At 40.5% G+C, this 144,179-nt stretch overlaps 3 protein-coding genes across 3 annotated transcripts in view; 1 reads left to right on the top strand and 2 right to left on the bottom strand.

Annotated features, from left to right (window-relative positions):
* Positions 1–26,415: 26,415 nt before the first annotated feature.
* On the top strand, positions 26,416–134,871 carry NECAB3 (N-terminal EF-hand calcium binding protein 3). The gene is made up of 13 exons (XM_081949452.1): positions 26,416–26,656; positions 64,443–64,467; positions 67,416–67,524; positions 86,204–86,229; positions 88,550–88,647; positions 123,736–123,872; positions 124,826–124,947; positions 126,694–126,773; positions 127,637–127,690; positions 129,274–129,386; positions 131,772–131,849; positions 132,086–132,177; positions 132,648–134,871. Exons 1-13 carry the CDS (start codon positions 26,540–26,542, stop codon positions 132,674–132,676), a joined length of 1,080 nt encoding a protein of 359 aa, XP_081805578.1. The 5' UTR covers positions 26,416–26,539; the 3' UTR covers positions 132,677–134,871.
* ACTL10 (actin like 10) lies at positions 90,988–92,061 on the bottom strand (the record flags this gene model as incomplete). The annotated part of the gene is made up of 1 exon (XM_081949453.1): positions 90,988–92,061. The coding sequence occupies one exon, from the start codon at positions 92,059–92,061 to the stop codon at positions 90,988–90,990; it is 1,074 nt and encodes a 357-aa protein (XP_081805579.1).
* Positions 134,872–139,159: 4,288 nt separating the features above from the next.
* Positions 139,160–144,179, bottom strand: part of LOC309389789 (BPI fold-containing family B member 2-like) — a 9,886-nt gene continuing 4,866 nt past the window's right edge. The window contains exons 4-6 of the mRNA XM_081948604.1: positions 142,722–142,785; positions 139,877–139,953; positions 139,160–139,668 (exon numbers count right to left, since the gene is read on the bottom strand). Coding sequence (XP_081804730.1) covers positions 139,645–139,668; positions 139,877–139,953; positions 142,722–142,785 — 165 coding nt within the window. The 3' untranslated portion in view covers positions 139,160–139,644. The remainder of the gene's footprint in view (positions 139,669–139,876; positions 139,954–142,721; positions 142,786–144,179) is intronic.

Here is a 144,179-nt window from a genome sequence, read left to right as displayed (position 1 = left end):
CTCTAAGCTCCGCAGGACCGCGGGGGCTTTTTGAGGAGTAGGGATGCTGCCGGCCCTGTTTTCATCTCGAGGGTCGGGGGAGTCTGTTGGCGACCACCCCTGGCGTCGTCCTGGATCCAGGTTGGCGCATCGGGGGGGTCGGATAGCTGGACGGGAGTAGGAGAATGGCCCGCTGGAGCTGGCATTTGGCGGTTGGAGCGTTTGGAGCGCTTTTGAACGGCTTCGCGTGAGGTGGTGGGGGACGGAGGACGGCGCGAAATGGAGGAATGGCGGGGGAATAACAGCATTGGGACGGCATGATAACCCGAGCGGCCCTAAGGCGACGGCATGGAGGCAGCGGTGACGGAGGCGGTTGGAGATGCTGAGCACCGAACTCCTTAGTCGCGATAATTGCCAGACCAGCGGAGGCGTGCGCGCGAAAGGGATTATGAGGCCCGAGGCGCAGAATGGCGCCGGAAGACCTTAGGAAGATTGTGGAGAAGATTGAGACAATCCTACGGACCTTGGAACACAGCTTTGGGTATGATCTGTGCTTTGCTATTTTGACAACTTGCCCCTTGCCTCTGCCACTGATTTACTCCGAGCCATTAACCAGACCATCCTGACTCTGGGCTCACTTCTACCTCCTACCATAAATTACATCTTAGCGCCATCTACAGACCAGCTGGCAATCCAACACCCCATCCTTTCCATCAGGGATGGTCAACTTCCCCCCTTTTGTAGGAAATCCGGCTTTACAAAACATCAGAAGAAACAACTACAGAAAACAACTTCAGCACCTGAAAACACATGCGGCCCTGTGTATAACAATATTTATTCGAGGTTAGATCTACTGCGGCTGCGAGAGTCCCCCCTTTCGCAGATATGGCCCTCTGTCCTTTCGAGGGCCCACCTTAATGACGGGTTTGTTAACCCAGAGAGGTGGAGGAAACGGAAGCTCAGGGGTTTTTTAATCAAAAGTTTTTTAATAGTTTTAAGGGGTTCCAAGGGGGAGGGGAGGGTTGAACCGACCAGGAATGGGATTAGTGCCAGGCGAACAGGTGTGGTCAAGAGGGGAGTGAGCGGAGTGAGGGAGAGGGGGGGAAATAACATTCCTACAGAGGGCTGTGTTATAGCAACGGTCGTAGGGAGGGGTAGGTGCGAGGACAGACATAATACCTGCAGTTGGTTGGGAGACCGTGGTTGTTGGACACGCCCGGTCATTTGTACCAACCCCCGCATACTAGGTGGCCAGGATTGACAGAGCCCGGGCCTAAGGCTGATGCTGTGTAATGCGAGGTCTGTTGTTAATAAGGCCCCCCTCATAAAAGACCTGATTTCTGAGGGGGAGCCTGACCTCGCAGGAATAACGGAGACCTGGTTGGGCCACGAGGGTGGCTTGCCCCTCGTGGAAATGTGCCCACCAGGCTACCGTGTATTCCACCAGCCACGGGCCCAGGGGAGGGGTGGTGGGGTAGCGGTGATCATACGGGAGAGTCTGGAACCGAGAGAACTCACTGTGCCACAGACATCCGGGTGCGAGTCTCTGAGTGTGAGGTGGGGCCCAGGGAGACAGTTGGGCCTGCTGATTGTATACTTGGCTCCTCGCTATACATCAGCGGCCCTGCCTGAACTCCTCGAGCTGATCGCAGAGATGGCAGTTGAGACCCCCAGACTGTTAGTTATGGGGGATTTCAACTTGCCGTCGATGGGAGAAGCATCCGAGGCGGTTCGGGAATTCATGGCTTCCATGACAGCCATGGACCTGACTCAAGTAATTCAGGGCCCCACACACGAGGGAGGTCACACTCTGGATCTTGTTTTTGTCTCTGGCCAGTGGGCGAGTGATTTGGGAATAGGGGATTTAGCCATCATACCCCTGTCATGCTCAGATCACTCACTTCTCCGGCTTGACTTCCCTGGTACTACCCCCCACCGCGGGGAGGTGGAACCAAAATGTCCGAGATGGTTCTGCCCCAGGTGCCTGATGGAACCAGAAAGGTTCCAGACGGAGCTTGGGCCACTTCCTGTCGACCTGACCTGCTCCCAGACGGAGGACCTGGTGGCCACATGGAATAGTCCGGCTGCCGGGGCCCTAGACCGGGTTGCGCCTTTGCGGCCTCTCCTATGGCAAAGAACCACCCTGGCCCCTTGGTTTACCGAGGAGCTGAGGGTGATGAAACGCCATAAGAGACTCCTAGAGAGCAGATGGAGATCTTCGCGTTCCGAATCTGACCGAACACAGGTAAGAGCCTACTTAAGGACATACCTTGTGGCATTGAGGGTGGCCAAACGCCGATATTGTGCCACTCTCATTGCATCCGCAGATAACTGCCCTGCCGCCCTGTTTCGGGTGACCCGCTCTCTTCTATCACAGAGGCCGCGGGAAGCCCCTCTGCAGGGCAGGGCAGAGGAATTTGGGGAATATCTGCAGGATAAAATCGCTCAGATCCAGAGGGAATGGATCTCCCTCAGTGTTCCAGGGGAGACGTCCGAGGCCAGTCTTGAGAGACCATTCTGGGAGGAGTTTGACTCTGTTGCCCCTGATGATTTGGACAGGTTGCGTGGGCGACTGCGAGCCACCACATGTTTATTGGACCCATGTCCCTCCTGGCTTGTACTGGCATCCTGGGAGGTCACACGAGGCTGGCTCTTGGGAATGGTGAACGCTTCGTTGAGTGAGGGGTTCCTACCAGCCGCCTTGAAAGAGGCGGTTGTGAGGCCCTTACTCAAGAAGCCTTCGCTGGACCCAACTGAGCTAGCTAATTATCGTCCGGTCTCCAACCTTCCCTTTTTAGCGAAGGTTGTAGAGAGTGTGGTGGCTACGCAGTTCCCACGCCACCTGGAGGAAAATGACTAACTAGACCCGCGCCAGTCCGGTTTCTGACCTGGGCACAGCACGGAGACGGCCTTGGTCGCGTTGGTTGATGATCTCTGGAGAGCCAAGGATAGGGGTTGTTCCTCTATCCTGGTTCTGTTAGACCTCTCAGCGGCTTTCGATACCACCGACCATGGTATCCTATTGCGCCGGCTGGAGGGGCTGGGAGTAAGGGGCACCGTTTTACGGTGGTTCTGCTCCTACCTCTCCGACCGGACACAGTGTGTGTTGGCAGGGGAGCAGCGGTCGACCCTGAGGCCACTCACTTGTGGGGTGCCACAGGGGTCGGTCCTCTCGCCTCTCCTGTTCAACACATATATGAAACTGCTGGGTGAGATCATCCGTGGTTTTGGGGTGGGATACCATCTGTACGCTGAGGACACTCAGCTGTACATTTCCACCCCGAACCACCCCAACGAGGCCGTTGACGTGATGTCCCGGTGTCTGGAAGCCGTACGGGTCTGGATGGGAGACAACAGACTTAAACTCAACCCCTCCAAGACGGAGTGGCTGTGGCTACCGGCCTCTCGGTTCAACCAGCTGACCCCATCGCTGGCCATTGGGGGCAACCAACTGGCCCCCGTGGAACAGGCGCGCAATTTGGGCGTCCTCCTAGATGCCCGGCTGTCTATGGACGACCATGTGGCAGCCGTGGCAAGGGGGGCGTTCCACCAGGTTCGTCTGGTGCGCCAATTGCGCCCCCTATTGGACCGGGATGCCCTTCGCACAGTCACTCATGCGCTGGTAACATCTCGTCTGGATTACTGCAATGCTCTTTACATGGGGCTTCCCTTGAGATGCACCCGAGGACTGCAGTTGGTCCAGAACGCGGCCACGCGGGCAGTGATGGGGAGTACGAGGTACTCCCATGTGACACCTCTCCTGCGCGAGCTGCACTGGCTCCCTGTAGTCTTTCGGGTGCGTTTCAAGGTTTTGATTACTATCTTTAAAGCGCTCCATGGCACAGGACCTAGCTATTTGCGGGATCGTATCCTGCCCCATACATCCCTGCGACCAATTCGCTCTCACAGGGAGGGACTTCTCCGGGTGCCGTCCACCAAGCAATGCCAGAGAGCGGCGCCGAGGGGCAGGGCCTTCTCTGTGATGGGCCCAGCCCTCTGGAATGACCTCCCCCCCGACATTAGGACAACAACCAATCTCCGCTCCTTCCGCACGAAACTCAAGACCCACCTGTTCCAACTAGCCGGCCTGGCCTGAATTATAGCTATTCTAATCCCTCTGGATAAAATTTTAAATTAGGTTTGACTTTGGGTGTTTTAATTGTTTTTTTTTTCAAAGAATTTTATTGGTTTTTTTAACATTTATAGGGGAAAAGGTAAATGGAAAGGTATACAAATTTTGGCAGTTGCAAAGTGTGGCAGGCGCCCCCTCCCTCCAAACTCATGGAATACATCTGAGTATAAAACATTAATACATAATCATATAAAATCAGCATATTAGTTCTAAAAATATTTTCAGTCAATTTATATATTGTAATATATGATCTACATATAATTTCATTACTACTTTCGGTCTGTTTATAACAATGTGATTTTCTTATTCATTTTTGTGATCTGAGCTTTCTTGGTATTGCCCCTTCTCCCCCCGCTGACAGAGCTCCGGCCCCTCCCGTGTCCTGCATAACTGTTGTAGATTCTTCTGTTTTTTCTAGGTTTGTTTTGTTTTTTTCCATAAAGGCCTGTGCCTCTATGGGTGTATTGATTCTAATTCTTGTCTCCTCCCAGAATATCAGCATACCTTCAGGCATCAACCATCTAAACCACACCCCCTTCTGGTATAATTTATTCGCCAATTGCGAATAGTTTTTCTTTTTTCCCTAATTTTCTTGGGGATCTGCTTCAGGATGGTTATTTCCCTGTCGTGGTATGTCAGTGCCTGCCCCCTTTGTACACCCAGAATTTCGTCTCTTGTGCTTTTTCTAAGGAATTTAATATGGACCTCCCTGGGTACATTGTGTGTTCTGGCATAATAATAATAATAAATTGAATTTATTAGCCGCTCCCTTTCCAAGTAGGACTCGGGGCGGCGTACAATGGAGCATATAAAACATAGAAAATGTATAAAAAACAAATAGACATACATACATACCAAACACATATACACATACACGGACACGGACACGGAGGAGGTAACAAATTACATCATATAGACAGTTAAAATTAGCATTAAAATACCCCAATTGTAGGAACTCAATATGTAATTAAAAATTTAACGTTTAAAAACAATTTAAAAAACAGTTAGGAGGAATAAGAGAAAAATTACGATTGAGCCAGGCCAGATAATTGAAAGAGGTGGGTCTTCAGCTGTACACGGAAGGAGCGGAGATCGGACGTAATCCTGATGTCACGGGGGAGGTCATTCCACAGGGCTGGGCCCATCACAGAGAAGGCTCTGCTCCTGGGTGTCGCCCCCCGACACTGTTTGGCGGACGGCACCCGGAGAAGTCCCTCTCTGTGTGAGCGAATCGGTCGTAGGGATGTGTGGGGCAGGATGCGATCCTGCATGTAACTAGGCCCTATGCCATGAAGCGCTTTAAAGATCATAATCAAAACCTTGAAACGCACTCGGAAGACCACAGGAAGCCAGTGCAGCTCGCGCAGGAGAGGTGTTACAGGGGAGTATCTAGTCCTCCCCATAATCACCCGCGCGGCCGCGTTCTGGACCAACTGTAGTCTCCGAGTGCATCTCAAGGGAAGCCCCATGTAGAGAGCATTGCAGTAATCCAGGCGAGACGTCACTAGCGCATGGGTGACTGTGCGTAGGGCATCCCGGTCCAATAAGGGGCGCAATTGGCGCATCAGGCGGACCTGATGGAACGCCCCCCTTGCCACGGCTGTTACATGGTCATCCATGGACAGCCGGGCATCTAGGAGGACGCCCAAATTGCGCACCTGTTCCATGGGGGCTAGTTGGACGCCCCCAATGGCCAGAGATGGAAGCACCTGGTTGAACCGGGAGGCCGGAAGCCACAGCCACTCCGTCTTGGAAGGGTTGAGTTTTAGTCGGTTGCCATCCATCCAGACCCGTACGGCCTCCAGACACCGGGACATCATTTCGACAGCCTCATTGGGGTGGTTCGGGGTGGAAATGTATAGCTGAGTATCATCAGCATACAGATGATATCCCACCCCAAAACCACGGATGATCTCGCCCAGCGGTTTCATATATGTGTTGAACAGGAGAGGCGAGAGCACCGATCCCTGTGGCACTCCACATGTGAGTGGCCTCCGGGTCGAACTCTGCTCCCCTGCCAACACACGTTGCGTCCGATCAGAGAGGTAGGAGCCAAACCACCGTAAAACGGTGCCCCTGACTCCCAGCCCCTCTAGCCGGCGCAACAGGATACCATGGTCGATGGTATCGAACGCCGCCGAGAGATCTAATAGGACCAGGATAGAGGAACAACCCCTATCTCTGGCCCTCCAGAGATCATCAACCAATGCGACCAAGGCCGTCTCAGTGCTGTGCCCGGGTCGGAAGCCGGACTGGCGCGGGTCTAGATAATCATTTTCCTCCAGGTGACGAGGGAACTGCTGTGCCACCACACTCTCTACAACCTTCGCTAAAAAAGGAAGGTTGGAGACCGGACGATAATTGACTAGGTCCGTTGGGTCCAGGGAAGGCTTCTTGAGCAGGGGCCTCACCACCGCCTCTTTCAAGGCGGCCGGTAGAGACCCCTCACCCAACGAGGCGTTCACCAGGCCCAGGAGCCAGTCGCGCGTAACCTCCCAGGATGCCAGTACAAGCCAGGAGGGACACGGGTCCAATAAACATGTGGTGGGTCGCAGACGTCCACGCAACCTGTCCAAATCCTCGATGGCAACCGAGTCGAACTCCTCCCAGAGCGGTCCCTCAAGACTCGCCACGGGCGTCTCTACTGGACCACTGAAAGGGGCCCATCCCGTCCGGATTTGAGCGACTTTGTCCTGTAGATATTTCCCAAACTCCTCTGCTCTGCCCTGTAGTGGGGCTTCCCGTGGTCTCTCAAACAAGAGGGAACGGGTCACCCGAAACAGGGCGGCAGGGCGGTTATCTGCAGACGCAATAAGAGCGGCACAATAAGCTGAATTCACTCTGTAAACCAGATCTATCTCCCATTCCATCTGTTGTTTTCTTTATGTATGTATTCAGCTAGAATGTTAGTCATAATGTCCCTTATATTTTCCCCATCTGTTTCTATAACGTTTTGAAATCTAAGATAAAAGGATATTCTCTCAAATTCTGTTTTCATTTGCTGGATATCAAGTTCTTTGTTTCCCTTCTGCACTGCTTCTACCCCCCCCCCCTCACCTCCGCCACCCCACCCTCCACAAGGTCCAGTCTCTGTGAGTTCTTGTAGATTTGGACTTGGTTCTCTTTAATTTCTTCCTTCATTTCCTTTAATTGTTTCTTAATTTCTTCCTGGCCCTGTATAAGTTGCTGAAGCATTTGTTGCAAATCCATCTCTGTACTCTTAGGTTGCATCAGTTCTGTAATCTTTGATTGTGTGGCAGGACTGGATGTTGCAGATGTCGGGGCAGAAGTAGCAAAGCCAGGTTTTCCAGGGGGTGGTCTTTTTGGAGACATAGTTTATAAAGTAGAGGGATCAGTCAGTATGGAGAATGGACAGCTGGAGAAGTAGAGCAGACAGATGAGTCCAGGAGGCAGAAGATCCAAGCAGAAGAGGGTTTCTTTAGTCAGTCTGGCAATAGAGAGAATTTTTCCCCCCAGAGAGTTCAAGAAAATAACAATCCACAAGAGATTCTTCTGGGTGACACGGAGACAAAGACCGGAAGCCTGGATTTTAAAGGTGGAGTCAGGTTTCACAGTTCATGAAGACAACGGAAGTGTGCCATCTTGCCCTGCCAGCTTTGGGATCAGAGGCATAGTAAAGTTTTAAAAGTTCACAAAGTTCTCAGGTCATCAATAGGTTATGGAGCTAAATCCAATGAAAAATCACTTTTACAGGGGTGAGGCATCATTAGTTGGCTCTCCCCCCTCCTCCTTCCCCTGGGGGTGAGAGCAGAATTTTTCCAAGCCGCTTGTCCAAGGGGGGGGGGAAATCCCCCTCCCTCCAGCCACGCCTCCAGGGAAATCCGAAAGTTTAACGTTTTAAATTGCTGAGAAGTCCTTCAAATCAAGAAAAAGGGAATGAAGAGTGGAAGTGCCTCACCACACCGCCGCTGCTTCCTTCTATTTTTACATCGTCCGGTCAGCCTGTTGCGAAGACGCGCGCGCGCCCTCCGAGACTGCTCCTCGATGCCTGGAGCGAAGCGGAGAAGCCCCCACCAGCTGCCGCCGATGCCAGGGTCCCCCGCCAAGCCGCTCCTTCGGCAGGACGCCTCTCCGGGGCGTCCTGTGCCCCCCAGAAACCGGGGAAGCCCACCGGGGAGCCGGAGCGGAAAAAGGACTTGCCCGTTGCCGTCAGCCGCCGGAACCGGAAGTTGGGTGTTTTAATTGTTTTTTAATTGCTTTTTGCTGTTTTTAATTAATTGATTATTTATTTATTATGTGTTGTATAATGCTTTTTGTATATCTCCTCCTTGTTATTTATTTGTTATGTAGTAAATTGTACGCCGCCCCGAGTCCCTTGGTGGAGAGGGTGCGGCATATAAAATGGATTAATAAATAAATAAATAAAGACAACCACCAGATGACAACAAAGACCTGTTATTTTCTTATTTATTTATTTGTTTGTTTGTTTATGTATTTATTTTCTTCCATCCAGTGGTCATCTGGATGTGTTGCAAGCTCTGTCTGGCAGCTCTCTATATCTATGGTGTGAAAATGGCCTGCTATTGCATATGGCAAGGCATATGTTACATCAATGACTAATTTATCACAGGTATTAGCTTTCTTACAATGGGATGTTGCATCCTTATATGCATGCTGTCACTTTGACCAAAGGAGAATTCAGACAGAAGGTGCCTTATTTCAGTTTCAAATGTATTGTGTATTGTATATCTTTTGGGCAGTCTGTGTTCTGCCAAGTTATAACGCATACTTTATTCAACAAGCTACTTAGCCACCTATGCCTTAATATTATACACTTTTTTTTTTACTAAAGATATTACAGATCATCACTGAATCCCCTGTTAATTGGCACTCGTTCTGTGTTCTTAAGACTACACTCCATGAGTTCGTGAATGGCTGGAAGAGAAGCCTTCAAATTATTCATGAAAAAATAGATTATCCTGCCCTGAAAAAAAAGGTGTAAGACTCCTCCCTTTTTTCAGAGCAGGATAATTCATTCTTTCACAAATCATTTGGGGCTTCCGTTCAAGCCTTCATGAGAGAATCAACCACAATTTATTCTAGATCAGAGTTTAATGGAAAGATAAAACATTCAATGAAATGTGGAATAAAATTAATCCTTCAAATTCCCCTGCAAATATGCATAAACACGAAAATGACTACTGAGAAAGAAAGTAGCTCCCATTCTAATATTCAGGGCTTATTCCTGACTAAATGCAAATAGGATGTTGACCTTCTGTGAGATGTTTGGAGGCCATCAAGTCTTACCTATGTGCAATACTGAGCTAGCTCATCCCCCCCACAGGTATGGTCCAATCTCTGCTTTGAAGAGAGAATATGCCTCTTCTTCCTTAGGCTACATAGTTTAGTTCACATGAACTTCATTAGAGTAGCGAAGTTCCTTTGGATTTACCTGCTCTACAGTACATGGCTCTGCACCAGCGTAAGAACAGACAGGAGTCAAACAATGGAGAGTTTGCTAAAATTAACTAGGTGTACAGAAGTTGAAATCTATTACCAGCTATGGAAATAATTGATCTTCCTTTCTAGCCATATCTGCCCAACGGGGTTGTTGTAAGGAAAGTGCAATGTCCTGATGTACTTGAAGAACATTCAAAAACTTGCCATGATCTTTTTAATTCTTGTAATTTAGGCTACATTAAGCCTGAAACAACATTCTCATACTTGATCCCCAAAGATCAAGAAAATAAGGCCAACTCAGAATAGAAGAAAAGCAATGAGAATAATTAAGGTCCAGAGTGAACATCAAAAATAGCACCTGCACAGTCAGAGGAGCAAACACACAGGGCATCAAAAGACAATCTGAGGTCCAGGTGAGCAAGATAGATCAGAGTCTGGGTGCCAAGCAAAACACTAGCTCAGAGATTCCCAAGTTCTTTAAAACTCTCATGCCTCTCTATTCAATATTCGTTTAACAAAATAGCAGAGTTGGAAGGGACCTTGAAGGTCTTCTAGTCCAATCTCCTGCTCAAGCAGAAGATCCTATACCTACTGTATATTCCTATAGAAGGCAAATGGCTGCCCAATCTCTTCTTAAAAACCTGCAGCGATGGGGCACCTACAACTTCTGGAGACAAGCCATTCCCCTGGTTAATTGTTCTCATTGTCAGAACATTTCTTCTTAGTTATAAAAGTTATAGAATATTTAAGGGGCTGCCACAAAGAAGAGGCACTATTCTCCATGACAGATGAAAGCAGAACAAGAAGCAATGGATAGAAACTAGTTCAGGAGAAAAAACAACCTAGAACTAAGGAGAAATTTCCTGAAAGTGAGAACAATTAATCAGTGGAACGACTTTCCTCCAGAGGTTGTGGGCACTCCAATCCTCAGGTTTTTAAGAAGAAATTGGAAAAGCATTTGTTTGAAATGGTATAGCATTTCCTGCTGAAGCAGGGGGTTAGACTAGAAGGCCTCTAAGGTCCCTTCCAGCTATTATTCTCTTATAATAAAAGACCTGCTTCTCTTTAATGTGAGTCACTCTGTAAAACGCTTGCCCTTGAATAAACCACTCAAATTGGTTTATTTGCCTCCTTCCCTTCATTAATTCATCTGTTACGTATCCATTTTCTCAGCCCAAAAGTTCTTCATTTGAAAATGGCTAAATTTTTAATGCTGATGAATTTTCTACAAAATGCACATCCTAGTGTCTCCCTGGAATTTCAGTTCAGAACAAATTTCATTACAGTTGGTCATCTGGGCAAACAAAGAGAGAAAATGCAGCAAAATAATTATATACATGTAAATGAAAAGTAGGTAAATTTAAAATAGCATAAAAATAGGCATAAAACCTGTAAATCTGTTGAACTGATATAGTTAAATAAGCCTATAAAACTATTCTCTGGAAAAATATATATTTTATTTGCTACTTTATGATCCTTAATTGGGTGCCCATAAGAACAAGTTAAAATTAAGTGCAGGAAGTAAATAATTTTATGGCATGCAATATGAAGGGGGATTAGATGTAGAAAGTCTTGGTGAGCCTGATGATTTTTTTCTTATCCATAAAACCTTATGCTTTTGTATGGCTTCACAGAAAATTCTCCCAACTTGTGCTGAAATAATTGGGCTTGTATCCTTCAGTAATAGATGATCAAATTCTGTGGACCACTTTTAAAAATCTTTTAGTAAGTGGAGTTCCCCTTCGTGTCTGTCCTGCTCATAGCAAGGCAGCTTAGACAAATACGAGCCTTGGAATGTCTTCATTCTTTCTTCCTCCAAGTTGTGTATTCCCGAACTAGCTGTGTTGTTTCTACTATCTGAAATGCTTCGATCTCAAGTTTTTTAAGAAAGGGCTGCTGCTGATTCTATCTCAGCTTCATCCATATTTTCAAATATTGGAAGAAATGTCCTTCTGGGTTCAGTTCCAAGTGGGGAAAAAGACACTGGAAACGTGGAGACTACTTGGAAAGATGGTTTTTAATGGTGGACAGGACCACATGGTTTGAAGTCCTGGGGGGAAAACACATGCCTTGAAGATCTTGAAATAAAAAGGGAAGAGATGCTGAGAGCCTGAGTTTTATACCCTCTCTTGGGCCCTGCCTTGGAGCTTCCTGTTCCTGTGTAAGAAATGTATTCTGATTGGTAGTCAGACTTCCAGGGGATGGGGGTCTTAGCTAACTTTGTAGGCTGTCTGTCTTTTAATTCCCAAGCTTGGTTGAGCTGTTGCTGGGTGATGATGTAATGAAAGGGCTTTGGGATTCCTGTAAGGCTCGGCCTGAAGGAGATAGATCTTTATTATGTAGAATAGACTGGCTCAGGCCTTAATGTCCCATTGACAAAGGGGGTGGGGCAGGAAGCTGCAGGGAGCTGTTTGTCTTTAAAACACATTTCTCCTTTTCTCATCCAGGGAAATATAATATTCTGCCTTTTTAATATTTCCTAAAATATTTCATTTTTCTAGAAGAGGGGTGAGTGCTAACTTCCTGCACAAACTTTTCAGGAAGGTCTACTTAGAATAAAACCTGTCTCAAAAACTTCTTTTTCCAAGGAACGTAGCCAAGGTCTTGCATTTCTGCACTGTTCCAGCAACACTGTTCTCATGGGCTGGGGGTTGGTGGAATATTTTTAGAAAGGGGAATGAGAGGAGGGGAGTGCAAGTGTCAACAAGGTGGAAGGATGTGGTTCTTCTGTCTCTAAATGCCCAGGTGGTTCTGAGACCTCAGGTCACCGAGTCATTGGAAAGGTCAGGGCAGGAAAAGTGTACTTTTAACTTCTAGAGATTTTCCTGCTAGGGATGCTTTTAAAATGTAAATCAGCCATCTGGAACAGCAAACCAAAATGATTTTCTCTCTCCAGATTCTTTGCCTTTTTATGATTTTTGCAACGTACCACTCAGTATCACAGTATATATATATAAAAGTATCTATTTGGGGCAGCTAAAATGTGATTTTAAAATAATTCGATATTTGGGCTTTTTCTTAAAGCTCTCAGATAGGTGAAAAATGGGATCAAAGAAACTAATGAATGGATCCAGTATTGTCAGAGGCTAAGAAAATGATGGAAATCTGCTTACTTCCATTCCCTGCTGATATTTTCAAAACAACCAAGGATATTTAAATTAACGCAATGGCATTCGACTCCTTCTGTTTGGAGGGAAAATTATTTATCATGACCTGTGCAAAAATGCCTGAATGCAAATCATAGATAGCAGCAGTTCCATTGCCTAATCACCACTTGATGCTCAGCATTTAGATAGGTTTCATCCTGTCCCATTAATCTCTTTAATCTGTTGACTTCATCCTGGGCAGACCTTCTTGGATACAATTGAGCAACAGCACTGCAACAGTATAAAATCTGGAATCCAATTCTCATGTTACAGCATGAAAATATATGACCTGAGGATTCAGTGCTTTGTTTATAGTTTGCATTTTTATTTTATTTATTAGACTTTAAACCTCCCTTTATTTCTTTATAGGTAACTCAAGGCAGTGAACATACCTAATCCTCCCTTCTACTGCTGTTTTCTCCACAACAACAACTAGGCAGGTTGGACTGAGAGAAATTGATTGGCCCAGTCACCCAACCATCTTTCATGCGGACTAGAATTTACAATCTCCTGGTTTTTAAGCCAACATCTTAACATTACACTAAACTGGCTCTCGTATCCTGTTATAATCTCCCTTTCTTTTGGAAATTCAAGATGGAACACTTGGAGCAGCTCCTTATTTTATCCTCACGCTCAGGGGTCAGCAATCTGCAGCTCTGGAGCCACATGTGGCTCTTTCATCACTCTGCTGCAGCTCCCTGTTGCCAATTGGTAAAAGGAAAAAAGGATGTCGCACTAGGAGGAGACTCTATGGTGGGGGAACCAGACATCCGGATGGCTCCAGAATTGAATGGTGGGGAGACTTCCGATTAGGACCTTTGTGGCTCTTTGAGTGTTTAAGGCTAAAGAAGTTGGGAGCAATGGTAGTCAATGTTTCAAAAATCACTTGGGACAAGGGGCAACCTTAGGAAGGCTTTCTGATTCCATCCAGAAATTTAACCACTGTGTTACACTAGCTTATTATGATAACAAACAAAAAGAAGCATCTTTCGCCTCTTTTATTACATTGATGTGCTTTGCAGTTTAGCAGATTAGGCAAAAGGAACCCAACAATAGCGCTTAAATAAGCCATGGTTTAGAAAGATATGCAAACTGTTCATTCTTTCTTTGGATATTTCCACAGCTTCACAGTGTTGGAACCAACAGCCTTCATTGGCAAGCCCTGCCTAATGGAAGCTTGAAAACCTGGCAGCCAGACTAATTTTTTCCCCAAATCATCATTTCCTTCTCTGGCAAAATAAATAAATAAAATCTGCCCAGCCATTGTCTAAGGGGAGAGGCAAAGCTACCCTTTGGTGTGATATGGTAAATGGAGGCAAGTCATGATGGCATTGTGTCTCTTGGAGGGCTGGGGCGGGATTTTCACCCATGGGAAAATCTTTTCCCTGTGGTTGCAGCTCCTCAAGAAATATTGTCAAACTGTTAATCAGCTCTGCTTTCTAAGCCCCTTAGAAGCCCTACAATATCTTGACATAAGGAGTGAGGACCATCTTAGTTGACCCAGCTCCTGAAAGTTAGGCATAGATTAGGGATGGAGTGTCTCACTGCTTTTTTTCTGCATTGGCTTTCTCAGGAAAAAAAAAAACATCATCTCATTTAAGGGGGGCATGACTATAAAATTCTCCCTTTCCTTTTTTATACAAGTTTAAAACTTTGTGAAATGCCACTCAAATAATTCCTCCTTTCTTCTCCCTGAAATTGCTACATTTCACCATTTTCTTTATGTATGATACTAACTCTTAGGCACCCAGGCTCATGGTTTTGAGTGTTTGGCATATAAATTGGAAAAATAGGCAGGCAGGCAGGCAGGCAGGCAGGCAGGCAGGCAGGCAGGCAGGCAGGCAGGCAGGCAGGCAGGCAGGCAGGCAATACTTAAACAAGTGGAAGAAGCTGAACAGCAGCTTGCAGTTCTTCTGTAGACATGTCTCTTTAGAAGGACTATTTTACACATGCAATCCTTCATTTTCCTATACTGGGAAATCCCAGCAAATGTGCAACAGATTCTTGTTTTCATTAGGAGAGAGAATTGAAAATATCTAGCATTTGTATTATTTATTTAGTGTAATATATTTTATATGCAGCACTTAGACCCCTCCTTGTCAGACAACCCATTTTCTGCACAGTATACAAAGGTATTTAGGGTTTCCACACCCAGGATAAGTGCAAAAGAAAATTTGTCCACGTGTTCCTATCTCATAAAACCATAGTTCAGTTAGGCTTTCTCCGTTGCTTCTTTTGTTTCTCCTTCTACCTTTAATCTCTTTCATTCTTTCTTTTCTCTGAGTACTTTCTCGTGTCAACTAAACTCTCCCCCACCAAGCAATAATAAAAGTTGTTAAAAAGCTTTTATTGGCATAATGGAAGCTTTTAATATAGATCTTATCCTACAAATATGATTGGGCGTTTGGTTGTGGGAGTGGGAGGAGAGTCACAGCACTTGATCTGGGGAGGATGAATGGCCAGTTTCTCTCCCAGCTTCTGAAAAACTATATTGCGAGAACTTCTCTTGTAATCCTCCGTCCATTTTTGTGATCTTGCTCTTCCCCAAATCCACCTGTCGGTTCTGTGGTTAGAAATAGATTTTATGGTCCACTCCGGTGCTAAGGCAGCATCAGGTCTTTACAAATGTGCCAGACTGATTACATTTTCGTGAACAGCTGCATGTTATAAAGATAACTGAAAATGGAACAAATCTAACATAAATGTCCTTTTTCTTGACAAGAAGCATTTTTAATTTTTTTCTTCTTTCAGGATCGATTCTGGGAAAATTTTCCAGGAAAATTAGAATGTATGCAGTTTCAGGATGTGCAGCCCTTATACCTCTTACAGATGAGTTTGCACTGCCAATGCATCACATTTGAAAGACCCGAGATACCTTCCATTGAGATATGCTTTGCCTAATGCCACAGCAAATGCTGTTAGTCATAGCAATCAAAGTAGTGATTGGATTTCACTGAATAATAGAGCAATGTCACACAGCACAGTACTCTATGATGGGTTAAAGTACACGCACCGCCTTCCTTAAAATAGAGTTTCTGTTCTCTTGTTCTTTCATCACTTGTTTTTTTTTTTATTCTGCCACTTTTAGCTGCCATTTCGCTTTACCTTCTGTTCGCCTAAAATCTTCAGAACGCAGAGTTCTTGTCCTCAGAACTTTGCTGTCACAACAACCAAACTGCAACACTTCACTGCACATGTGAACAGGGGTCCAACAGGCCTGCTTGCTGGACCCATCGAAACTATCCAACTTGTCATCACCCATGAGGAATATAGAAGTTGGGTGGAGGTCACTGAAGAAAATTAGTAAATAAGAGAATGAATCCTCTTTCTCCAATCTTGCGATTCTTTTCAATACCTCCTTGTGTCACAGCTATTTTTCAACAGCAGGAGATCTTAATCCCTTAAGACAGGGGTGTCCAAACTTGGGGACTTTAAGACTTGTGGACTTCAACTCCCAGAATTCCCCAGCCAGCTGCCTGGGGAATTCTGGGAGTTGAAGTCCACAAGTCTTAAAGTTCTCAAGTTTGGACACCCCTGTCTTAAGAGATATAAGGGGCAAAAGGCCATGAAGCATTTTCCCCCTTCTCTGTATATTGGATCATCCTTGCAGATTCTTCTGGATCACAAAGCAAATATATTAATATATTTTGTAACTGCAAAATTGTGTTATAGTAAAAAAGACAAAAACCCTGGCATCTATGGTCAATGATAGCACTTTTTGAGATTCTGAACAGACCTTTAAGTGAAAGGATTTCATTTATGCAGCATAAACTATCTCCACACAGTCTCATTTACATACTAAGTTTCCCTTATTGACTTATTCAGGCTGCAGCAATTGAAGAACTGGGATGACTAGAACTTGTTCCTTATAACTTCGATATGATTCTAACCTCTTGCGATGACAGTTTTAAAAGTTACCTTGCAAAGTACTATTTATACTGATGGATATTGTCAGGATGATTATGAATATTAACCAGGAGCCATTTATTTATACATTTTCTCACTCTGGTTTGTGCATGTAACAGTGCCTACAAACCTCTCATTTGCATGAAGCAAGTTTTTAACTGTGGGGGATGATTGTTTTAGATTATCACATTTTGTTATTGTTTGGTACACAGACCCATGGAATATAACAATTCATGGGCAATATGTACTTTATGAAAATAATGCTGTAAAGAAATATTTTTGTAATGCTAGTAACTCACCTCCCACCCAAGACTGTGGCCGAGGCATACAGCATGTGTGCATTTGAGCTCATATTGTCTTCACAGGAAATCTTTCACATTCCTGTGAGTTCCAGGTTGTTATTCTATATTCCTCACATCACTAAAGAATTTAGATAAGTAGAGGCTTGCAAAAAGTGATAAGAACCTGGTACATACTGAAAATATTGTGTGCAGTAGGTATTTCCTATTATTTGACCCTTCTTAGGATAAAGTTAAGATGGGTTAATTAAAAAGTAGCTCAGTGCAGAGTTCTCCAGTTATCTGAGTAGATAGCCTTTAGCTAGGTGGAGATAGGTACTAACAGGATCAGGCAGTTTGTCTGGAATATTGTTTTCTGGGTGTGCAATTTTCAGAAGGGACAGCGAAGGTGAGTCAAAAGATGCAACTGTTCTTGTTATTACATTGTTTGCATGGTGTAGCAATAGCAATAGCACTTAGACTTATATACTGCTTCACAGTGCTTTACAGCCCACTCTAAGTGGTTTACAGTGTAAGCCTATTGCCCCAAACAATCTGGGTCCTCATTTTACCTTTGAATGATGGAAGGCTGAGTCAACCTTGAGTCAGGGAGACTCGAACTGCTGAACTGCTGGCAGCCGGCCATCAGCAGAAGTAGCCTGCAGTCCTGCATTTTAACCACTGCGCTACCACGGCTCTGGGAATTCCCTGGGAATGATACAAAGAGAACCAACCAAAGAAGTTTCCGGTAATTCAAAGATACCTTTCAAAAAAGTTGTGCCAAGATAATGCACTGCAGCAAAATGGAAAGTCAATTAGATATTCTCAGTGAGCATTGAGCAATCTGCTCCTGGAGCTGCCCAGCAGACTTCACCTAAATAAACTGGATGTATTGGACTCTGATCGCTCTCCCAAAGAGAGTTCTTGTCAGCAATATGCTTTGATTCTTCTGGAAGTAATCACTAATGGTTACCAGTTGGTGTTTTATTAAAAAGTTATGGCAGTCAGCACAGCTCCTCGGGGCCAGTTGTTTCCCTGGATAAGTGACTGTGGGGGGAAAATGGGTCAGCTCAGCTCAGCTCTCCTGGCAAGACTGCAACTGATGAAGAGGATGCTCCCATTTCTTGTGCTCCAAATATTTTTAGCACTGTTTTACATAAGGAAGCATGGCTTTTTTTAGTGAATTGTTTCCAGGATATTCAGAGTAAGTCAGAGTAGTTGGATTGAGATTGGTCACTTGTACACTCAGGAGCCACTCACGTATCACTTAAAGTAAAGGTAAAACATGGAAACTGCTTCTGGATTTCGTGCTTGATGTGGAAAACTTTGACTTTGGGTTTTACAGATTAGACTGGTAGATCTTTATAGAAATGACTTGTTCATATTATTATGGAAAAACAAAAAGCTGTAATTTGATGCTAATGCCTTATTCTACTGCCACGGAGAGAGTCAGAAGTCAATGCTTCTTTTTTTCCCCCCTACTTTTCCTCACTTCTCTTTTCCCTCTCCCCTCCCACCTCACTACTCTTTTATTTACTTTTGTATTTTGTATTTTATAATACTTAATAAAATAATAAAAATGTTTTTTTTTTAAAAAGGAGAACGCAAAGCCATGACTGCACGAAGTCAAAAACCTCAAGGTGACAGTCACAACTGCACAAAGCCTTCTCCCCATTTTGGGCAGGTAAGAAAATGAGAATTATTATTATTATTATTATTATTATTATTAGTATTATTATTAGTATTATTATTATTATTATTATTTATTCACATTTCTAAACCGCCCCCTCTCCCAAAAAGGGACTCGGGGCGGTGTACAGTCCACAATAAATCACAGATAAAATACAAATATAAATAGGGCTATAAATATATGTATGTATGTATGTGGAGGAGGTTAAAATTAAGAGTCCTGTACAGAAGAATAAATAAATATGAGGCTAAAAGCCCTAAAAACAATTAAAACTAAAACATTACCCTTAAAATAACCAGATGAGAATATACTACCAGGAGTTCATAGATGTAACATTTATAATCATGCCAGGCCAGCTAGTCGGAACAGGTGAGTCTTCAATTTTTGACGGAAGGAGCGGAAGTCCGAGGTGGTTCTAATGTCGGGGGGGAGGTCATTCCAGAGGGTTGGGCCCATCACAGAGAAGGCTCTACTCCTCGGTGCCGCCCGCTGGCATTGCCTAGTGGACGGCACCTGGAGAAGGCCCTCTCTGTGAGAGCGGAATGTGTTTTGCACATCCAAGTTTCGTAATGAACACAAGTCTGCTGTTAAAGATGGTGAAGCACCATAGTAATTGCTTTGCCCCGAATTTCATTCCTAACGGCCATTTTTTTTAAATCAATTGCGATCCATAATCTGTTCCTTATTGTTAAAAAAAACACCACAAAATATATTACTGTCCTAAAATAAGCTGCCACCTGGTCAAAATCTATTTCAGCAGTTCCCAGGGACTCTGTAGCATCTTACCACATAATGTCTACTTAGGTGCCAGAATTTTTCTTTACTGTTGATCCTTAGCAGAACTTGGTCTTTCTTTTGCAAGAGGAGCTGCCAGCATAATGATGAATTGTCCTGATTTTCTTCACACCCTCTTTTGAGTTTTGCAATGAAGAAAACAACAAGATCACAGTGTTTCAATCATGGCGTAGAGATGAGATAAGTTGCTTCAGTGTCCTATGAAACCCTAATGAAAAAAAGATTTACTTGGGTGTATCCTGCCTTTCTTCTAGGAATTACAGGTAGCATTCCTAGTATTCTTCCACCTTTTTTTCCCCACAGAAGAAACATTTGGTACATTGGACTGAAAGTGACAGACCCAAAGTCACCTACAGAACTTCTGTGACTGAGGATAGACTTGAATCTGACTATCCCTACATATTATGGTCTTCCTTTGCCACACATAAAGTGGCAAACAATTAACAAAGACATTTTGGAGATATAATTCATCCCTGAGCAGAGGTGGTACTCAGCAGATTTGGACAGTTCGCCCAAACCAGTAGTGGAAATTGTGGGGGGGAGGCCCACTCGCGCTATATGCAATCCTATTTAGGCACATTTTCAAGCTGCGTGCATGTGTGCAAGCCTCACACGCGATTAAAGTGCATGCATGGAAAACCGAGCGCATATGTGGATGGGAGCGTTCTCACATTTGCAAACCAGTAGGGAAAGTAAGTGAATGCCACCCTTGTCCCTGAGTGGTCAAACTTTGCTAAAGCCTTTCCTAGCACATGCTTCATTCCAAGCCATTAAGAAATTTTAAACAACTGAAGCTGTGATGGAATGATGAAAAGACCTTGGGAGATTGGGCCCAGAAATGCTTGCAAAAGAATGGCCAGATAGGAGGCAGCATAGCCTGCAACTGGATAGTGGACACGGTAAGAGGCTCAGAAGGGGCCCTCTCTAATTTTCCAGGCTGTCAAGGCCGGTGGAAGGGGTGGAGAGGAAGAATTACACTTCCAGACTTGCAAGGTCATTTTATAATGACAGTGGTCAATATAATTTTATCCTGACAATGACCTAACTCCCAGTGGCAGTTAAAGCCAACACAGTTCTAGGCTGCATCAACAGAGGGATAGAATCAAGATCACGTGAAGTGTTAATACCACTTTATAATGCCTTGGTGAGGCCACACTTGGAATACTGCATTCAGTTTTGGTCACCACAATGTAGAAAAGATGTGGAGACTCTAGAAAGAGTGCAGAGAAGAGCAACAAAGAGGATTAGGGGACTGGAGACTAAAACATATGAAGAACGGTTGCAGGAACTGGGTATGTTTAGCTTAAGAGAAAGAAGGACTAGGGGAGACGTGATAGCAGTGTTCCAATATCTCAGGGGTTGCCACAAAGAAGAGGGAGTCAAACTATTCTCCAAGGCACCTGAGGGTAGAACAAGAAGCAATGGGTGGAAACTAATCAAGGAGAGAAGCAACTTAGAACTGAGGAGAAATTTCCTGACAGTGAGAACAATTAATCAGTGGAACAGCTTGCCTCCAGAAGTTGTGAATGCCCCAACACTGGAAGTCTTTAAGAAGATGTTGGATAGCTATTTGTCTGAAACGGTATAGGGTTTCCTGCCTAGGCAGGGGGTTGGACTAAAAGACCTCCAAGGTCCCTTCCAACTCTACTATTGTATTGTATTGTAAATTATATAATGTCAGTGAGTTCAAAGCTATTGTCCTGGATGAAACCCAGAGCATCCAGGAGCACACCACTAAGATGGCGCCCAAAGATGAGCTTCTGAGAGAATTCTTGAGGCAGCAGCACATATGAGAGGAAGTTCAAGCAGGGGAAGTCCTGTGGCAGGACAAGACCTTGCATGGGATGTACCATCAACAGATAGCTAAGGTGGCAGAAATTGGGAAATCATACCAATGACTAGAAAGAGCTGGACTAGAAGGCCGACCTTCTAGTCCAACTGCCTGCCTAGGCAGGAAACAGCTACACCATTTCAGACAAATGGTTATCCAACATCCTAAAAACTTCCAGTGTTGGAGCATTCACAACTTCTGGAGGCAAGTTGTTCCACTGATCAATTGTTCTAACTATCGGGAAATTTCTCCTCAGTTCTAAGTTGGTTATCAGTGAAGAGGCTGCCTTTTCAACAGCTCATGCAAGACCATGAGAATGACAACCAGAACATTTCCACCTAGGATTCCTGTAGGCATGGAAGATACACTTTTGGAAGTGGTTAGCTCTTGTTTTCTTCCAGTACTGAGAGAAGTGACCAAGTCTATCACAGCTGATTTTTTTTTTTTGCATAAGACAGGGCTGGAACTCACGATCTCTGGGTTTCTAGTCTGGCATCTTAACTACTAGACCAAACTGGTTCCTAACTGGAAATAATGGAGCTACTAGAATTCTTGTAGACTCATTCCATCCACCTCAAAGAACGTTGCTTAAGAAAACTCTGTGATGAAGATGCACGGAAAACTTTTGTTTCAGGTAACTGCAAAGAATCTAACAATAATATACCGTCACTGCAAAAAGTTGAACATATGGATTTTATCTAAAGATTTCTTGAGAAGGTAAATAAATAAACTATGGAAAAGGAAATCTTAGACATCACTTGTTCCTTTCAGGCAGTTTTGACTATTTCCAGAATATCCAGTTTGAGGAAGGATCTGATTGAACTTAAACATGGATACTGTCAGCTTTTCAAATATCATTCAAAATTAAATCAGAGTCCAAGGCAGAGCTTTCTTCAAAGTTCCAATTTATTAAGAGAGACATGTTGGTACATCTGTGGAAAAGCTTCCCGGGGTTTCCCACCCAGTTGAAAGTTCATGATCTTGGCCCCACACCCACAAGTCCATCACATGGTCCAATCTTCCACTGCCATGCTGGCAGTTCCGCCCATCCAGTTCCCTTCAGGCTCAGAGGTGTAGAGAACAAAAGATGACCTTGGTTTCTAGAAGGAATTTTTTATTTTGACAACAACACATTCTACTCCTTACTATTCCCCCTCCCAATTCCCCACTAATGAAACAGCATAGTAGAAAAGAATATTAGTGTGACAGGCCAAAGATCCTAAAAGGAACCTGCTGCAGGCCTGACAGATACTACTAAAAGGGTGGGATTAAGATCTAGCTTTTTGGGAGAGCTTCTGCAGTCTTCTGCAAAGACCTCTTGATTTAGCACAGCTGCAGAACTAGTAGATAGTAAGCTCATATCCCTTAAGTTTACAGATCATAGAACGTCCACAAAACTTTATGAACTATTCCAACATGAAAGACATAATGCAGCATAAATGCAAATTTTAATGAGAAATTTCAGAGTTACTATTTATATAATTTATATAAATTTATTATATTAATTTATAACATGTGGAGTTAATATTTGCATTTAAAAATATTTTAAAAGGATAAAGCAACAGAATGCGTGCTTACAACTAAAAATCAGTAATGCCGGGTTAATTTAGCTAACTTAGTTTTTCAATTTTTAGCTAGTTTAGTTTTTTTTAATGTTTGAGTATCAAAGCATACACAAAGAAATTAGGTAGTACTGTAGAGACCTCACATAAATCTGGTTAGATGCTTCCAGAAATACAAAATATTGACTATTCCAGTTTCATTGGAATGTGTAAGTAACAGCAGGCCCCCTGGTGGTGAAATATTTTTGTTTTCTCTACAGTACTGGTTAAATAATCATACTCTCTGATGTCACTGCATTAGCTGTTCAGTCAGAAATGCATGTAAAGTTGTTTAAATCACCTTCATTAATTTGATTTACATCATAAGGAACTTGCCAGAATTTGACTAATTGGTGCATTGTAAAAAGGCCGGGAGAGAAATGAATGTAATTTGAGTCCAAGTTTATTGTAGCGGTTAAGGTGCTAGCCTAGAAGCAGGTGACTGTGAGTTCTAGTCCCACTTTAGGCATGAAAGCTGGCTGGGTGACTTGGACCAGTCACTCTCTCTCATCCGAAGCCACCTCGCAGGGCTGTTGTGGAGAAAAAGAGGATGAGAAAGGAGTATTATATATGTTTACCTCCTTGAGTTAAGATAGGAATTTTTTTAAAGGTAACTGTAGCATCACAGAATCATGCAGTTGGAAGAGGTCATATAACTGAGTCCAACCCATGTTCTATAGGAATCAAAATAAAGTAGTCCTTATTCATGCTTATTAAGCCTACACTTTTCATTGGGCAGCACATCATCTCACCAAGGAACTTGGTTCAGCCCTGGAATTCCATTTACAGTTCATTGGAATCAAATCTGCATTCTTGATCACTACCGACTGCTACGATTCTAGAGAAACAACAAAACTCCTGCTCACTCAGACATGCTATGTTGGTTTGCTATATTATTGGTAATCAATGAAAGACTATAAAAACAGCATACTTATCTCATACTCTTAGATGACCAAAAGAACTTGGACTGCATTTCAGAAGAAATTGTCTCTGAGAATGAACTTGAAAGCTCATCCAAAAGAAAATGTTTGCTTATAAGGGCAACTTCCTGGAAAACACAGAGGCTTACAGTCCCTAAGGGTTTTGCATCTTCACAGGCTATAATTTTTAGGCTGCTTTTTTCCCCTGGCATTATTGATTGCAACTGCAACAGAAAGTGTAGTTTGACAAATTTTGTGTTAAGTGATACTTACTAACCCTTCAAAGATTGACAGGACTGAGTAAGTGACTGGATAGAGATGGGACTATTGTCATAATAAAAACAAGGCCTTTATTCTGGGTGTGAGGTAAAGCAGGTACACATTAGGACAGTGAGGGCAAACCTTTTCGGCACTGAGTGACCAAACCGGAACGTGCGTGACTGGGTTCAGACATTCATGGGGATGGTTTCCCGAATGCCGTGATGGTGAACCTATGGCACATGTGCTAGAGGTGGCACGCAGAGCCCTTTCTGTGGACACGCGCGTCATCGCCAGCTGCGTTTCTGGTTTCCAGCGCATGCACATACATGCACCGTCCAGGTGGTCTTCTGGTTTCTGGCATGTGCATGTGTGCCAGCTAGCTGGTCTTTGCGCATGATGGAGCCCCAGAAACCCAAAGACCAGCTGGCCAGTGCACATGGGCTCACCGGCCACCTGGTTTTTGGGTTTCCAGCACATGCATGCGCACCAGCCAGCTGGTTTTTGGGTTTCCGGCTCCAGCATGCGTAAAGATCAGCTGGCCGTCACGCATGTGTGTGCTGGAATACAGAAAAGCAGCTGGCAATGCCATGTGTGCCCAGAGGATGGGCTCTGCGTGCCACATCTGGCACCTGTGCCTTAGTTTCACCCTCACAGCCTTAGGGAAACCATCCCCATGAATGTCTGAATCCAGTCCAGAGACTTGCTGTGGTGACAAAATGTACTGAAAGAACTATGAAAAATGTGAAGTGTTGACGCAGATTCTCTGCTATACAGTTAAAAAAAAAGTCCACCTAGTAAAGCATTTTATCTTCCTTTCTTTCCATGTTAGGTATAGTTATCCCAGAAGGACTATACTGTATAATGCAAAATAAAAGGAATTCATACTTGTAAGCAGACTTGAAGGGCTTGAAGGACTGATTTTATTTTATCTATAGTTCTGATCTTGGGAATCAAGATAGTTGAACCATTTGTGGGTTATCCCCTGAGTAGGAAATCCCTTTCTTACTATTTTTATGATTAAAGTAGGATGTGAGTAGGAAATCCCTTTCTTACTATTTTTATGATTAAAATAGGATGTGTGTATATGTGTATACACATTACTATTCATTTTATTCAGGGTAAAAAAACAACAACAACAACATGAAACAGTAAAAAAAGATCTAAAGCTATAATAAACTAATGAAAATTAATTTATGAGATAGAAGAAAAGAAAAAGAAAACATCAGATGGATATCAATACTGACCACATGCACACCCCATTGTTCTTCATGGGCTTGGTCAGTTGAAGAGTTCACATGATACTTTGTTAGATAGAAACGATATATTTAGGTTACTTGCATTAGAATAGAATTCTTTATTGGCCAAGTATGATTGGACACACAAGGAATTTGTCTCTGGTGTATATGGTCTCAGTGTACAGAAAGAGAATAAAATAAAATACTCATCAAGAATGAAAAGAAACAACAGTTAGTGATAGTCAAGGTTACTAATAAGCTATTAAATCATATTAGGAAACAAAAACAATATAAATGGTAAAGATACAAGCAACATGGCTATAGTCATAAGTGAGGAGAGTTAGATACTAGGAAGGAAGAGAAGAATAATAGTATAAACAGTCTTAGTCAATGATTGACAGTGTTGTGGGAATCAGTTGTTAAACAGATTGATGGCATTCGGGGGAAAACTGTCCTTATATCTAGTTGTTCTGTTGTGCGGTGTCCTATAGTGTCGGTTTGAGGGTAGAAATTGAAACAATTTATGCCCAGGATGTAAGGGGTCTGTAGATATTTTCAAAGCCCTCTTTTTGACTTGTGCAGTATACAGGTTCTCAATGGAAGGTGGCATTCCCTGTTTCAAGTTTGGCACATTTTGGCCAATAGGACACATTATCCAGCTGCATAAACTGATCTTTGCACAAATAGCCTTATCAGACAAATTAGGAAGTATCTGTTTAGGACATAGTAATTAGCATCATCAACACAAGTTGTTTGCACATCTGTTATTTCCCCCTTCCCACTTCTTGCCTTTGTCATCTTTTTGTATCCATGAATCTCTTGGTGCAACACCCTTAATTTTCTTTCATGCTCAGATTATTCAGTCTTTCCTCTTTTATCTGGTGTATTTATATCTGCTGCATAAATTGTTCTTCTCCTAATCTTTTCTTCTTCAATACATTTCCAGCTGAGTGGTGTATATGGGCAGAGGTCCAGCAAACAGAAGCTGGGGCTGTAAATCTTTACACTAAATTCTCCTTTCTCTAAGGAGGAATCTCTTGCTGAGTCTGCTGCTCCAGAGTGATGATGAGATTCTAAGAGGAAACTTGCCCGTCAGAAATCCTGACCAATCAGCGCAATCTAGGGGAGGGGTTTTAAGCATACACTGAAAGTTGCCTGGAGGCTGGCAAGAGCATCTCTTCAGTGCTCAGTTAGTTGCTGTTTCCAGCTCTTGCACAGCAGCTTCAGCAGCTAAGCATCACTGAATCCAGGGCAACCAGTGGGGCCAGGCAACTTTCTGGAGGAGGAGAGAGATCAGAAAGATCGGTGTCGGTGTGAAAGAGTTGACAAATCTGAAGCACGAAGATGATGGCATGTACAGAGATGCTGACAATGTGTTTGCTCTCTGCCAAACATGCTTACCGCATGAAAGCCACAGAGACCCCGCAGCACTATGACAAGGGATTAGCAATTTTTCACGATGTAAGTAGTTGCATGGTGCATGCTTTCTATATTTTGTTCATAGAGTGGTTTTAGCTTGGACTGTCAACAGTATTTGCATATATGTATATTTGACCTGCAGTTATTTTCTCCAGTAGTTCCCATTAAAGCTTTCTGAAATGTAGCATAGATTTATTTTAAAAAAATAACTTATTAAGCATCAAGAAAGAAAGCAAACAAAACGCTAACATTTCTGCTTAGAAACTCTCCATTATATACTTTTGCAGCGAAATGTGTATCTGTATACATAGCACAGAGTTTGCAAGCCAGGAAAGTCAAAAATGAAATATTAGAATATTAGAGACGTAAAAGAACTTAGTTCCCATCTGTCCCATAAATATAGTCTATGATTATGAGTAACTGGAGGTTGATAAGAAGGGCTTTCCTTCCTAAAATGGGACTGTGAGTGCACGGGGTCTTTTAGGTCTGTCCTATTGAAATATTTCAGTTCCATTCATTTTTGCCCCTCATTGTCCTGAAACTAATTTATTTTTCTTTCTGACCCTAGTTTTTAAATAGAAATGCTAAATAAAATCAAACTTATGCATGCTCTTTTATACTGTAGCCCAATATTAATAAATGTGATTAATAAGAGAAAATGGATGGATGATGATAGAAAGTCGTGAAGTATTCAGGTTTCATTTTTGACAAGTGGGATTGCAATTTCAATAACCAAAATATGTAAATGAATAAAGCATTATATCTGCTTATATAAATGCTAGAAAATCCAGATGTTTTGGAGAACTCCCAACATCTGTTTGCAATGGCCAGGTTGGCTGGAGATGATGAGTTGAAATCCAAAATCTGTCAAGGATATCAGGTTTCCATCAGGTATCAGCATTATAGGTGATGTATATCCAAAGAAATCCTGGCATGACCACCTGATATAAACTGCAATAGATTGAGATGTATTTTTTTAACCTAGCAATTTTTAATCAGCTAAATAAGAACTTTTTTTTCAGGAAATAAACAAGAAGAGGAAACACTAGTTACTATGAAGTTGTACAATTATCAGTAGCAAATTGTGTTTGTGTATTGAGAAGTCACTGAATGTACCCAAGGACTAAATCATGTATTATATGAATGAAGGATGAAGAAAGAGACTTGTAGGATTCAGACTTTATCAGAAGTAAGCAAGGAAGGGAGTTTACGGCAAAGGTCTAAGGAGCCACTCCACAAAATTTCCTGTCTTCATTTAAGAATAGACAATTTCATTGTCAGTGAAAGAATGGCCTTTCTAAGGGCTGACATACCAAGTTTTAGACCATTTAAGGGAGAGGAGGGCCTATAAGGTTGTAATTTCCAAGACTAGAATTACCTCAATCACTGCAAATAATTAATACATTAAAATTCCTTTCTTTCTGGAGGTTTCTGGCACACAAATCTGTGTTGCCTTGAGGTTCTATCTCAGATGTTGCCCAGTTTTTTCCCCCTGCCCATTTTATGCTCATTTTTGTGAGTTCTTTCATCCCTAGAACTGCTGGCACAGAAAAGGTAATAAAGACTTTCTAAAGCTTTGCAAATGTTTAAAGTGCTTTATGCAAAATAACTGAGATGCTGTATCCCTAGTATTTGTAGATCACTTTTTGGTTACCAATGCTAATCTAGGTTTATAATATCAAGCTAGGGCAAGCCTGCAAAATATGGCTTCTGAATTCTTTCCAACATCGTTACCTGCAGTGGTCATGCAAAGTGTTAGAATGTATGTATTTTTACTCTATTCTTATATTGTATCTGTGCAAGCTGTGGGTAGGTGTGCACTGGGAAGGATAGAGCAGGGTGTCTATGCTTTACTCTAGATCAGTGGTTTCCAACATGTGGGGGGGGGGCAATTTGATATTTAATGGGGACAATTTGAACATTTTAAAAACAAAGTTAATGGCCTTTTAGGCTTCCTCCGCATGAGTAGAGTTACTTTTTGAGTAAAGTAAGAATTATATGTCATGGGGAGGTGGGGGAGAGAACCAGGATTTTAGAGATGCTTAGGTGGGGCATGGCCAAAAAATGGTTGGGAACCATTGCTCTAGATCAAGAGTGTCTAATCTTGGCCACTTTAAGATCTGTGGACTTCAATTTCCAGAATTCCCCAGCCAACATGGCATGGCATGGCAAGGGTGGCTAGGGAATTTTGGGAATTGAGGTCCACAAGGTGACAAATTTAGCATGAAAATGATGGCATGTACAAAAACTGAGTGGGGATATCTGGGAATTGAAGTCCAAAGTCTTAAAGTGGCCAAGGTTGGACACCCTAATCTAGATCATTTGACTAAGAGGAGGAGGAGAAATAGCAGCAGCAATCTTAAGTTGCAGCCCCACTCCCAAGGAATGCAGAATAATGTTTTTCTCACAGCGGCCAATCTGATTCCCACCCACCTTTCCTTGCCATTTTCAGAGACTGTCTTTCTTTTGGTGGCTTAACTCCTGGGACGGGCAGACAGATGGACACAATTTCTTTTACACAATTTCTTTCCAATATTCCAATAGTTTGGAAAGAATGAAAATGCGCATTATGATAAACGTAAACACTGAACAACTACAAATCACCAAGTCATAACAATGGTTGTTCTGTATGATGCTGTCAAGCCTGAAATACTATTTAGGACAGGGGTGTCCAAACCTGGCAACTTTAAGACTTGTGGACTTCAACTCCCAGATATCCCCACTCAGCTTTTGTACATGACAATAGTCCCAACTCTATCCAGTCACTTACTCAGCCCTGTCAATCTTTGAAGGGTTAGTATGTATCACTTAACACAGAATTTGTCAAACTACACTTTCTGTTGCAGTTGCAATCAATAATGCCAGGGGAAAAAAGCAGCCTAAAAATTATAGCCTGTGAAGATGCAAAACACTTAGGGCAGGGGTGTCCAAACTTGGGAACTTTAAGACTTGTGGACTTCAACTCCCAGAATTCCCAGGAGTTGAAGTCCACAAGTCTTAAAGTTGCCAAGTTTGGACACCCCTGATTTAGGAAAATAATGTAATGTGTTTTAGTTATGTGCTCTTTATATCATCATCATCAATGATATTCCTATGCTTGTGTGTTGCTTAGAATCTGCAAGTTACAAAACTGTAAGATACATACAGAAATAAGACAGGTAGTCCTCGACTTACAACCATTCATTTAGTGACCATTCAAAGTTAAAATGGCACCGAAGAAAGTGACTTATGACCATTTTTCATACTTACCACCATTGCAGCATCGTCACAGTCATGTGATCAAAATTGCATTTAACTTAATAACTGCAGTAATTCACTTAAATGTGGCAAGAAAGGTCATAAAATGGGGTGAAACTGACTTAACAACCATCTTGGGCTCAATTGTGGTTGTAAATTGGGGGCTACCTGTAGTTGTCATGTATGATCAAATGAAGAATGATGTTTTATGCAGTTGATACAGTGTAAGGATGGCTTTTTTTCCTAGCCCAGATATAGAAAAGTGCCTTTATTTATCCAAATTGTTCTCTTAGCCTGTTTTATCCTTGACATTCATGATTCTGAAAAGACCAACTTTTATTAACATTTGCATGAATTCATTTGCAATTCCATCCAGAATCAGAATTCTCTAATTGTATGGATGTTTGGCCAAACCTGGTAAAAATTTCACCAGACAACCTTAATGGGAAAGTATCACAAATTAGATGAGAAGAACATGGTGGCACCCTCCATTTTCTCTTCTTTTAATATGTCATAATATAACTTTAGATGGGAGTTAACATGTTTAAAATAAGAGCTCATTCTTTCATCAGTTAGTGATAATTACTAGCTGGACTCCTGGGGAGCTTTGCCTAGAGTGAAAAAAATACTTTTGGCTAGGTGTTTAATTTTAAGCTCTTAATAAAATAAGATAAAAGAGGTAAGCTTTAAAATTCTTCTGCATTCATATTTAAAATAACTATATGGTGAACATTTGACAAATACTTTGCAGCTACGTTTTTCAATGTATCAATGTATTGTTAAATCATCATGTTTCAAACACTTAAGACATGAATTTTTCTATATAAATAAATGTAGGCTTGAAATTTGGTGCATATTTACCTTGGAGTTACTCTTCCGGTATACAACTAAAATTGCTTTCCAAGGTCTAAGATCTAGCATTATGTATTTAAGAATTACAAGAATATAGTGATTCTGACTGTGCCATACTTTTGTTAGTACAGTATCTTCCTCACTTGTGAGTACACGGGGAATCAGTTTTTGTGTTTGATTCCATAGGTACAGGTAATAGCTTAAAGCCTTGTGTCTAACCACACAAATGCCAAGCTCATAAAATTTTGAGAAGTCAGACATTTTACTTTAGTTGCCTCAATGCTGTGAAGAATTACCAGTTTTATTTTAAAATCTGTCTCTTTTAGAAACTGGTTTAACTTTATAATCAAGAGATATCACTTACAAATATGTAGCAAGTTTATCAGATTTTGGCATTTGGAGAAAATTAAACCCAGACTTCTCTTTGAGAAAATGCATAGAATAGTTTCTTCTTTTATATAAATGATTTAAAAGTTGCCTATGACAATAAACACTGGGCAATATACATTGGAAAGAACTTAAGAAATGGCTCAGTTTTAAAAAGAAAATAATTTTAAGGAAGCATAATAACAAACTGTTAGGAACTTTTCTACATTGGTCACCATGATATAGAAAAGATATGGAGACTCTAGAAAGAGTGCAGAGAAGAGCAACAAAGATGATTAGGGGACTGGAGACTAAAACATATGAAGAATGGTTGCAGCAACTGGGTATGTCTAGTTTAATAGAAAGAAGGACTAGGGGAGACATGATAGCAGCGTTCCAATATCTCAGGGGTTGCCACAAAGAAGAGGAAGTCAAACTATTCTCCAAGGCACCTGAGGGTAGAACAAGAAGCAATGGGTGGGAACTAATCAAGGAGGGAAGCAACTTAGAACTGAGGAGAAATTTTCTGATAGTTAGAATAATTAATCAGTGGAACAGCTTGCCTCCAGAAGTTGTGAATGCCCCAACACTGGAAGTCTTTAAGAAGATGTTGGATAGTTATTTGTCTGAAACGGTATAGGGTTTCCTGCCTAGGCAGGGGGTTGGACTAGAAGACCTCCAAGGTCCCTTCCAACTCTGCTATTGTATTGTATTGAACTATATGCACCCACAGACAAAAGAGGCAACAGTACAATAAGCTACTTAATAAATAATTATTATTTCACCAAGTAGTATTAAACATTTTTAGATGTATAGCAGATGGTCCCTATTGAGCAATTTCATATTCTAGAAATTTTAGGATTGGAAAATGAGCTTATAATTCTATACAAACTTAAATAGAAGTAAATCATCTGAATACATAGACATATTCCTGTAAAATACATTAAATTAATTTACTTGGCTTGAAGCAGAAGTAAAGTAGTGGTTATTAGTAGCAGTTGATACAGTAGTTGCTGTAGCATAAAGAGATTTAAAGGAATTTAAAGATATATGGCATTTAAAAATCAAATTAATTTAAGTATTATCTCAAATACAAAATTTCAATATCTCAAAGTTATATTTTCTATGGTATAGAAAGATCTTGCAAAAACATAATATAAATAAACTAACAAAACGTTCATATACAAATTAAAATAATCACAAACCATTAATAAATAAAATTAACAATCAGTGATGAATAAAGGCATGCTATTGAGTCAAATAGAAATAATTTGACTTTTTTAAAAAATGGAAGATAATTTCTATAGAAAGCTCTTTAAATTATCAATGAGAAGGAATGATCTTCATCGACATAAAAGAAGGGGAGCCATGTAAGTCTATGGTGGGTTAAAACAACTGAAGGAGTCTGGTTGGATCATTTCAGACCAACAAATGTTATTAAAAGTTCTTTTCTTTCTTTTCTTTCTTTTCTTTTCTTTCCTTTCTTTCCTTTTCCTTTCTTTTCTTTTCTTTCTTTTCCTTTCCTTTCCTTTTCCTTTTCTTCTCTTTCCTTTTCTCTCTTTTTCTTTCTTCTTTTTAATGAGCAGTTAAAAAACAGAGTGGCTAGACCAATGAAGGATTTAAATTAGGGTGCCTAGAGATGGGCAGGAAAATAGGTTAACTGGCCGTTTAACTTTTATTGTCATAGTGACTGTGAGAATGCATTGTACTAAGCCATAATTAGATTTATTTTGGGTTGGGTCTTTTGGTAGTCTCAGTCCAATACAGTATATCAACAGAGGGTTAGACTACTTTATTATCTAAAACTGAAGAGATAGCAATGGCTATCAGAGGCTTATTGTCTCTTGGAGTAGGACGAATTAATCCATTCTCTCCATGGAAATGTTTGTAAGCTAACAAGATAATTAATGATAATGGGATTATACATAGCCCCTTTGTTGAGGCAAAAGTATAAGAGGGATGAAAATTAACAGAATAGCAGAGAGTCTGTGATGATCTTAGGACATATAAGAAATGTGCCTCCAAACATTTGCACTCTCCGACACAGAGGTTATGGAGAAGGGAAATTCATTAACTGTATTCATTAACTGTATATGTGAATTTTCCTCGGAATGGGAAAACTTTGTTTTGTGGACAATTTCTTTTTGGAAAGGTCTGGAAGCTATTTCAGCGGTTACTGTATAGTATCACAAGGAAAACTCAAATGGTGAATTCAGGTCCATTTCTATTATGCTTTCTTGGCAGTTAGATAGGTATACTGTGCTTCTTTCCAGGGTGTCTTCTTAATTCTAGTCTATAGCTCTGAAATTTCTTACAGTAATTATCTAAATTTAAAACAAGTCCAAGCACACTTAATTTTGGGGGGATTCACTGAGATCAGTTAGATACTACAAAGTAGATGGGAGTATTCTTCAAAGATGACAGCCTCTCCTAATAGGTAGCTTTATTAAGCTATTTGAGCTATTATCAATAGTTAAAATATTATAATATAAAACAGAACCAGTTTGGTCTAGTGCCGTGATGGCGAACCTACAGCACGTGTGCCACAGGTGGCACACAGAGCCCACTCTGTAGGCACGTGACCCATTACCCCAGCTCGGCTCCACCAGGAATGCACGTGTGCCTCCTGCTGGCCAGCTGGTTTTCTGGTTTCTGCCGCGCATGCACAGGGGGGTGCACACCAGTGGTGGGTTCTGGATCCCATTCCAACCGGTACGGTTGGAACGGGCCCAGCGTCGTCCACATCGACGTTGGCACACGTGCACAATGCACACATGCATTTTGCCGTCCAGTGACACCTCCGCGAGCCTCCATGACACTCCAGCTGCTCCAACTGCCATGCAAGTGTGTGGAAGCGCCGATGACTTTAAAGACAGGTAAGGAGCTCAGGAGGGCAGGTGGACCCTCTGAAGCACCATACTGGAACGGTACCCGGTGCTCTGGGCAGGCTCCGGTATGCCTGTACCAGGGCGTACTGCCTGCAACCCACCACTGGTGCATACAAATGCACAGGGGTCATGCATGGAGGGTGGGGTGCAAGTGGGGGGGTGTTGTACATGCATTGCATTATGGGTGTGTGAGCGCTTTTGGCACATGATGACAAAAAGGTTAGCCATCACTGGTCTAGTGGTTAAGACACCAGGCTAGAAAAAGGAGAGCATGAGTTCAAGTTTTGCCTTAGCCATGAAAGCCAGCTGGGTGGCCTTGGGTTAGAGAGTCACTCTCTCTGAGCCTTACTGACCTCACAGGGTGGTTGTTGTGGGGGAAAATATGGGGAGGAAGGTGTGTTGGGTATATTCAAAATAATAAAGATTTTATGATGTTTAGTATATTGAACAAATATATTCAAGTAACTCTTTAGGAAACAATTTCTATTTTCTTTTAAACTAGAAAGATCATTTTAGAATAACATGTAAAATCAAATTAAACTCACTGTAGAAATTAAATATAGAAAAGACAAAATTGAAGAAAACATTTCAGCCCTGGCTAGAGTTCTTGTGCTTTTAGTGGGTTTTAAATTTTTTTTTGTTTTGCATAGCTATCATGAGCAAAGAGAAGAATTTTCTAGATAAAGACTAGATTTGTGCAAGGTGGATATGGGAACATAAAAGGTGTTTAAATTAAAGTGGAGAAAGAGCTCTAAAAGGATTCTTGAAGACCGTGGAGATGTATTTCCTATATACAACAATTTGAGGAAAAGAGTCAATAGCAGATACAAAGAGATAAAATGCATCCACTCCTACTTGACAAGGAAATTGGTCTGAATGCACAGGGAAGTTTCAGAGGCACACATTTCTTTAGAAATAGAAGAGATGGTTCAAAAGATTAGTTTTCCTAAGGATCCTGTTCAATCAGCTTCTTGGAACACTATCTGACTCTCTGCAGTCTGTGAAATTATTAAGGCTTCCATAGAAGGGCATTTTTGTGGCATCTTTCTCTGGGAAGCTGGAAGAAAATATAAAACAGAGCTTTGATCTCTGAGGCATCCATTTCTGCTTGTCTAAGAAGATGGATTTGCCCAAAGAGAGTCAGTGGATGGTTGTACAAATTGCTGGGCTTGAGTGACTGCAGTTATAGAGCTCACAGCAAATTGCAGCACAGATTGACTGGCTTCAGTCCACCAAAATAATGCTCTAGAATAATCATGTCAGTGTTGGGGGAAACAATATTAGCTAGAGGAACTTGACCGACCCATTAACTAAATATTCCACTTTTGATCAAATTAATACATGCTTACTTATACTGAGGAAGATGATCTGGTAGGCTCAGGACCCTGTCGTGCACACATATTCAACTCAAATAAACCATTGCTGAAAAAATATTTTAAAATATCAGCCAAAATCAAGATTAGAGGAGAATACTCCTTGCAGAATTCACAGCTTTTGACTTTTAGAATACAGATAGTCATCTGTACATATTTTTACTTTCCTTTTACAGACTCAGAATGAGGGCAGACTTATTTTTAAACTGAAGTCCAATAGTTTTACATGCACATATAATATGTCCTTCATCAATTGAGTGCTCTATGACAATAGGTTTGGGGCCGTGTTTTGTCTAACATAAACATATTGGCCATATGGTCATCTTCATGCTTTAATGCATGCATCTTTTTCTTTTAAAATGTGTTCAGCCCAGCACTTCTTAATGTTGTATATAAATTTGGAGCCAAAAGTAGCTCACGAGAGCAGATTTTGAAAAGAAATTATTGTGAGGTTGTATCAGATTACAGCTAATATCTATCTCTATAGCAATAGCAATAGCAATAACACTTAGACTTGTATACTGCTTTACAGCCTTCTCTAAGCAGTTTAGAGAGTCAGCATATTGCCCCCAACAATTTGGGCCCTCATTTTACCCACCTTGAAAGGATGGAAGGATGAATCAACCTTGAGCCTGGTGAGATTTGAACTGCCAAACTGCAAGCAGCTGGCAGTCAGCAGAAGTAGCCTGCACTCTAACCACTGCACCACTGTGGCTCATATATATATATACCTGTGAGTAGGGGGAAATGCTAAAGGTAGTAGAGTTGAAGCTGGCAAGGAACAATCCTATGGGGTTTGTAGGAAAAAGGAGCTATAAACCTAACAGTTGTGTGCACTTTCTTCCAAGACAGGTCAGCATGACTTTGCCATGGCCTTTGCTATCAGCGCTCAACTTGACTTTTATCTGTTAAGAATAATCTAGATGGGGGGAAGGGTAAAAGAAAAGGGGACGGGTAATCATTGAGTAAGTGCCAACTTTAAGGGAATGACCTGTTTGCCCCTATTGCACAGCACGTGATACAACAGGACATTGGCACGGCATGTCTAGGTGAAGCAGGAGAGGGAAAGGTGGAAGAGATGACAGGAAGATGAATGCCAGTGCTGCTATCCAACTGCACCAGTGTGCATCAGCTTGACTCAGGCCTAGTTAATGAAGCTTGTACAAAGGAAGCACATTACTTTGTTGCAATTAATCAGTCTACATGATTATTTTGCTAATTAGCGCTGAACATCTTGAATTTTGGCTAACGTCCCCGCCATAATGCAAATTATGTTTGTTTCTTAAGCAGATAGATTCTGGAAAAGTAAACTCTGCTTTTTAGATTAAATGAAGATGAGGGAAGCTCATACCCAACCCATTGCACACATACAAACATGCAAATACACATGCTTGTGTACATGTTTATGCACATGTGTATACATAAACACACCAGACACACACATCTCATAATTAATTGTATGATTTTGCTACATGCAGTGCTTTATAACAAAAAATATGTGATTGCAAGAGTACCTCTAGGCAATATCAAAGCCAGAGAGCTCCACTAAGGTTCTAGAATGAATGAAAGCCCTTTGCCTACTATTGTATTCATGAAATTCTTAATGTGGGGCAGTAAATCAGTGCTTCAGAAGACTCTAGTAGAACAGTCAGGAGACTAATATGAAAATAGAATTTTTCCCATTTTTGCTGTTACGATATTTACATTTGATTCTATCTATAGTAATGATAGATACAAAATTTGCATCTATTTTATGTATACTAATGAGAAACCACATTTATGGTAAACTGAAATGGAAGAACACAAATAATAGTTATATAGCTGAGTCTGATTTGAAAGAAAAGGAGCTATTTGTAATGCTCATATTAATTCTTATAAGTGATAAGTAAATTTTGGATTGTTGCAAAGTCAGTTTTGGTAGAGGAGAAAAACAATGTCAGTATTATTGTGACAGTTATTGATTCAAATAGTATTATTTAGATGCAAGGTACTTACCTTAAAAATAATACTTGCACAGAAAAATAAATCATACATTTCTGCATACCTGCTTAAGGTATCATTTTCATTCTTTTTCCTGAAAACAGACTTTGTGAAATGGGAATTTTGATATGTTCTTAAGAAGCACAAAACCATTTTCAGATAACAGTTTAAAATGATTGATGATTTAAAAATGGGCCCACCTGTTCTCACCCCCAAAGCAAACAAATAAAAGAAGGAAAAAATAAAGATAAAGATTGGTAGAAAACAACTTGCTAGCTGAAAGGATGGATGGGGCATTGAACATCACCTATAAGATATTCTTAAAATTTTAACTGTGCTCACCAGCTCAAAAATGTTGGAAACACATGCTTTTAGCCCTAAAAAGATTCACATAAAAGAATGAATCTCACAACTGTTGTTTTGCTAAACTATTTTAAAGTCCACAGAATCACGATTCCCCCCCCCCAAAAAAAGGGGTCCTGGTAATCAGAGCCAGAGCAAAACATTTTCTTTGTTAAGGTAGAAGAGCAAAAGGAACTTCTCACCAATCTAAGGCAGGATGCTCTGTAGCTCAAGTCAGCCAAATTATTGAGGCATTGAGAGAAAAATCTCAAAGCAGAAATCCCAAAAATAAATAATCATTTAACTTTTCAAAATATCCAGATCAATTACCTGAGACAGTTACCTCACTCTACCAAAGATTTGGCCAGCCTTGCTGAGAAATAAGTAAGCACATGTTTAATGTGTTTAGGACATTATGACCTGTAAGAAATTGGGCTAGCATATTCAAATAAAACCATCTCAAATTTTTAAGAACTTCCAGATGCAGAACTACTCTCATTGCATTAGATACTGGAAGATTCCAGATTACTGGAAGTGACTTGATTTTGAACTGTATCTCCATTCAAGGCATTGACACTGAAAACACATACTCTACCTGTGGACTACGTAACAGACTTAAAAGAATAATAGAATTGAAAGGGACCTTGGAGATCTTCTAGGTCAACCCTCTACTCGAGCAGGAGAATCCTGTACCATTTCAGAACCAGCAGCGACCCAGCCCTTCTATGCTCCCGAACCAGTTCCCCGGTCTCTTCTGCCATAGCTGGCATGTTTCTGCGCATGCGCAGAACAGTTTTCAGTCAACTGCGCATGCGCAGCGACACGCGGCAGGTGCACAAGTGAATCGAGCAGTGCGCGCGCAAAACACCCTCTTAGTGAACCGGTAGTAAACTGGTTAGGAACCCACCACTGCATGTCACCCCTAGTCCTTCTTTTCATTAATAAGTTAATAACTAAAAATTAATTCTTTTCATTCACAACTCGGCAGAATAGCAATAGAGCTGGCAGAGTGTTCATTTTTAAGATCCGCAGAGAAGATTTGTATAGAAGAAACTCACATACACTCTTGCACACAGAGAGGCTTCTTCATCTATAAAGTGTTGAAATGTGCTGGTGTTGATTTTTTTCCCCTTTGCAGATCCTTGAACCTATCTGACTTGGCTACTTCTATGGCAACTTCTTCTACTCTTTCCCGTAACTGTGAACACGATGCTTACTGTGCCCAGAAGGACATATTTGTTATCTCTAGATGTATTTTGTTTCTTTGCAAAGAACTACGAACGTTGCAAAAGAAAACAGGCTTATAGCAGGCAGCAGGTGTTATTGCTAAGCAGCAGGAAGTTTTAGAGGAGGCAGTAAGGTTGCCAGGGGATAAAGGAATTGGCAGACCTGTTCTATCTGATGTTTCTATTCCTATTATTACCAGAATATAAAATGCATCCTGTTCTTTATGTAATGAATGGGGGCAGGTTGGAGACAGGTAAATCAGATCTTACAAGAGTTCTATAGAAGAGTTACTTGTTTTTACAGTTTCATATTCTGCTCTTAAAACATACTATCAGGGGGGGAAAGCCAGAAGTCGGAACTTCCTGTTCTTCATAACAATGAGACACAGTTGATTTAATCTGGTAGTTTGACGCTGATGCTTTGGTAAAAACCTGTATATCATTATACAATGAACGCATTCTATTTAGCAATTGAATTATGCAAAGTTCAGAGGCTTTGCCGTTAAAGGACACAAAAATTGAAAGACAGTGTCAATAGACATCATAGGAAATGGAAACCTACTAGGGATGGGAGAAGAGAGAGGAAGACTATTTTTTTATGGGAACCAGAATATGGAGATAGTTTTAGAAGTCCAAGTTATAGGGTGGGGATCATTATCATACTGCCAATGAATCTTATAATATCTGTGACACTAAAGATGGTCTCTCTGGATCCTGTAATATAAAGTGTAGTTTTAATTAAAAATATTAAAAGTCTAAAGTAAGAATTGCAACATTACATGAGAATTCAGTATTCGCACCGGAGATCAAGTGCCATTTCAGCCAAGAATGAAATGAATTCATTCCAGATTTTAGCAATCTGACTTCATAATGAATTGGCCTGTTGTTTAAATTTGATAGATTCACAACACAGGCCAATTCGTTATTACTTTCCTAGCTGGTTGTATGTCTCATTTTCCCATGATATTTGCCTTATTAACATTACTCAATTTGGGTATTAGCTGGGTCATTAACAAAATACATAAAGCAAAGCCTGCTTCAAATTAAGTTCACTATCCTAGTAACAACACAGAAGTGCTATGTGGCTGTCTTCTTGGATGTTATTGAAATTTCTCAGTTTAATCTATAATTCTTGCTTTCCGTTGAGCTTTTCTATCCAGGTGCTAAACAGATTTTTAAAAATTGTAGAAGATAAACTTTTTTTTTTGCTGGTACAGATGGAACATACAGTGATGGGTAACCTTTTTGTCGTCGCATGCTGAAAGCCATAATACAATGCACGTGTGAACCCCCCCCTCGAGCCCCATCCACCCTGAGCATGCGCATGCGACCACCCTCTACTCCCCACCTCCCGTGCATGCTTGTGAGTCTCCTGCATGCCCCCGCCCACCGCATGCAAAGCAGAGACCAGAAAATCAGCTGGCTGATAGGAGGCGCTCGCACACGCACAGTGGAGCTGAGCTGGAGTGATGGCTCATGTGCCAGGTGACGTGGCTCTGCATGCCACTTCGGGCACACGTGCCATAGGTTCTCCATCATGGTACTAAAAGATTCATTTGGCGAGAAAATGAGGAATATGTAGGAGTGTAAGTTTTCTGATTTCATATTCTGATTTCATACTTTACTCTCTTTTTCATGGTTGAGGTTCAAGCAATCCTATAAGATTTCAGGGTCTTGCTCCTGAGAATCATACAATTTTGTGTAAGAATGTTGAAATTTCTCAAGCTGTCACTTTAAATCTTTAAAACTTAGGAGAAACAATGTTTGGGCGTATGATTTTGCACGGAATTGATATTCTAATCATTGTTACATTGTAAGTTCAGCTTTAGATATCCATGGGCTTTGCTTTGAAGTTCTGAATATCTTGAATTTGTACTAAAAAGATATGAGCATTTCCATTAGAATGAATACACTGCCACTTTCTCTTAAGGCTTTTAGGTTTTTCTGAAGTGTTTTGAACTTCAGGCAGAGATTTATAACTGAAAATAAGAATGGAAATAAATATCTTTCAGCAATGGAGAACGGAGATGCACTGATGAATTTTGGTCGGACTGGATGACTAGAAAAAAACATTGAGTCATTTTGTGCTTATTCTATGATTGAGTTAGGGAAGCAGAAAAATTGGCATTATGAAGCTGATACAAGAATTTGGATTTCTGAAAATTTAATTCAAGCAAAATGAATGTTATACTTAAGGCAGGACCTTGGGGGCTGAGAAAGTGGACCAAGTAAAGCTTCAAAACCTTTGACCAATGTTTTGGTTTTTTTCCCTTATCCAGAATCACCTGTCCCAGATGGACAGATTTAGGGAAATTAATGAGTATAGAAATAAATCTCTTTGTCTGAAAAGCTGTCTGATAATATTCACGTAATTTTCATCTAACGTGCCCAAACCTTAGGGAAAAAAGAGGTATTTATATTTATTTCTTGCTTGAACACCAATAAATTAGGTTGGCAGTTTATTTCATGCACACCGAACTTGGACATTTCTAGATAGCTTTATGTTTTTTGCAAGCAACCTTTCTCATTTATTTTTCTTTGTCTTTGCCTTGATTTCTGTGAATATAAATGAATATTTAAGATATAATGATCGCTCTTAGGAGACTTGGTACTTACAGAACATTGGTTATTTGTAATTAAAAAGTCTGTGGAGGATATTCATTAAACTGACAACAGGATCAGTCTCAGAGGTACCTCATGAACAGATTTAGCTATTTAGTTGAGATAATCTTTTTTTTAAATTGATGGTGATACTGTGAAAGTTACACTGCCCTTTGTATAAGCTATCACTACAAATGAATCTTTCTTAGAATAAAAACTTAATTTTAGTTATTGTGTTAGACTGCTATAGTATCATCTTACATATAACTGACCAGAAATCAATCACATTGTTCAACTTAACAACTTTTGAAAAACTGTAATACTTTTCAGGAGATAGAAAGGTATAACTGGGTAGCTGGATGGACAGGCAATGAGACAGGCAACATAGAAAATAGGTTAGGTAGGTAGATAAGATAGATAGATAGATAGATAGATAGATAGATAGATAGATAGATAGATAGATAGATGATAGATAGATGATAGATAGATGATAGGTAGGTAGGTAGGTAGGTAGGTAGGTAGGTAGATAGATAGATAGATAGATAGATAGATAGATAGATAGATAGATAGATAGATAGATGGATGATAGACAGACAGACAGACAGACAGATCAGGAGGGTGGGCGGGCAGGCAAGGCAGGCAGGCTGATAGGATTTTGGATCAGTCTTGTCCCTTGATGGCTTCCTGAACTACTCCCTGCAGTTTTCTTGGCCTCACATAGTTTATCATTGCCTTCTTTTTAAGTATGAGAGAGAGTGACTGATCCAAAATCACTCAAAAGTTTTTGAGGCACTTCTTTCTGAGGAAACACTGTTCTTTTCCTCAATGGTTCAAGCTTATGCCACTTTGCACCTCATGCTCCTAAGATTCTCCCTACTCCCATCTCTGTGATGATAAGGCGACAGTATATAGAGTTTGTCTTGTTGGCAAGTTCAGGCTAGGAACCAAGAGTCATGCTGGGTGGATGCTGACTCACTCAGTATTATCTGAAGCAATAATTCTGCCTTTTGAGTCACTCTAGTGGTGATGAAAGTTCTTGAATAAAATCCTGTTCATCATCACAGAGATGTAGTGTTGGCTCTATGGGGAAGGAGAGAATGGACGGAGGCCAAGAGAAGGCTAAACGAGAATCACTTTTACAGGCATGTCAAGCTGTCCTCCTTAACCTGTGAGCAAGAGATTAGCCCTGGGATAACGCAGGCATTCTAAAATATAACAACGAATTAAAATAATATCATCGGCTAAAACATCTATTCATGCTCCGGCAGTGGCGACAACAAAAGCGCTTTTTAAATTCAGAAGCAACAGCAAAAGAAATGCTTAAGTCCTGCTTCTGCTTTTCTGTAGTTCCTTCAAATTGTTCATATCAATTGCTTCCTTCTTCCTGCGGTTCTAGATGCATGTTTTTAAGTAAACTCACAATGCAAAGTCCTGATGGGTCAAAACAGATTGAAGAAAATATTGGAGTAGAAAAATATCCACCAGGGAAAACAGTTCAGTATGGCTTCTCCTTGCCACTGCTCTCCTCAAATATGCTGTTGTTTAAAAAAAGAAAGCAGGAACCCACTGGTGGAGCCTTCAGCACGCAGAAGGTTGCAAATTTAATCCCTGCCACTTTCAATATGGCTGAGAAGAAACCCTGTCTGAACACTTGAAAAATGGTTGCTATTCAGTCTCAAGCAAAATTGTTTGGACCAGCTATTTTACGGCAAAGCAACTACTTATATTTATTCTGTTCCTTTGACTTTGAGAACATCCATTTTGCAGAGGCTTCCACCACTGAAGGTCTGCTGAAGAAAATAATTGCTTTCTTCCTCATAAAATAACAAAACAAGAATAAATATTTTATCTTGAATTGTTTTAGGAGGAAAAGTCATTTTGACGTGATGAAGCAAAAGCCCATCATCTACTTAAGATAATCATTTTCTTCTTTATTAAGACTGATGGGCTCTTACTACTAATGAACAGAAGTAATTCTAGGAAGAATTAGGAAGTGTCTCAACCTCTTATGTAACTCATTATGGGAAAATAAAAATGGGACCAGCACAGTTGAGTCCATTTGACAAACATTGAATTTAATTTGCTGGAGTCATCATTACTGGGCATCTGTATGTCCCTGCTCTTAGAATCATGGACAGTGATTCCATCTAAACCAGGAGTGGTCAATATAAGATCCCTGACTTATGAACTTTTACCCTCTGCTGCTAAAATTCAGTGGCACAATTGCTGAAAATTGACAGAATAATTTCGTAACATTTGCGGATGGGAAATTGGTAGGCTTACCATTTACAAAGGAAAAAAGCCAAATTTCTTCTTTCCCCAATCCCAGAAAAAAGTAGAAAAACCTGGCTCTGCTCATGTTCTTGATAAAAGAATAGAATAGAATAACAAAGTTGGAAAGGACCTTGAAGGTTTTCTAGTCCACCCCCCCCCCCTAGACAGGAAACCCTATAAAAGCGTTGTCATTTTGCATTATTGCTTCTTCCATATTACCCGTGATGGGTTTGGCCAAACCGGTACTGGTTTGGAGGCTTGGGTTGCTGGAACCGGTAGCGACCCAGGCCTGCCACACTCCTGAACCAGTTCTCCAGGTGGTGCCTATGATGCCGCCATCTTGTTTTTTAGTTCTGTGCATGCCCAGAACAATTTTAACTGCACTGCGCTTGCGTGTGCAGCACGCATCAAGCACAAGCGCATTCATCAACTGTGCATGCAGCATACCCATGAGCGAACTGGCAGTACCGCCTGCCAGAACCCATTTCTGCCTTGTTCTCCCAAAAGTTCAGCAGTCACCAAAATATGGGCTACCCCCAATTTAGCCCAGCAACATGCTGTATATACATTTTGATATGAATGTTTCAGGAAAAAACACCCTTCCAATCCTCTCTTGAGTTTTAAAATGGAATCTTTGGTAGGCAAATGCATTCTATGCTGAATGGGGGGGGGGGGTATTGTTTCCCCATTTTACCCCATATGTAAAATGTATCTTTTACATGTAAGCTGCCCATTTACTTTTATATATAGTGTCTTCAGCTCATCATATTTACAATTATGTGCTAAAAAAGGAAGAGATGTTTTCAGTATTGCAGTGAGGAGAGGAATCTGTAGCCATATATTACTGAAACAATCTGTTTGCTTGTTTATAATCTTCAATTGGGCAAAACGGTGTGTTATGGGAGTAACAAATTTTTGAACCACCTCAAATGGTACCTCAAATGGGCTAACTTACAACAAGAATGAAATTGGAAGAAGGTGTAGCTGGATCAGTACCACCACATGGCTGTGACTAGCTATGATCATGTGATCGTCATTTCCACTTGTCCCTGAGAGCTTAGTAACTCAATAAGCAGAAATAAGTCAATGGGGAAGCTGGCAGGAAATGTAAATTTATTTGTGGTTGCTGATGCTCTCTGCCAAGCCTTGGTTTGTGGGAAGCTGGCAGGAAGCATTGGCAATGGAAAAGCTGGGAGAGAAGGTTGCAAATTGCTCAGGTAATTCTCTCCTACTCATGCAACACTTCCCAGCCCCTCTGCTCCCATGCTGCATAACCACTCATGCACTCTTCCTGATCAGCGCTGCACCCACGCATTACGTCCCTGATCAGTCCAGCACCTTTTGCACACATTCTCCCATAACTGTACAGAGCCACTCATGCCTTCGAGGTGGACCCCACTCTTGATTCATGCTGCCTCAATGCATGTTCTCCATTACCTGTGCAGCACCTCTCACACACCCCAATGCACCCTTCCCAACCTGTGCAGCGCCTCTATGCACCCTCCTTTCCCAACCTGTGGGGCTCCATTATTAATAAAACTGTTGTGATGCCCTCCCCCCTCCAGCAAAAAGAAACAGGAAGACCTTGAATTGTAGGATAGGGTGCTTGAGACCTCCCACGCTTATTTTTCACCCTACAGGTTCAATCCTACCACTATGGAAACTCAAAAAGTTGTTTGGCCAAAGATAAATGCACTTTAGTTGCACTGAACAAATTAAATTGCAAAGCTCTTGTACACAAAGCTCTTGGGGGAAATTACATTTCCATTCTTACCAGTAGCATTATGGCTGGTGCTTGCTAGCTAGTGGTGTGTGTCAGTGATCTTTCTCTCTTGCACTCTCTCTTTTTTCTTTCTCTCCCCCTTTCTCTTCCTCTCCCCTCCCTCTCTCCACCTCCATTCTCATCCCTATCTCAGTCAACTATGTTTACCTCACAAAATCCTAGAAGATGGAGGATATGTATAACAGAAATCAGAGATTATTCTAGACTCCGTTTACAGTTTTTATTTATATTGCTTTAGTGCTTAACAAAACCTTTCCATGCCAATTTCCTCTTTCTTCAAATTCTTTAAACATGGAAAGGCTGATCTTGAAGATGACTATGCAGACTTTCACATAATTGTGAATATCGGTAATTAATTTTTGCTTTTTCTCCATGTCGTTTATATTTACATTTAAAATAGAAAATTAAAAAGTCCCCAAAATGTAAGTTAATTTTTATGATAAAGACTTGCAGCTTTATGCAATGAGAATAATTTTAAAAATGTTCTGTAAAAACTTGATTCTTAGCAGATATTGCCACTCTCTGGAAATGCTCAATTGTTTAGCTGGGAGGCTAATACTGATTCCTAAAGGGAGGATTTCAGCTGTCACTTAATGACCCATTTAGTGATCCATTCTTACACATCAATTCTAAGTTGAGATAACTATTATTAAGTAGACTTTGTTCTAAGGGAGGTAGCAGAATGGCAAGTTATAATTTTCTAGTCAGAATTTATGCCTATATTAAGAAATGCAATGACAGTTTCCTTTTTGTTTATTTTTCTATCTCCTTGTGACATCCAGTCCGTTATCTACTGAAAATCAGTCAGAAAGAAAGAGTCCCGCATAGCTCATTGTTTGTGGACTAAAGAAGCCCAGCAGGCAGTAATGTGCAGCCACTAAGCATTTGTGGTTCTAGAGATGATCCTAGGGGGTATAGAAGGATTATGCTCTGATTCTGCTGAACTCAGCCCTGACGGTCGAAATGATGTCCCGGTGCTTGGAAGCCGTTCGGGTCTGGATGGGGGACAACAGACTCAGGCTCAACCCCTCCAAGACGGAGTGGCTGTGGCTACCGGCGCCCCGGTTCAACCAGTGGACTCCATCGCTGGCCATAGGGGGCGAGCAACTGCCCCCCGTGGAGCGGGCGCGCAACCTGGGAGTCCTTCTAGATGCCCGGCTGTCGATGGATGACCATGTGGCAGCTGTGGCGAGGGGGGCGTTCCACCAGGTCCGCCTGGTGCACCAATTGCGCCCCCTATTGGACCGGGATGCCCTACGCACAGTCACTCATGCGCTGGTGACGTCCCGTCTGGATTACTGCAACGCTCTCTACATGGGGCTCCCCTTGAGATGCACCCGAAGACTACAGCTAGTTCAGAATGCGGCCGCGCGGGCTATCATGGGGAGTACCAGGTACTCCCACATAACACCTCTCCTGCGCGAGCTGCACTGGCTGCCTGTGGTTTTTCGGATGCGTTTCAAGGTGTTGATTACCATCTTTAAAGCACTCCATGGCACAGGACCTAGTTACCTGCGGGATCGCATCTCACCTCATACATCCCTGCGACCAATTCGCTCCCACAGGGAGGGACTCCTCCGGGTGCCATCCACTAAGCAATGCCAACGGGCGGCGCCCAGGAGTAGAGCCTTCTCTGTGATGGGCCCAACCCTCTGGAATGACCTCCCCCCCGATATCAGAACCACTACCGACCTCCGCTCCTTCCGACAGAAACTCAAGACCCACCTGTTCCAATCAGCTGGCCTGGCCCATTTATAGTCCCATTTTTAACCTCCTGGCAAACATTTTATTCCGGGGTACTTTTTAGGGGTAGTTTTAATGTATCTCCAATTTTAATTATTATTGTACAGTTTATATGTTACCTCTTCCATCTATATCTATATTTATCTATATTTATCTATGTCTGTATGTATTTATATTGTGTTTTAATATGACTGTGCACCGCCCCGAGTCCCTTTTGGGATAGGGTGCGGTTTATAAATTAAATAAAAGTAAATTAAATAAAAGTAAAGTAAAGTAAAGACTCTTACACATAGCAATAAAATGGCAGCATTGACATGCTAATCCCACCCCCCCCCCCAAGATTCTGGCTCTTGAGCACAGTTTCAAAAATATAACAACAACAACTTCATCTTCCTTTTGTTTAGGCCCAGTTGGGCCACTTATCACAGCATGTAACAGCCGTGGCAAGGGGGGCGTTCCATCAGGTTCACCTGATGCGCCAATTGCGCCCCTTATTGGACCGGGATGCCCTACGCACAGTCACCCATGCGCTAGTGACGTCTCGCCTGGACTACTGCAATGCTCTCTACATGGGGCTTCCCTTGAGATGCACTCGGAGACTGCAGTTGGTCCAGAACGCGGCCGCGCGGGTGATTATGGGGAGGACTAGATACTCCCCTGTAACACCTCTCCTGCGCGAGCTGCACTGGCTTCCTGTAGTCTACCGAGTGCGTTTCAAGGTTTTGACTATGATCTTTAAAGCGCTTCATGGCACAGGACCTAGTTACATGCAGGATCGCATCCTGCCCCATACATCCCTACGACCAATCCGCTCACACAGAGAGGGACTTCTCCGGGTGCCGTCCGCTAAACAGTGTCGGGGGGCGACACCCAGGAGCAGAGCCTTCTTTGTGATGGGCCCAGCCCTGTGGAATGACCTCCCCCGTGACATCAGGATTATTTCCGATCTCCGCTCCTTCCATGTACAGCTGAAGACCCACCTCTTTCAATTATCTGGCCTGGCTCAACCGTAATTTTTTTTTTCTTATTCCTCCTGACAGTCCTTTTAAATTTTTTAAATTTTAAATTGTGTTATTATAACTGGGGTATTTTAACGGTGATTTTTAACCGTCTAAATGTGATGTAACTTGTTACCTCCTCCGTGCATGTATGTCCTTGTATATATGTATGTTTATGTGTTTGTACATATGTTTTATGTTTTATATGTTTCATTGTACGCCGCCCCGAGTCCTGTCTGGAAAGGGAGCGGCTAATAAATTCAAATTTATTTTATTATTATTATTATTATGTTTCAATGCCACACGCTACCCTCCTTCCTTGAAAGAGTCAGGATATTTTACCTAGTGTTAGCTGTCACGGGTTCCCTGAAATGCCTCTGATTCTAGAATTGCCCTTCTTTCTCCAGAAGAACTACCATATTTTTTGGAGTATAAGACACTCTGAGGTATAAGACACACCTAGCTTTTGGGGAGGAAAATACAAAAAAAATCTCTTGTCTGTCTCCCAGCAATTTGCCTTGCTGCAGCAAACAGCAAGCAGCCCGTTTCAGTTTCAACACAGCCTGATTAGCACAAGCAGCTGATTGTTGGGCTTCCCAGTGATCAGCTGTTTCAGGCTGCAGAGATTGCCATAGCCTATTGCCTACCTCCACGTACCCCATTTTCGGCCTCCGCATCCCGTTTTTCAGCCTCCGCACACCCCATTTTTGGCCTCCATGTGCTCCATTTCCACCCGTTCCGGGCAGCAGGGATTGGAATGGGAAGAAAATGGGGCATGCAGAGGCTGAAAATGGGGCACACAAAGGCCAAAAATGAGATACAGATGCCAAAAATGGGGTGCACGGAGGCAGCAATAGGCAATGGCAATTCCTGCAGCCTGAAACAGCTGATGGTTGGGAGGCCAATCCAGCCAACAATCAGCTGCTTGTGCTAATCAGGCTATGCTGAAGCTGAAACTGAAACAGGCTGTTTGCTGCAAGGAGGCAAATTGCTGGGAGGCAGAGGCCCAAGGGTGGTGGGTGGATGGGGCTACATTTGGTTTATAAAATGCATGCAAATTTTCACGCTCTTTTAGGGGGGAAAAGTATGCCTTGTACTCCGAAAAATACGGTAAATCTCGGATTCAGAAAGAAATCTTGGCAGCAAAAAGGCTGCCTGTGTATGTGCCAGGCCATAGGGTTTTTTTTTTTCTGGCCCCATGACTGCATACTTTCATCAGATCCTCACATCCCCATTAGCTTTAGCTAAGGTCATCCAAGTTCTCCATAGGTTTTTACCAAAGAAGCTAATGTGATTAAAAAACAACATGTAGAATAGATGATTTATGACTACTTACATCACTTAAGGTTAAATATAACTGAAACAAACAAAATGTAGGTACACATCCTTCTTTTACACTTAGTCTGAGCAAACCAAGTTGGTTTGGTATATGCATGTAAAGCCATAAATCATGAATTGCAAACCACAAAATGGATTCACATATCACACTAGGCTGAAACTGAAGATATGACATTATGCTTAGTGAAATGAATGAATCCAGTTTTCCTTAGATAGGAAGACTAGCTTTTAGTCACTTACTCATTTCCTTTTACTTTGTTCTTTGCAACCCATGAATGAGTACTAGAATCATTCTCTGTATAGTCCCTTTGGGGAAGGATTAGAATCCCTGTAGTTACATAGGCCATGATTTTTTCAGAAAAGGAAAAGAAAGTTACCTAGGCTCTTGACATGAGGCATTCGGAAGCTGATTATGGAACACAATTTATAGCCTCACTAATTCGAAGACTGTGGATCAGAAGAAAGAACAACTGTCAAACCAATTTGTGTTTAATAAAATATGATAAAATAATGCATCTGTACAGGACAGATGCACATTTGTTAGGAAAATAGTCTTTCTGGCCCAGACAATTGAAATGCATCCTTTTTGTGCAGCAGTCCAGCTCTTAATCATTGCAGCTAGGCAAGACAATGTACAACACTGAAGTTTTTGTTAGAAAAGGAGGGACAAATACATCCCCCCTGCAGCTTGCACCCTACCTATTCCCACAGTGGGGACTCAAAATGCCAGCACACTGTGAGATGCTATTATAGACCTACCAACAGCTGTTCTTGCAGGAGAGTGGAAAAAAAGATGAGCAGTAATTGTGCATCACAAGAAAACGAAAATGCAAGAACCTGAAACATTTTTGTCAGGAATAATTATTGCTTCCTCCTCGTCTCCTGTTTTCTATCATGTGGGATTCTATTATATATATATATATATATATATATATATATATATATATATATATATATATATATATATATATATGTGTGTGTGTGTGTGTGTGTGTGTGTGTGTGTGTGTGTGTGTGTGTGTATGTGTATGTGTGTTACAACCCCTGGTATGCCCATATGCCCAAATACATACCTATTTCCCTGGCTCAGCTGATAAGGAGGAGAGCCTGTGGCTTAGTGGCTAATACAACTGCCTGATATGTAATACAGCCCAGGTTCAAATCCCACTAAGGGTATGACTAGCTGATGAGAGCTAAATAGCTTGAAATAGATCTATACTAGTCTCCCTTTATTTATTTATCAGCACAAATACAACACAAATATAAAAAGGCAACATTAAAAATAAAAATATGATTTTCTGCCTGGATGGTTTTCTGTAATGAGCCGACGGACAGAAAGGGGGAGTAGTGAGCTCCCTCCCATAGTTGGGCATACCAGGGGTTGTAACACAAATACATACCTATTTCCCTGGCTCAGCTGATAAGGAGGAGAGCCTGTGGCTTAGTGGCTAAGACTCCTGCCTAATATGCAGTGACGTGCGGTGAGAGTTATGGCTGGTGAGGCTGCTGACGTCATCAGGAAGGAGGGGAATGGGACCACGTGTGCAGGAGGCTGAGGCAGCCCCCACCTTCCTGAGTGAACATTAAGGGGACCGCGGAGTGCACTGATCCGCGTAGCCTTGCTTCCTCCACCGGCGCCAGTCCCTTCCCCCCCCACTCCTTCAAGGTCTTCCACCAACCCAAAGCCCAATCCCCAGAGGCCTCCCTCGGGCCTTCTGCATCCCCCTAACTCCTCCTGCACGGCTTCTTCAGCGTTGTCACCTCAACGAAGCCCTGCCTTGGCAGCCAGCAAAAAACCCGTTGGCTCCCGGGAATGGCCCCACATCAACGAGAGACTCACCTACAGGGCGGGCCTTTCCCGAGCCGCCGACTCCGAGAAAAAAATCGAGGTGAGTGAGGGAGACGCACAAAATGGCGGCAGGAGCTTCCCAGGGGTGTGGGAGAGGAGGAGGAAGAAGAAGAGCCTGTCTAAGGCTTGCAGCCGCCGGCGCCCACAAACGCGGGCCCGTGGCGGTGGGTTCCTTTGCGTTTGCTTCCTAACAACCCGAGAGGCAGCGCGCCGGCTGTGTGGTTGTCAAGCAGCTTCACCAATCGCTGCCCAGGAAAAGCAGCTCCGTGGGGCCCGGCGGCAAGGCTTGAGCAGGGTGACAGAGCAGCCGCCTCAATGGGAAAGCAACGAAAGGGGCTGCGCTTTCACCCCGCTCAAGCCTTGCCGCCTGCATGGGAAGCCGTCCTCGCTGGCCCTTTCGTTGCTTTCCCATTCAGGCAGCTGCGCTTTCACCCCGCTGAAGCCTTGCTGCAGCAAGGCTTCAGCGGGGTGAAAACGCAGCCCCTTTCGCTGCTTTCCCATTCAGCAGCAAGGCTTCAGCGGGGTGAAAACGCAGCCCCTTTCGCTGCTTTCCAATTCAGCAGCAAGGCTTCAGCGGGCTGAAAACGCAGCCCCTTTCGCTGCTTTCCCATTGAGGCAGCAAGGCTTCAGCGGGGTGAAAACGCAGCCCCTTTCGCTGCTTTCCCATTGAGGCAGCAAGGCTTCAGCGGGGTGAAAGCGCAGCCCCTTTCGCTGCTTTCCCATTCAGCAGCAAGGCTTCAGCGGGGTGAAAACGCAGCCCCTTTCGCTGCTTTCCCATTGAGGCAGCAAGGCTTCAGTGGGGTGAAAGCGCAGCCCCTTTCGCTGCTTTCCCATTCAGCAGCAAGGCTTCAGCGGGGTGAAAACGCAGCCCCTTTCGCTGCTTTCCCATTGAGGCAGCAAGGCTTCAGCGGGGTGAAAACGCAGCCCCTTTCGCTGCTTTCCCATTGAGGCAGCAAGGCTTCAGCGGGGTGAAAACGCAGCCCCTTTCGCTGCTTTCCCATTGAGGCAGCAAGGCTTCAGCGGGGTGAAAGCGCAGCCCCTTTCGCTGCTTTCCCATTCAGCAGCAAGGCTTCAGCGGGGTGAAAACGCAGCCCCTTTCGCTGCTTTCCCATTGAGGCAGCAAGGCTTCAGCGGGGTGAAAACGCAGCCCCTTTCGCTGCTTTCCCATTGAGGCAGCAAGGCTTCAGCGGGGTGAAAACGCAGCCCCTTTCGCTGCTTTCCCATTCAGCAGCAAGGCTTCAGCGGGCTGAAAACGCAGCCCCTTTCGCTGCTTTCCCATTGAGGCAGCAAGGCTTCAGCGGGGTGAAAGCGCAGCCCCTTTCGCTGCTTTCCCATTCAGCAGCAAGGCTTCAGCGGGGTGAAAACGCAGCCCCTTTCGCTGCTTTCCCATTGAGGCAGCAAGGCTTCAGTGGGGTGAAAGCGCAGCCCCTTTCGCTGCTTTCCCATTCAGCAGCAAGGCTTCAGCGGGGTGAAAACGCAGCCCCTTTCGCTGCTTTCCCATTGAGGCAGCAAGGCTTCAGCGGGGTGAAAACGCAGCCCCTTTCGCTGCTTTCCCATTGAGGCAGCAAGGCTTCAGCGGGGTGAAAACGCAGCCCCTTTCGCTGCTTTCCCATTCAGCAGCAAGGCTTCAGCGGGCTGAAAACGCAGCCCCTTTCGCTGCTTTCCCATTCAGCAGCAAGGCTTCAGCTGGGTGAAAACGCAGCCCCTTTCGCTGCTTTCCCATTGAGGCACACACATACACACACATACATACATACATACTACATACACTCTGTGTGTGCGTGTGTGTGTGTGTATGTGTGTGTATATATATATATATTTGTGTTACAACCCCTGGTATGCCCAAATATGGGAGGGAGCTCACTACTCCCCCTATCTGTCCTTTGGCTCATTACAGAAGACCATCTAGGCAGAAAACCATATTTTTATTTTTAATGTTGCCTTTGCTATGTTTGTGTTGTATTTGTGCTGATAAATAAATAAAGGGAGACTATTATAGATCTATTTCAAGCTATTTAGCTCTCATCAACTAGCCATACCCTTACTGGGATTTGAACCTGGGATATTATATCACCATATATATGCTGGTCTTGTTGTATTCAGGTCTTTTCCCATGTAAGATTGTCTTGGCAATGTTTCGGCAAGGTCTCACTCGCCATCTTCAGGCTGGACTTTGGGCTTAAAGCGTGGTCGGAACTGCCATCTTTCTATAAATCTTGGTGGGGGTGTGTGGAGTGCTGGCTTTGTTTCAGTAAGTGGATTGATTGGATGTGTGGCTGCATCATGATTGGTAGATTGTTGCTGATTGGTGCTGGCTGTGTGTCCGTTATTGTTTTGTGTTGTAACAGCCTGGGTGGTGGGTGGGGCTCATTTGTTGACTAGGGCTGGTTTCCAGATGTCTGGTAGGTGGGAGGTATCATCACGTTTATTCATGTTGTGTTTCTCTATTTCGATACCTTCCATAATTATTCTCTTGTTGAAATGTTCAGTTTTGAAGATTAACCTGGTTCCTTCAAATTAATTTCACGTCCTGTAGCTTTAAGGTGCTGGAAAAGGGAGGAATTTTTTTCTTTTTTTTCTTACTGCTTTCTTGTGTTCTGCGATGCATGCATTTATTCTCCTGTTCATTTGTCCTATGTATGTTGCAGGACAGATTTTCCATAGACTCTTTGGTTTTCTAGCTGGATTTTGTCTTTGGGGTTTCTTAAGATGTTGGCTATTTTTTGGTCAGTGTTGAAGGCTGTCTTGATATTGTGTTTGTGGAGAATTTTGCTGATTTTATCTATGGTGCCTTTGATGTAAGGGAGGAGGGTGATGCCATTGTCCTGTTCTGTGTCATGGTTTTGGGGGGAGTCTCCCTTTGGATTAGGTTGGTAATTGTTTTTCTTTGGAATTCATTGGAGATTAATACATTTGTGAGAGTGTGTAATTCAATTTTCAGGTGGTCTTTGTTGGCTAGGCGTTTGGTTCTGGAGATGAGGGTCTTGGCTATGGAGTCGATATGTGCAGGATGGTGAGGGGATTGTGCGTTTAAGTAGTGGTTGGTGGTTAGTGTTTTTTTCCAGTATGTATGTATGTATGTATGTATGTATGTATGTATGTATGTATGTATGTATGTATGTATTGTGTTACAACCCCTGGTATGCCCAAATATGGGAGGGAACTCACTGCTTCCCCTTTCTGTCTTTTGGCTCACTGCAGGAGGCCATCCAGGCAGAAAACCATATTTTTAATGTTGCCTTTGTTATATTTCTGTTGTATTTGTGCTGATATGTGTGTGTGTGTGTGTGTGTGTGTGTGTATGTATATGTATATGTATATATTTGTTTTCGTAGATTTTCACGGGTAAAAGTATGCAGGTCTTGGCGTATTCGGGTCTTTTCCCGTGTAAGATTGAGAGTATCTTGGTGACATTTCGATGAGGTCCCACTCACCATCTTCAGGCTGGTACCTTTGACTTTGTGCTTGTGCGAGCAAAAGCTTACACACACACACACACATATATCAGCCCGGAAGTCTCATTGTATTGAGTTACTGAATTTCTGTACTTGGAGATGTCTTTCTAAAGAGCCCTTCAATTACATTACCTTGAACTTTGGGTCACTTCAACTTCCTACCTTGTAGAAATATGTCAGCAAAGGGAAAACATGATCAGTGAGTAATCAATAATATAAGAGCTTATTAGAAGGGCATTGGGTAACTTCTAAGACTGCAGATTTGTATGTGTATCCTAAAGCGGGATTAAGGCCCACGGTAGCCTGTAGGGATTTATCTCCTACTAAGCAGCCATACTGTATGGTCTGCCTATACAATAACCACTTATCAGTGGTTTTAGTTGGCTTCCAACAATTGTAAAAACTGGCACATTCACTGCAAGCATTAGGATAGAACGCCAGAATACCCATTTAGCATAATGTATATGAGTAGGTTCCACTTGAAAGCAATTGAAAGAAGAACTTATTGTAAGACCACTAATGTCAGAATCTGAAATTAACCTAATTTGCTAAGATTGTAAAAAGACTCTCAAAGGATATCAAGCCATGTTTTCATATTAAACCTTTGCAAAAAAAAAAAAACACCAAAGAAGATTCTTACAGAACATTAGAGACTAGCATACTTATTTTCATATGAGGGTTTGTGGATTACTTAAATAGGAGGGATCCATACAGGCTCATGGGAAAATAAATTTGTTTGTTTTTAAGGTGCCATAAGAATCTTTTCTGTTTTCAGGAACTTACTCTGAAGAAATAGTCTGTACTTCAGAGCTGCTTTAATAATTCTATACATTTATAATCAATCCAATATTTCTCTTGGGAGGCAAAATGCAAAACAACACCAACAGCTATTTACAGACACTGTGAAATTGTCCATAATTTATCCAACCATTTACCAGCTAGCTTTTCTATATTTATTACAATTGATTCATGTAGAAGCCATGGTACGTCTCATGGAATTAGTTATATACATGGACACACAGAAACATTGGGCTCTATAGATTGCATTTAGATCAATATGAGCTAAGCGGGAAATAGTTAATAGACCAGAAAAGATGCTACCCAACAGACAATTTTAGAAGAATATAAAGTATATTTAAATGAATGTGTGTATGTAAGAGAGTATAAAACTGTAAGGAACATGAACGCTGGGGAAGATGTTATTTGACATTAACATTTTCAGTTGGTAGGGAGAAAACTATTACTTAGAAATTCCCAGGCAAACAATAACCCTTAAAAGCTATGGAATAGTTAGTAGACACATTTATTATCTACCCACTCACGCACACACACACCAGGCACATGTGAAATGGCAAAGCACAGCTGAGTCTTTACGTAGCTTTTCACAAAAGGGAGGAATGTTTTGAAAAGATCAAACTCAATGAGAAGGACGTGTGCTGTATCCATGTTATTCTTTTACCCCTGCTTTATACAGCCTGATTTTTTTAAAACACTAGAGTTGTTTCCATTTATCTTGAGCTCAACAGTAGAGAAGACAAAAATCCACTATAATTCTTTTGTTCACAGAAATGAACAGGGAGCCTCTGAGCAATTCTATCATCCTTTCAGTACTATATTGTTTAAAGCTAGTATAAAAATGGCTGTTGAGTACATTGCTAAGTGCTGGTGTATGCTAAATAATAATTGTTGGCAAGAAATTGTTGGTATCAGAAGATCAGTAGAATGGAAATGAACCTGGAGAAGAAGCACAAGGTTGGAGACAGCTATATGTTGGGTTTATTGCAAGGAACGAGAAAAGAGAAGATGATTCCTTGCATCATCCGTTTTTTTACCAGCACATGTATAGAGCTGTTGTTTGGACATAGTGTTTATCAAGATTAATTAACAATGAAAAAAAGATTTCATCCCCTCGAGAGTCATGCTGTGTAAGAAGATCATAATAAACCGGGGGAACTGGGGCATAGCCATTCTGAATGGGCATGAAAAAAACATACTTGTTTCTTTGTAATGGAAAGGAAATCTACTACTAAAATACTCCATCATAAATAGAAATAGAATCATGAAACATTTCAAAGAATAAAATTTAAGCCCTGTATATCACAGAGTATTAAGAGCACTAATTTATGTTCTGCTTGTGGCTTTTGATTTAATTGGGTTTCAAAAAAGATAAAGTTTTCATTGATGTATCTAGTCAGATGGCTATATTCCATCACAAGCAACTTATCTCAAATGCCAGGAAGCAGCAATGGATTATGTTTACTGCCCTCAAATACTGTTTGTGAGCTTCCTAAATTTTGCAGCTTGGAATGGCTAGATCAGATGGTTATCTAATCTAACAGCCCTATTATGTTCTTCTGGTGTTTTTATGCTCTTTTAATTTACTCAGACATTTAGGCTCATTGTCTTTCTATTGGATGGAGTGAACCAATTTTCTTAAGCTATAAATCCCTTGGCTCCTGCTCCTAATACAGCTGCTGCCCATGTTACTGTGTTTACTATGTTTTGCATTGTTTCTAAAAACTGTAAGCCATTCAGAGTTGCTGATATGAGATAGGCAGTCATATGAATGGATGGAAGGAAGGCAAGAGGGGAAAAAAAAGAAAGGACAAAATAAAATATATTCCTCAGCTGTTGCCTTTTTAAAAAAAAACCTTTGCTATGTTTCAATATACTTATTCCATCTCCATATTTTTGCCAATAGCCACATAGTCATATCTCTGTATTGGTCCCATCTTATTTACACAGAAATATTAGGGTCTGGTGATGGAAAATCGATAACATTGGAGCAAGATGGCCTAAAGACTGTGTGCCAAGCAATACCTGCAGATGCTCTTTTTCTACTTATCTCTCTCTCTCATCTCTCTATCTTTATACATTATTATGCACATTGTATAGGAGCCATGGTGGTGCAATGGTTAGGATGTCGTATTGCAGGCTAACTTACTGTTCACTGAGAGGAGTTCAATTCTGAGAGTGATGTTGTGAGTTCAGGTAACAAGGAAATATTGCGTATCACAATATTTTTCAAGGAGAAAATATTCTGGGGGGAAAACAGTGTCAGGGGAAGAACAATAGGAAGTCCTTTCTGTAGTGAGAGAGATTTTGACTTAACCTAAAAAAAAAAACCTCAATTGATGATTCTTTAATTAAATGTAGAACTTTCTGAACTCTTTCTAATTGACATTTCAAAAATGCACAATTACAGTTTAATACTATGATATAACATTGTTGCATGATTTACAGTCTGCTCCTACAGGTACCCATAACCTTGTATTAGTAAAACAGCTAGATTAATTTCTTACAGCAACCTTAGCAATTACACAGAGGTGTTCTGTTTCAGTGGGAAATTTTGTAATTGCCCATGAACTCTATAAGTCAGAGATGCCAAAACAGAAGATATTCAATGAGAAGCATTTTTCAAGTGCATTCGTTGTGACAATATATCTAAACAAACAAATGAACAAATCAACCTTAGGGAGGCCAAGGCAGATTCATGTGTATCTATTGTTCCTCTGTATCAGAAACAGTCATTATGTTATAGAATTGGATGAAGGGATGTAAAATTTTGGGAACATTTTGACCTCCCATGACAACCTAAAAGTATGGCCTTTTTTTTTTTGACATTAAAAAAAAGAGAGTACAATTTGCAGGAACGGATTTCTGGTGTTTGGAAACTTCAATTTGTCACCTGGTGATATTGAATCCAGAGCAATTCTTGAATTCATGGCCTCCATAGCAACCCTGGCCTGCCTCAAGTCATCCCTTGGCTATTATATACCAGTGGCAGCATGTGGCTACATCTGCTTTTAGTCTTGGGGCACTCGTGACATAATCTAATATTGGAAAATGTTGACATCAGTCTGTTGCCATGGACACAGAGGTGGGTTCCTACCAGTTCAGACCAGTTCGGCCGAGTAGATAGTAACTCGGCCTGCCATGCCCCAAACCAGTTCTATTGACGGCAGCGCCATCTTGATTTTCAGTTCTGCGCATGCGCAGAACAATCTTCATTGCAAAAATGTATTTTTTTTCTTTTCTAATTTTGTGCGCATCTGCAGACCTTTTTAAGGTGCAAATTTTTTTGCGTGCCAAACCGGCAGTAATTTCGGCAGCAACCCACCCCCTGCATGGACAGTGGCACCAGATCATTGTCTGATTGCCTTCTGGCGTGATGGTGCCACTTTCCCACATAGGGAGAAAGCCCTACTCAACTGTCCTATTCGAAGCAGGTGCTTGCCTTCTGGAATGAGTTGTCCCAAGATTCATATGGTTCCCGCCCTTATGATACTCCTTAAAGGCTTAGCTCTTTGCCCAGCTCTTGGGTGCAGAGTAAATGGGACACCCCACCCTCATTTATTGCATTTTAGGTTTGTTTTGTTATTGGATTGCCATTATGTGATAATATTGTAGGGTTTTGTGCACGGTTTGGGTTAATGCTGTGTTTATTTTATATACTTCTGTGACCCCTCCGGGGTTGGTTGGAGTAAGTATGCAGTATGCATATTGAATAAAGCACACAGAATCTTATTTGGTAGACAGGGATGGAAAAATTAACTTTTCCCCCCTCCTGGAGTCTATAGCGATAAGCAGGAGAAGAAAGGATTATTTGTTTCCCACTACCTGTTAAGATTACCATATTCATATATTATTCAGTAGTAGACATTACTTTCAGCAAAACAGCCTATTTGTAGCTCAGGGTTGAAAAAAGGAACAAAAAAACCCCAAAGCAGCTCCCCACTACAATCAATACCCAATGAGCATAGATTAATTCCAAGATTAATATCAGACCAAAAGTCCAGAAACAAACAATATCCTGATCAAGGAATGACCTAACAAGCCAACAGTAAACAGCCCAACCCAAGACTCTGTAAGACCACCCCCACCAACACGGCTAGGGCAAGCAACTACAGTAGAATATAAACTGAGAGCAAACTCCACTTCTTACTAACACTGCCTGTGGAGATTCTGAGTCATCCAGGTCATAGTTGTCTCAAAAGTTCTTTTTTCTTCAAAAGACAACTGGACTGGTTTTTGTTTTTTTGTTTTTGATTTTGATTTTAGGAAGAAGAAGGAAATGTTTCACTTCTCTTCCAAGACACTGATAATGTTACCAAGTTTGGGTAATGAAATGTCTGTAAGTAAATAACCAAACTCAGAGAGCACAAAGCTATTATTTCCATTTTTAAAATGATCATGCCGAATCTAACTATTGCTTTTCTGTGGAATGCTTTTCTATTTGCTGCATGTACCACCTCTCAGTTGCTGCCCTCTAATTTGTTGTGAGTGTATATGAAAGTAGGATCCATAGGCTAATGATGCCTGTGTGATATATTCTGATGAATAGTGATAATAGAAGAACCAGATGTGAGTTTTGAAAGAAAAAATATGCAATTTACTGAATATATGGGGTCTAGAGAGGAAGAAGGAATATTCTGTTATATGGTATGCATGGATCAAGTTGTAAGAATATTGAACAAATATTTGGCCTTTTGGAGGCTGAAGAGTGAAGGAGAATGGTAATTGTTTGGTGAGCATTTGCTTAGCAACAGGACTATGTTTCAAATATATAATTGGAGTATTAATTTATTCATAAGTACAAACATTCAAGGAAGCAAAACTTGAGAATGTAAGTGCAGGATACAAAGAGCTTTGAATGTGGAGCAAATCATGTTTGGGTAGTAGAAAGGGTAGATTTGGGCAGCAATGAGGTAGAAAAAAGGAAAACACTGAAAGAAATTAAAATACAACCACCACAGAAATAGAAAATAGGAGTTTTATATGGAACAGCATAAAAATAGATTGATTGCTCAACAGAATAAGTGGAAAGTGGATGTATGGAAAGAGGCTAGGAAAACTGCTTGCACCGGATTGAAAGAATTATGCACAGAGGTGTGCAGAGTTGCACTCACGGAAAGTATGAAATCTGATTTTTGTAGAACACTGAAATAAAAAAGGTTCTGGATAATGCATGTAAGAAAGCGACTGTTCCAGAAGTGAAAAAGAGAGAAAGGAATTGTGCAATGCTTATACAGATAAAAAGATTGCTGCAAAGAATGTAACCAAAGATAGCAAGGAACTGTTAAAAGAGACAAAGGAAATGCAAATATATATATATGGGAGGGGGAAATACAGCATTTTTGAAGTGGATGAAGTAGGTTAAACAAGAGAACTAAACTATTCTCCGAAAGAAAAAAGTGAGAAGTGGTATATATGGATATTTGCAAGGATGATATGCAGGGATAGAAAACCACAGAAAGGCATTGTGAATAGGATTGGTAGGAACGAGACTTACCAATAGTCTAGTTCCATGTGTCAGCATTCCAAATATCATCCAGAATTAAATCAGAATCCAAGACAAAGCTTTCCTCAAAGTTCCAGTTTAATAAGAGAGACATGTTGGTATATCTGTGGAAACCCGAATCTGAAAACTTCCTCAGGTTTCCACCCAGTTGAAAGTTCATGATCTTTCCCCCACACCCACAAGTCATCACATGGTCCAATCTTCCATTGTCACGCTGGCATCTCCACCCATCCACTTCCGGTCAGGTGCAGAGATGCAGAGACAAAGAATGACCTTGGAAAGAAATATTTTATTTTGACAACAACTCATTCTACTACTTACTATTCCCCCTACCAATTACCCCACTAATGAAACAGCATAGTAAAATAATAGAGAGTGTGGCAGGCCAAAGATCCTAAAAGGAATATGACTGCAGGCATGACACTGTGATGGCGAACCTATGGCATGCGTGCCAGAGGTGGCACGCGAGGCCTCTCTGTGGACACGCATGCCACTGCCTGCTGCTCTTCTGGTTTCCAGTGCGCACATGCACAGCTGGTCTTCACGGGTGCCGGAGCACTGGAAAATGGCCTGAAAATGGCCCTCAAAACAGCCAAAAAACAAGCCGTTGTTAGGGCTGTTTTGGGCCTGAAAATGACCCCAAAACCAGCCAGAAAAACAGTCTGAAATGACTCTGAAAACAGCCAGAAAAACAGCCAAAAACAGGCATGCCCGTGCCAGCCAGTTAGTCTTTGGGTTTTTGGTGCTGCAGCGCATGCACATGCACACACGTTCTGGTTTGGGCACTTGGTACTGAAAAGGTTCACCATCACTGGTTTAGTTTCTTGCCTTTTCTTATATCATGTATTTCATGTCCTTGTTTTGGTATTTCCTATTCCTTGTCTTCATTGTACATGCCACTGTTTGTGCAGAAAAATGTATGTAGGATGGCTTTGTATGTAAGTACTTACAGTATATCATGCTTAACTGTTATCAGCATTCAGCTTCCCTTATTTCCAGAAGACAATCCTGTGCTGTACTGAATTAAAGGCATTGCTAGCTTCAATGCAATGAAACACGCATTCATGAACTCTACGGTGCCAGAGATTATAACCCTAATCCTTTTGCACACTGATGAGATTAACACTATAACAATTGCATTGCCGGTACTGTATATATTTCAAATATGTAGTATCTTTATTCAAAAGAATTTGGTTCTTGGTAACAGAGAATGGGTAATTGCAGAGAAAATTCAATGTTTGGCATTGACTTTCTATTGTTAAAATTTGGATGCTAGAAGCTTGCCTCTTTTTTCCATCTTGGAAAGAAAACTGTAGGTATTTCCACAAAGGGATGTCATAAAAAGTCACGAAGGGGGACACAACTATATAATTGGAGGTGTCATCTTGGGGGCGGGGGGTTAACACACATCTGCAGATCTCTCTGCAAAACTATGCCACCATAGAATTGTTGATTTTTAAAATGGAGTAAGAAGGTTTTCCTGATTTCTTTGTGGTCAATGAATTTACGTAGAAGTGAAATTGCATTTCTATTGTCCGATTCAAGGATTTTTTCCCAGTTGGTAGAAAAATATAGCTGTTAGTACAGGTCAACTTTTATTATGATATATTTGAAACCAACTCTTCTTTGTTTAAAGTTATTTAGAATTTGAACTCAGTAAAACATTTGTGTAAAATCAGACTGAGCTTGCATAGGTGGCTATATAGTGTAGAAATATGACAAAATCTCTTCCATCCCAGCCCCTGCCCAATCCATGTCAAAGAAAGTGATTGGTGATATTTTCTACCAGTTGCTGATATTTAGTCTGATAGAAGGGAAACAAAGCCAGGAAAATCCATCTTAATGTGGATAAATAGAGATAGCACAATTTCTTGTTATTATATCTTAGCACGATAGGCTCACAATATGAGTATTCCTTCCAATGAATTGTTTGTTTATTTTCTAGGATTTATACGCCATTCCAATTGAAACTGATTCTGAATGCCTTATACTCCACATTACAGTACTGTAATCAGATTAAAATACAATAATAATCAAAAACATTGCAATGACCAAGACAAAAAAAATTCTTATCATGAACTGAATAATCTAGTGCTACTTTTTCAGCAGTGATTCAAAAATTCCCATCATCTTGAAAAGCTGAACTGCAGGTTCTTAACCACTGTGTGGGACACAAGCAAGAATTGGCTACCTTGATCTCTCTGTATATGCTATTCTGAAGGAAGGGTCTGCCCCAGAAATGGTTTATCCATGGGCTACCTGGCAGCAGGTTTCCCAAGAGTTCAGGGCCCATGACAAGCTTTTCTTGCTAGATCTAACTAGACAGGCAGGTTCTACTTGGAGAAGATGGTCTTGGAAATGCCCAGGTCCTAAGGCATGAAAACTTATAAAGTATTAGAGTCACAGGGGCAAGCCAGGCTGAATCTGGTACTAATCAAGTTGCTGCAATCTGGATCAACTGTAAATTACAAATGTTATCAAGGTCTGACTTGTGTAAAATGAATTGCAGTGATCCATGGATTACAAGAGATGACAAAAGCATTGTATGTTCAGCATTTCTTTCACTATCAACTACTTTTAATGACTGTATAGAGTAATAATATGCTATCATTTTGATTTTTAAAAAATTCTATTTACTTGTCTTCATTTTCATTTTCATTTTAATGACTTTGAGCACAAATGAAAACTGTTACATATTACGTGAACTGTAATAAAACTATGAGACCTTTGATGTACATCTGGGATTGTGAGCCAACAAATAGTGCTCCATTTCCTTTCATGGATATATCAGATTCAGAATTATCCACTCCCTTGAAAGGAAGTCTTCTAAGTGGTCTTGTTAGGGATATTTAATCTGGAGATATTTAGGTGCCAAACTGATCAAAGGAACAGAAAAGACTGATGAAACGATATGAGTGTTTTCAGTTCTGTTGGCTAAGCACTAATGGGCAACTTCAAGATCTTACCTCTAAACTAGACTCGGATTAGACAGTCCTTAATCTACAGAGCAGGTTTAAATAGGGGGATGTCTTCTTTAAAAAGGACACATGTTCTCCTGGCTTTATATGTACTGTTCACATTGATGGAATTGGTTTACTCTGCACATGCTATTGTATCTTGAATATGGATGGATTTTGATTCACAGACATGCACACAGTGATATGAATATACAGAAGAAGGATTACCCATAAAGCTTGTTTTGAAAACATGTTTTTCTTTTCAGATTTTTCGAAGAGCTGACAAGAACGGTAAGTGAATGAGTACGTGACTGTTTTTTTAAGCAATGCCACTTTGCTTGAAAAAGCCTTTTGAATAGAAGAGAATATACATAGCTCAGGTTAGAATAGCAAAGTATTTGTTCTCTCTGAGCTTGGTTATTTGCTTGCAAAAGTTTTATGACCCAACAAGTGCTATGCGCGTTGGGTTTGCCCCCTATTTATATAAGTAACTCGTACTGCCAGTATTGGTGGGGAGGGGAGGTGTTGGTGAGGATAAGTAATGAAATGTCAGCAAGCAAACAACTAAGCTCAGAGACCCCCAGGGACTCCATGATGCAGCCTTTCCTATTTCAAAGACTAGCAATGGGCAATCAAGTCATCGAATAGAATGCGGGGATCTCTAAAATATCCTTTTAAAAACAGAATAGGAAAATAATCCACAGTTCTATTTCAACTCTCCTCTAAGAAACTCAAGCTGACAGATACAATTCTCCCTCACACCCCAATTTTCTCTCATCACAAGATTAGGCTGAGAGACAGTAACTGGCTGAAAATGATCCAGAAAATGCAACACAGGTAGCGCTTGATTTACGATCACAATTGGGAATGCAACTTTCATCCCTAAGCAATGAAGTCATTAAATGACTCATGACCAATTTTGTGAACTTTTTGCCATGGTTGTCATGTGGTCATTAAGGAAATCAGGCTTTCCCCATTGATTTGTGGGAAGGCCCCTGGGAAGGTCGCAAATGATGATCGCATGACTTTGGGATGGTACAATACCAAGCACCTGAATTTTGATCTTTTGACCATATAGGTTAGTGTGAGAACCAGCCATGTCAATTTTTTTCCAGTGCTGTCATAACTTTGAACAGTCATTAAACAAATGGTCGTAAGACTAGCTGTAGTTTTATGGGGATCTGAATATTCCTTTTTTTCAGATCCCAGAATTATATCTTGCACTAACCCTTACAGCTTCCCAAGTTTTCTCTCCAGTGTTAAAGGCTAGAAGCTTTGTCATATATGAAAACTAAGTTTCACTAAATTTGTTAATAATAAACAAACTCCAGCCTATGGGATGATATAGCATACCTATAGCCTTAGCAGCCTACTTTGTAACCCATGGTGGACTTTTAATTCCTAGATTTTTTTTCATGCATTTCTCTACCGCTTATCACAATGGCACTTGCTCATATCATATCCCTTATTCATAAGAATATGATGTCTTGCCTGTCAATCATTCTTTCTGCTTCAGTCAATCCACTCATTACATTTATCTTCTGCTGGCATTAGGTTTCTTCTCTAGTCTTTAGACTCCCTATATTTCCATCCCTCTCACTCCCGAGAAATTGCTCAGAACTTTATGACTTATATGTTGTTTTATGTAAAGATGATTTTGATGAAATACATTTCACAATTCTTGCTTGCTTCATTTTAAATTTACACGTACGGTACATTTTGTCTGCATTTGTTGTAAGCAATGCATCAACATTTTCAGAAATGTAAACATCGAAAGAGAACCTCAACTATGCTCAAGTTCATGGAGTACTCCAAAAGCACAAACCAAATGAATTTTTCTCCCGATTCAAGACTCTTGCCAGAGTAGTGCTTCAGAGTAGCAATCTAATTGATTTTGCTCTTCCTTTTAGCCCTGAATCACCAAATGTGCTACTGCCATTGTTGGTATGAATCAGGGGTGTCAAACTCGCAGCGTCACAGGAGTGTCATGTAACATATCATGACTTTTTCCCCCTTCGCTAAACCGGGCATGGGCATGTGACACATTCGGCCCCCAGGGCACGAGTTTGACAGCTGTGGTATGAATGATTTCTACACTCATACATTATGATGTAGAATCACTGACATTTCCAAATGGATCTTTGTTGCTATTTATTATTTATTTAGTGTATGGCATATCATACATGGACTAGCAATATATATTTACATTTCAACTAGATCAGTAGAACACACACAGACACACACGTATATAAATGTTTAAAAGATTTATGTTCAAATACCAATGTCTTGGTGTGCCATCTAATAGCTGAAGTGCAGCATTGCTTATACATGTAGTCCTCGACTCAGAGCATTTAATTTAGTGACCATTCAGAGTTACAACATCACTGAAGTAAATTATGATCTTTTTCGCACTTACGACTGTTGCAGTATCCCCATGGTCATGTGATCAAAATTTGGATGCTGAACAACTGGCTCATATTTATGACCATCACAGGATCTCGGGGTCATTTGATCTCCTTTTGTGACTTTCTGACTAGCAAAGTCAGTGGAGAAACCAGATTCCCCTAACAATTGGGTTATTAAATTAACAACTGCAGTGACTCACTTAACAACAGTGACAAGAATGGTTGTAGAATGGGGCAAAACTCACTTAACAAATGTCTCACTTAGCAAGAGAAATTTTGGGCTCAATTATGGTCATAACTTAGAACTGAGGAGAAACTTCCTGACAGTTAGAACAATTAATCAGTGGAACAGCTTGCCTCCAGAAGTTGTGAATGCCCCAACACTGGAAGTCTTTAAGAAGATGTTGGATAGCCATCTGTCTGAAACGGTATAGGGTTTCCTGCCTAGGCAGGGGGTTGGACTAGAAGACCTCCAAGGTCCCTTCCAACTCTGCTATTGTATTATTGTATTGTATTATGTATAAGTTGAGGACTACCTGTATTAAAAGAAATCAGACACTAGACTGATATACTGTATGTCCTCAGCTTATAGCTGGTCACGATGTGATCTGCAGTTTGACTTGGGACCCTTCTGTCACCCTGAAGGGAAGATACTATGTCCCAATCATTGTTGCTGAACAGAGTCTTATCAATTCTTACCTTACCCGGGGTTTCATAATGTTTTCCTGATATAGAATATGTTGTATTAAATCATATAAAGCATACTAGGTAGAAAGGTCATCCTGTTGTCCTTTCAGAAAAATGTAATTATTCCACATCTTTATTTAAACGTAGATGACGGGAAGCTGTCATTTGAAGAGTTTAAGAACTGTTGTGCTGATGGCATCCTCAACTCCGAGGAATTGTGGAAACTCTTCAATGATATTGACAGGCATCATTCAGGGTAAGTAATGGGATGGATAATCTAGAAGCTTTAAAAAATGGCATGTGTACTTAACCAATCTCCTTCTTGGAAACAGCCATAGCTTTATAGCAGATCACAGATTTTTTCATGCAAAAAATGCTTGCCTTAATCATTTGCATTCCCAGAAGGATTGCAAAGATACCTATTTGAAATTCTAAAAAGCAGCTGCCATTTACGAAAAAGAAAGAGGATGTAAATTTTGTGGATAGAATTTTTCCCTGGTTTGCTTTTAGTTGCTAGAAGAATTCTTAAGCAAACAATGTATGTAATTAGAAGAAATGCAAGTATTTTATGATGAACTGAATGGTTTTGCATCTCATGCTTCACACAATGTTTTCATTGTATTTTAGTTGGCATGGTTTTATTTCATCTTGCCCTTTTAAAATTCCAAAATACAGTATATATTCATCAAAATATGCTTTTAGTTTGGACTCAGGTTTTATGCTCAATGACCTTCTCTTTCCATCAGATTTATAATGGTACAATTTAATAATTCAATAAACCTGCAATATATTTTGTCTAAAGAATTTATATGGCTGCTTTATGTGAAAACAGAAGCACTACTGATTTTGAGGAAGGTGGACCTGGAAATTAATGTTGTTTTAAGAATAGTCCAAGCTGATCATAAGTAAAATAGTATGTTAACTCCACAGAAGTATGCCTGAATTCCATGAATCAAAATCAGATTTGCTATTTTTGTCCAAGGGCACATTAAAATAATATGTAAATTATCTATGGGATATGCAAGCAATGTAATTCTACCTATCACAGTTATAGCATAACAAATGATTTAATCAACCTCAGTATGTCCCATATCGCATATGAGGATTTTAAGATAAAATGGATAGCCTGTAATATCTACGGAGTTCAGAGCAGAAGTAAGACCTGAATTAAGAACTGTCTAATTCACCGTAGCCTAGCCACTAGGCTTTCAAGCAATATATATTTCCTTTATTGTAGACAATAATTGAGAAAATTAAAGGCATTTCTCTGGCAGATCAAGAGATTGAAGGCAAATTAACCCATTCTTAGAGTTGGTTTTTTAGATTTGTGTTTCGATCCTTCTCAGTGGTGATTGTTTTCTTACGCCTTGTTTCTCCATCTACGTAGTCTCTTTATTCTTTTCTGGAAAAAATTTCTGGTTTTTTTATTTCAATTTGATTTTGGCAAAGTATTCCTATTTTTATCTTTTAAAATTTTATGTACACACACCCAGAAGATCTTTTTGACATATATCAGAAAAGGAAACAGGAAAGCTAATATCAGTCAGCATAAAGTCAACAATACTCAGCCACATATATCGAAGGCCTGCATTAAGCAACACCTTATGTTTGCAAAGCCGAATGGAAAATAATATGGGCTTCTGTTTGTTGATTATTATATACAACAACTATCCATGCAGTTATTTATCTGGGTAGCCTGGGTGCAATTAAACCGCTGCAAATGACTATGTATGCTTAATAGATAGGAGGGGGAAAAGAAACAAAGTCTCATCTCCCATCCCAAACTCTATAGATATATTATAGTTTAGCTTTAATTTGGTATTAGAATTCTCAATAGGAATGGATTTCCAGAGGAAAAATTGCACCACTCAGGTGACCCTAAGGACAGAGATTAAGCTCCAAATGCTTCAAGGACCCTCTAAAAAGATGCAAATTGCCACCTGTTTGCAAGGAATATAAATCCTCCCATTTCCCACTATGCAGTCAGAGCTGAAGAAGCTTCTTGTATGAGAAGCAAAATGTCTTCAAAAGAAAAAACAAGAAAGTCCAGTTGCCTCCTGAAAAAGCATAATCAATAAAGAAAGAAAAGGGAAGTAGGATGCCCAAGGCAGCAAAACAGTAGCGACATTTAGAGGGGAAAAAACACATTTTCAATATGAAATGTATATTTACATAATTAATAAACAATCAAGTTCTCAACAAGGGCATTGCCTTGTCTTGTATGCTTCTCTTTTTTCCTTTCTTTTCTTGCTGTTTGTTTGGTATGGTTCATTTATGATTGGATATATTACCACCATCATCATTTCAAAAGAAAAGCAGTTGCTGTACCAAACTTACATCTCATACTAGTGTAGCAGTTCACAGCCAGATTATACATTAGTTTAATGATATGGCAATCTTCCCATTTGTTAGTATTGAAACAAAGTGAAAAACCATGCCTTCTTGCTCTTTTTTGCATGGGTGAGAGAGATGCTGGCTCCACTCCCACTCCTTCTCATGGCCTGTTATAAAATTGTTGGGAATGATGGGCCTTTAATCCAACAAATCTGGAGAGCACAGGTTGGTTTAGGGCAATGTTTCTCAACCTTGGCCACTTTATGATATGTGGACTTCAACTCCCAGAATTCCCCAGCTAGCCATACCCTTTGGGGAATTTTGTGAGTTGAGAAAAGGTTGAAAAAAAACTGGTTTAGGACAACCTTAAATATTCTATTGCATTTTATTCCATTATTTTTTTTTACAAAAACTCTCAAGCAGCAACTGCACGCTTTTGTTGTCTCTGATCCGATCAGTTGTACATTTTTTAAAAGCTTTCAAATCCTTCTGTCTGCAAAGAAAAAAGAAAGAGACATGTATAATTACCAAAATCAGAGATGTCACAGATTCAAAGATCTGAAAAATTACCGCCTGACTAGAATACAAAAGACTGTTTTCAATATCTAAAGAATTTCCCCCCTTCCCCTCACATTTTATTTATTCATTGGATTTTTAAAGTGCACAACTCAAAATATGCTTTTTTATCACTTTTCAAACAGCTTCTCCAAAACATCCTGCAGAGTTAATATAAAGCTGGCCTTTAGAGTAGATAAAGATATATAGTTTTACCTGAAACTTATATATCTCCATATAGGTTTCAGGTAAATTCTCAGATTCAGGATGTATTCAGCCATCTTCTTGATATCAACCTTACTGGCTGCTATACTGTAATAACAAGCAGTTTTGTCTCTTGGGTATCTGTTGTTGTGGAAAGCCCATCCACAGAACTGACTCATTTAACTTTGGGATCTATACATTGCAAACATTATTTGAAACCAGTTGGTTAGTTGTTACTGCCTTGAGAGGAAACATTGCTAATATTTCTGAAGAGAGCAATTGTTTTGATGAACAATCATATATGACCTTCACTAATGCCTGTAAACACAGTGGCTTGCAATTTAAGCCTAGAATGCTTTTGACTTAGGGAACAGAAGGGGTGGTTTTTTTTTTGAGTTGCCTTTATTCAATTCACATCAGAAAATTTATTTATCCTTTCTCACTGAATCATACTAAAATTCAGCTGGGAAGTAAGAATCAGTAAACACTGCCCATTCCAAGTCAATATCAAATAAGGAAAACCATATTTGATCAGGCCAATATAGTCCTGTAACTGCATGGCCAGCCAGATGCTCATCTGTAGGAAACCAGGACACTAGAATTCTCTTTCATATATTCATATTCCCAGCAACATGACTTTCATCCCAGAGTACATATTAAGCCATTATGACCAGTAGCCATTGAAAGTCCAATACAGTTTTCTCTATATTGGCTGGCAGCAGCATTCCTGTGTTTGAGAACGTAATTTCAAATTGTAACATTAAGGCTGGAATTCTCTTTCTAAGTTCTAGTGACTTTTCTCTTTATTAAGTGGCAGGGCTAATAGATCCTGGCTGCAAAAATCCAGATGATCACAATGATCCCAAGAATTAGAGCAGTTCAGTTCTGGTAGCCTATCAAGGAGTCAATTCTAGAAAACATAGCAACCCTCTTCTTCAATTAAATATATGTTCAACAGCTAATTTTATAGTTCTAACATAGTGTAATTTCCATGATTGGTTGATCCATGTATCAACTGCAGGCAGATGTTTGTAAATGTGGAGGAACAGTTTTGTTTTCCAAAATGAAAAAATAAATATATTTGTTGATGTTTGACTAAGAATATGAGAAAACATGCATTCTTGGTTTCTCACTTAAAGGAATGCCTATTTTAAGATGGTATTGACCATCTGCAGTATATTTAAACAAGTGGCCTAAAAACAATTTATAGTGATATTTGATGCATTATTGTTTGCTTCCCTTGTTGTTATTTTTAAAGAAAATGAAACATTAGGGCAGCGGTTCTCAACCTGTGAGTCGCGACCCCTTTTGGGGTCGAACAATCTTTTCACAGGGGTTGCCGAGGAGCCTCCCGCAGAGAGGCTGGCGAGAAGCTGGCCCAAAGGGAAGGGGCGGCTCGGGTTCCCCACATGGCAGAAGGAAAAGGGTGTGTGTGTGGGTGGGGGGAAAGCAGGAGCCGGAATGGAGGCAAGGAGGGGGAGAAGAGAGACGCTGGGAAAGCAGCTCGCTCTGAGTGATGGAGGTTGATGGGCAGAGCTATGGAAGCCAGGAGGTACCATTTCTGAGGCGTAAAACAAGGCGGGGAAAATAAAATAAAGGAATGTGGGATGCGCAAATGGGTAACAGTCTTAATAGGCTTTGGCCCCTCACTTGCGGCTCCCTGCTGACCCAATCGCGCAATCTGCTCTCCTCCCCGAGAAGGCAAGAGCCTCTCGCCTGCTTTTGCGATTCCGCATCCTTCCCAGGCAACTCAGGGTCGGGAAGAGCTCCAGCCCTTTTCTCACGCTCATCTCTTGCGCGCATGTGTGCAAGCAAAATATCAAGGTGGAGGGGACAACGACTCTCCTCCCGCTGTCGCCATTGCGCAATGAGGTGAGTAACTGGGTACGCAGTGCAGGAGACACTGGTGGGTTTCAAAAATTTTTGGAACCTACTCTGTGGGTGTGGCCTCTTTTGTGGGAGTGGTTTTCTGGCCATGTGACCTGGTGGGAGTGGCTTGCCAGCCATGTGACTGGGTCAGAGTGGCTTGCCGACCATGTGACTGGGTGGGAGTGGTTTGCCGATCATGTGACTGGGTGGGAGTGGCCAAGAGGATGTCACTGAATTCTTTGCCCCAATGGATGAACTACAATAAGATTAAAATAAGTACAAAAACAATAAAAGAGCTACTTACAGAAGGAAGATGACTGTTCTTGCCAGTCTTCAGTATCACAGACTCCAATGAATGGGCTGCACAAAGAAGAGACACAGAAATGAACTCTTTCATTGCATGTACTGCATTGGGATGAAACCAGCACACAAAAGAATAGAAAAGGAAAATTACTCTCCTTTTTTGCGTCTTCTGCACCACCACCTCACCACCTTGCTCCAACAACCTGCACAAAGGAGAGACACAGAAAGCAAGACTTTAATTACTTGCACTTCACTATCTCAAGGATGAACACAGCACAGACCACACCACACCCAGCAATAAAGGCAGTTATTTACAGAGGAGGGATCACTGGCTTGCCGGTCTTCTGCACACCACCTTATCGATTTACTTTACTCAAAAAACCTGCACAAAGGACAGACACAGAAAGCAAGACTTTAATTGCTTGCACTACTATATTAAGGATGAAACAAGCACACAAAGCAATAAAACAGCTACTTACATAAGAAAGATGAATGTCCTAGCAGTTATACTCTGTTGCCTCTTCATCCTGTTAAATAATACTAACTGCAGAAGAACTAAAACAATATTGGACTCAATTGTGGTTGTAAGCTGAGGACTACACTACAGGTAACAGAAGGGACCTCTGTTTTCACCCAACAATGTACAGTCTTTTCAGGAAGGATGTCCCCCAACAAACAGGAAAGATATATTCTTTCATCCAAGAAGATAGTTCAAGAATGAATGTCATATTTCCAGAGCAATACAGATTTCCTTTTTCTGAAATTTAGTTCTCAGTTCCAAAAAGCAGGAATATATGAATTAGGTTCAGTACTTACAATACAATACAATAGTAGAGTTGGAAGGGACCTTGGAGGTCTTCTAGTCCAACCCCCTGCCTAGGCAGGAAACCCTATACCGTTTCAGACAAATAGCTATCCAACATCTTCTTAAAGACTTCCAGTGTTGGGGCATTCACAACTTCTGGAGGCAAGCTGTTCCACTGATTAATTGTTCTCACTGTCAGGAAATTTCTCCTCAGTTCTAAGTTGCTTCTCTCCTTGATTAGTTAGATTAGATTACTTAGGTCAGTCCAAGTAGCTATTCAGAAGTTAGTGGTTAGAAGCAATGGTAAAGCAAGATATGGAATTAAAACCAGAAATATTTTGTTGGCTATTTGAAAGGGAGTATAATATATATTTAATTTTGCACATGTTAGCAGTTGCTGGAATTGTGTTTGCACAACAGTGGAAAAACAGAGATATGAAAATGAATAAATATTACAATGTGCAGGAATAAATAAATTGACAATTAAAATCAAGAAGGCTTTGAATACTTTTTCACGTGGGATTTGTTTTAGCAATTGCTAACTAATGGAAACAAATTAGAAATCCAAAAGTATGAAAGAAAACACCAATTATGTAAGGAAAGGTCCCTAAAATGTATAAGGAAATATTACTAGATCATTATTAATGCATAGATAACTGTGGGACACTACACACCCACACCCACACCCACACAAACTATGACAGTGCCAGGAAAACACCAAAAAATAAGAGCTGGAAGGAGAGAATGGGAGAGAGGGAAAATAGAAGGAAACAAATTAGAGGGAGAAGGAGGAGAGGGAGAAAGAAATGAAAGAGAGCTGAAGGGAGAGAATGAGAGAGAGGGAAGAGAGAGGGAAACAAATCAGGGGGAAAGAAAGGAAGAGAAAAGAAAGAAAGAAACTTTCTCAGACTTATGACGAAAGCAATGGCAAGCTAGATCTCTTGCCAAGAAAACTGCAGTTTGCCAGAAGGCACAAATTGGAAGCAAGTCTGATTTTTAAAAAAGAAAATAACAGAGATGACAAAAAATTGCATCTGAAAATAAGATTATTTATAATTTTGAATAACGCATTATATTGTCAAACTCAAAAGAAATCAAAATATATATCCTATTGCTGTTAGTACAATCTTGCCAGCTTCTATCAACTTAGAGTTCACTATAAAAAGATTACAGAGAAGCAATTTCCTATAATTAATAGCTTTTTGGATTTGCTATCGTATTCAATGAGAAAGAAAGAAAAAGAAAGAGGGAAAGGGGAGGAAGGAAAGAAAGAAAGAAAGAAAGAAAGGAAGAAGAGAAAGGGAGAGTAAAAATAGAGAAAAACAGAAATGAGAGGGAGAGGGAGAGAAGAGAGAGAGACCTTATTCCCACAGAAAACACTGAGCCATGAAACCTTGGTAGGCATGTTGGGGGGGGGTGTCATGTGACTGGGTGGGAGTGATGTTGAGGTGGCCACACCCACCCAGGTTTTGTGGCTCCCAGTGTTACATAGTAGCAACGAAAATAATTTTATGGTTGGGGGTCACCACAACATGAGGAACTGTATTAAAGGGTCGCAGCAGTGGAAGGTTGAGAACCACTGCATTAGGAGGAGGTTATATCATATGTGGTTTTATACACTATTCATGTTTAAGGGAGCAACATTTAGATACTAAAGTGTGTGAAATGTGGAAAAAAATAAAAGGTATTTCAATGCTTTAAAATCTGCTGAATTAGTGAATTACAGACACTATTTTAGTCTTTTAGAATGTTGGTAATATGAAAGCTCTCTAAGTTTGAGAACTCTCTAAGTTTGCCATTTGAAAACTTTTGCTTTGTTATTTCAGAAATGAACAGTGCATGTCATGTCTGAATTCAATCTGAATTAAGGATTCAAGCGCTCTTGTGCTGTACAAGCGCCTATCAACCCCAGCCAGCAATACAAGGGAGGTTGCTGTCAGGGGATTTCAAACCACCTATACTCTGATAACAAACAGGCAGGCTTTGGCAAGTCAGTTTACCAAATATTCACTCTCTATTTCAATCATGCAATAATTAGCAGGAAAGTCATTAGAAGGAATGGCTTCTTTCCTGGGTGTCAGATGTAAATTATCATATTTTTCAGAGTATAAGATGCACCTTTTTCCCTCCAAAAAGAGGGTGAAAATCTGGGTGCAACTTATACTACAAATGTAGCTGCCTGTGTTGTCTGGAGAAAGGGCAGGTGAAGCGGGCACCGTGCAGGAGGTGTAACACAAGGTGGCTCACCGCTTGGACTCCCGCTTCTCCAGACAACCCAGTCGGAGGTGGTCAACTTCTGCTCCTGGCCTGGGAGACGGAACTGGCCAGGATAAATGCATGCCCCATTTTTGCAATCGGGGATGAAAAAATAGCGTTTCAGGCAGTGGGTGATCCCTGCAGTCTGGGACCGCCCACCGCCTGAAACACTCTTTTTCCTCCCCAATTGCGAAAATGGAGTGTGCATTCCTCATGGCCAAATCTGTCTCCGGGGCCAGGAGCAGAAGCCGACTGCCCTCTGACTGGGTTGCCTGAGAAGGGGGAGGCCTTACACCTCTCATATAGCGCCCGCTTCACTTGCCCCTTCTCGAACAGTTCCAGGTGGCCAAGATCACTGCGCTGCCACCCGAAAACTCTGTTACTGCAATCTCTGCTGCCTGGAACTGCCCGAGAAAGGGCAGGTAAAGTGGGCATTGCAGAGATTGCGGTAACAGCATTTTGGGGTAACATAACATTGATAACATAGTTTCCTACCATTTTAAATTGGGAAAGCTATAAATTCTATAACAAATTCCAAAATAAGATTAACTTAACACAATTCAGGGCTTTTTAAAATATATATCTGAACCTTAGATTGTGTCGTCTGCCACTCACTGCCCCCTCCTCCCACAACACATACAGCATTGTGCAAAGACATCATTTGTGTTTAATAGCGAGATAATTTATAAAGTTACACTCAGAAATAATTTTGCAGTTATTGCATCTTTCTCTTTCTGATGGCTTTTGAATGTATATGTGATAAGAAGAAAGATTTTTTTAAAAAACTCAATATTATTATAGGTCAAAGATAACACATCTGTGCCCTCCTCCCTTTAACAAACCCATCTAGAAGCACCTTAGAATATCCTGACCTCAGAAAAGTAAAAAAAAATGATGAAAAGGAATGACAGAGGAACTTGAGAGAAGCTGAATGATGGGGCAAAAATATACCTGCCTGTCATAATACAGATCTAAATTTAGGTGGCATACCAGCACCTAGGAGCAATGTACTTTTTCTGGTGAATAGAAAAAAAAATAGAGATCTCTAAAAATTCAGCATCTATTTAACAGCTCATAGGGATGTGCTTTTCAAAACAGTCTATCTTCCATGCATACCTGAGAGATGGATTTTTCTGTCAATGGTGTCAACTCCAATATAATGTGCTTTATCTTCTGGAACATCCCATCCCACTGAGCAGTAGCATAGCTTCCCCTTAATGATTCCTTAATCTTGGCTTGATGAAACTTCTACAAAAGTGATTAAATTAACCTCAATCTCTAGCAATAAGTACTGATCATCTGAAAAACAAATAAAGGCATATGCTGACTCCAGGTTAGAGTTGTTGTAGCCAGTCTGAGAGTTAAAGAGCATTCACTTATATATTAGTGTAATAAGATTGTTCCCAGTCTTGGTGCTGACAGGCTGCTGATGTTCCTGGAAAAACAAGCTACTGTGACTGAGTGACTTTTTACTATTGTTTACCTATGGAGAACTGAATGAAGGAGAATTTTCATTCTTTCATTCATGTCTCTCACGGTTGGTCACTTTACTGTCTAGAATTGGGAGCTGCTGTCTCACCTTGGATATTAATATTGGATATTATGTGCATGAATATATGAGCATATGCATACAATTCCTGAGCATTCAAACCTATTGGTTCAAGAGCCTCTTAATTCTCCAGGTGACTGAAAGACAGTGAGGAAATTCTATTTTTTTTTACTACCGGTTCTGTGGGCGTGGCTTGGTGGGCATGGCAGGGGAAGGATACTGCAAAATCTCCATTCCCACCCCACTCTGGGGCCAGACAGAGGTGGTATTTGCCGGCTCTCCGAACTACTCAAAATTTCTGTTACCGGTTCTCCAGAACCTGTCAGAACCTGCTGAATTTCATCCCTGCCGAAAGACTCAAGGCAGCTTTACCTAGTGATTAGGAACTGAATTCTAACTGAAAAGGTATAAGAGGTGGAAGTAGAGTTTAGAAAGTGTGTTTTTTATGCTGGACAAGGGCATACAGACCAAATTTTTGCTCTGTTGCTAGACACTGAACATGTACACGTTTCCTGTATAATATTTGATATGGATAATGCATATTATGAAACAAATAGGCTTGCATTATGGAATATTTTGTATAAATATAGTCTTGAAGTTTAATTGCTAAATGTGATAGCTGTTTATGATGATGTAAAGCATCCATTCAAAATAAGTGAAAAGCATAGCTGAGCATTCAACCCCAAGCGTACTATAAGCTATGGATATAAAATGTCTATTTGATTAATTAAAGTATTTGTGCATACTCACTCACAACCACCTTGCTTAGAACTGGAAATTCTGGTTTCAGTTGTGGTCATAAGTCAAGGACTATCCATATATGAAGGGAGAATGAATCAGGGACATGCGGTCAGGGGAGGCAGGGGAGGCAGAGCCTCACCTCTCTTCATGAAATAATAGTATATAATATTATATACTATATATATATAATATTATAATATTATATACGTCCGGCTGCGTCCGGGAGCTGCGGAGGCAGAAATGTTGTCGGCGCTCCCGGATGACGAAGCCCCGAAAGCGACTGTCGCGCAAAAGCAACAGTAGCACGTGAAATCCAGCAGAGGCAGGAAGGTTCTCGTCGTTCCCCAGTCACTTTTGTGGCTTCGTCATCCGGGAGTGCAGACAACATTTCTGCCTCCGCAGCTCCCGGGATGGCTGGACGGATGTAGCCACAGCGATGCCGAGGCGGTCCGGGTGAACGAAAGAGCGAGCGAGGCAGCCTGATCCAATATGCAGTCGCGAGGAACGCGCAAAGTCCAGCAGAGGCAGGAAGGTTCTCGTCTTTCCCCAGTCGCTTTCAAGGACTGCAGAGCGCAAGCCGGCGGAGCACGCTCAGGAAGGTGGGGAATGGGATCACGTGTGCTGGAGGCTGAGGCAGCCTGAGCCTCCAGCACACGTGGTCCCATTCCCCGCCTTCCTGATGACATCACCAGCCTCACCAGCCATAAACCTCACCGCACGTCACTGGAATGAATAGGCTGAGAGGAAGTGTAAGACTGAGGAAGTCAGGGCTGAATGGAATTGATGAAATCCTGAAAAAGAGATTTGAGACTTTAGGGATGATTGTCTCATTTCATGGCTTCCATTTCTTTGCTTATTTGTTTTTCATTCCTTTCCTGTATTCTACATCACATAGCTTACCCTGAAAAAGGATAGGGTATATATACCTATGTCTCATTTATCATATTAAGAAAATGATTTTAACTCAAAAAGATTTGGCACAGAAAGCATACTATACTCTACCATTGGTAAATGGTGTACATTTGATGGGTCCCAAGCATTGGCTCTTCTCTGCCATGAAGCCTACCTGAGGAAACATTCTGTGACCCTCTGTAGGAAATGGCCAGGCTGAGCCTGACGATGGGGCCAAACACATCATCTGTCATGAGTTCCTTTGCACCCAAAGAGATCTAGGTCCAGCCCACCTTGAATTCCTTCTACTCTTATCTCCTGCTGATTTTCCTTGATTGCTAGTAGTTGAAATTCTTGTAGAGAGCTCAAGCTTATAATAAATCTTTATACTTTTTGAATTGTCTGGATCACCTGATTTTCATGGCACTTGTCACCCTCTCCCTCCAAAAGTTAGTTCCATCTCTGTTAATCAGATTAGGAAGTCCCTCAAGATCTGGTTATATCACCAGGCCTGGGAGTCCCAGGGAACCGATGATATTTTAAGGTGCCTCCTCTAAAGTGGTTGCTATGTTTACTCTCTCAATTTGTAGTGTTTATACGGTAGTCTAATTTTTTAAATAATATAGTATAGTCTTTATTGATTGTACAAAATAAATACAACAAAATTGGTTATTAATATTGTAATTTTTAATAATAATTACCCATATTTTATTGTTATACTGTTGTTTTATTTGATTGTTGTACACCAGCCAGAGTCACATCTGATAAAATAGGTGACCATATAAATTTGACAAATACATAAATAAATAAAAGCAGAATCTCCAAGTAGAATACATTCTAATTTAGTATGATGTTTGTAATATGAATGAAAAATAAGAAAAATAGCATGCTGGTTTCATTTTCGGTAGGAGATTGGCTTTCAAGAAATGCCAACTGCTGATTTGTTTTGAGACATAGCAAGAACTTTGGCTAAACAATGGGACACAAAGAGTAAATTGTGACATTGAGATTATTATGGAAAGGCTGAGTCTCATACTTTCCAGTGTGTCTCCAATCCTTTGGGGAAAAGGCTGACATCTGGGAAGATAAATATTTTAGACTGCCTATTCATAATATTTCCTTCCATTCACGCCCCCGCAGAGACATACACCTTCCATCTTTGCTTTAATCCCACAGTGATGATTGCTGACTGAATATTCTGAGTAAATAGATTTTATCAAATAGAAAAATATGCCACTTTATATTCTGAATCTGCCCCCAGAATATATTTCCGATTTGTTATTAAAGTGTGTCCTAGAAAGCATGCCCTTGAGCACCTTAAAAATCTGAATTCTTTAGTAGTTATTGCATCAGAGCCGAAGAGATATACTCTTTAGTTCTACTCAATAGTGAAACATACCAGGGCCACCAATGTTTGTGTGCATCATTTCCTATTATTATTGTTGTTGTTGTCCTTGTTAATTGTTGCACAGTCAGCCAGATGTTCAGACTGATTTGGCATTTTTGTCTACCTATCGAGCCCATACCAAGGACCTGGGATAATCAAACCTGGATGTTTGACGGTGATACAGATATCGTCGCAGAATGGAAGCTGTTCCAAGTAAAGCTGCCTTCTGCAATTGACTGATGGCAAATTTGTCAATGCCTATGGTTTTCAAGGGTGCTTCAGTTGTTTTGAGATTGCACCCAAGGCACCTATTACTATTGGTACTAGCATTTCTTGCCTTTGCTATAGTCATTCTATTTTTATTTGTAGGTCTTCGTATTTTGTTAGCTTCTCCAGTTCTTTCTCTTCTATTCTGCTGTCTCCAGGCACTGCCACATCTACTATCCATTATTATTATTATTATTGTTGTTGTTGTTGATGATGATGTTATTGAATCTAATTTTTGCACTGATGAAATTTCAATGGTTTTGAGCTGCCCCCATAACTGAAACAATGAAAATACAATAATAACTAGTTTTAAATAATAATGCATGATAAGAACACCTGACAAGAAGAAAGCAAAGGGATTTCACTTCTCCTTGTCAAAAGACTGGGTGAAGAACCAGGCTTTCAAAGGCCATTCTAAACAGCAGAATGGGGAACATCCAATCAACATGTGAAACATCATTTGAGAGGTGAGAGGCTGCTACAGGGATGGCATGCTTCCAGGGTTCTAATACATAACAGAATGTACCAAGTTTGCAGGATCGAATTACTCAGATGCTATAGAAAAAAGGATATTCCTCAAATAACCCAGCCATAAGGAAGGAAGGAAACTTTCTGATATTGTTTCTAGCCTAATCTTTATTGCCCTCCTTACAGAAACTGCCTCTCTGGTTAACCCTTATGACATTGTAACAGCTAAGGCGAAGCGCCCATCAACGTGAGTGATGTTGAGTTGACCACACCCACATGGTCACATGACCACTGAGCCATGCCTACCCAGCTGGTCATTAGGACAGAGAACCGGTTGTTAAATTATTTGAATCCCACCACTGATCTAAACCTTGAATTACACTCAGAAACTGGCAACTAGTGCAGCAGAGGTGTTACATGAACATTCTGTCTGAAAGGCCCCTCCATCTAGGAGAGGGAGCAACAGATGTACCAGATGAAGTTGTTCATTTTTGTTCAGTTTTGAGCCATTCAGTTTTCTTAGGATTGAGCTGGAGATGATTCCTTCCCATCCAAAGCCACACAGGCTCCAGGCAATGGTCTAACTTGACCAGCCCGCTGTAGAAATATATACAATAATACAATAGTAGAGTTGGAAGGGACCTTGGAGGTCTTCTAGTCCAACCCCCTGCCTAGGCAGGAAACCCTATACCGTTTCAGACAAATGGCTATCCAACATCTTCTTAAAGACTTCCAGTGTTGGGGCATTCACAACTTCTGGAGGCAAGCTGTTCCACTGATTAATTGTTCTAACTGTCAGGAAGTTTCTCCTCAGTTCTAAGTTGCTTCTCTCCTTGATTAGTTTCCACCCATTGCTTCTTGTTCTACCCTCAGGTGACTTGGAGAATATTTTGACTCCCTCTTCTTTGTGGCAACCCCTGAGATATTGGAACACTGCTATATAACAGAGTATCATCAAACCAGCAGATAACTTCATCCAATGATTTATTGTATAAGTTGAAAATTTGGGAGACAGAGTAGAATGATGTAGCACCCAGAGAGGAAGGGCCTAGGGAGCTACCTACCCCTCAACCAACATCAACGGAAAACCAGCTCTATAGAAAGGAAGATAAGCATCATAAAATGGTGCCCCCAATCCATGCACATACAAGGGCAATATGAGCAAAGGTCCCATCCATCTACCCATTCCTGGCAGTGACTAACCCCCCAACTGAACTGCCCATTAGATCCTCAGGAAATATCCCAAGCTCTCACTGAAAGCCCACTGAGTCATCATTAATATGCACCACATTTTCTCACCTGACTTAATTTTTAAATGTTTTTAATTAAAAATAAATATATAGGAAGATGGCATCCTGCAGAGGAAACTATCAGCTTCTAGCATCATTTTTATTGATAAGAATCTCTAGGGCTCACTTGTGTTTTATATGCATTCGTTTTAAGCAATATTTTCTTTTAGAAATGTGTCCACTTGACCAGTAATTAGATCTCTGTCTTTTGGGCAATTTGTTGGAAAATATATGTTTTGTAGTTATCCACAGACACCATGGTAATTCATGAACAAGATGGTTCTATACCGTGGTCACAACTTTCTGAGATTATTTACAGTATACATTCTCATTATCCTATGCTGAGTGAGAAGGTAAATGGCAGGGAGAAACAATTATACCTTCTTTGGTTCCATAGAGGAAGCATGGGAGATAAATGAAATCAATACAACAAAGAATCCATGTGTTACTAATTCAATGCACAAATCACAAAATACACTAATTGAATTTCTTAATCTTTTTTCTGATTATCTCTCTGTAGCAGCAAAAATAAATACAACTATTGGAACATGTAATGAAAGTATTGTACATTTTCTTTGGAAAATGTTCCAAATTACCTTTAAACACTAAAATGTATTTCTTCAAACCTCAGCTCAAAAGACCATTTAACTTCATGGGAAGTTGTGCCCATTCCCTTGTGCCTGACCTGCCAGTTTTCCTATAAAAAACCAAGTTGGGGGGCGGGGACCTACACAACACAAGGTCCTTTGTTGTGGACTGATGTGGGTGTTACTTTTGCTTACCTCCTGTCCCTGTTCTGGAATCCTTCCAGGGCACCTGATGGTATAGGGCAGATGGCAGGGGGTAAATATAATCCTACTGCTAATCCTACAAATCAGAAGATCCATGATTCACATCTTACCCCAGTTCACAGTGATCTTATCCAGTCAATGTTGTTCAGTCTTACAGCCTTTCATTGGAATTGCAAGAATAAAAAGCAAAGAATAACATTTTCTTGAAGAATTTTCTTCAAGGCACCTGAGGGTAGAAAAAGCAGCAATGGGTGGAAACTAATCAAGGAGAGAAGCAACATAGAACTGAGGAGAAATTTCCTGACAGTTAGAACAATTAATCAGTGGAACAGCTTGCCTCCAGAAGTTGTGAATGCCCCAACACTGGAAGTCTTTAAGAAGATGTTGGATAGCTATTTGTCTGAAACGGTATAGGATTTCCTGCCTAGGCAGGGGGTTGGACTAGAAGACCTTCAAGGTCCCTTCCAACTCTGCTATTGTATTATTATAATTTTGAACAGTATTTTGTATGAATGCTAAAATTATCATAAGCATCATAATGATAACTAGTACTATTATCCCACTGTGTACTGCCATGACTTCGAGAGGTTAAAATAAGCACAATTTGATGTTGGCAAAACAACTTGAAAATGACTAGTGCCGTTACATTCTTTTTGTATTTGCTCTCAGAGTTGTCCACTGAAAATTTGGCTGAGGAGAATTAATATACCATAAAGCACTTTGCATAAGCAGCATACCACTGTAATTTATTACTCAAAGAACAATTAAAGCATAATATTTCTTTTCTGCAATCTACGCAGTCAGCATTCTGTTTTACAGCATCTTAGCAGCTTGGGTTTTCTTGAGGTTTGCTTTAGCAATAAATTATTCAGCATTTTAATTATTCATTGGTTAATGTTTGTTACAAATTCAGAAGATAAAAAGGGCTCACTCAGTACAAAAATGCAGTTGGCTTCCTTGTGGAAACAGGAAGCAATGTGTTTTTATGCAGTGTGCTCATTCACACACATACAGATCTTTAGCTGTAAAGGAGACATCAAATATCTTAATTGCTTTTATTAAAATGGTGTCATAAATCCTGAAAGCTTAGCATCTAATGTTAAAAAAATAACAGTGTATTCAAAAGCCACATGAAAAACCATCCAGAAACTAATTGCTAGATCCACTTCAGTTTATGTCTACCATTACCTGCTTTAAAACAGCTAATTTCCTTAATCGTAGTGGCTTTCCATGTTCTGATGCAATCAAACTAAGCATAACATCACAACTGAATTGATCCTTCTTTGCAAAAACCACTATTCAAGGGAACTTACTCTCAAGTGACTGTGCATTAGATTGTAGCCATAGCCTGCAATTAACCTATTTTCAGTTAAAGGCTAAATATTAGGGTACAATTGTGGTTGGAGAACACAATGGTGGTTAATTAGATTAACTGTTTCCAGATATCTCGAGATATGACTTGTCGAGTGCTGATGTGGCTGACTTCCTCATGGCATCCCCATGTCATGTCAATCCCCAGATTGCTGTGGGGGATTTGTAGATTCAAGGCTTGCTGGAGGCTGTCTACCTTGCCTGCAATTTCATTTAATTATTATACTATAAAAATTAACGTTTCTGCAGGCAGAAGGCAATCCTCCTGGGAAGGTTTAGTGATATAATTATTATGGGGGGGACACCAGCTTGCTCCAGGAGGTTATCTCCCTGTTCCAGGGGATAATTTAGGCAGAGTCTTTGGAGAGTTGAGGAAGTGAAATGTATTTGAATATATGGGTGCTGCATTATTATGGTCTTTGGAGGTGAAAGAGTTCCTGCGACTGTCGATTCTTGCTCACATTTTAGTTGTTTCTGCGATGGGGAAGTAAGAGTTGATTCTCATCTCTTTTTGTGCCTTGTTAGATTTAAAGTTAGGTTCCAGTAATATTGCAGGGGGCTGATCTGGGTTCTTTTCTTGTCCTTGGATGTATTTTGGGGTGTCGGGTTGAGCCAGAAGTAATTGGCATCTTGGTTTGCCCATTATTTCTTGGGATTTTTTTTGCCAAAGGCACTGAAATATAATTCCGCTCTCATATTCTTTTTAACCATTTTCCTTTTTAAAAAACATGAGAAGCATCTATTTTCAGTGAAACAGATGGCACAGGGTTATTAATGGGACAGAAAGCCAAACGTGATGCTGTGGGAACTTACAATGTGGCCACTGAAAACTTAAAGAACTCTGAAAACAGTATGCAAAATAAGAAAAAGAGAATACTGTACGGATCCTCTATTTACTTACTGAGCCAAAAAAAAAACAAAAAACCCCACCCCTCAGAGAACTCAATGAACTTTCTTTTGAGTACATAGCTCCCCAACAGAGCATGTGTTTTACAGGCAAAGTTTCCCTATCATGAGAAGGCTGAGGAAAACCTGTCCTATATGTTTATTTATTTATTATTTATTTCTTTGCACTTCTAGACCGCCCCCTCTCCCAAAAGGGACTCGTTTAGAAAAAGGAAAAGGAATTTCAACATGACAGTCAGCCTCATTTGTTTGGCTTCCTTCCTATCTCCCTTCTATCTACTGATCCCATCTTATTTACACAGAAATACTAGAATCTGGTGATGGAAAATCATTAACATTAGAGCAAGATGGCCTAAAGACTGCGTGCCAAGCAATACCTGCAGATGCTCCCTTCTACTATCTCTTTCTCTCTGTCTCTCTCTCCTCTCCCCCTCCCCCTCCCTCTCTCTCTTTCTCCCCCTCTCCCCCCTCTCTTGTCTCCTTCTCATTCATATATTTTAACCACCCATCTCCCTTCTAAAAGCAGGACCTCTGCTCATATATTCCCCTGTCACTTCTCCCCTCAGAACTCTGGACCACAACTCTGATTGGCAGAGACAAAGTTGAGTCAGATGACATAACAACAGGGCTTCCCCGTGGTCCATTCAGAGTTATCATATTTTGTAGTACAATATAGTAATTGCAAGATTCATTGTCTGAACAGCACCTCCATAAGGCCAATGTTTAAAATTATATAGAGCGGATTTTTATAGATTGAAACAGAACAATACCTAAGCCTACCATATGGCATGTTTTGAAAAGCCTCAAATAATGCTGGTTACTATAATCTTGAAATGAAGGTAAGTCAGCAATTGACCGTTTCCATTTTGCTTCCTTCTGCAACTGTCCCCCTCAAGTTCTTATTAATCATCTTATACAGATATTTTTCACTTTTTATGTGTTTCTGCAGCAATTTAGAGACGGAAAAGTTGTGTGGTAAGTACTCAATAACTACTCTTGCTGTGGAATATATACTTCCTAACTTTCCTTGATATATTTGGGGGTGGGGTCTTTTTTTGCCCCCTTCTTGGATGTGATCTATTTTCTTCCCAGAATACCACATTGGACAAAAGCTTGCTCTTTCCTCTAGCATGGTGCTCTAGAGATATGCTTGGACCATTTCTGTCAAAATTTCCAAAGTTATTCTAGATCAGTGATGGTGAACCTTTTCTGGACCAAGTGCCTAAAGCACACATGTGTGCCTGAAACCCCCCAAAATGCAATGCACCCCCGTGCATGTGCCCCACCTGCCGTGCATGCGTGCACAACCCCCACATGCACCCCACTATGTGCATGCACACATGACCCCCACATGCGTGCATGGCAGCCACTGTACATGTGCCCCACCCCACGCATGCACACGTAACCCCTCCCACACATCCACACACACGCATGCACGGTGGAGACCCGAAGGCCAGCTGGCCGGAGCTGAACTGGAGCGACTGCTCATGTGCCAGCATTTATGACCCTGACCTGTGCTATTCTCTAATGCCACAGAAATGGATTGTGATCACGAAACACAGATTATAGGATAATAGAGCAGAGGTGGGGAATGGATGTTCCCAATGAGAAAATCTCATGGACCACATGAGAAACTGTGGGACTGTTATGGAGGGCTGCTGCCATAGCCCTGCACCCAACACCCTACTCCCTGCCAATACCAATACCAACACCATGGGACAACAACACTGTGGGACAGCTCAAAAATGTGGCCTGTAGGCCATAAAATACCCAGGAATGCAATACAGACAGTCTTTGACTTACAACAATTCATTTAATTCACACCTATTACCGTTCCAGCATCCCCAGGGTTCATGTGATCAAAATTCAGATGCTTGGCAAGTGGTTCATATTTATGAGGGTTGCAGTATCCCAGGATCTCATGTGATCAACATTTGTGATCTTCTTACAAGCAAAGTCAACGGGGAAGCCAGATTCACTTAACAAACTTGTTACCAAGTAACAACCGCAGTAATTCACTTAACAACTGTGGCAAGAAAGGTCATAAAATAGGGCAAAACTCACTTAACAAATATCTTCTTTAACAATAGAAATGTTGGGCTCGATTGTGGGCATAAATCAAGGGCTACCTATAGAAGCTACCTTACTATTTAAAATTGCTTTAAAACCAGGGGGATAAAATGGCATGCTGTTTTCGAATTAATGAGCCTTTCTGCATTATCATTTTATTATACAGGCTCTGCCAGTTGTAAACTGTTGGCAGCCAACCAGTGGTAATGCACTGCAAAATCTGAAACGCTCTCCCTCCTGACCATGCTGTGAAAACCAGAGATTTTTTTCCCCCTCAGTACTTTAATTCTTGATAAAACTTTTATTCTAACCAGGTTCACCCTGTGTTATTCAGATTCTGCTTTCTCACAGGATGAACTACAGACTGTTTGCCTCCTAGCTGTGTTTCTCTCAGCCCAGCTTAAAAAAAGAAGCCTTTAAATGCATCTGTAGTACTGTCAGGATTTGTTGGGCAAACATACGAGCAGGGAAGTCAGACTTGATTTCACTGAGGGCCGCATCAGGGTTGCGTTTGGTCTTGGGGAGATGGGATGGGCATGGTTGGGGTGGCATGGCCAGCTCGACGTCACTCCTGTCGGGGGCGCCTGTGGTGGCCCGAGCACTCTGCCAGAGAAAACAGGCTCCTGAAGCTCTGTTTTCGGCTCTCACGGCCTCCTGCAACCCTCTGCCAGTGAAAATGGAGCTCCATTTTCACTAGCAAAGGGTTGCAGGAGGCCATGGCAGCTGAAAACAGAGCTCGGGAGCCCATTTTCGTTAGCACAAGCACCACAGACCGGTCCTTTGCTGTTTCCAGGATGGCCCCCACAGGCCAGATCTAAGTACCCTGTGGGCTGGCTCCGGCTCCTGGGCCTTGAGTTTGATACCCCATCATACAGTGGGCTAAATTTGTGCTATGCTGAAGAGAAAACTTCTTGCTTCTTTTTTCGTGATGTGAGCTGGATTGTTTGTTAATGCACAGGACCCTGGGAAAATCTCCCAAGAGGGAAATAAAGGCAGCCTTGGCTGTCATTTATCAGTGCTCAGCTATTGGCTAAACTCAGCACTGCACTGATTGCCTGAAGGTGCTCCCTGGAAGGTCCAAATTTTCCTGAACTGGGAGGATGGAGTAAGAAAATTATAGGTTGCATTTTAAATATTTTGAGAAGGACTTGCAAGTGGAATGGGGGGGGGGGGGGTTGTGTGGCAGAATACAGTAACAAAAGCACTTTCCTCCTTTCGGCTGCAGATTATTTCACAGAACATCTTGGAGAATACAGACATGTTTTGTCTGCCCTGGAGCAACTCAACATCGCCATCTTATCAGCTATGGATAAAACCAAACTGGTAAGTGTGTGTTCATTTATTATTCTTATGGATGGCTTTCATTAGCTTCCTTTGCCTTCTTTTGAATATACTTGGTGCAATGTAATGGACATCAAACTAAGATATATTCCAAGTCTTCATTGCATTCATGGGAACGTGTATTCCAGAACTCAATTAAGGGAAAATTAGTTTAATCAGTTCCAGCCTGGGACAGTGCTTCACAGAGGCAATTAGCTAAACGCCTTTGCGTCATTTACAATATCCATAGTTTTATAAGTATATAAAATAGATCATTTCTCAATTTTAAATTGCTCTGCTACACATAATGCCCAGGTTTCTTTCTGTAATCCTAAGCATAACTACTAAGGTATAGTCTTATTTCAGAAACATGAATTGGACAGCAGAAGAGAGAGAATGGCATTCAGAATGCTTGCAGAATGCTTACTAATGATAGAAAAAGGTAGGTGTGTGGGTTCCAGATAGTTTCTCTTCAATGAAAAAAGTAACCTGGCTCAATAAGACAGCAATAACACATACTGTATAGTTATGGAATCCAAATGAAGAGTTATTGTAGAATGTTAGCTTACCACAAATTTGATCTTCCAGATGGACCTGGAACAAGAATGTACCACCTATGAATTCAGAACTCTATGTGATTTCCAAATCTGTTGGTATAAATTCCACAATTCCTCTAAATGTTGCTACTGAGTCTTAATTTATAATGTAATGGAAAAATGAAATTTCTACATAAATGAAGAGCAATTATGTTGGCAGTTTTCAGTTGTTCAAATTAAATCAGTTTTAGGTTTGAGTCCCATACAATTTTTTTTCTTGAGCCTTGCCATGTTTTTGCTGCAGATACTGACGCATAATTCAAAGTCCACAAAAAACAGAAACCAATCATAATGAAAGAAAAAAAGAAAGAAAACTGTAGAATATTAAAGGTCTCACTTTTTATCCATTGCCAACAGCAGTTTTATTTGGTAAACGGAGTAGGAAAAATGTTCATAATTTACGGTACATACATTGCATTTGTTGCTAATGGATCACACTAGGTTTTGCACAGTGAGCTGAAGGTTGTGTTTCCAAAGAAGATGGGGCCAAAGTCTCAATTTTCTAGGTTTCTATTTTCCTAGGCATCTTAAGAGTTCAGAAGCTGTCTTCTCATAGAAGCTTCTGGGAATTGAAAAATGTTATGGTGGGCCTGCTTTAAAGGACCAATTAAATAAGCATTGTATTCTGCTCTGAAAATGACAGTGATATATATGCAAACTTTGACAGAAGATTATCTGATCTGATTATCTGATTGTTTAACATTCCTTCTCTTCTCTGGATCACAGATCAACTCAAAAGGAAAATGATACAATTCCAATAATATTGTTTTAGATAGTCTTAAAATATATTGGAGAGGAAAGAATGATACATTCTTGAAGTTTCTTCTGATAAAATTCCTCTATAAAATAGGCATGACACAAAAGTCATATCTGAATAAAGTCCTTTCTATTTGAGTAGGTTATTTGTTTATTTGATCTAATTAAGGGCTATATGTATGAAATAATATCCTGTCGTTTTGAAAACAAACTTTTGAATAGACTGTAAACAGAATGAATTAGAAACACTAAAGGGTAAAACAGTGTTTCCCAAACCCTGATATTCAGTGGCCTAAAGAATAGCTAGATATTGTGAGAATTGTTATCCAACATATCTTGATTGCAGTAGCTGAATATTGTTGCTTTGGAACTTAAACTACCATATAATAAGAAATGTTTAAATGAAGCTAAATCTATATCCTATGTTAGTTTACATTAGTTCTATATCAATGTATGATTTCACATAGTTTTATTGATTTTTTCTTTTTGAAATAATGAGAATGGGCTATAAATTTATATATTTAATATTTACACTTTGTATCTGAGGAATCTCCATTCAAATATGAAGCTAGCTAAGAGTCTTCTCTTGAAGGACTACAGATCTTCCCTGCTTTTATGAAAGATAATTATATTCATGTAGCTTTTGGGTTAATAGTTTGTTTCTTGTAGGATACTTCTTCAACTTTCAGAAAACAGTTATGAAAATATAATGTATGGCTCTACCTTGACTTTAGAATATATTAACACAGTAATATTGTAATAAATTGTACTTCTCTGAATATTAATATCATAGAAGTTACTTTTGTCCACAGATTTCTCTCTTCTCAATTTCATATTTAGAATTATAATCAACAGAATTTTGGTTGAATAGAAAAAACAATCACAAATAGAAAACAAACTCTGGTCTTTTCCTCTTCCCCATTCATGTCTTGCTATAGCTCCATTTTAATGAATGGGATGATAGTCTGAATATTACTGAACCTATCTTAACCTATTTAAATTTCTTGTGCACATATGCTGCTCCATGCTCTTGATAGTCTTGTTTTCTCATCCACAAGCTTTGGAAAGAGCTGAGTGAAGCTGCCAAGGAACCCCCAAGCCAAACTGCTGTACTTCTTTTGGTGGAAGCCAGAATTTTACACTCTCTCCCATGGAATAAAGCATTCAATTCCAAGCACATCCTCTCTGGAAAACCAGGAAACAATGAGGAACCTCCAGATAACACAACATTATTAATGATTTCTCCTTTGATCTCATCTGGAACCTTCTGCAGACTTTGGAAAACCAAATGATGAAGTCCTGGAGAGCTTTGGCCGAGCAGATGGGGTTTGAACAAGGGCTCTGGGCAGCAAAAGCGTTCTTTGTCTATAGTTAACAAGTGCCCATCAGGGGTCTCAATGCTCACAGATTTATGGCAAGTTTTTTCTTGCAGATCCCTTTTGTAGTCCATGGACACATAGCAGTAGTTTTTCTTAAGTTGTGTAACTATTGTTTTGTTCAAGGTGCTAAGAAGATATACATTGTTAGAGCTATTGAGCAGCAAGTTATGCATGTATTTGCAGAGACCATTTCCAGCCACATCCAATCGATAGATCCCTTCCATACATGTTTGTCCGGAGTATATCGGAGTAACATGGGAAATCCCTGCCCCAGCTTCTACAGCCAGTCCAGTAATTCTACCACAGTAACAGAGTGAGAGGAACCCTGTATTGGCCACATACAAAGCAGGGACACTAAACCCTTCAAAAAACACCTCTGCCATCTTCTCTCTGTTTGTGGTTGGACAGGAAGGGGAATCACTTGTCAATATGGGGTGGTCCTCAGTGGAAACTTGCAACCCACAATAGAAGAGATGGCTCCATAAGTTTTCCATGGCTTGCCAATCTATTATAATGCCATGCTTTAGCGGTTGGGTTTGCAATTTTTCACCACTGAGAGAACAGGCAGGATGATAGATAGGAGGAAGAGGTGCAGTTTTCATCACAATTCTCGGCTTTTCTTCACCTGCAAAGCCTGATCGACAGAAACTGCTGCCGTTGTCTATTACAAGGGCAACTTTCTCCATAATCTTGCACTATGCCTCTTTGATTTCCCAGATGAGAAAATAACTGGAAAATAAAAGAAAGGGAAAAGAAGCCAAACTTTTAAAAATGCATTTGTTGTCTCAAATCAAAATGCATTTATCATCTGGAAACTGCTGTGCTTTTAATCACTATTTGATTGAGAAAAAGACTAAGTATATCTGATCAATCCTACAGAAGAAATACTCAACATTCAGCATTGACGAAAAAGAGGGAAATTGTTTCTAACCTCCCCCTCCTCACATTGGGATTGTTTTTATGTGGTTAGATAAACAAAGCAGAACCTGCTTTGGAAATACTTTTGCTGGAAAGTGAGGTAAAAATGATATAAATAAAAGAATAGTAAAACATGTCATTTCAAATATAGCAGCACAGAAAGTTTTTTTTTTTAATGCAAAGCGATATGTTTCTGTATAGGCCAAAGAAACATTAACTGACATAGTATTTGTCAGCATTGTTTATAATGTGTAATATTCCCATCAGAGTTTAGAGATTGATAATTCTTAGCAAAATTATGAGGGTTTTTTGGTCCTTTATGTTAGGGTATTTTTTTAACAAAATGGGATGTTTATTCAAATCACTGGTTGAAAATATAATTCATATTTCAAGTTTTCAGGTGAATTTACCTTCAGAGTAAATTACAGCTATAATACATTTTTTATAAGTTATTGATTCAACACCTAATGCTTTATGAATGAGGGATACGTCCAGTGGTGAAATTCAATTTTTTTACTACCGGTTCTGTGGGTGTGACTTGGTGAGCGTGGCAGGGGAAAGATATTGCAAAACCTGCATTCCCACCCGACTCTTAGGGGAAGGATATAGCAAAATCTCCACTCACACCCACTCTGGGGCCAGCCAGAGGTGGTATTTGCCAGTTCTCCAAACTACTCAAAATGTCTGCTACCGGTTCTCCAGAACCTGTCAGAACCTGCTGGATTTCACCCCTGGACATGTCACAGAAACCTTTCTAACACTGCAAGGAATCCAGAGAAATGTGCTCTCATTTTATATTCATGATATACTGTAATCTCACTATACTCCATGACATAGTCCTTAATACTCTTAGAGAGTTTTATGGTTTGCAGAGAATATGTAGGGAAACCCATGTCAAGAACCCTGCATACTACTTCCCAGATGCTCAGGAGATCTGCAAAAATGCAGGTGGCATCTCGCACATTATGTGTCTTGCATCCTGAATTTCCATCCAGATATTTTTGTGAGATAAACAACTCTTGTGTTATTTGTGGAAAAGTAAAGTGTCCTATGGCAGTGTAACAGCATGCCATCCTATTTGCACAGTTCTGTCACAATCAGAATCTGAGAAAGTGGAGTCTGTGAGGCCTCTTTTTCTGAGGCCCTGATTTTAGTGTGGGGCTTAAACAAACTTACCTCAGATTTACCTCTAAATCCACATGGAGGTTACTGGCACCATGTAGAGGAGGGGCAAGCTATACAGTTCAGCAGATCTAGATTATGAAGCCAGATTGTTTGGAACTGATACGTTCTTAAAGCCAGGGAAAGTCTGATTAGAAGTATCTAGGTTTAGGAGAGGTTCAACCACTGGAATATACAAGTAGACATAACAGGTAACTAGGATTTCTGGAAACAATTTTTCATCCTACCTGACCTCCAGAACTCTCAGCGTTAATTTCTTACAAGGAATCTTTTTTCTTGAGATTCCACAAAACTTGTTTACATCTGTTGTATTGTATTATACCTTTGATACATGAACAGAGTTTTATTGTATCTTTCTAGAATCTAGAGCATCCTTGTTTGAACAGATTTATATATATATATATTCACACTCTCAGCCAATCTCTTTACTCTCATTCTCTTTCTTACTATTGTTCATATTATTATCTCTTAATATCCAAGTCCCCAACTATTTTCACTGCATTTGTAATGTAGTGATTGATAAGGGATGGAATCTGTTCTGACCCATGAAATCTGCTCACTTACCTTTAACAACACTTCTGGAAACCTCTAAGTAAAAGAACCTTATGAGAGATGTTGGCCAAATTGAGAATCAGTAGTTGATGGATGAAGATATTCAAGCTTGCTAGGAATTCTTAGATTCTACTGAATTTTTCACCCAAGAAGAATTCACTTTTATGATGTCATCAGATTCTATAATGCCTTCTTTCCCCTCTCTTCATACATATTTCAAAAGTATTAATTCTGTTTGATATCTGGCTCAACAGTGTTTTTTTATTTTTATCCAACTAGTTTGCTCCCCATCTTTTCTCCACAAAGAACATTTTTCTTGGGATTTCCAGGTAGACTCCTATTCAGAAACTAGCAAGAACCAAGGGATGTAGTAGCTAGACTAGGAAAGCAGAGATTTAGATTCAAATTCATCCTCAGTCAAGAATTCAGTGAGTGAATCCTTGGCCAGTTTCTCTATCTCAGTCCAACTTATTCCACAGATTTCTTGTTATGGGGGAAAATGCAGAAGTTTGATATCTATGCAAACTTGAGTTTTTCATGGAAAGCTTGGATATAAAACATATCCAACTTTTAGTTCCAATCTTAATATTTCATAATGAGTATTCAGATTTTTTATTTTTAAAAAGCCAGGTATAATATATTCAATCATATTGTAAATAGAATGTGGAAATATTATCAGTATAATCTAAATAATAACATGAAACTGGTTACAAATAATGAAATGTCTCAGCAAGTAAGAAAAAAGGCTTCCATGTGTCATAGTTGGCTGGTCCCCACTACTTCCTTATTTATTTCCATCCACTTATAAATTGTATAGGAGCAGCCCATAATGAAGTGAACTTCAGTCAGAAGAAAAAGCTTGACAATTGTGTTAGAGAGAGAGGGAGGCAGGCAGAAGAGAGGGAGGATGATAGATATATGAGTTGAAAGGGAATCTTATAGGTCAAGACATTATATTGTCACCATGGTCACCATTGAACATCATCCTGCTGAATTTGGTCCAGCATTTAAGCCTGCCAGATCATTTGAAATCAAGATTTTACCCTCTAAATTGCTAGCGGATCACCTTGCTTTAATATCAACTGCAAATATAATAAGTATCCATCCCATCCCATTCTATCTTTATAATTTATAAACCTGTTGGCTAGCACAAGCTGACAATGGAGCCCTGCAGGACTTCAATTGATACTTCACTCTAAGATGATGCAGCACCTTTAACAAGCAGAATTTTCAAACACTTGCAAATATTCTGGACCACAGTACTCTTTAGCTCATGTTATCCACACAAAAATATCATCAGAGGCCTTGTGAAAATTTTTAGTGGCCCAGCCTCCATGTACCAATTCTTGCAAAGCCCTAGGTGAGATCAAAGTACATTGTTTGTTTGTTTGTTTGTTTGTTTGTCAAACATGTACAAGATAACAAGTATAGGTATGAACATAAACATGAACAAAGGAAGTAAATACAGACAAATGGGAACAGTAAGACAAGGGCGGTAGGCATGCTAGTGTGCTTATGCACCCTCCCTTTATGGACCTCTTAAGAATAAGGTGAGGTCTAAGATAGTTTGAGATTGAAGCTGTGAGGGTTTGAGGCTGTAACAATGGAGTTGGGTAAAGCGTTCCAGGCGTTGACCACTCTGTTGCTGAAATCGTATTTTCTGCAATCGAGTTTGAAGCGGTTTACCTTCAGTTTGTATCGATTGTTTGCCCATGTATTATTGTGGTTGAAGCTAAAGATGTCATTGACAGGCAAGACGTTATAGCAGACAATTTTGTGTACTATGCTTAGATCGGGCCACAGGTGGCGCAACTCCAGATTGTCCAAGCCCAAAATTTCAAGTCTGGTGGCATAGGGAATTCTATTGTGAGTAGAGGAGAAATACCTCTGAACCCACTCAATTGTGTTAATGTCCAATACACAGTGTGTATAGCTATGTAGCTATAGCCATGAATCTTGAGAAGTTTATGGCATAGGTAGGCATATTTTTTTGGCTGAGGATCCTTGTTGATGGTTGGCTAATAAAATGTATGGGAAAAAGGAAGGCACAAATAGGTTCAGCAGTACATTGAGTCAGGCAAGTACTACTGTTATCCTTTATACGTTTTACACATATACCCATTGCCATTTTGAAATATATACTTTCTTTCTGGAAGAGATACTGATGTCTTTTTCCCTCAGCATATACCTGCCTATCTTTCTCTCTTTTTCACAAAAATGCACATAGATAAGTACATCCCTCTGTATAAACAATTTCCTCATCTTCTCTTTGTCACATAATTTCTGCAGAATGGTTTCCTCACAGTCATTTTTTCTGGTCTGTCCTTTCACTGTAGATGTGAGGAGATTTCTAGAAAAAAAGGGTGGTGCTTGTAAAATTGGCATTAGAGGCAAAAACAGTTAAAAATGAATAGAGACGCTCATGCATTGATCAGGCCTGGTGTTACAATTAAGCGAGCGAGACAGTTGCCCTAGAAAAGCAGATATTGACTGCCATGGAAGGACAACAAAAATTGTTATCTACAATATTTTTAGTTCTAGGTTTTTGCTGATAGAAATAGAAAATTATATTTTGAGGTAGGGTTCCCATGTGCACCTAATTTAGGATCATGAGCATCTTAATGTGGGGGAGAATAAGATAACATTTTCTACTGTGCCTCAGGCAGCAAAATGTCTCGGCTGAGCCTTTACCACAGAAAAGACCTTCATCAGTTGATGGAATCTATTGGCTATTGTTTAGGCCATGGGCTTATTTTTTTAAAAAAAAATCTCTCAGTGGTAGTAAGAGTATAACAAAGTCAGAAGGGACCTTGGAGGTCTTCTAGTCCAATTCTCTGCTCAGGGTCTAGATTATAAAACACATGCTGACATCTTCAGATTCACCTCCTACTGCATAAAATTGAGAGTTTTATATAAAAACTATTGTAAAAGAATTGTGCTCAACACTTAATATACCTGAGATGGATTAATCCAGGTAGGTATAAAAGGCTTTGGATTCCAAAATTTCAAATAAGGCACAATCTCTTAATCATCCCCTGTTCTTTGTCCCTAACAACTACAAATTATATATCTAGACTATATAAATTTACAAATCAGTTTCAAATTGCTTAGCTGTTCTTACAAAAATTGAAATAAAATGTAAGAATCTTCCAGTCACAAAGTCAGTGGTGGGTTTCAATTTATTTTACTACTAGTTTGCTCATGTGCAGGAGCACCCAGGCAGGTGGGCGGAGCCTCCCGCCACCGCCACTACCGATTCACCTGATCCGGGATGAACCTGCAGAAACCCACCTCTGCACAAAGTGGTTTGAAATGTGAATTTGTGTGTTAGGTAGTTTAGATATTTATTGAAATATTAAATTTCTGTACAGGTAGTCCTTGACTTACGGCCACAATTGAGCCCCAAATGTACATTGTTAAGTGGGAAATTTGTTAAGTGAGTTTTGACCCATTTTATAACATTTCTTGTCATATTTATTAAGGGAATCACTGCAGTTGTTAAATTAGTAACATAGTTGTTAAGTGAATCTGGTTTTCCCCATTGACTTTGCTTGTCAGAAGTTTGCAAACGGTGATCACATGACCCCAGGATACTGCAACCATCATAAATATGAGTCAGTTGTCAAGCATCCAAATATAAATCATGTGACCATGGGGATTCTGCAATGGTTATAAGTGTGAAAACAGGACAGGAGACAGGAGCTGATGTCCCAACGGTACGACGTGCGATCTTGGAGCTCCGAGATCACAGTCGATTTGTTTTGCCACTGGATGGTCCTTTTGGATCTAAACCATCCCGAAGAGACGGTGACAGGGAAGAGTATGTCTTGTTGATCTCAGGGACATCACAAAGTCCCTGATTGATCCAAGAGAATCTCTTCTTGCCGGTGACAAAAGCGCAGCCAAAAGTTGCTGAAGTTGGGACAGCTCCGCAACGGGAGGAAAGCGGAAAGAGAAATTGTGTCCATCTGGTGAGGAAATTTTATTGTTATAAAAGAGACTGCCCCCCCCCAAAAAAAATCAAAGCTAAATTAAACTTGCAAAGAAAAGAAAATAAGTGGCGAAATTAAGCTATATTGAACAGTGTGTTATCCTTTTTTTATGGATGGAAGTTTTGCAAATATTTCCTACTTTTTAAAGTGAAAGTATTGGTTTTTCTTTTTCTATTTCTTTTTGTACCTATGGATTAAATTTTTTTCTTTATTTTTATAATATTGGCTTGGATGGTTTTTTTCTCTTTATTTTGCTCCATTTAAGAATTTTGTTTCTTTTAAGCCTGGAATAAAAGAAGATATAAAAGGAATATAAAGAGGATAGTAATATCAGAGGGAAAAGAAGTTGCACTGCCACTTGGAGGTTGGAGGTTGAGTCCTGGAAAAATTGCTTTCTCTTTTTTCTCTTTGATTATTTTGACTTTTCACTTCAAAGGCTTCAGCTTGTTTACAGAAGAGATAAGGAAAAGAGCATGGGTTGTTTATGCAGGTGCTCTTTGGATGCTTCTTTGGCAGCTGGAGAGAAGTGAAAACAAAACCTTGTTTTGAAACTAGAGTGGCAGTGTTTACTAGTTGGATGAATGGCACAGCTCCAAAAAGAAACCATAACATTACAACAGCTTATGTTTGAAATTCAAAAATTATTAGAAACAACAGAGAGAATTGAGAAGAGATTGGAAAATATAGATTGTAATGCAGTGAAATTATATGGAAGAGTTGAAGATATCCAGCAAATGGAAAAAGTGGAGGTTAGAGTCCTAAAAACCCAGGGGAGAAATGAATGACGAGGCAAATTGTGGATACTGACGGTGAACTGGGTGTGGTTGGAGATGGAAAGAGTGGAACACGGAAAGTGAAGATAGATGGAAAGGAGCTCTACCTCAGATTTCAAGGTATAGAAGAAGAAAAAAAGAGAAGAATTGATGGATTCAAGGAAAGAAACTTTGACAAAAGTACTACTGATAACCAAAAATAAGCTGATTAAAGAAGCTGACGGAGGGTCTTGAGATTTTACAAGATATGTAAAAAGCAATAAGTTGCGAAGAGAAGTCCACACAAATTTGATTAAGGAAATAATCAGAAGATTAATTCCACAAATGGCAAAAGACATAAGACTGCACTATTACTGGAAAGACACAGGTTGAGATATGAAAACTAATAACAAAATTTTAATCAAATTTAGTTAAAATTAGAGCATTATTTTAAAAATGAAGTGATAATGGATATAGTTAGATAAATAATAGATAATGATAACAATGTACACACATGTATTGGTTTGATAAGAGGAAATTTGGCATAAATTCTAAATTGTGATCATGAAAGGAAGTTTAGAAACTCTGTTATGTATGAAAGCTTATAATATTAAAAAAAAAAAGAGTAAGTTAAATTTAGTTAAACTAAGACCAAAAAAAAGAAGAAATGATGATGGATATTGTTAAATAAATGATTGATAATGATAATAATGTAATATTTGTATTGACATGATAAAAGGGAAATTGGATATAAATTGTAAACAGTGATTAAGAAAAGAGGTTTAGAAACTTTGTTATTAAATATAATTATTTTTTATTTAGAGAGTATTATTAAGATGTAATGTTGCTGGATGATATTGAAAATAGATAACGGAATGCCATCATGTGGTTTTGCTTTAAATTTGGGAATATTTTATATAAAGGGACGTAAAAACAATTATACTCAAATGAAGATTGAGATATGATGATAGTATATCTTTGATTTAAAACATATAACTTGATATGAATTGTAGGTGATGACTGTGGAAGGGATGCATGAAAGCTCTTTGTAACCAGTTGACATACTTTTTACAATTTGTAATGGAAGATATTTTTGTGGGGTTTGTTGTGTTTTGTCTGTTTGTGTTTATTCAAAAATAAAAAAATATATATTTTAAAAAATAAGTGTGAAAACTGGTTATAAGTCACTTTTTTCAGTGCTGCTGTAACTTTGAACCGTCACTAAATAAACTGTTGCAAATTGAGAATTACTTGCATTAACATAATTCAATTTTTAATCAGGTAGATTGTGTTTCAATTAATGTAATAGTCTAACCCTAACCCTAACCCTTTTTCCCTGTAAAATTTGTAAAATCAATAAAATTTGGGAAAAAAAATTAATGTAATAGTCTAGATTAGGGGTCAAACTGGCGGCCTGCGGGGTGGTGCGTCACGCACAGGCCATGCCCACCCCAGCTCCATGATGGGAACTACTGTTGTGAAACATCACGTGATGCCGTGAGTTTGATACCTTTGGTCTAGATAGTGATTTTAGGGATATAAAAGAGATGTGTATGCTAGAACTAGGAAGCTGTGATCAGTGGAATTTGTTGAAAGCTAATGGGCCACAAGGAAGCTACAGTATTCTATACAGGATTAAGTGTTTTTTATAAGTGTAACCTTGTCTACCCACTTAATCTCTCCCCTGGTATAGCCAACAAAGCTAGAAGAGCCCTTGGTTTAGAGGTTAATACATCTACCTAATATGTAAGCAGTCTGGGTTGGAATCCCAGAAAGGTATGACTAGCTGACGAGAGCTAAATAGCTTGAAATATATTTAGACTAGTCTCCCTTTACTTCTTTGTTGATAAATATAAATTTAACACATCCTTATGGGATGCTTAAATGGAATCTGCAGGAAGTCCTATAGTGTCTCAACAACAGGTCTATACAAATCCTTCAAATGAAGTGTTTCAAAACATAAAGGGCCTCATGTATTATTAAAGCACCTGCATCTTTTGCTACGCTCATGTAATTGACTCAGAAATTCCTAATTGTTTATTTTCCAAATTTTCATCCTGCTGCAATCCAGAGGCTTTCAGCAGCTTAAGGTATAAAATCAAATAAAGCATATACAATGCAACTGTGTAAATAATAAAACATTGCCATCTAAGCAGAAAACTGCAAACCAAAATAGATGGCATAATAAAATCAGGAGGTGCTCTCTGGAACAACTCCATCTTTAAAAGTTTCTGAAATAACAACAAGTAGGAAGGCACTCTGATTTCAGATGGGAAGCTGTTCCACTGCCCAGGGCTGCCACAGAAAAGCAGAACCTCCTTGCTTCAATCCCTATACCCCCCCACAATCAATAATACTTTATATTTGATGTAAGTGGTCAGAACTGTACTAGTTGGAGTAGGCAGTCCTACAGTTATTTTTAGGCTTGTTTGTGTATATTCAGTTATTTCTCTCTGAATTTTTCCCAGACACATGAGCCTGGAAAAAGTCATAGCTATCTTAACAAATCAAAAACAGACTCCATAAAGCACAACTACATATTTTGAAATATTCAATGGTTTGTGCAGCCACATCTCCAAAGGCTCCAGAGTGAATCTCCATTTGTTCATCCTCTTCATCCTGCCTTTGAAATCACTAATAGATGATTGCCCCATGAGACAATATAAAATCTGATAGAATATTTGTAGCTCAGGGTTGAACTGTAGGGTCCTCAGTGCTCGCTGAGCTTAGTGGTTTCAAAAGAAACAATTAAAAAGCCAAAAAAGAAAAAAGAAACAAGAAGATCAAACACCAAGATTGACATTAGACCAACAATCAAGAACTAAATACTTCAACCAAAAAGCTACCAATGCAGGCAAACAAGCTAATAGTAAACAACAGACTAACAAAGAACCACTAAGAGTACTCCCACCAACAGTGACAGGACAAGCCACAAGTATATGAGAGCAAATTACACTCCCTTCTAGCACTCATGATGCTATCTAGTTCGATAATAAAATATCTGCAAGAAAACAACCCAGCTCAGATAGCACCAAGGACCTCACGATATAAAATCCAATATGAAGGGACCTAAAGGAAATATAATTCTCAAGAATTTTTCAGCTTTTGTCACCAGCTGTTCATCTCTAAGAGTGTTAACTGAACTGAGGCCTTTTCACTGCAACAAAGAGGAACCTACAAAATGTACCCCTTTGAACCATAACCTCAATCAGTGCTCTATCAATTTAACCTTTAGTATCTTTAATATCTCTAATATATGACTACGTAGTTGCAATAAGAGATTCAGCTTTCTCCCTTTCAGTTTTTGTTTGTTATATTGCAGTGCATCAGTGACCACAATGAATGTTACGTCACCTTGCTATTAACTGTCAACAAAATACAGGAATTTATGCATGTGAGGGGGAAAAATCCCACACTTTTTTTTAACCTGTGCACCCCTTTAATAACATACAAAATATGACAAAACTTTTGAGCTGCTCAAGATGGTTTATTGCCTTCCCATGTTTTGGAGGTTTCCATTCCAGCCATTGATTCGGCAACATCAGATGTTTGTTCACAGGCCAGGTTGTCCCCTCATGCCTATTGGATGTATGGTGTACCAATGTTTGATTTTATTCTTGGCAATCGCCGAATCTCCATCTGCGGTTGATTTCTCCGCTTCAACCAAGAAAAAGAAAGTGAGAAGTTTCTGCATCTTCCGCATTTCACAGTCTCCTCCTCCTCGTCGTGCTGCTGAGGGAAATGGCAATGAGGGGCTGGTTTTGTCTCCACGGTAGCCCCTCAGCTCTGGTCGGCTGTAAATATTTACCCTGTTTCCCAGGGGAAAGGAGAACAGGGGGAGGACTTTTGAACCATGAACCAGTTTTCCAAGAGGAGGCAGCAGCACTACCTTGACCTGTAAGCAAAACAGAATCTTCCTAATAAATGGTGGCCTTCTTTTCCCAGATGTCATGAGCCTCTTTCTCTGATCCTTTGCTACAGCTTAGACTGGGCACCTTTTTTGCACTAGGTAGAGTCTAACCAAGGGTGTCAAGCTCAAGGCCCTTGGGCCAGATCCCTCCTGCAGGGTGCTTAGATCTAGCCCGCGGGGCTGCCCTGGAGATAGTGAAAGACTTGCCTGTGGTGCCTCTGTCAACAAAAACAGAGCTCAGGAGAGCTGCAGGCAGCCCTCTCAAGCTCCATTTTTGCTGACAGAGGGTTTCAGGAAGCTATCACAGCCGAAAACAGAACTCGGGAGCCCTTTTTCACTGGCAGAGCACTCGGGTACCACAGGCGTTCATGAGACAAATGATGTCAAGCTGGCCATGCCCAACCCACTGGTCATGCCCACCCTGGCCCCCCTGAGGACAAACACAACCCTGATGTGGCCTTCAATGAAATCGAGTTTGACACACACCCCCACACCCCGGTCTAACCTTTTTTTTTTTGTAACATACTACTTTCACATTTTTTGAGGGGGAAAATACTCTGATTAACATCTGGTTGCTCTGATTAACATCTGCCGGAAATAATTAGAAGATTTAGGGCAGAGGTAGGCAGAAGGCACATTATAATCTACATTCTGATTTCTGGTTGTTTTACCAACAGACCTTTATTTACACATGCATCAGATTAATCTGTAATCGGCAGGATCGCAGATGTGGATTTATGCATATACAGGGCTCATCTCCAAAAGATGATTTGGTGAAGTAAGAAATTGTTTCTGCTGTATGAAATTCCATACAATATTTAATTCCTTCTTTAAATCACCAGTTTGCACTACAATCTGATCCTAGAAATTGGGAGGCATTTTTATATCTCATCTGCATTTTTTAAAACCAGTAACTTAGTTCTAGTTACTGGCCACACATACAGTAAAAAGATAAGGATGCTGTGGCCTGCCAGCTGCCAGCGGAGTTGGTGGCAGACTCATGAGGAGGAGGTTGGGGAGGAACTTGGGCCGGTTCTGGAATCTGAAGAAGGTTCTGATGGATGCTCAGCATTGAAAGCAGAGATAGAGCCAAGGCCGTCCAACATTTCCCAGCCCCTGGAGAGGCAGCTGCCTTTGGAGGCTGAGATAAGTGGGGAGGAAGAACAGCTGGGGCCTGTTCCAGATGCATGAATATGCAGAGCTATTAGGAAACAACTGAGGACAAGGGGCCGATTTGAAAGCAAAGCACATGTGGATGCTGAATGGCCCCCTCCCTGGCTGGAGAATAACTAGAAGGAAAGGGGAGTGATGGTTGTAGAAGACAACCATTTGGATTTCGGAAGGTTTGGCTCATCGTGTTTTGTGCCTCAGAGACTGACTCTTTGAAGGATTATTGCCTGGACTTTTCGGTATGTAAATGCCATTAATTCACAGGAGAGAAATAAAGAGGGGTTTTTTGGGGACAAGGAGTCTGTTTCTTGTTTCTGCTAAGGCTGAGTCAGAACAAATGATTCCTTAAATTGAGCTTTAATCTTGCTGACGTGGTGTTTCATCCGGTTTTCTTGTTAGATTTATGGAAATGTTTTGTCATTGCTTTTTCTTGGATATTTTTTTACTTCCCAATTAGTTTGTAGCCATGGGATCTCTGTAATCCAGATCCAACCCTATTTAACTTTTTGGGAATTAACTAAGGTAAGCTAAATGCTACTGTGATTCAGAGAATTAGGGAGTGTTGAGGTAGGAATTTGTGGGAAATGTTTAGAATGGCTTTATAAAGGAAGTGTAAAATAATATATAGGAAGAATAAAGCAGTGCAGATATAGGATGACAGAATCTGTAATGCAAATCTGGACAAACTTTTTGTTGTAATGAGGGAGTCTAGGTAAAGAGCCTGTAGATCTCTATTGCAGGAAAACAGGAATGTAAAGAAAACAGGTTTAAGCAATTGGTAAGATATGATTTGATAGCATGAGTTTGATTGATTATATGCCATGAAGTTTTTAATTCCTAGCAAATTTTTATTTCGTTTTATTTTTTATTTTATTTATATCTGATCTTTCTTATTTTTATAAATAACTCAAGGCAGCAGACATAACCAAAGTACCTTCCTCCTCATATTTTCCCAAGATCAACCCTGTGAGGTGAGTTGGGCTGAGAAAGAATGACTGATCCAAAGCCACCTAGTAGGCTTTCATGCTAAGGAAGAACTTGAACTCATAGTCTCCTGTTTTCTAGCCAGATGCCTTAACCACTAGACCTAACCAATGGATGGATGGATGGATGGATGGATATATAATCTATCCCTAATCTATTCTTTTAGGTCTCCGTAGTATGAGTATAAAGTATTAAGGTGCCATTTAACTGTTCCTAGATATAAAAACCTAGATGGACATTATATTAAAGAGTTGCACCCATAGAACAGAACTCATGCTTTAGCCCATCTCCAGACAGTATTTTCTATTCAACCTCTACTTGTCCCCTTTCTTACTTTTAGTATGATTTGGAGGGAGCGTGTTTGTGATCTTGGGTTGCTCTGAGCAAATACTATTCCAAGCACTTCTATCATTTGGAAAACTTCTACTACAGAAAGATGCATATTGAATCAATCTGGAGAGTTTTCTGTTAAGATTATTAATTTGTGTATGAAATTGACAAAATCAGGGAAAGTATGGAAGATTGATGTAAGAGTGGAGCACTTCAGCTAATCTTTCTCCACCTTATTGGTGAACAGAAAAAGACAGCTTCTTTATACAAACAGTCATAACAACTAAAATCAGACGAATTAAGAAAGGATTTAAATTTTTGGCAGAAAACAAACAAACAACTGAATAGTGTTTCACTGCTATTTGATTAGCGTACCATGTGGTCTTTCAGGCATCTTTGGTTTTGTCAATACATATGAAATATACGCCTTAACTATATAATGTTACAGATATAGTTTGTGTTGTATATTGTTTGCTGAGCCAGTGATTTTAGAATATTGTAGGTTTTCAAACACTTTTCTCTAATCCTGCCAGAAACTTTGTAGCTATTTTTGTAAGATCATTTGATCCACTCATTATCCAGGAAAATTGTGCCAGTGAACAAGACACGTAAAAGTCCTGTTGTGATAACTGTAATGTTTTAAGTAGGTTAAGCATTGTATTTTATGCAATACTAGTTTTCAAGCCAGAAACATCATTGCATACTTTTTGGGGCCAATTCACCTTTTGGGTTCGCAGAGATTCAGGAGAACCTTTAGCTAACATTCTGTGCAGTTTGGAGAAGCCCCAAATCCCACTTCTGGCTGGCCCATCCCATCCCGCCCCATCCAGAAGTCCACACACAGCCTATTTTGGATACAGGTAAGTGCAGGACGCGCATGGAGGTTCAGGGAGGGCAATAAATGGGCCTACTGGAAGTTCAGGAAGGCCAAAAATGGGCCAATTTCCAGCCTCCAGAGAGCTTCCGAAGTCTAGGGAGGCCGTTTTCGCCCTCCCAGAGGCTTGAGGAAGGCCTCCGGAGCCTGAGGTGGGCACCCGCCCCCCATTATGCAGGAGGCGACTAGGCCACACCCACTGTGGCCACGCATACCCAGCAACCAAGTAGAGAACCCCTTGCTAAAAATTTTCAAGCCCAGCCCTGTATGAATACTATTTTTCTATACATCTTCATATAAATAAATACAGCTACTTCATTCTGTGTTCATATAATAATCAAATTCGAATAATCAATATTTTTTCATCTTCAGTATTTTCGTTCTTACTTAATCTTGTCTAAATTGTGTTTCATAGTTTTTTAATATTCAAATTGTTAGCTATTCCTTTGCTACATGATGTACTAGTGATGCTATTTCAAAGTTTGTTCTTTTTACTTCTGATTTATAAATGTTTTGTTCTGTGTTTTGGAAGCAGCGTATGAAATGTTAGGTAATGCTTACAACTAAAATGATATTGAACATTGAAATGTATTATTAACAACTGCTATATGGAAACTGCCTATTTTTTTTACATGTTGGAAGAGACCTAGGCAAAAGAGAATATTGCAAGGCCTTTCTGTGCTATTACAGTGTTTCTTTTAGAGCTTTCATTAAAGGAATAAGCTTGCTGCACTTGGGAAAGGCTTGTATTGTAAAATATGCTGGATTGCTCAGGCAAAACCCTCTATTTTGAAGATGTTTCAAAAGCAATGTGCTTCTTTGTTTAAAAGCAAAGTGGCTACACTGCTTCGCTTGAGGCCTTTCTCTAGCAGTTCCAGTAGCCCAAAGAGACTTCTCTATATGCACTTATAAAAGAAGAGAAGAATCCTCTGTTGCTTCCAATTACTGGAAATGCCAGGCATGGTGTAAAGGTAACATAAGCAACAATATTGCTTCTTTGTTCAATCTTGCACCTCCTTCACTTAGGAAGGGTGACTTGTATGGCTTCCACATCACAAGGGCCTTGATCAAGACAAAGATAAGTTGTTTTGCAGAAGTTACAGTATAGATGCTTTGTTGAGTAAAAAATGATCTGTGCTTATCTCATTATCTGAGCAGCACAAATGCACATCTTACCCTATTTCCCTGAAAATAACAACCTCCCCGGATAATAAGCCCAATCGGGCTTTTGAGCGCATGCGCTAAAATAAGCCCTCCCCTGAAAATAAGCCCTCCCCAAAAATATTGCAACACAGCAGCAGCCATGAGGTGACCATGCTCACCATCTCCTGCACCTCAAAAATAATAAGACCTCCCCGAAAATAAGGCCAAGCGCTTATTTCGAGGGTCAAAAGAAAATAGGACCCTGTCTTATTTTCAGGGAAAGACGGTAATTATTTATTTTGCATATCCTATTCCACTGAAACTTCCAAGAGAAAGGTCAGTCTAAAAAATTAAATATAGATAAGAGTCATGAAATGCAAAAGGCAATAAAACTTACAAGCCAAGTGCAAATGATTAGAAAGATTAAAAATCAATCCAGACTAGGGCCACAAAACATACATTCTGGACAATGGCTAGATGGCAGCATAGAGTTTTCTGTATTTCTGTTGCATCAATTAGTCATAGGCCCAAATCTTTAGGCATAGTCTAAATAGCTTGGGAAAATGTACTTTCCTATCCAACTAAGTATAAGTCTGATGGAGATTTTTGGTCATTACTAAGAAGTTGTCAGCTACAGTACCAACCCACATCATCTCCGACAGTAGTAATAATTCTCTGCTCTGATTAGGCCAATATTACAATGCTTTCTCAAGGTGCAGGACTAGAACTAAAGACTTCACTTTTCAGAATTCTCAGCACAGACATTTTGGTTGGGGAGTTCTGGGAATTGAGATCCATGTATCTAAAATGTAGGGCATACAGGTAAAGGCTGACTTGTGAGGAAGCTATGGGAACCTAGAAATAACAAGTCCAAAGAACACTAAAAAAATAGATCAGCTAGTACTTACAGTGGCCTGGTCTTTTTTAAGGAGAACAAGAAGCCTTTTTTTTTCTTTGTTTTTTTCTTGGTCTGTGTTCTTTTCAGGCTTAGGTCTTTTAAAATTCCTGTGGGAGGTGTTATTTCCCATCATACCACCAAATAGTGGTCTTTCCTCCTTGGGAAGCAATTGTAACAATGTTGCTAGCAGCTGTATCTGAACCAGATGCTCTAACACCAGGAACAATTATGATGTCATGCAACTTCACTAGGTGATCTTACAATGGTTGAGGTATATATTACCAAGCACTTTTAAGGCTGTAATCATAGGTAAACTATACTAAATGACATCCCCAATATGATGGTCTTGATTAGAGTCCCAACGTACCTGGAGGCTGGGGAAAGTTCCTTTTTGTTGAACAGCAGCAAAAAGCTGGATAGTTTAGAAAAACAACAACATCAAGCCAACCCTTCACATTTTACAAATTAAAATAAGGAACAGTGTTTCATTCCATTTCTAACCTTCATATTCCCAGCAACTGAAAGCTCTGTTCCTATATGATGTTTTTGTTTGATGTACTGTGATAGCCTGGCCTCCACTAATTTAAAAGGCGAATACTATGACATTTTGATGTATTGTTACATTTAGAGTTGAGGAAAGCTATTCCTATCAGAATGTTTAAGTCTTCAATATACATCAATTGCTGATGTGTAGAAAATATCACATTTTGCACAGTTAGTTAAGATGATTTAAAAGTTTTTATTGGATATTTAGAAGGGCACATGAAGCCCTTATAAACAGAAGAACATGGACACTGACACCCACTAAACTGCACCAAAGATGTTACCTAGCCTAGTAATGAAACGTTCAGACTCATGAGCTCAGAGAATAAACCTTCACCCTCATAATCCAATTTATTAATCTGTATACTACTAAAAATCTTGTTCCCATAAATTTTAACTAAGCAAAATGGTGCATCATAGGGGAAACATTTTTGAACCCAGGTACCCCAAATGGGCTAACTTGCAGAATGAGTCCTGGAATCGAAATGTTGGCAATTTTTATATTTTATAACATAAAAGCTATCATAAACCAGTTTATGACATAATACAAAATGTCATAAAACATTCCCTGTGTTGATGTTTGAGTGTGCAATGCACTGCAACTTGGGCTATATTCAAGGCAGATGCATCTCTGAATGTATCCTAACTTTTCCAGTTAATGCAGTAAATTAGAATTTCTGTCATCGTTTGAAGGCATCGAAGAATCTAGCAAGGAAATATCTCTGAAAGCATGACCCAACGGTCATAGGTTGTGTAGTGGTTAATAAATCTAATGTCTTAATGGATACATTCACAAATAAAGCAATTGAACTAATAGTCATCTGGATTTTTGCAGGCAGGATTTGATAGAAATATTGCTAATTATAACTAATAGAAGAAAACACCCTGAGAGTGAGTATCAGTTCTGGGCGTAATGTTATGGATCACACACTAGAAATGGATAAGCTATAAACCTAAAAATATTGCGACATGTCAGTTCTTAGCCATTCCAGTCAACCTGGGCGTTATTAAGGAGTGCTAGTGACTAACACACACACACACACACACAGAGAGAGAGAGAGAGAGAGAGAGACAGAGACAGAGACAGAGACAGAGACAGGGAGGGAGGGAGAGAGAGAGAGAGAGATGGTATCTTGCATTTTAATGATATATCTTATATTTTGGAGTATAAGACGCACCTTTTTCCCTCAAAAAAGAGGCTGAAAAACTGGGTGCGTCTTATACACTGAAGACAGCATTTTTTTGCCTCCTGAAACCCCGCCCCTTCACCAAAATGGCCATGCATAGCTTGTAAGAGGCTTTCAGATAGCTCCTAGGAGCTGGAAAGGCAGAAATGAACAAAAAATGGGCCATTTTTTGCTCAATTTTGCCCCCTCAGCCCCCAGGAGCACTCTATAAGCTTCCTAATGCCCTTTTTTTGCCCCCCCCAGAACACACTACAAGCCTTCTAAGGGCTAGTCATGCCCTTTAAAAAAGGGGGGTCGTTTCCACGAAAAACGGGCCATTTTTGGGAGGTTTGCAGAATGCAAAAACTTTTTTAAAAAATTAGCCTCTTCAAAACCTTGATGCATCTTATAGTCTGGTGCATCTTATACTCTGAAAAATACGCTACATAATTTTGTAATGTGGCACCTTAACATCTCCAAATGGGTCTGTTGCCTGTCAAATATTTAAAAGTGAGATTTTTAGACATTTGTCTTCAATTTTCATTTTTCAGTGGTACCCACCATACAAAACTGTGTGTTAAAATTTAAAAAGTTGATTTAGGATACTATACACTGCCTACCAAAATATATAGCACAGATTGCCCTTGGGTTATGACTAGTTAATCAGAATCATTCAAAGTTTCAAAGGCATGGAACAAGGGGGGGGGGGGGGATTATGATCAGGCTTGGAATTCCAGCCATCACAGCATTCCCAGAATCATGTGATTATGAACTTGGCATTTGCTGCCTGGTTCACAATGACAACACCACAGTGAGATGAGGTCACGTGATTGTGATTTCCAATAAAGCAAAGCCAATTGGAAAACCACAAGAAAGTTGGAAATTGCTGCTTCTTCCACTGGTTTATTTTGCCCACCTTACTCCATGGTGTCTGCCCACAGCACCTACCCCCAGCCTATTAAATATCCAAGTAAAATACCACTTTTCCAGACACCCACATTCTGGCATATGTATTCACATAACGTTTTCTGTGTTTCTTGATTTTTCATTAACTTCCCTGGCCGTCTCCATTTCTTAACCACCAGCAATGAGAAAAATAAGCAGCCATTTCATAACTGCTTCTGTGAGTTAGGATTATGTATCCATTGCTGGAATGTATGTTTATCATATTTCCAACAAATAGAATTCTGAAAGCAGAGAGAAGGTGGAAGAAAGGATCAATTAGCATATTTATAAGGCTAAAAATAGCAGGGCGGAAAGCTCCTGTGGTCACAGTTGAAGTATGCTGGAGCTAGCCGTTTGCTGCTTGGCAGTGCATTGCCTTTAAATAAATCAAGAGGCATCTTCCTTCTCTAGCTCTCCTTTTCCACTGAATATAACGGAGTTCAGAACAATTAACAGGTAAATGCTAATGATTGATGAAGAACTTCAAAGAAATTACATGGGGCAAAATTCCTTTGTGGAAATGCCTCCCTTTTTTCTTATTAAAATTCATTGTGAATGCTTTGACATTTTCTCCATTCCTTAACTCAGAATACTTTTTGGTATCTCATAATTCATGTGGTCTTTATCTTCTTTATTCATATTCATATTTACACACACACACACACACACACACACACACACACACACACCTTTCATGCAGGTATATTACTTCCTATGTTTGGACTTCCTGACTGTTCCTGCAATCAACATTTGTTTTCAGTACACAGAATAAAAAGAGAGAACATGAGTTCAAGTCACTTATTACACATGAAAGCCAGCTGGGTGACCTTGGGCCAGTCACCCTCTGTCAGCACAATTCACCTCACACAGTTGTTATGGGGACCACAGGAAGGAGGAAAATATATTGAATATGTTCATCCCTTGAGTTACCTGTAAGAGTAATAAAAGTGGAATACAAACAAACAAACAAACACCCACACCCACACATACTTTCACTTGATTTAGATTTGGTTTCAGGTCTTGGGGTTGCTTATAGTTACCGTATTTTTCAGTCTATAAAACGCACTGGTATATAAGACGCACCAAGATTTTGAAGAGGTAAGTTAAGAAAAAAAATGTTTTTGTCCTCCCCGGCTCCCAGGAGCACTCTGCAGGCTTCAGCAGAGCTGGGAGAAGGCAAAAACGCCCCAATTTTTGTGAAAAACAGGCAGAAAATGGGGGCATTTTTTTCTTTCCCCAGCCCTGCTGAAGCCTGCAGAGTGCTCATGGGGGCTGGGAGAAGACAAAAACGCCTCAGTTTTTGTGGAAAATGGCTCGTTTTTCACAAAAATGGGAGCTGGGGGCAGGGTGTCAGGAGGCCAAAATTGGCTGTATTCAGTGTATAAGATGCACCAATATTTCCATGCTCTTGGGGGGGGGAGGTGCATCTTATACTCTGAAAAATATGGTAATCAGTTAACTTTTGCAAATAAGTATTCTAAAACTTTGACTAGGTGGCTGATTTTTAGGGAATGTTTAATTCTAATTACAGCACACTGTCTATATTACATTCATTGTTGCTGTCTTGCCACTTATTTATTCTTAAGCTTAATATACAGCAAAGCTCTTGTTTTATAGCATCTTAAAAAATCAAGAATGGCTATTGTGGCAAAAAGAAAGACATCAATGGTAGAATTGCTATGTTGCCTAACTAAAATCATAGAGTTTAACTTCCTCACCAGCAGTTATGTGGGAGCATTTGGAACTTCCTTAATTTCTATTAGGTCCAACTGTTATTTCCATTTTATCATTATCATCCTTAACTGTGGTATTTTCTAAAGATCCTGATCGTCAATCATGAATGGCAGCCATGAAATTAGAGGGCAGCCAGTTTACATAGCCAACTACTTTTACTCTAGACATTTGCATAGGCTGATGGCATGATCAATATATTTTAGTCTGACATGATTGAGAGCTGAAATAGTATAGTGGTGAAAAGTCTTGATAAAAACTGAAAAAAAACATGACTCCTCTGTTGCTGCTTCTATCCTTTGGAAGAACATTTTCTCCCAAGATTCAGTAACTTTAGTCCCTCTTTCCCATCCCATCTCAAGTTGCATGTCACAATCACAGTATTACTCACTTCACACTGTTGCCTTCCCTTTCCAAAATGCACTCCTCCAAACTCTGCCAGCTCTTGTCCAGGTTGTATTATTTTTCACTAAGATAAATATCAACCATTGGATATCAGGATATCTAGCAGTGTTCTAAGCACTTTTCCATATGTATATTTTGGTCTGAGTTTCTGGTGTTGTTTTCAGTTGCTTCTGTTTTGTAAACTCCTGGTTCTTCATTACCTTTTCTTTGCAAACATGCATCAGCAGTGATTCCGTACTGTGCCTGATATATATATATATTTATTTATTTATTTCTTAGCGCTTATAGACCGCCCCCTCTCCCGAAAGGGACTCGGGGCGGTGTACAGTCCATATCAAAATACATCGTAAATGACTATAAAATTTAAACAATTAAAATTATTAAGTGGATAGATACATAAATAAGAGGAGGAGAAAAAGATATACAGAACTGTACTGCTAAGTAAATAATTTAAAATGTACAGAACTTAAAACCCCAATATCCTATAAAATTAAGTTTAAAAGAACAATCCCCCTAAAGAACCAGTAAGAAATATGTATGCCAGGAGGTAGACGTTAAAATTATGCCAGGCCAGCCAGTCGGAATAGGTGTGTCTTCAATTTCTGTCGGAAGGAGCGGAAGTCAGTGGTGGTTCTAATGTCGGGGGGGAGGTCATTCCAGAGGGTTGGGCCCATCACAGAGAAGGCCCTGCTCCTTGGTGTCGCCCGTTGGCATTGCCTAGTGGACGGCACCAGGAGAAGCCCCTCCCTGTGAGAGCGAATTGGCCGCAGAGCCAATTTTCTGCAAAGCAGAGCCAGTCAACATCACTTCTTGGATGGAAAACATGAGTCATGGTCATTAATTTCCTTGTTTGTTATAATTTCAGTTAATATACTATGTTCATTGACTGGACTTTTTCTTCCTCCCTTTGCTTCAGTGATGAAAATTAGTAGCAGTAATAATATATTTGCAATATTATGATAATGGACCATGTCCTTTTTTTCTATTATTTTTTATTAATTACAATCAATCCTTATTGTTATTATTGTATAGGTTGACTTACCGTAAGGGCATTTTGCAATTTTGTTATAGACACTAAGTAGCTTTATGGATCCTGACCAAAATACAAATGCTAAATGTGCCTCATAGTTCATGATTAATCCAAAGCAAAACATAAACTTTGGCAGAGATAAAATTAAAAACTGAGTCTCCTGGATGACATTCTCATTCTTTCTCAACTGAGTTGTAAGAACTCATTATTATCTCAGTATCTTTTTCCAGAACACAGTTATTAATATCACTTTAGGAGATGAATGCATTGTGGTCTTGTTTAGATGAATTAATTTAATTATTAAGAACCCATCCTGTGATTTATGGTTTTTTCCATGTTCTGTGACTTACATAATATAACTTCTTAAAATTCCATGCATATGGCAAATTTCTATTACATTAATCTGTATTCCATTTAATAACTGAAAAAAATTGCTCTTCCTGTTTAATTAGACATTAAGATTCATATTATATCTTCATGAATAGAAAATGGCAAATAAAAAGTTTAATCATGTAGGAAAAATATAGCTGGGTAGATTGTTGTCTATTTATTACTATTATAATGTTCATGAATTAGGAAAGATAAATAATCAAAAGATTTATTGATGAATTAGATTCCTGAATTGGAAATGTAAACAATTTCTATATTAATCAACTAACATTATTCATTTTAATTAAAAAAAACCAATTCCAAGAATATATTAAAAGGACATCTGTTTATTTTGGGTGTTATCTTTGATTTTAGTTTGTTTCCATAATTAGGATTATCCAGCCTGACTGGGAATTATGAAAGTTGTGAATAAGATTTTGACTGCCTTTGAATGAGATTGACCTTGTATAGGCTATATTTTATTTTTGCTGTTTTGGAAAGTTTTAACCTGAGTGTAATCACTCAAATAAGTAGACAAATAGGACTTCAACAGATCTGAAGATTCCTGGGATAGGAAACACTATTATAAATGTTCTAGATATTTTTTTCTTCTAAGGATGAGAAGTACTTTTGGTTTATTGAACTTTGAACAAATTTGCATGTCCTTCAGTAGCTGCAAAAAATAATTTAGTTTTTAGTAATTGGCAACTAGTATTAATACAATACAATAGCAGAGTTGGAAGGGACCTTGGAGGTCTTCTAGTCCAACCCCCTGCCTAGGCAGGAAACCCTATACCTTTTCAGACAAATGGCTATCCAACGTCTTCTTAAAGACTTCCAGTGTTTGGGCATTCACAACTTTTGGAGGCAAGCTGTTCCACTGATTAATTGTTCTAACTGTCAGGAAGTTTCTCCTCAGTTCTAAGTTGCGTCTCTCCTTGATTAGTTTCCACCCATTGCTTCTTGTTCTACCCTCAGGTGCCTTGGAAAATAGTTTGACTCCCTCTTCTTGTGGCAACCCCTAAGATATTGGAAGACTGCTATCATGTCTCCCCTAGTCCTTCTTTCTATTAAACTAGACATACCCAGTTCCTGCAATTGTTCTTCATATGTTTTAGTCTCCAGTTCCCTAATCTTTGTTGCTCTTCTCTGCATTCTTTTTTAGAGTCTCCACATCTTTTCTACATCGTGGTGACCAAAACTGAATGCAGTATTCCAAGTGTGGCCTTACCAAGGCATTATAAAGTGGTATTAACACTTCACGTGATCTTGATTCTATCCCTCTGTTGATGCAGCCTAGAACTGTGTTGGCTTTTTTAGCAGCTGCTGCACACTGCTGGCTCATATTTAAATGGTTGTCCACTAGGACTCCAAGATCCCTTTCACAGTTACTACTGTTGAGCAAGGTACCACCTATACTGTACCTGTGCATTTTGTTTTTCTTGCCTAAATGTAGAACTTTACTCTTTTCACCATTGAATTTCATTTTATTAGATAGTGCCCAATGTGCAAGTTTGTCAAGATCCTTCTGTATCTTAAGCCTATCTTCTGAAGTACTAAGTTGTGTGCATTTTCTTTTACCTGTCTTGCAAATGGGGGGAGAGAGCGGGAAAGCAAATTGAAAGCAGGCCAATGTAGATGTTTATATAACATGCAATTATCACTAAATAGTAGTGATACCACTACTACTACTACTACTACTACTACTACTACTACTACTACTACTAAACTTCAAATGAGGTTTTTTCTTGTATGTGAAGATCTGACCCTTTTCACTACAATTGCACCAATCTTTCATAAAGTAATTTCTCATTTTATTGAAACTGAGACTTTGTGCTTTGTACTCTACTTATCCCCAGATTTTGGGCCAAGTGTGAAGATATAACCATATTTTAAACTTTGGTTAACATTATGAGTTGTTCTGAAGCAGATCTTAGCAATATTTCAATTTGCATCTTCCAAGAGATTCTATTAACAAAAGGTTGATATTGTTATATTGTATTAAACATATAGCTAGATTGTATGGATGATTTCAGGACAGAAATAGTAACTCTAGATTAACTTATCCACAGTTATACAATCAGGCCAAGTGTTAGATATTAGCATATATCGCAGCAAGTCTCCTCTCTGGTCCGCCGCTACGGCGGGAAACAGGTATCGCTCTGATTGGTCGAGAGGCGTACCCGATTCCTATAAAAGGGGAACCCTCCGGCCACAGAGCAAGCTGGATCACTACTACTACTAATAAAGAGCTGATAAGTCACTACGTGTCCGCAGTCTGTTCTCTCGTTGCCCGAATCTAACATTGGCGATGAAGGTGGGATCGAGAGACAGATAGGACGAAGAAAGCTACTTCAGAATCTCAGGATTCGATCCAGTCCAGGAATTCGGCAGAAATTCCGGCAGCCATCTCAGGACACCGCAGCGCGGCAAATTCAAACGAAGAGAAGATGGCGATGCACACTCCCCCCGCTCCATTCAACCCGACGAACGACGAATGGGAGGCTTTCATGATTCGTTTCGAGTGTTTTCTCGAAGCGAACAAATACACGGGGATAACCGATGCCCGAAAGAAAAACATCTTCCTTGGCTACTGTGGGCGAGAAGTTTTCAACACGGCCAGAGACCTCTCAGCGCCTACTCCGATACAAGCAGTATCATGGACGGCGCTGCAACAGACTCTATAGACTCATTACGTGCCAAAACCTTCCCGCCACGTTTGCCGCCAGGAATTCAACACGCGGAACCAGAAGGCGGGAGAATCAATCAACCAATATGTTGCAGCCCTACATAAAGCAGCAACTCACTGCGAGTTCAGGGATCTGGACGAGCATATCCTGGCAAGATTTATTTGTGGGTTAAGGGACATTTCGCTACAAAAAAGGCTGTTGGCAAACCCAAATTTAACCCTACTAAATGAAGCAAGGGCATCCGAGTCAGCGGAGAAATCATCGGAAACCATACAACGCGGATTCAACGTAAGCCAGCCAGCACCCAGACACACCAGAGTCCACTACAAGGACACCAACCCCGACTATGAGGATCCCGAATTCGAGGACAGTCACCTGATGAGGAGCAATCACATGAGGCCTGGGGGGAGACCCGGATTCCGTTTGCCACCCTGCGCAAGCTGCGGAGGGAATCACCCCCGGTCTACCTGCCGGTTCAGGAACGTTGTTTGTTCACACTGCAACAAATTTGGGCACATTGCACGAGTGTGCCAGAGCGAAGTCCCTGCCTCAAGGCAGCCGCCTACGTACCGCCAACAGAAGCCCAACCCAGGGGCTTGGCAAAATCAAAAAGGGCACCCAGAGAGAAATCCACAAGTGTTTACCCAGAGAGACAATTCCCATAGAGCTGAAAGGGCGTATTCCCAGAGAGATTATACACAAAGAGCTGAGAGAGCGTTCTACCAAGACGCTCAACGAGAGTATTTTCAGGATACAGACGCTGAGATAGAGTTGACCCAGAGAGAGGAATTGCGAACGTATCTCACCACAATAAGTCAGGTCCGCACCAAGCGGCCTAAAAAGCTGAAAATCACAGTCCTCTTGGAGGGCTCTCCTTGCGAGCTGGAAGTTGACACAGGATCGTCCTTGACGATCATTTCATGGTCCTCCATGAAAAAGGCTATCCCTAGCCTCAAAAAGAGCCAACTACGCGCACCAGACATCCTGCTACGAGACTACCAGGGGAATCGAGTCCCCATCGTGGGCCAAGGCACGTTCCAAATTCGCTTCAAGGACATCGTAGCCCAGCTGCCCGTGACCATTGCCAGCGCCCCGTTACAGAACCTTCTAGGACTAGATTGGTTTGAAGCCTTGGGGTTAGAAGTCACCGGGATCAACGCCGTGGAGAACAGCAGCGCTGAACAGATTTTTAAGGAGTTCGAGGATGTGTTCAGCCCCGGTCTTGGTAAGTATGTGGGTAAACCAATCTCATTCAATTTAGACCCCAAAGTGGCGCCAATCCGACTTAAACCGAGACGAGTGCCTTTTGCACTCCGCCCAAAAATAGATAAGGAGATAGATAAGTTAGTTGAGCAAGGAATCCTTGAGCCGGTGGATCACGCGCACTGGGAAACTCCCATTGTGACCCCAGTCAAGCCAGACGGGTCAGTCCGCATCTGCGCGGACTATAAATGCACAATTAATGTCGCGCTACAACAAAGCGCATATCCTGTGCCAGTAGTAAAACACTTATTGCACTCGTTGGGGCCAGGAAAGATATTTGCTAAATTAGACATGGCACAAGCTTACCAGCAGTTGCCCGTGGATAGCGCCACAGCAGAGGCCCAAACTATAGTGACGCATAGAGGAGCATTCAAATGCAACCGGCTACAATTCGGTGTGAGTATTGCTCCAGGTCTGTTCCAGAGCGTCATGGAACGGCTTTTGCAAGGGATACCGGGAGTCGTCCCCTATTTCGACGACATCTTGGTGTCCGCTGCAAACGAGGAGCAACTATTAAAAAGAGTCAGATCTGTTTTGGCCAGAATCAGAGAAAAGGGCCTCCGCCTCAAAAAGGAGAAATGCCAAATTAATGTGCCTAGCGTAGAATTCCTGGGATATAGAATTGATGGTCAGGGAATACACCCCACTTCAAAGAAAATTAAGGCGATCCAGGATGCCCCCACACCACGAAATCAGACCGAGTTGCAGGCCTTCCTCGGACTACTTAACTTCTACAGCGTTTTTCTGAGACAGAAGGCGACCGTTGCTGAGCCATTACATCGACTACTCCAGAGGAACACAACATGGAGATGGGGACGATCCGAAGCAGCAGCTTTTGCCGCAGTAAAGCGTTTGCTCACCACTGACTCGCTGCTAGTACAATACAGCCAGACGCTACCGCTGGTATTGACCTGCGACGCATCACCATTTGGAGTCGGCGCAGTCCTTAGCCACAGGATGCCAAACGGGAACGAAGCACCCATCGCTTTCTACTCCAGGACTCTTTCATCAGCCGAAAGGAATTACAGCCAGATGGACAGGGAAGCGTTAGCTGCTGTAGCTGGAGTGAAACGTTTCCACGAATACCTCTACGGCCGAGATTTTGAACTAATTACAGATCACAAACTGCTGTTGGGACTTTTGGCGGGAAACCGCCCCACACCAGTCTCCCTTTCTCCACGCATGACCAGGTGGACTGTTTTCCTGGCTGCGTACTCATACAAGCTAATTCATCGACCGGGCTCCACTCTAGGACATGCAGACGCGCTCAACCGTTGCCCACTTCCGGATCTCTTGCCAGACCCCACTCCCGAGGTACCGGTGTTGTTAATTGACTGTTTGGATTCAGGACCGGTTTCTTCCTGCGACGTTGCCAGATTCTCTGCTAGGGACAATATAATAAAGCAAGTTCAAACCTGGGTTTGGAGGGGGTGGCCGAAGGGAAACGTGGGCCCGGAATTCAAGTTGTTTTGGGGGAAACGCGATGAGCTTTCAGTATTGCAAGGTTGTTTATTGTGGGGGGATCGAGTTGTTATTCCGTATGCGTTACGTAGAAATGTATTAGAGGCATTACATGTGGGGCATCCGGGGATCGTTAGAATGAAGGCGTTAGCAAGAAGTTACGTTTGGTGGCCCAACATGGACAAAGAAATAGAGGAATGGGTGGCCACTTGCGATCCATGCCAGGAATCGAGACCAGCACCCCCGGAAGCGCCCGCCACAGAATGGGAGAAGCCTAAAGCACCCTGGTCGCGAATACACATCGATTTCGCAGGGCCAGTACAAGGTCAGACTTTCCTTATAGTTGTGGATGCATACTCCAAATGGCTAGAAGTAGTCCTAATGACTTCAACCACGGCAGAGGCAGTCATTAAGGTTCTACGGCGACTTTTCGCCACTCATGGCCTCCCCAACCTACTGGTCTCCGATAATGGGCCCCAGTTCACAGCCATGCAATTTGAAACGTACTTAGCAGGTCAGGGAATTCGGCATGCCCTCGTCGCGCCATTCCATCCGGCATCAAATGGACAGGCGGAGAGAATGGTGCGATCCGCAAAAGAGGCCCTCCCTAGGATGGGTCCAGGTGATTGGCAAACACGCATTGACCATTACCTACTAATTCAACATATTACCCCCAGCGCAACGACGGGTAGGAGCCCCGCTGAACTACTCATGGGCCGCCGTCTACGGTCTCACCTGGACCGTCTTCACCCCAATTACTCTGCCACAGCGCCCCCAGACTCTACAAGCAAAATTCGGAATTTTAGCATAGGGGATTCAGTATACGCCCACAACTATGCAGGGGGAACATTGTGGATGCCGGCAAGGGTCATTGGCATCACGGGTCCACGATCGTATCTGTTAGAGCTTGAAGATGGACGGAATTGGAAAAGGCACATCGATCAACTACGGGGTCGCCTGGCACACTCAGACCTGCGGGCTGACGATGGAAACTACCTGCTAGCACAAAGTCAGCCACTCGAGACCCCCAACACAGAGAACCACGACACCTACGAGCCCAGGGTAGAACAAGAGGTCGAAAGAGAACCCGAACAACGCCAAAGCAACGAAAGTCTGCAGACCCCCGAATGCGGAGCAGAGAAAGCAACCGATCCTGAAACCACTCCAGATCAACCAGAACTGCGACGTTCTACCCGTGTAAGGCAAACACCAACATATCTTAAGGACTATGTAACCAACCGTAATGCGCCATCTAAGAGGGGAGGGGTGTTAGATATTAGCATATATCGCAGCAAGTCTCCTCTCTGGTCCGCCACCACAGCGGGAAACAGGTATCGCTCTGATTGGTCGAGAGGCGTACCCGATTCCTATAAAAGGGGAACCCTCCGGCCACAGAGCAAGCTGGATCACTACTACTACTAATAAAGAGCTGATAAGTCACTACGTGTCCGCAGTCTGTTCTCTCGTTGCCCGAATCTAACACCAAGTCTATTATGTCTAGGCTTATGATAGGGTAGTAATTTATCTGAATGGATGAAAATTGAAGCAACTATTTTATACAGATCATCCTTGTTGCTGATTCATTGTGGAGAAAAGCGGGGCAGCAGAAAAACATCCAACCGTTCCTGTATATTATTGCCTGGATTGTGGTTGCATTGTTTAAAATTATCTTTTATTTCAATCTTCATGAAAGTAATGGCTCTTTGCTTATGGCATAGCTCAGTGTTAAGTACTTTTATGTGCACCATCTCACTGCAGTAAAAAAGAAGAAGTCAATATAACAAATTGCCAAGTGATATTTAGGTACTTCATAATATGAGCACAGTTTATAGCACACAAAATCTGCCGGTAAATTTCTTTCAAAAAATGTCAAAGGCAGAATATGTTAGTCTTTTGCAACAAAGCTAACAAAAGAATGTAGTACTTTTAGAGTAACTGTTGGTCCTTTGTTGAGTGGAATAAAATAGCCCTATTTAGAGTGGAAAAAGTAGAACTTAAATTATCTATGTTAACTGTATGTAAATAAATCTAGATCAAACTTATTTTTAAAAAACAAAATAATCCCCTTTATTTTCAGCTATATAGAACCATACTGGATAAATATATAAAGGCATTTTTTTAATTTAATCATTAAATCGGATCTGAACTAAATTATATAAAGTGTAGAACATACAAAAGTTTAAGTATATTCTTCTTATTTCCAAGTAGATGTATACAGGACTGCATCCTTAGTGCACAAAGGCTAGGCAATAGCTATAGCAATAGCGCTTAGACTTATATACTACTTCACATTGCTTTACAGCCCTCTCTAAGTGGTTTACAGAGTCAGCATATTGCCCCCCAACAATCTGGATAATTTTACCCACTTCGGAAGGATAGAAGGCTGAGTGAACCTTGAGCCGGGTGAGATTTCAACTGCCAAATTGCAGGCCAGCGGCAGGCAGCAGAAGTAGCCTGCAGTGCTGCATTCTAACCACTGCGCCACCCCAGTTCATATGTGATAAGTATTTCTGAATATGCAAGGGTCTAAACATAATTCTTGTCTTCAACTCTTTAAACCATACACTTCTTTTCCCAGCTGCAAACAGTTGTGAGTCTACCATTTTAAAACCCTCTTTGTTATTTATTATAGTACAGGCCGTTATTTCTTATTCTGGATTATGATAGTTGTGTATTACAGACAGCTGTAGGATTATCCAAGATGAGGGGGAAAGGATTATTGCTTTGCTTGGAAAAAAAATAGATGAAATATTTAAATATATGTCAACATAAGGGTAGTGTTCCTATGTGTTCTATTTTTTAAAAAATGTTGGAATTTTGAAGCTGAGTCAGAGACACTATACAGAGATAGTCAACATAGTTCCTGTGGGCACCAATACACCTACTGACATTTCTGGGAAAACCACCAAAGGGCCCTGTTCCACCTGCCTGATGTGGGGGGGGGGGAGTTGCCTTTAAAAGACTATATTTTTAAAAATAAAAATAAAAGAAACATTTTACCAAGTGAAACATCAAAGTCTGGCATCATCTTTATTTCTAAGTATATCTGTTGGTCCCTCTCAAAGATTAGAAAATAATAGCTGGGAATTGTAACCAGGTCTACATCTTGCAAAACTAGACTGGGGAAGGGCGGGTGTTTAAAAGCACTATATATGTAACTTTTTTGGTTCTATTTTTTGGGGAAAAAAGAAGGAGGAAGATATATGTTAAAATTAAATATGTATTTTGAAAAGGAATTATAAATACCATCAACATAAAATGGAGTTTGCTCAGAAGCTGAAATACGGTAAATGAGATGAAGAGTGTGAAGTAGAGGAGAGAGGTAAGGGCAGAAGAGAGGGATTGGAGAGTGGGCGGGGGGGGGGAAGAGGAGGAGAGAAAGGAGGAGTGGAAAGGGGAGAGAGGAGAAGGAGAGAGGAAGGGGAAGTAGAGAAGAGAAAGATGACAGAGGGAAGAAAGGAGGTAGGGAGGGGGAGGAGAGAGGGAGAAGAAAGTGATGGATATGGTACAAATATGGTGTATAGAGAGCAGAAGAGCCAATAATTGGTTTTTGGGAGTTGATGGTAAGATGAATTGATGTAAACATTTAATAATACAATACGATTTTGGCTATGTAATAGTATACATGTGATTTATATGTTATGAAAATGAAAAATAAAAAACTTTATAAAAAAGATTAGAAAATAAAAGTGGTAGTGGCTGCAACCCAGTTTTGTTTAGAGGTATGCCTATTTATCCAGAAAACAAGCTGGAATTGATCTAGTGGACACACTGGAAACCTAGAAGAGTTGGCAGGATACAGCATCACCAGTTTGTTTTCTGGAATTTGGATGTTTTGTGAGTGATTAACATCATTTTAACAGGCAGCTATCTTGTGATTAAAATATATATATATCCTTCCTCTGGCACGGTAACCATTTTGTGACAGTACCAGCTATACTAATTAAATAACTGAATTGTTTCCACTGACCTAAAAATATTCTCTTTCCCTACTCTAGCAGCCCTGGGAGAAATTATCTATTAGTACTCAACTGCCTCTTTAACTCCTACAGGCCTATGAGAGTTCCTCCAAGATGGAACAGTTTGTGACCCGTTTCCTTCTGAGGGAGACGATGAACCAGATACAGTCTCTGCAAGTCTCCCTAGAGTGCGCTTCAGATACTATTGAAGAACAGAGTGGCCGGGAAAGGTAAAACAACCACCTGGGCAATATAAGCAGAGGCAAAAGAGAAGCCAAAACAATTAAGAGTGGGGTTGAACCCAGTTTCTATTATTTTCTAAGTCTCTTCATCTATAAAGGTCAGTTCTACCATATCTACAATTTTAGGTGGAGGATGGTTTCTCCCTGCTTGCTTGTTTGTGTGGGCTTCTTTATTATTCACAAAAGAAGCATTCTCCAGATGAGTGCCCTGTTGAAGATATAAAGCTTGTCCTCATTATAGTTGTATTGATTCAATAATGTTGGAATGCACTAGGACCATGATGGCGAACCTATGGCACTCGTGTTAGAAGTGGCACACAGAGCTATCTCTCAGGACACGCCAGCCATCACTCGTTGTTCTTCCGGGCACCGGAGCACACAAGCGCACTGACTAGCTGGTCTTCGTGTGCACATTTGTGCCAGAAACTGGAAGACCAGGTGACTGGCGTACATGCACATGCTGGATGCTCACTGGGGAACTGTTCTTTCGGTTTCAGACACTCCCCCGTGCACATGCTCATATTCCCGTTTCTCAGTTCCAAAAAGATTTCCAACACTGCAGTAGAAGATGCTGTAAATCATCAGTAGGAATCCTGCCTTGTTAATTGTACAACTTGTTAATTTAGCTGGGGGTGGGGACACGGGTAAGTAGAATATCATTAGAACTGGACCTTAATACCCCTGATCAATCTCTCTGAAGTAAAACCTCAGTTGGCAATATTTCTGCAGTAATGTTTTACATGGCTGGAGAATTAAACAGTTAAAAACAAAGAAAGATGAATGAAAGCCCCACATACTTTAGCTTACATATATGTTTACATCATGCCTTTTATTTCTCATTTTGTATTGTTATCATGAAAATTGAGGAATCATGGAAGCAGAAGCAGACAAGCTAGTGATGATTCTTAGCCTATGTACTGTCTTGATGTTATGCTTCTTAGGAATAATATGAACAAACCAGAAACTTTAATTGGTCAACACACTACAAAAAGATGTGCTCGAAGAATTCAGAAGAACATCTGCTATTCCCCTACAGATCCATATTCTGGGATGCTGACCACAGGTATTGGCAATTTTCATCATTCTGATTCCCGGATTTACATTAATATGAGCAAGCTTTGCTGCAGGGAATTAACTGTAAAAAAAATAAGCTCAACAATGTTTGAATAGAGAACAGTAACCTAATGACTTACACAAATAATGCAATGAACATCATAGCTAGTTTACATATAAGCTTCACAGGAAAGCCATCGTTTTGAAGGCCAAAGAGTGCTTTTAATGGTCTGCTGTGCTCAATGTGGAGGTGCCCTTGTGCTTCATCTGCGAACTGGAACTAATAGAGTGGGATACCTGGTCATAACCATGTACCATCATTATATCAGCAGTTGTATTGGCTGCCACTAGCTGAAGAGTTTTGCTTATGACATAGAAGACAACTTAGGCCCAGGTTACCTGACAGATTATCCTTGTTCAAAGTCATCAAGGAAAGTCCTGCTGCATGTCTTAAGATTGCTTGAATGCCATCTTGTAGTTAACAGTGGCCAGGCCTTCTCTGTGGTTGACCTGAACTCTGGAATGTTCCCCCTGATATTTTTGAGGTATCTATTTCATTTCTTCCTTCTCCCATACACTTTTATTTATGCATGCCTGAATTCAAATCAGTCTTAACTGTTGCTGATTCCGTCCGCTTGGTTTTCAGCTACCAAAGGTTCAAGCTCTAATGCTTTTAACTGTTGATGGGCATGGCTTGATTTTATTTTTAATCTTGTTATATAGGACTTTATTATATTTTGTAAATTGGAAGTGATTCACTTCCAGAAAGTTTTCCCATCCCATTGAGTCACTGATACTGAAACTGGTAAAATTGATTCAACTTTACTCCATGTAGTGAAGGACTGCCACACTTCAACACTTTGAGGGATCTCTTTTACTAAGGCTTTATTGAAGGGAATGTTAAATTTCTGCACAGCTGTAGTTATGTAAGGCCCCTTAGACTTTTACTCCTAAAAATGTTTGGGGTGATTTTTTTTAAAGTAAACAAATGAGATGTCCTTTATCAAGGAACACATTGAGGGACAGCTGATTAACCATTTGTTCCCCGCCACATCTAACTAGACAGGTTTAATTAGGTTCTTGAGAACAGCTTGAAAGAGCAGCATTTCTGATTTGTGAATAAGCACCATGCCAAGGCTTTCCCATGTTATTGTTTTCATCACAAGAGTGGCATGGGAAAGGATGCTCACTAATGATAATATAATGCCCATAATAGTTTAGCACTTTCCAATCTAGGTCTTGGTTTCTGTTATGTAAAGCAGGAAATTATTTAATATTTGTTGTTTTAAGGAAAGTATCAAAGAAAATGTAGTATCATGTTCCCTTGTGGAATAGAGTGGGCAAAGAGTTGAAGAGGAATAAAATATAGATATATCTGTGACAAAGAGAATGACAGTTTGTCATGTTTGATACATCGCTTTCAGTCCTTTTTCTTCTAATTCAATCATGTTGATTCTTGGAGACTGACTGGAGTCCCTGCAGCTTTCTTGGCAAGATTTTTCAAAAGTAGTTTGCCATTTCCTCCTTCCTAAGACTGAGAGAAATTACACAGCTGAGATTAACTATATGGTTTCGTTCCCAGGTCAGAATTAGAACTCAAAGTCTCCTAGTTTCTAGCCTGATGCCTTAACCGCTATACTGTACAAAAACTGACTCAATCCTACTAGGATGTTTTTTTTTCTATATGTCACTTGGCTGGGAAAGCTACTTGTCTATGGTTTTGGCTGAGTCTTCTTTCTGTTGGCATTACATACAGGTGTTTGTGTGGAAACTGATAACCAATGGCCATCTGAAATTACCCAGCTTCAACAACTCATCGGCAAACTGGAATGTAAGGTGGGCCAGCAAATAAAACCTGATAAAATGGAAACTTTATCTTGAAGCATTTTCCCATGACACTGATTATTGTTTAAAGCATTTGAAATTGGATCTAAACGAGCTCAATAACTTACAACATAGTTAACGTGCACTTCTCTCATTTTTCCACTCCTGATTTTCTCTGGATATACCAAAGGGGCCTTTGAGCATCAAATGTAGTAAGATTGTCTCTAGTGACACTTGCCTAGCTTTATGTTATAAATTTTCTCACTACTGTGCAACCTAAAAACTCCTCAGAGATTCTTGACACTTTTATTAGTTCTTGTACTGAGTTTCTATGTTCTTAACTAGAATTTAATGTCCTATTTCAATCAACTTTTTACCTTCAATCCTGCAAAAGGCTAGATTACAAAGAAATGTTCATGAACTCAAGTTTTCAAATAGGCTCAAGAGCAACCAAAATTAACCAGGGGAGTTTCAAACATCTGTGTATGGCTAGTATGTTCAGTATGTTCAGACATAATTTCTGAGATATGCAAGAGATATTGCATACTGTACATAAAGAAATCAGGTGGAGTACTGTATGTTTAAGGAGAACTGGGAATGAAAATTTAAAATCAGGTTGTATCAAAATGGCTTTGTCTTCAATTGCCAGAATTGTCCATGAATGAAGAAATGTTGCTTTCAGAGTACAGAATTATTTATGCAGCTCTTCATCAGTAGTAATGTATAAACAGTACAGTGTATTCAGTGTGAAATAAGAAATAATGAAATGATTGTGAATTCCTAGTGAAGAGGATAGTTATATGACATCAATTATATATCTCAACCACTCATAACGTATTTCCTTTCATAATAATTCTGCATTTCTGACCACTTAGAATCCAAGGCTGGAACCTCTGAAATATAATATGGTCTGCAAAGGAACAGATTCCGTGAGTTTCTGGACTGTGCTTTGTGTTTATTTGATTGTGCATTGTGGTGGTGGCACTAGAAACAAGTCAATCCATATATTAGAACTCTATTAGTAGAAATAATGATAGACAGAGATAGACAATAGATAGATAGATAGATGATAGATATATAGATAGATAGATAGATAGACGATAGATAGAAGATAGATAGATGATAGATAGATAGATAGATAGATAGATGATAGATAAATAGATAGATAGATAGATAGATAGATAGATAGATAGATAGATAGATAGATAGATAGATAGATAGATGATAGATAGATAGACATAGATAGATAGATAGATAGATAGACATAGATAGATAGATAGATAGATAGATAGATAGATAGATAGATAGATAGATAGATAGATGGATAGATTGATAGATATAGATAGATATAGATAGATATAGATAGATAGACGATAGATAGACAATAGATAATAGATGATAGATAGATAAATAGATAGATAGATAGATGATAGATAGATAGACAGACAGACAGACAGACAGACAGACGATAGACAGATGATAGATAGATAGATAAATAGAGAGAGAGAGGGAGGGAGGGAGGGAGATAGTAATTCATATATTAGTGACTATAAAGGAAGAATTCAGCAACATTTGAGAATAAAAGAAAATAAAAGCTATTATAGATTAGTTCACCATAGTGCAGGAATTTTGAAAGCTGAAACTTGTTGTATAGCAGTTTGACAAAAATGGGGAAATGTGTATTCTAGAGGTGGGTTGCTCCCGGTTCAGCCCGGTTTGGCTGAACCAGTAGTGGCGGTGGCAGGAGGCTCCGCCCAACTGCCCAGACACTTTTGTGAATGCGCAGAAGTGTTGCCCGTGCATGCGAGCGCATGTGTGAGCACAAACGAACCGGTAGTAAACCGGTTAGCAACCCACCACTGATGCATTCTATCCTAACTTTCAAAACGCTGACCATTTTGTCCACGAGTCCTGACTCCCGACCCTAATGCCTTTTTCACTGCATTTACTTTGGAAGTGCAGAACAAATGGTTGCCAATTGGCTAGGGCAGGGGTGTCCAAACTTGAGAACTTTAAGACTTGTGGACTTCAACTCCCAGAATTCCCCAGCCAAGTTCTCAAGTTTGGACACCCCTGGGCTAGGGTTTCCACCTTGTCCTATGTACTGCGCCTGACATTTTCTTCCATATCTCAGCTCTAGCTGTCTTAGTTCTCCCCCTCCGCCACAACATTCCTGATTAATTTTATTAATAGTTCTGATATATCCAGCATGGATATATTCTATTCCCCCACACCTTTAAGGTAGTCCAGTAGATTGGGCTAAGGGGGAGAATTCTAAGTGTGATTCCACTCTTTTGAGTCTTCCATTGGAATTTTGAGGAGAGGGTGAAATAACTGGCCAATTGGCAGCCAGAGATGATACTAGTAAAATATGATTGTGTGTCAAAATTACACACTTTTAGTGGGTGTGTCTTTAGAGTTATCTCTGACTTACATAGCATTTCTAAGTCCATATTAATAGAAATTGCAATTTTTTTCTCCTTTGGCTCATTCCCATTTCCCATTTTGGCAGCACATCTTGGTGGCACAGAGACAGATCTCAGTGGCAGAAAGTGGATTAGTGGCATTTTGCCAAATTCTGCAAACCTACACAGAAACCACAGCTGGACAGAGCAGTTGCCTACAGTAAGTCTCCAAGACACTGATTTTTTAATAGGTTGCTTGGATGAGATGTGTATTTAGAAAAAAAAATAGCATAGCTCCCTTTCTTCAGCATTATGAACCTTATTTTTCTCTTGGTAATTTGAAAGAAACTATTTATGGAGTATTGTTTTATATGCTAACCCTGATGTCATGAAGTTCACTTTCCAGCAAACAGCTGCATAAAATAGAAGGATACTGAAATACAGACTCTTTACAAAGATGGACTCTTACTTCTTCTGTAGAGTTGAAATAAAAACTCGGGGAAAAATATATGGTTCATTAGGGTGTCCCAGCCCATAATTTGTCCTCACTGCAGTTGCCTTTGGAACATTGAACTTCAAGTCTTCTGCTTTAAAACTCACACTGGAGCAGTTTCCCTTTTGCCATTACTGAACCAGAAAGAAATCAGCATGGGATGGGATGGCATGGAAACATGGGGGCATGAAACGGATACAGAGGTGTGTCCATTGAGATTCTCTGACATCCAGGTCATGATACAAAGGTGTGATAAGCAACAGAATCTGAAGTTTTTTATCTGAAAGGCTGCCCTTCACTTGGTCTCTAAGAAAATGAATACGTATAATAATATCCTTCATTAACAGTAATATATTATGCTGAAACTTAATTTTGTATGACCCATTAAACAAATGGATCACAGTTGTTATATTTATCCCAAGACTGCTGCTAAAAATGCTACCCATTACATTGCCCCCATCGCCTCCCATCTCCTGATAATGTTTAGCCATTTTTCTTATAGTGTCCTAGAGATTGGCAAAGAGTGATTTGGAGAAATGCCTCCTTTGATGCCCCCAGGAGTCTGGCAAATGTACTCAACATGGGAAAAGATTAAGGGGACAGAATATGATACTGAGCTGGTGTTTTGTGCAGTAGTTTAATGTTGAGCGCAGATGTAACTCTGCTGTGGAAGTTATACATTTTATTTATTTATTCAGTTTGAGTGCTGCTTCTCTCCAGCTGTCTCTGGGTGGCTCACAGCATACACAAAATGAACCAAAAACAAGCACAGAAAACACTCAAAATAATCATGATAGCAGTCCAACAACAAAGCAAACATCATGCATAATACATTTTATTTTTATTCACCATTTCCATACTGAGTGAAATTCAGCATTTAATTTAGTTTCTTCTGAATGCATAGAGACTCTGAGTTCCAGAATTTATTTTGTCCTACAGTTGCTAACTGTAGCCTGAACGTTCAAATGAACTATAAAGATGGGATACTATTCCAGTTTGAAATCAGATTAATTTTCTTCATCTCAGTGTCTCTCTCTCTCCCTCTCTCTCTCCCTCCCTCCCTCCCTCCCTCCCTCCCTCCCTCCCTCCCTCTCTCTCTCTCTCTCTCTCTCTCTCTCTGTGTGTGTGCCTTTTAAATGGTACTTAATGATGCATAATTAAGGTTGATTCTTTCTTGCTTTATTTTTTGTAAGGTCACACTCTATTTGCAGCTACATTTCAGGGTGTTAGTAGCATGTTTCAATTACTGCATTAATTGATGCAGTATATTGAATGCTGCATTCAGTTTTGGTCACCATGATGTAAAACAGATGTTGAGGTTCTAGAAAGTGCAGAGAAGAGCAACAAAATGACTAGGGGACTGGAGGCTAAACATCTGAAGAACGGTTGCAGGAACTGGGTATGTCTAGTTTAATGAAAAGAAGGACATGGGGAGACATGATAGTTATTCTCCAAAGCACTTGAGGGTAGAACAAGAAGCAATAGGTGGAAACTAATCAAAGAGAGAAGCAACTTAGAACTAAGGAGAAATTTCTTGACAGAACAATTAATCAGTGGAACACCTTGCCTCCAGAAGTTGTGAATGCTCCAACACTGGAAATTTTTAGGATGTTTGATAAACATTTATCTGAAGTGGTGTAGGGTTTCCTGCCTAGGTGGGGATTGGACTAGAAGACCTCCAAGGTCCCTTCCAACTCTGTTATTCTATTCTAATCTAATTACTAAGAAGACTCCTGAGCAGCTCTTATAATGGTAGCACTAGGAAGAACAGGTTGGCATGGGCTGGATTCTGAAGGCTATGAAATGGTGCTGGTGAGGAGGGGAGCTCCATTATATATAGACTGGGTAACTAACTTCACTACCATTTTGTGTTCCTTTAAAAAGAAATAATAATGAAATACAATTGAAAACAATGCATAATAAAAAATGAAAATAATTGTCTTTTCTTTGAGGGCAGTAGAAGAAATTCATTCATGAATCATTTAGGAGGAGGCTTTACGATAGAAGAGCCAGCTAATTGTAGACACTGCCATCCTATTTATATACACAGCATGGTTTATGATATATAGTAATAATATTTTTTTCCTAATATCTTCTCTTTTTTGCTTGCAGCGTGTCTGCCCATAAACTGGCAAGTGACACCTCCTTCATCCTCTATGAATTATGGCAAGATGTAGTATCTTGGAGAAGGTGATTCCTAAAAATTATCAGCAACTTACATCAAGGCTAAAAGTACTATTCCACAAAAGTGATTTGCATGTTTTATGAGCAAAATGGGGGATGTACGTGTGAATGATTCCTGTTAGGTGTAGCAAAATTCAGATATTCAAATATACAAAACTACTTGTTGCTGTTAGATGTAGAAAGTTCCGAAGTCATTCTGTTCTAATTTTTCTTTTTTTAATCTTTTTTTTTTTTGTTTCTAGCCATCTACAGTCAGATAATAGTAAGAAGTTCCAGCATGCCATTACTGATGTTTTGGATGCTCCAGAGCTCTTGACCACTATGCTGTTCCCAGGTAAGCTAAAGCTTAGTGATTGATTATGTGCCCATGTCCATGTCAACGCTTCGCAACCACATAGATAGATTTTTCTTAATCTTAATAGACAGCAGGAAATGCTTAATAGACAGCTGATTTTCTGTTTCTTCTGGTGAGCAAAGCACAAGTTTCGACACTGTGACAGTTTTCAGTCTGATACCCACATTTTAAGAATTAGCAACATTTTCAGGCTATGGTCACAATTGTGCAATTTTATACCTTTGGTGAAATGGCAGAATAATAAATGTAAGAACTAAAAAAAAATACAGCCAGATTGTAAAACAGAATTATTAAGCCGTGTTAAGCTTAGCACATTGTACCTATGTGGAGTAAGGCTTAGCTTAAGTCTAAAACCTGTAGATTATGAGGTCAAGAATCATGTTTTACAACATTTGTGTATTCTGATTTGCCTCTTTACAGTTTGTAAATGTTTTCATTTCTTTCTTTAGCTTCCTGGTGGATTATGAATAACAACTGACAGCTCCCCATAATATTATCTCAATGGGACCAGCATGTGATGGATCAAGCACCATCTTTCCAATACAGCCTTCCTTCCAGAGGTGCCCATTCTCCTCCTACCCTCTGCAATGTTGTTTTCTTTTTCTGTATAAGTGTGGAATGCTTCCTTTCTACTGCAGATGTGCAAACAAGATGGCCTTGTCATCTTTCCTGAACATGACTTACACCCTTCTTTCATTCTAACATACAGACCTGTGTTATAGCCCTGCTTGCCTTTTGGGCTATAAGAAGAGATTATCCCTAAAGCAGAGACTCAGTGGCTAAGATGCTGATCTTGTCGATCAGAAAGGTCGGCAGTTCAGCGGTTTGAATCCCTGAGCTCCCGTTACTTGTCCCAACTTCTGCCAACCTAGCAGTTTGAAAGGATGTAAAAATGCAAGTAGAAAAATAGGAACCATCTTTGGTGGGAAGGTAACAGTATTCCGTGCGCCTTCAGCATTTAGTCATGCCGGCCACATGACCATGGAGACATCTTTGGACAGCGCTGGCTCTTTGGCTTTGAAACGGAGATGAGTACCAGCCCCTAGAGTCAGGAATGACTAGCATATATGTGGGAGGGGAACTTTTACCTTTATCCCTAAAGCATGATAGTGATGCAACAATTGATTGGCCACAAGTGCTGGTGCCCATAGGGAACAAACTTAGAAAGTATTGGGCATGGCAATTGTAAAGGCTGAAGGAGGAAGTCTTCTACTGAGCATACATCATTTTGTGTTGTTGGCATCACCAGACGATATAGCAGGATCTACTTCCCACATCATTCAATTTCATTAGAAATGGAGCCATCGGTTAATGTAGTGCCTAAATAATCCTGTCTGGAACTTGAATTTTTCCAGATCTCTTATCAGATTTGAATTCTAGATGCTATAGTTGGGTTGGTACAAGTTCCAAAATTCAGAATTTGAATTTAGAAAGGTATATGAATTCAGAAGCAACGCAGACAATAAGTTTCAGTAATGATGTTTGAAGGTAGATCCCCTGGTGCAGTGTTAGTCTGCAGGTTTTGCAGTCCAGATGTGAATTCTAGATTTAAAATCTTTTCCATTTTCCAGTTTACTTTTAAAAGCAACTCCTCTTGGTTCCTGGCGTCCCCCTCCCCATAGTTTAAAAGTTTTAATTGGCATAGTATTTAAATCGTACCTGCTTTTCTATTTATCTTTTTATGATCTCTAAGCCTCCCAGTCCCAGAGTCTCATTGGGGAAATGGGCAGCAAATAAATTTAATAAATAAAATAAAAACAAAAGCAATTATAATGAACAAAAATGTAGGTTGAATGTAGGAATGCTTTCATTTTACAGTCTGACAGAGCAATCTGGCTGAGCATGTTAAGCACAATAATATTACGTTACATATTTTTGTACACCAAATATTAGCTGAGATATATAAATGGAAATTTAAAGAAATATAACATGGAATATTATAAATTTGAAGGAATAAACAGGGTAAGAATTTCACAAGCAAGCAGCCTTGCACAGATTAAAACAGATTTCATCTTTTTGAGATGAAAGTTATGAGTTTCCAACAAAATAGCCAGCACCTGTTTTAAATGTTAATTTCTAGGTAAAGTTGGGAGAGAGAGATTCATTTTGTGGAATATGCTCATGATCTCAGACCGCCTGATCTTTGTAATGTGCAATCAAGCACCACCTGTACTATTATAAATAGTTTATTATATTATTTATTTATTATAAATAAAATGGAACTAAACATAAGAAATGTGCACGCTATCTAAGAAAAAGTAATTGCTTTCTCAGATATGGTACTTGGATGCTGTGCCATTTGTAAATGGTTTTATATCATATGAGTGTTTCTCCTGTAAGAATGGAGACATTGTTCATTTTCAAACAAAATACCGTAAGTTGCAATTCAAGGACATAAAAGAGTTTTGTAAAAATAATAAAGTCCTGATTATTTAACCTTACTTTTGTGCATAAGTAATTGATAATCAAAACACAGTTGTATCCTCCACTTTCCTTGTCTCTTAATAAACAATTCTGTACTCCTGCTATAGACTGGCTAAATTTTAGTTTGTTCCTTCTGATTAATCTTCCTAAATATCTTCATGTGAAAATAGCAGCTAGAGAAAGTCTCGTGAAATTTCTTTCCCCCCCCCCAAAAAAAATGCTGTTTCTTATTATGTAATAAAGGCTGATGTGCTTGAGGGTTGTTTTTTTTATTATTATTATTTTATTTTTGTAAACTATTCCTCTTGAAGACATATTGCTTTTCTCACATTGCTTTTGATTTCTTAAGATCTGTACAAAACATTTTCATTCCAACCAGTGGTGGGATTCAAAAATGTTTTACTACTGGTTCTGTGGGCATGGCTTTGTGGGCGTGGCATTGCTTTGTGGGTGGCATTGTGGGCGTGGCAGGGAAAGGATATTGCAAAATCCCCATTCCCTCCCCACTCCTGGAGGAAGGTTACTGCAAAATCCCCATTTCTTCCCCATCCCACTAACCTGCTTTTCAGCTCCGTTCTCCTGTTCATGGCAACAAAAGAACGTCAGCTGGGAGGCAGCGGGGGTGGGGCCAGCCTATTTGCCAGTTCTCTGAACTACTCAAAATTTCTGCTACCGGTTCTCCATAACCTGTCAGAACAGGCTGAATACCACCTCTGATTCCAGCCAATCTTCAATATTTAAGATAGTTTGTTGATGAATTGAATAGGTGCTGTCTACTCTGTTAATAGATCTTTATGTTTCTGTGGGCAAACATCCTTCAAACTGTGTTCACCTATCGGATTTCCCACACACTAATTAAATACAAGAGAAATTATTGTGACACATTTTCTCCCATTGGGGAACAATAGTAGCACACTCCAACAGCGTCAATAATAATAAATTACAAATCTCCACCACAAGACAGTCAAAAAAATGCTCTCCAATATCCTAGGATTAGGTAGGAAAATTGAAGACCTTTACAAAAGATTGTTTTACAAACCATATTACAACATACCATTAATACATTATGCAAAATTTACTAGGGAACATAGAAAAGAATATCCCCTTCTATTTGACCCTGAAACATTCTCTCATTGACAAATGATTTTTTCTTTTCAACCATAGTGAATCTGTGGTCCTACAACTTAGTAGCACCACTGTTTGCAATTAAATATCACCTGAGCTTTATCTTTTTAGGAGATGCATTGTCTGTTCTGTGTCTTGGTTCTAAGACAGGTGGAAAAATCAATGGCTATTAAATTAACATCCATCATCTGTCCTCTGGGATCTGCCTGGTTCGACTAGGATGCAGCTGTGCAGTCATTCTTCGTGAGATAAGGCAGTCAAACAATGCTTCATCCTTAAGCTCTCGAGTGCTATACACAAAGTCAGAAGCAGGCTGGCCAGATATCAACACATCCCTATATCTTTCCAGAATTCCTGTGGCAACTGTAGAAAGGGACTTTTTTTCTATTGCAAGAAAAACCAACCCACATTGATTTGCAAAACTGCAGCAAGAAAATGGATTTGGGTTGATAAACTGAACAGTCATCTAGCAGCACACGTGAAAGCTTTGGTTCTGAATTTTTTAAAACTCCGAATTCCAGGTGGAAGAAACTTTGGAGTTCAATAACTCCAGGGTATTACTCAGTGCTAGAGTGGCAATAATAAGTGCTTATAAAGTAGACCTCCCAGTTTAACTCCCTCCAGGTCTGCTGAAATTGCATTTCTATTACTAGCACATACAGTTGGAGTAACTAAGAATTACAATCCCAAAACATCTGAAGGTGAGAAGCTATTGTGCTGAAGAACATGTTACCTATCTTGAATAGCAATTCTTCAAGCAATCATCCGTGAATTCAAGGACTCTGGCTTTAGACCAGGGCTGTTAAACTCCCAGCCCATGGGCTGGATGCGTCATATGCTGCCCGTGCCCACGCCCAGTTTAGTGAAGGGGAAAAAAGTCCCGATATGTCATCTGAGGCCTAGATGACATGAGTATGACACCAGAGTTGGGTTGCTCTAGAATAGTGGAATTGTGGCCTGGATCACAGAACTAGCAGTGACCCAGACCTGCAATGCCCCCAAACTGGTCCACTGATCTCTTATGCAATTGCCGGCATGTTTCTGCACATGCCAGAACAATATTTAGTCAACTGCACATGCGCCAGCAATGTGCGGCCAATGCATGTGCAGAGTACCGGTATAGAAACCCACCCCTGCATGACATCCCTGCTCTAAACCATTATGGGAGTTCTTTGCACAGAGTGGAAGAGCCTGCAGAGCTTGCCAATCTGGTACACAGATCAGTTGTGGGTCAATGGCAGCAATAAAAATCAGCAGCTTGGTAGAGATGGGAGTGAGCTTACCAGGCTCATTGTGATGGTGATGACTTTGGTGGTACAGCAGTGGCAAAGGCAATCCAAGTGTGTCTAACCTTAACGTGCTGAAAACACTTGTGACTAGGTACCAGGAAAGAGTGGAAACTAGATTGAGCTTGTATTAGGGCTAAGAACAAACTTGAATCATACTTTGAAGATATCTCATTTGATTTACTGCAGTGAACTATATTTTGGGCTGCTCTTGAAAACTATTCAGAAGCTCCTGATGGTCCAGAATGCAGTAGAATGTGTAGTTATGGGTGCACTAGTTGCTGAGGAGCTTCCAGGTAGAAATCAAGGCACTGGTGATCCTTTACAAAGCCCTTTGTAGCATGGGGCTAGGATACTTGAGAGACTGTCTCTGCCCACCCTAAAAGATCAGAGAGAATTGACATAATCCAGGTCCTATTTATTAAACAGTGTCATCTGAAGAACCCAACAAAGACATTTGCTGTTACTGTCCTTCCCTGTGGAACAGCATTCCCTCAAGTGGCTTTGACTCTGCTGACCTTTAGGAAGATCCAGGACACATGGCTCTTTCTAAACTGAGTCTTCTGGCAGTGGCCACTCTCTATGGTTCGCTCTATGGTTGTGAATCGGCTGCTGGCAGAGCATACTCCCAGAGTGTACAACAATAGAGCGTACACTCAGAGCGGCCACTGCCAGAAGATTATTATTTCAGTAGAGCATGGATTTCATATGCCGGACTGCTTCCTTATCTGGTGATTTAGCTAATTCTTTTGCAACTCCTTTGAGCCTTTATTAGCATTATGTTTACATAAATCTACATATCTCTTTCTTTAAATCCCTGCTTTCTGACTCTACAGCCAAACAAAGTTAGGGCACAGATGCTCACAGCAGGGAGAGGGAGGAAACCCAAGTAAAGAAAGTCTTACTGCTTCTCTGTGTTGTGAGCTTGACACTTATCTCTCACTCTTGTTATGTCCTTTGAATAATAAATAAACCAAGCCTTCACCTGAGACTATAGGGAGCTGCTCCCTTCTTTCTCTCAGCATAACATTAGGACAAAATGTCAATTCAGAGATGATGGGGAAAATATTTGGCATGTTTAATAAGCAACACATGTCACAGCGCTTATCAATCTGGGTTACTGATTCATGGTGAAGTCAAACAACTCTAGAAACTGGGTAATGCACTGCCGTTAAACCCTGGCACTAATTGAAGCATTAGATAAACAGAATCTTGAATTCAAATTCCCAACATGAAGGAAGTTGGTGAGATTATGTATATGGTGCAGCAGAATTGAGATCTGAGACCCAGTTTGGTATAATGGTTGAGATGCCAGCTGTGAAATCAGCAAGCTGTGAATTCTAGACCTCCTTTAGAAAAGAAGGTCAGCTAGGGGACTTTGGGTCAATCATTGTCTCTCTCAGTTTGACCCACTTCACTGTTGTTGTTGGTAAACTAGAGGCAGAAGTATTAGATAGGTTTGCCCCAATGGTGGGATTCAATTTTTTTTACTATCGGTTCTGTGGGCATGGCTTGGTGGGCATGGCAAGGCTTGGTGGGCATGGCAGGGGAAGAATACTGTAAAATCTCCATTCCCACCCCACTCCAGGGGAAGGTTACTGAAAAATCCCCATTTCCTCCCGATCAGCTGGGACTCGGGAGGCAGAGAAGAGATAGGGGTGGGGCCAGTCAGAGGTGGTATTTATTGGTTTTCCGAACAACTCAAAATTTCTGCACGGGTTCTCCAGAACTGGTCAGAACCTACTGAATACCACCTCTGGTTTGACCCCTTGAGACAGATAGACAGATAGTTAGATGGATTGATGGTTGGATAGATGATAGATAGATGATAGGTAGGTAGGTAGGTAGATAGATAGATGATAGATAGATAGATAGATAGATAGATAGATAGATAGATAGACAGACTGACTGACAGATATTAAAATCTAGTAATAATAACAACAGACGTTGCTTTTAGACTTATAATTAGAGGCTACTGATCATTGTCAATCATCATCACTGCTATAATTCAGAATAAAAACAGTATTTCATATGCAAATTTATACATACAGATGCATGTATTGAAAAAGGGAATATAAAAATTCAAACAGGAACAATGAGACTGGGTGGACTTACTTTGCATCATGCAATCATGGATGTTTTCAACCTACAGGTGTCATGTTGCCATAAACCAGGTAATATGGTTAAAGCACAGACATCCCTAGATGGATACACTCCAACAATATTCAGACCCATAATTTAAACCTGACTGTGCAATTTTCAGTATTCAGTTTGGTATGTGCATTGCCTACTTGACTTGTTTCTTTACATACAAAAACTCAATGATAAAATAACATTTCATACAAGCAACAAGATATTTTAAAGATGACTCTCTCACCAAGAGGTGAAGTTCTCAATTTTTGCATATTTGGGAATCACAGGAACAATCTATTACGATATTCTGGAAATGCAATTACACCAGTCTGCATTAAGAGCCTTAACTTTCTAAAGATTAGAAGGTGAAAAATGACAACATGTTAAGAGTTACCATTACCAATATGAATTTTGATCTCTTTTAATGTCCTCTGATTACTGGATTACAGCTATTGATGATGCAGTTTCATTGGATTGATCATATTGATATCACCATGCCACCCTACAAAAGAAAAGTCATAGGTATATGTGCAATTTTGTGGCATGCTATGTTTCACCCTAATGGCATACATGGAATTTGATTAACAGGAGGAAGTGTGCCATACATAATGTATGTAAAGAGCAATCACTTCCTCCTCTTAGAAATATGTTATATCTGCAACACTAAGACTACTTCTGTGTCAATGGAGAATGGATGCGTACATGCTTACCTCAGAAAGGGCAATATTGAGTTTTGTACATTTGATATTTAGAACACAAGGCAATACAATCCCTCTACGAAGCATTCCTAAAAGATAAAATAACCAGTTTTCAGAATGAACTGGGTTTTACTTTGCTAACCAGTTCTAAATACGCTAAAAATTATATTGAAATCCTCCAGATGATTGGGGATTTTAAACCAAGTTAGGATGAGCCATATTATTTTCTTAAAACTGAAACTCATCTAAATATCCTGGTTTTATTTTTATGTATTTATATTGGGGAATCATACAGTATGAAATGTGTGGTCATGATTAATCTTGCAGAGCATGTCAGGAGGCATATGGGAAAAGTGTATGAGGTGGAAGATAAATCTTTCCTCTAATCTTTAAAATAAATTGATTTTTAGTCCATTTTCTACAGTGTATTAAATAAATTGCCCAATATTGCCTCTCTGACCAGTACTACTACAGTCATGTCAGAAAAGAGTGAACAGTGACATTGAACATTGATTGAACAGTGACAACAGATCACCATTGCCTGGGGGGGTGTGCCCAGTTGGGGGCTCCTTTTAATGTCACCTGGATCTTCCTGTTCTAGTCCAACAATTAAACACTATAACACACCTGACTGAATGAGCTACTCTGGTCCATGGCAAAAAGCCAAATGCGCAAAAGGCCCTTTTATCATCTGTACTGAAGGCTACATTAGGACCTATGACAGGAATAGTCAACACTCCAGAAGATAGGCTAAAGATACAGAAGGATCTTGAGAAACTTGAACATTGGGCACTATCTAATAAAATGAAATTCAATGGTGAAAAGAGTAAGGTTCTACATTTAGGCAACAACAATGAAATGCACAGGTACAGTATAGGTGGCATCTTGCTCAACAGTAGTAACTGTGAAAGGGATCTTGGAGTCCTCGTGGGCAACCATCTAAATATGAGCCAGCAGTGTGCAGCAGCTGCCAAAAAAGGCAACACAGTTCTAGGCTGCATAAACAGAGGGATAGAATCAAGATCACGTGAAGTGTTAATACCACTTTATAATTTATTTATTTATTTATTCTTAGCGCTTATAAACCGCCCCCTCTCCCGAAAGGGACTCGGGGCGGTGTACAGTCCATCAGAAATACATCATAAATAGTTATAAAATTAGGCAATTAAAATTATTAAGTAGATAAATAAATAAGAGGAGGATAAAAAGATTTACAGAACTGTACTGCTAAGTAAATAATTTGAAATTTAAAAATTTAAAACGCCAACAAATATCCTATAAAATTAAATTTAAAAGAACAATCCCCCTAAAAAACCAGTAAGAAATGTGTTTGCCAGGAGGTAGACGTTATAATTATGCCAGGCCAGCCAGTCGGAACAGGTGTGTCTTCAATTTCTGTCGGAAGGAGCGGAAGTCGGTGGTGGTTCTAATGTCGGGGGGGAGGTCATTCCAGAGGGTTGGGCCCATCACAGAGAAGGCCCTATTCCTTGGTGTCGCCCGTTGGCATTGCCTAGTGGACGGCACCAGGAGAAGCCCCTCCCTGTGAGAGCGAATTGGCCGCAGGGATGTGTGTGGGAGGATGCGATCCCGCAGGTAGCTAGGTCCCGTGCCATGGAGCGCTTTAAAGATGGTGGTCAAAACCTTGAAACGCACCCGAAAAACCACAGGCAGCCAGTGCAGCTCACGCAGGAGCGGTGTTACGTGGGAGTACCTGGTACTCCCCATGACTGCCCGCATGGCTGCGTTCTGGACTAGCTGCAGTCTTCGGGCACGTCCCAAGGGAAGCCCCATGTAGAGAGCATTACAGTAGTCCAGGCGAGACGTCACCAGTGCAAGAGTGACCATGCGCAGGGCATCCCGGTCCAGAAGGGGGCGCAATTGGCGCACCAGGCGAACCTGATGAAACACCCCCCTTGCCACGGCTGCCACATGGTCGTCCATTGACAGCCGGGCATCTAGGAGGATGCCCAAATTGCGCGCCCGTTCCATAGGGGGCAACTGTTCGCCCCCTATGGCCAGTGTTGGAGTCAGCTGGCTGAACTTGGAATACTTGGTAAGGCTGCACTTGGAATACTGCATTCAGTTTTGGTCACCATGATGTAGAAAAGATGTGGAGACTCTAGAAAGAGTGCAGAGAAGAGCAACAAAGATGATTAGGGGACTGGAGACTAAAACATATGAAGAACGATTGCAGGAACCGTGTATGTCTAGTTTAATAGAAAGAAGGACTAGGGGAGACATGATAGCAGTCTTCCAATATCTCAGGGGTTGCCACAAAGAAGAGGGAGTCAAACTATTTTCCAAGGCATCTGAGGGTAGAACAAGAAGCAATGGGTGGAAACTAATCAAGGAGAGAAGCAACTTAGAACGGAGGAGAAATTTCCTGACAGTTAGAACAATTAATCAGTGGAAGAGCTTGCCTCCAGAAGTTGTGAATGCCCCAACACTGGAAGTCTTTAAGAAGATGTTGGATAGCCATTTGTCTGAAACGGTATAGGGTTTCCTGCCTAGGCAGGGGGTTGGACTAGAAGACCTCCAAGGTCCCTTCCAACTCTGCTATTGTATTGTACTTCTCCAAATTGGTCCTTTGACAAGGAGTGCTGGTATTTTTTAAGGGGGAGGGGCATGTCTAGAAAGGACTCCTTTGATGGTCTGTTCAGCCCTATAGGAAACCTAATCACCATCCTGATAACCCGAGATAGAATAAAGCAACAGGAACAGGCTCAGATTATGTGATTATATGTTAATCTAATTAGAAACAGTTGGGGGCTTTTTTCTGAACATATTTTCTCTGTAATATAAACATTAATGAGAGCTTTCTCAAATGAAGTCATCTTTTTATGTAGTCTGTCCTTACCATTCATAATTGGTAGAAACCTGTTTGTGTAAACATCATTGACATAGTCATGGAGCTTCTGCACCTGGAATGTATGATAGTTTCTAATTAGAATCAAAAAGAGAAAGAAATCCCATATTTAAGAAAAAGCTTTATAAGAACCTGAGGGATGCAGTGGCTCAGTGGCTAAGATGCTGAGCTTGTCAATCAGAAAAGTCAGCAGTTTGGCAATTAAAATCCCTAGTGCTGTATAACAGAGTGAGCTGGCGTTACTTGTCCCAGCTTCTGCCAACCTAGCAGGTCGAAAGTATGTAAAAATGCAAGTAGAATAATAGTGGGAAGGTAACAGCATTCCGTGCGCTTTCGGCATTTAGTCATGCCGGCCACATGACCACAGAGACATCTTCGGACAGCGCTGGCTCTTCAGCTTTGAAATGGAGATGAGTACCGCTCCTTAGAGTTGGGAACGACTAGTACATATGTGCGAGGGAGACCTTTATCTTTACCTTTATATAAGAACCTACAGTAGATGGTAGCCTCTTTTGTGTGCTATTGTAAGCTTGAATATCTTCCAAGCAACCTTGGAGGATATCAGAAAACTAACAGGATTGCATCTATTAATACTTGGATGGCCAACAAGTAGGAAATCCCGGGGTAATAGAATACACTGAGACAGGAAAAGGTGGTGGCAAACCATTTCTATATTACTACTCAGAAAACAATATACCTGTGACGATCAGGAGTCAATTCACACCTTGATTACTGATTTCATAATGTCTAAATGCATTCAGTTTTAATTCTTGCATTGAAACCATAATGCTGTTTCTGAACCAGATAGAAATAAATACATATACAATCCGGGGTGGATTCCGGCAGTAATTACTGCTGGTTTGCTCGCAGGCATGTCGCGGGAGCACTTGATGTGCACTGTGCGCACATATGCACTGCAATAAAAATTGTTCTGTGCATGCGCAGAAGCAAAAAACAAAATGGCGGCACCTACAGCGCCACCTGGAGAACTGGTTCAGGGGTGTGGCAGGCCTAGGTCACTGCCGGTTCCAGCGACCCAGGCCACCAAACCACTACCGGTTTGGCTGAACTGGTCCAAACTGGCAGGAACCCACCACTGACACAATCCTGGGAACAAGAAGGCATGTAAATATAGAGATGAGAAGTTCTTCTTCTAGGGCAATCTCCTGCATTCTAGTGTCCTGCAATTGTGTTGGACCCCCCCTTCCCCCCCAATGTTCAGTCAACATATTATTGGCAGCCCCAAATTAACTCGGTGGCACCAAGGTAGTGAGGAGTTTTAGTAACTGAATATAAAAGTTTCAGTCAGTTCAGTATCCAGGTCCTTTTCATTAGATTCTCAATTTCCATGATCTGTTACTATGGTATTAGGATGCCATGCAGGGTTCATTATATCACGAATGCAGTTTAATGTAAAACCATCTGATTTGCCTGTGACATAACTCAAGG

This window comes from Natrix helvetica (assembly GCF_964273705.1).
Source record: "Natrix helvetica genome assembly, chromosome: 3".
In the NCBI taxonomy this organism is placed as follows: Eukaryota; Metazoa; Chordata; class Lepidosauria; order Squamata; family Natricidae; genus Natrix; species Natrix helvetica.
The sequence above is the reverse complement of the archived record's forward strand: the minus strand, read 5'-3'. Positions and strand labels throughout refer to the sequence as shown.

Excerpts from the sequence above, each read along its gene's own strand:
- NECAB3 (XM_081949452.1), top strand. The coding sequence starts at position 26,540 with ATGATGGCATGTACAGAGATGCTGACAATGTGTTTGCTCTCTGCCAAA. Across the intron at positions 67,525-86,203 it reads ATTGACAGGCATCATTCAGG|CAATTTAGAGACGGAAAAGT; the intron begins GTAAGTAATGGG and ends GTGTTTCTGCAG. Across the intron at positions 131,850-132,085 it reads GATGTAGTATCTTGGAGAAG|CCATCTACAGTCAGATAATA; the intron begins GTGATTCCTAAA and ends TTTTGTTTCTAG.